The 102412-nt window shown below is 40.5% G+C and overlaps 2 protein-coding genes across 2 annotated transcripts; one reads left to right on the forward strand and one right to left on the reverse strand.

The window, feature by feature from the left end:
• Positions 1 to 15741: 15741 nt before the first annotated feature.
• LOC124270947 lies at positions 15742 to 44761 on the reverse strand. The gene is given in 14 exon segments (XM_046706011.1): positions 15742 to 22716; positions 24068 to 24385; positions 24387 to 24895; positions 25528 to 25629; positions 26260 to 26472; positions 26936 to 27113; positions 27531 to 27602; positions 28393 to 28617; positions 31896 to 32082; positions 32698 to 32776; positions 33064 to 33144; positions 33513 to 33603; positions 34035 to 34222; positions 44624 to 44761. Coding segments are annotated over 13 exon segments (2796 nt in total). The 5' UTR covers positions 34131 to 34222; positions 44624 to 44761; the 3' UTR covers positions 15742 to 22071.
• A 202-nt stretch (positions 44762 to 44963) lies between these two features.
• LOC124270912 (thyroid adenoma-associated protein homolog) lies at positions 44964 to 97942 on the forward strand. Its single transcript, XM_046705973.1, has 33 exons — positions 44964 to 45078; positions 45768 to 45821; positions 48957 to 49119; positions 49912 to 50011; positions 52541 to 52692; positions 53826 to 53963; positions 54366 to 55106; positions 55904 to 56010; positions 56761 to 56847; positions 57871 to 58072; positions 58668 to 58758; positions 59122 to 59289; positions 61060 to 61227; positions 62192 to 62301; positions 69955 to 70136; positions 71041 to 71222; positions 71446 to 71595; positions 71820 to 71950; positions 73000 to 73134; positions 73253 to 73357; positions 74482 to 74592; positions 75637 to 75880; positions 83282 to 83513; positions 87935 to 88376; positions 88878 to 89075; positions 91977 to 92252; positions 93518 to 93667; positions 94272 to 94304; positions 94619 to 94743; positions 95155 to 95239; positions 95833 to 95947; positions 96451 to 96593; positions 97680 to 97942. The coding sequence occupies exons 2-33, from the start codon at positions 45784 to 45786 to the stop codon at positions 97743 to 97745; spliced, it is 5370 nt and encodes a 1789-aa protein (XP_046561929.1). The 5' UTR covers positions 44964 to 45078; positions 45768 to 45783; the 3' UTR covers positions 97746 to 97942.
• Positions 97943 to 102412: the final 4470 nt, after the last annotated feature.

Below are 102412 nucleotides of genomic sequence, written 5' to 3' on the forward strand. Positions count from 1 at the left end.
GCAACCATAATGAACTCGTCTGTCGGTACTATATGGATCGATTACACCGTTGCTATAGCATGGGGGATGCAATTTCTATTATTCATATTAGTTCCTTGGATGTTCCATTCAAGGGTTACGAACCGTTGAAATATCAGAGTCGTTAACAGTGACTATTGTTGGCCTCCCAACTGTAGAATGCCTTTCCTTTGATTAAACTCGTATCTCTACGACGGTGGCTTGTTTGCAAATTGATAACATGAAGAGTGACAACCAATTCAGTCACCAATTAGTCCCAAAGACCGATATTGCAATCTCAGGATTATATAGCATGCAGGTGGGGACCTGTCGGGGTGTAATTCTTGCCACAGAACGTCATCAAGCCCTGATTGTCAATACAGGATGTCACAGTTCTGAATTATAGGGTCATAGACAAATCTGTATGTTTGTGGAGCAAACAAAGCCAGTCCCATATGGCTTTAAGGCTCATTGACGCAAACTGAAATGCATATTGCGATGAAAATATAACACTGGTTCCACTTCGCGTAGACATATTTACCGTCATGTTGAACCATCACAGATCGAAGCTGACGGTTCTGGCGAAGCAATGATTTATTCCAAGTGAGCTGTGTCCAATGATAAACGTGCTTAGAGATGGAATGGCTTTAATGACTCAATCTATTTTGGCAACGATATTCTTTTTATGTTGTCAACAAACCAACTGTTTTATAGCCAAACAATCCAAGCGTGCCCCAGTAACGCTAGCTTCCCTTGAAAGGGGATACATCAATACTGTGGAGAATACACTTCTGGTCCTGCTTCAGCTAGAGTCGTGACGAATTTCCATTTCTCCTTCATTGAAGTCAAAATGTATTGGTCAATCAAACGAAGCGATGCTTAAAGGATTGCCTAGTTAAACTGACCCACGGGAAACCATGTACGCTGTACGTATTAATCCATGTGAAACCATGTGATATACGTACTGGCCTTTGTGAAACCATTCATGGTGTACGTATTGGTCTTTAGAAACTATGTACGCTATACGTATTTACCTTCGAGAAATCATTTGATGTTCGTATTGGCCTTTGTGAAACCAGTCATGATGTACGTATTGGTCTTTGTGGCGCCATTTGAATGTATTAATCTTTGTAAAATCATCCATGGTGTACATATTGGCCTTTGTGAAACCGTTTACACTGTACGCATTAACCTAGTTGAAGGTATTACTTGTTTAATGTAAAACCCCGTATGATGTTCGCATTGGCAAACGCGAGTGAGTGAGTATGGTTTTACGCCGCTTTGGCAATATTCCAGCAATATCACGGCGGGGACACCAGAAATGGGCTTCCCACATTATACCCATGTGGGGAATCGAACCCGGATCTGCGGCGTAACGAGCAAACGCTTTAACCATTCGGCTACCCCACCGCCCATGACCAAAGTCAAACCATGGATTATGTACAAACGTCAAAATTAGCAGTGCTTTAGAAACACGTGTCAGCATACTTTAGAACGAAAGCTCAAAGTGACAGAGAGCTGAGATATTGGCCATTTTGCGTCAAGTATTGTAATGGAGCTTTACAGTGATCAGATTCAGGTAACTATGAGGTGCATGCCTGCACGCAGACATTCACTGTTACCCGAGTGTTAACAATAGACATACACGGAATGCTTACTGACGGCTGAAAGTTAAAAGTAATCTCAATCGATAGTCCTAGAGCAAAGACGAATATGTTGAGACTGCATAGACGCCAGGAGAGTCGTTGATGCTGCTGCGAGGAATTAGTTGCAAGCGTTCCATGTGATTCCCATGTCAGGTCAAGGTGAACCAGGAGAACGGTATGACACTTTGAAAACCACTGTGTCACCTTGAACAGCACTAATGGTGTATCATCTTGAATACCAACGATGGTGTGTCACCTTGAACAGCACTAATGGTGTATCATCTTGAATACCAACGATGGTGTGTCACCTTGAACAGCACTAATGGTGTATCATCTTGAATACCAACGATGGTGTGTCACCTTGAACAGCACTAATGGTGTATCATCTTGAATACCAACGATGGTGTGTCACCTTGAACAGCACTAATGGTGTATCATCTTGAATACCAACGATGGTGTGTCACCTTGAACAGCACTAATGGTGTATCATTTTGAATACCAACGATGGTGTGTCACCTTGAACAGCACTAATGGTGTATCATCTTGAATACCAACGATGGTGTGTCACCTTGAACAGCACTAATGGTGTATCATCTTGAATACCAACGATGGTGTGTCACCTTGAACAGCACTAATGGTGTATCATCTTGAATACCAACGATGGTGTGTCACCTTGAACAGCACTAATGGTGTATCATCTTGAATACCAACGATGGTGTGTCACCTTGAACAGCACTAATGGTGTATCATTTTGAATACCAACGATGGTGTGCCACCTTGAACAGCACTAATGGTGTATCGTCTTGAATACCAACGATGGTGTGTCACCTTGAACAGCACTAATGGTGTATCATCTTGAATACCAACGATGGTGCGTCACTTTGAACAGCACTAATGGTGTATCATCTTGAATACCAACGATGGTGTGTCACCTTGAACAGCACTAATGGTGTATCATCGTCAATACCAACGATGGTGTGTCACCTTGAACAGCACTAATGGTGTATCATCTTGAATACCAACGATGGTGTGTCACCTTGAACAGCACTAATGGTGTATCATCTTGAATACCAACGATGGTGTGTCACCTTGAACAGCACTAATGGTGTATCGTCTTGAATACCAACGATGGTGTGTCACCTTGAACAACACTAATGGTGTATCATCGTGAATACCAACGATGGTGTGTCACTTTGAACAACACTAATGGTGTATCATCGTTGAATACCAACGATGGTGTGTCACCTTGAACAACATTAATGGTGTATCATCTTGAATACCAACGATGGTGTGTCACCTTGAACAACACTAATGGTGTATCGTCGTGAATACCAACGATGGTGTGTCACCTTGAACAACACTAATGGTGTATCATCGTGAATACCAACGATGGTGTATCACCTTGAACAACACTAATGGTGTATCATCGTGAATACCAACGATGGTGTGTCACCTTGAACAACACTAATGGTGTATCATCGTGAATACCAACGATGGTGTGTCACCTTGAACAGCACTAATGGTGTATCATCTTTGAATACCAACGATGGTGTGTCACCTTGAACAGCACTAATGGTGTATCATCTTGAATACCAACGATGGTGTGTCACCTTGAACAGCACTAATGGTGTATCATCTTGAATACCAACGATGGTGTGTCACCTTGAACAGCACTAATGGTGTATCATCTTGAATACCAACGATGGTGTGTCACCTTGAACAGCACTAATGGTGTATCATCTTGAATACCAACGATGGTGTGTCACCTTGAACAACACTAAGGGTATCATCTTGAATACCAACGATGGTGTGTCACCTTGAACAGCACTAATGGTGTATCATCTTGAATACCAACGATGGTGCGTCGCCTTGAACAGCACTAATGGTGTATCATCTTGAATACCAACGATGGTGTGTCACCTTGAACAACACTAATGGTGTATCATCTTGAATACCAACGATGGTGTGTCACCTTGAACAACACTAATGGTGTATCATCTTGAATACCAACGATGGGTGTCACCCTGAACAACACTAATGGTGTATCATTGTGAATACCAACGATGGTGTGTCCCCTGAACAGCACTAATGGTGTATCGTCTTGAATACCAACGATGGTGCGTCACCTTGAAACAGCACTAATGGTGTATCGTCTTGAATACCACCTTGAACAACACTAATGGTGTATCATCTTGAATACCAACGATGGTGTGCCACCTTGAACAGTACTAATGGTGTATCATCTTGAATACCAACGATGGTGTGTGTCACCTTGAACAACACTAATGGTGTATCATTTTGAATACCAACAATGGTGTGTCACTTTGAACAACACTAATGGTGTATCATCTTGAATACCAACGATGGTGTGTCACCTTGAACAACACACTAATGGTGTATCGTCGTGAATACCAACGATGGTGTGTCACCTTGAGCAACACTAATGGTGTATCATCTTGAATACCAACGATGGTGTGTCACCTTGAACAACACTAATGGTGTATCATCGTGAATACCAACGATGGTGTGTCACCTTGAACAGCACTAATGGTGTATCATCTTGAATACCAACGATGGTGTGTCACCTTGAACAGCACTAATGGTGTATCATTTTGAATACCAACGATGGTGTGTCACCTTGAACAGCACTAATGATGTATCATCTTGATTACCAACGATGGTGTGTCACCTTGAACAGCACTAATGGTGTATCGTCTTGAATACCAACGATGGTGTGTCACCTTGAACAACACTAATGGTGTATCATCTTGAATACCAACGATGGTGTGTCACCTTGAACAGCACTAATGGTGTATCATCTTGAATACCAACGATGGTGTGTCACCTTGAACAGCACTAATGGTGTATCATTTTGAATACCAACGATGGTGTGTCACCTTGAACAGCACTAATGGTGTATCATCTTGAATACCAACGATGGTGTGTCACCTTGAACAGCACTAATGGTGTATCATCTTGAATACCAACGATGGTGTGTCACCTTGAACAGCACTAATGGTGTATCATCTTGAATACCAACGATGGTGTGTCACCTTGAGCAGCACTAATGGTGTATCATTTTGAATACCAACGATGGTGTGTCACCTTGAACAGCACTGAATGTGTATCACAATCATCACCATTATTGGTGTGTCACCTTCAACACCACTGAAGGTGGATCACCTCCTTCACCACTGATGGTGCGTTAAGGTGCGTCCTCAAGGTGCGACTTGTCGTAACAACTTGTAACATACAACACAGTTGCAACTTGTGAACACCCGGATCGTAACGATCTGAAATCTCATACAACTAGTCGCAGCCGAGATGTAAGACATAGGACTTTTCCCAATTCCTACAACAAGTCGCAAGCTCTCGACCAGTCAAATCGCTTACATCTGTGTCCCCCTCAGAGTGACAACATGTCAGAGACACGACTGAATTTGGTTATTGTCACAGGAATGTTTGTGGAATGTTCCCCTAAGAATCCAGCTGCGGACCCACACCGAGTTAGGCTTTCTATTTTCATGTTTTTCAGTGACTGCGATATGTAGACTGACATTAACGGTAGCTCTTCTTCTTCGATCGACGAAGCCATGATGCCGAGTCATGCGTGAGAATCTCGCGAGATACGAGATGTATGCGGCTTAATAAACACACAAATAACAAAGTCGTTACGATATTTGATTCAAGATTCAAGATATTTATTTGTTGAAAGGCCATATGACCCAAAGTACAAATGTACAATATAACATAAGATTCTACAGAGTTCCTTTTTTTTGTTTTATACATTCAAACACATGTTTAAGAAATTTAGCAAGATTTAACAGAAAGATGTTACGATCTTTGATGTTACTACATGTCGTACCGTGAGAATGCACCTTTACCTTGTACTTCATAGATGGCACATCTACGTCAACTGTGTCTGTGTCTCACAGGACACCACTAATTGTATCACAACGAACACCCCGATTGTATGTCACCACGAACACCCCTGATTGTATGTCACCACGAACACCCCTGATTGTATGTCACCACGAACACCCCTGATTGTATGTCACCACGAACACCCCTGATTGTATGTCACCACGAACACCCCTGATTGTATGTCACCACGAACACCCCTGATTGTATGTCACCACGAACACCCCTGATTGTATGTCACCACGAACACTCCTGATTGTATGTCACCACGAACACCCCTAATTGTAGGTCACCACGAACACCCCTGATTGTATGTCACCACGAACACCCCTGATTGTATGTCACCACGAACACCCCTGATTGTATGTCACCACGAACACCCCTGATTGTATGTCACCACGAACACCCCTGATTGTATGTCACCACGAACACCCTGATTGTATGTCACCACGAACACCCTGATTGTATGTCACCACGAACACCCCTGATTGTATGTCACCACGAACACTCCTGATTGTATGTCACCACGAACACCCCCTGATTGTATGTCACCACGAACATCCCTGATTGTATGTCACCACGAACGCCCTCATTGTATGTCACCACGAACACCCTGATTGTATGTCACCACGAACATCCCTGATTGTATGTCACCACGAACACCCCCTGATTGTATGTCACCACGAACACCCCTGAGTGTATGTTACCACGAACACCCCTGATTGTATGTCACCACGAACACCCCTGATTGTATGTCACCACGAACACTCTAATTGTATGTCACCACGAACATCCCTGATTGTATGTCACCACGAACATCCCTGATTGTATGTCACCACGAACACCCCTGATTGTATGTCACCACGAACACCCTGATTGTATGTCACCACGAACACCCTGAGTGTATGTCACCACGAACACCCCCTGAGTGTATGTCACCACGAACGCCCCTGATTGTATGTCACCACGAACGCCCCTGATTGTATGTCACCACGAACACCCCTGATTGTATGTCACCACGAACACCCCTGATTGTAGGTCACCACGAACACCCCTGATTGTAGGTCACCACGAACACCCCTGGTTGTATGTCACCACGAACACCCCTGATTGTATGTCACCACGAACACCCCTAATTATATGTCACCACGAACACCCCTGATTGTATGTCACCACGAACATCCCCTGATTGTATGTCACCACGAACACCCCTGATTGTATGTCACCACGAACACCCCTGATTGTATGTCACCACGAACACCCCTGATTGTATGTCACCACGAACACCCCTGATTGTATGTCACCACGAACACCCCTGATTGTATGTCACCACGAACACCCCCTGATTGAGTGTCACAACGAACGCCCCTGAGTGTATGTCACCACGAACACCCCTGATTGTATGTCACCACGAACACCCCTGATTGTATGTCACCACGAACACCCCTGATTGTATGTCACCACGAACACCCCTGATTGTATGTCACCACGAACACCCCTGATTGTATGTCACCACGAACACCCCTGATTGTATGTCACCACGAACACCCCTGATTGTATGTCACCACGAACACCCCTGACGGCATGTTACTTTGAACAACACAGACGCTTTTTCACCTTGAACACCCCAGATACGCATTGCAACTAGCTACATTTATAGGAAATTCAGTGATATTGTATCTGTGACTTTAGTTCAGCTAATAAGGTTCAATCCTTTCGCAGTGACATCAATAGCGATGTGTCACTGGTGTGTGTATTGGAGCACAGGGGCGTGTCACGCTTAGTAACGAAAAGTGTCATCACTTGAATGTCAAGGCCGTCTATGGCCGACAAGTATGATTGCCGATGGTTTTGGATAAAGTGCCTGCTTACTGTCGAGGAAATGATTTGTAGATGTTGAAATAAGTTTTTAGACCCGTGGAATGCCGCTGCCGGTCGAATCTAGCCCTACATAGGTGCTGTCAGCGTGGCTGGAATTAATAAACGAATTTAAAAGGTGAGTTTTCGCTGTCTTGGGTGATCCATGATTTTGGCTTGGAATTGCGGAGGTAGCTGTTTTCGTTGAATCGTGTCGTATAACTTTTGAAATAATGATCCGATTGTGACCATTTATAGCTCATTTTGTAGGGAAATCATCTCCGTAGGCCTCGACGGGGCCTTAAAAATATTTTACGTGGTGAAATCTAACTTTGATTGAGGAGGGGGTGGTTCCGTCGTTACATCCCTTTCCTTTTATTTAGTACTAGGGAAGGGTCTATGTACCTATATGTCTTTCTAACACTGTTTCTAAGCGTGACACGCCCCTGTATATTGGAGAGGGTCGTGGTTGTCTTTGGAAACAATAGTAAAAACCATTCTGTGATAAAAAACAAACAACAACAACTAGATAAATAAATATATGTTATTAATGGATTATTGATGTGACAAATAATACTAACACTTATTGTCGATACTACAAAATACATTTATTGTGGATTTGTTTGTTTCTGCAGACACTGTAGCAGATGTGTGATCGAATGAACTTCCTTGGCCCCGTTCAATATAACGGTATCTGGTCCCTCTCCGAGTGACGGCAAATACTGCTGATTGCATTGTAAGTCTGCAATGAGCCTCGGGGGTATTATCAGCTCTGTGGCTGTGCTGCACTAGAGGTCTGTTATAATGGTGCCCCGGGGATATTTGTGCCTGTAGCATTCAACAGAACAACTCAATATACATTTAGAAACAGAACCAAGACGCCTGGAGGCTGGGCTGGGTGTTTTATCGTCACTGTTGATGTTTTAACATCATATATTGATGCCTTGGTATTGATTTCAGTTTATGTAGATTCTTTTCTATCGTTATTTTTTATGAGCTCATCTTATATAATTTTGCAAATGTATTTGAGATGAAATGACGTTAAGTTTTGTATTGATATTATCTAATATCTATTTTCATCATAACATTTTACTTTTGACATTTAATTAAATATTTTATTTTTTATATTTTTTTTATTATTTATAAAATCAGACAAGTGTATTTGGTTACATAAACTGAAAGTCGTCTATGTTTAATTCGGAATGTAACATTTTCCGCTAGAACACAATGATGGGGTGGAGCCATGTATGATGACAGAGGTTCACTTAATGGCGCCTCGCGTGTCACAGTGAGTGAGTTTAGTTTTACGCCGCACTTAGCAATATTCCAGCTATATGGCGGCGGTCTGTAAATAATCAAGTATGGCCCCGACAATCAAGTGATCAACATCATGAGCATCAATCTACGCAATTGGGAACCGATGACGTGTCAACCAAGTCAGCGAGCCTGACCACCCGATCCCGTTAGTCGCCTCTTACGACAAGCATGATTTATTGAAGATCAATTCTAAACCGGATCTTTACGGGTCTCGTGTGTAGCAACGCAATATACTGCACATCATACCTACTTATTGAACGATTTTGAAAACACAACAAAACATTATGCTTGATTAGTTTTCTTTAATAACAATCTTTAATCATGATAATAGATCTCGTCTGAGTGTTACATCGTCAAAATGTTTGTTTTCGATCAGCGTATCGCAATACGTATCATTACGTCTAACCGGTAAACCGGTTATATTGAGTGTGGCCAGTTGTCGGCACATCATACCAAAGGTGTAATCTAACGAAGGTCTCACTGGTGTGGCCATTGTCGGCACCAAAGGTGACGAAGGTCTCACTGTGACAGGTGGGGCCATCTTGATCACCACAGATGTGACTGACCAACTGATGGACAGAGGGAAGTAACAGGACACTAGGGCTGCGCAATATAACCGGTTTACCGGTATTTACCGGTTCAGACGTGAACGATACGCTGCGATACGCTGATCGAAAACCGGTATTTTGACTTGCATTCGGAAAACTTCGTAACACTCGGAAATCTTCGGATATTTCATTGTTTCGTTTGTGCCAAATATTATTCACATTTATATTTTATCATGATTAAAAGTTGTTATTAAAGCTTAATCAAGCATAGTGACTTTGTTGTGTTTTTGCTCTATAAATCAAAGCATTAACTCGATTATAAGTAGTTTTTGTTTAGAAATACTTCATGCAATATATTGCAATACATATCGCAATACATGCTTTCGCATCGCAATATATCGCAATATGAAAATTCTCTGCAAAACCCACCCTTACAGGACAATAGGTGTAACATCGTGGACTGTAATTAACACAGCTACACATAGACGCCCTGTGGCTGGACATGTCACATAATAATAATTAAACTGGGCTCAAGGTTACGGTTACATCAGGGCGGAGTGAGTGAATACATAATGCTTAACGCAGAACATATCGCGGCTATTGGTACAGCGTATTTGGAGCGTATATCCAGTTTTCGTGGTTTCACGAATTCGTGTTTTCTTATTATTAGTCGAAGTCGTTCTGGGTGTATAACCACACGGATACGTTGTTATGCTCGAAATAATGATTGTTTTGTGGGTTTTCATGCTTCACTTTCGGATTCTTATGCTGTAAGACGGATAATTCGGAAACATCGCATATGTGTACGCCCCTTTCCCAATCGGTAGGGGCAGTAGGGTAGCCTAGTGGTTAAAGCGTCCGCTAATCACGCCGAAGACCCGGGTTTGATTCCCACATAGGTACAATTAGTGAAGCCCATTTCTGGTGTCCCCAGCTGTGATATTGCTGGAATATTGCTAAAAGCGGCGTAACACCATACTCACTCACTCCAGTCGGTAGGTGAATATGGAACTGGAATAGATTGCACTAATGGTACGGCGCGACAGAGAAGCCTTTACTTTATAGTCGCCATACTAGGTAGGTGTGAAACCACATTTATATCCTCAACTACCAGCTAGGATACACCAGAGATATAATAGATTATCTATTATATGGTCTCTGGGCACACCGACATCATTAGTTGATGAAGGCTTGATTCCCCGTCACCCGAGACCATGTAAAATGTACCGTCACAATGACTACCTTTTACGGGCACTTCCTTGACTTCCCTTCCTTGACAAAGTGCTCGCGATATCACGCCCCTGTTGAATCACTAAATTATTGTCGGAAATAGAAAAAACTGTATTTTCACATTTATCCCTACAATTGATGTAGTTCATAGGTGAAAGTGTGAAATATCTGTTAAACAAAGTTCGGTCTAACTAAAGTCTCAGTGGTAGGGAGATAGGAAACGTAAAGAAAGGACTTTACTGAGGAGAGATTAGTGCAGAAAAGAGCAATGAGGTTTTTTTCTAAGCCCAAAGCGACTTATTTGGAACAGACCATGGCTTTATGCAAATTAGTGTTCGATGATATTGTATTACAAAGGACACTTTTTAAATGCCCAATTTGAAATTAGACGTAGCTTCATTATATACGATAACTGACGTAAAAATTAATAACTTTCATGCTGAAACTATTAAGGATGTAGCTACCATGGAGTCACTGTCACTATAAAAAGAAACAGGTAGGAGGGGCCGTCTCAAAAGCAAAACCTGGACGGGTGTCGCAGACGATGGTTGTGGTCGGGGTGGGGATAGAGATATCAGCTAAGATTAGATAATCCTTTAGGGGAATTATACTGGGGAGGTACACGGCATGTCATAACAATTTACAAGTAATATCCAGTCCTGTCGATCTTCGGGTGGTCATGCCACCTGTATATTTTGAGACATTTAAGACGATGCGTTTCTTTGGTTATCGGGTATCATACTCTTCTACATATCTCAACATAAACTTTATAAAAGAAAGACATGTAAGATGTTAATCATAAGATGAGACATAGTCAACACACATGAAAGAGCACAAAATATCTTTGAGATGACCCCTTGTGCCTGAAGGCAGCACATGCATTTCATGCCAGTTGAGTCGACAGTCCGTCGTCATACTTGGCTGAGCGACCTAATTGCCATCTATAGTCTGATCTATTGTTTTCAGCAGCTATTCGTATTTTTTCTAAGTTTTGCCCGATTTTACCAGTAAACATGCTTTTCTGGATATCCTATTATGCATCCCACTGAATGCCAAGTTAGGCCGAAGTGGGTCATTTCGACATATGCTATTTGCAGTTGTGTAAATTGTAAGGATACAGAGTAACAGCCTAAAAACAGTTTTTTTCTATTTCCGACAGTACTATAGTGGGTTTAAATTCCTCATGTTGTGGTAGTTGATTGAAGGGTTAAATATAGAGGTCTACAGGTCATATAGACTCTTCATGTCACCTCATACCCCTGCGATGGTTGATGGGACGGTGGGGTAGCCTAGTGGTTAAAGCGTTCGCTCGTTACTGAATACCCGGGTTCGGTTCCCCACATGGGTACAAACCTGGGAGGAGCATTTCTGGTGCCCCACGCCGTGATATTGCCGGAATACTGCTAAAAGCGGCGTAAAATCATACTCGCTCAGTCACTCACTCGATGTTTGATTCAAGTATTTGCAGGTGATGAATGTAGATATTTGCTTTTGGTGACAGCTCCCTGCAACGGTGGTTTTGAGCCATCCTGGCAGCTGTGATGTCGCTGTGATGTAGCTGTGTTGTAGCTGTGATGTTCTGTGATGTAGCTGTGTTGTAGCTGTGATGTAGCTGTGATGTAGCTGTGTTGTAGCTGTTGCTGTGATGCTGCTGTGATGTAGCTGTGATGTAGCTGTGATGTAGCTGTGATGTGATGTTGCTGTGATGTAGCTGTGATGTCGCTGTGATGTTGCTGTGATGCTGTGATGTAGCTGTGATGTTGCTGTGATGTTGCTGTGATGTAGCTGTGATGTAGCTGTGATGTTGCTGTGATGTTGCTGTGATGTTGCTGTGATGTCGCTGTGGTGTAGCTGTGATGTTGCTGTGATGTAGCTGTGATAGGACGCAGAATACACAATGGCCTGAAAAAGAGTGCGCTTCAGTCCTGTGCGTGATATCCTGTCCAATACAACAAATATAGGAGGAAAACGTTTCTGGAAGCTCTTGGTAGTGTAACATTGAGTATGGGTTCGTATCGTGGTTCCATCCGTGCTGACAATACGATTAATAAATTTGATGAACTTATGAATGTGCGTGGCCATATGAGATCTTCCAGTGCAAACGACTTCGTTGGTCTATTTAGATGCCTTCAATGGTACTCTTCTGTTGCGTTCAGTGGTGCCGAGTCTTCAATGCTTTACTTTCCTCATATGGAACAGGAAACCAGTAATTATAGGTATCAATAGATCCACATCCAGTGAACCTCTTCCTTTTGGCATCCGGCGAACCTGTGCCATCTTTTGATGGGAGTCATTTACAGATACCTCATCCAAGTAACTATGGACAGTGATAGGTACTTGGATGACAGGGGACGTGAAGATCCTTGTTGTTCAGGTTGATTATGATGCAAATTTGCAATGTTTTTCTTTTGGGAAACAGTAAGACTGGTATCTGCGGCCTCCATGTGCGGATGACTCCCTTGTCAAGAAGGCTTGACCTTTGCGTGATGGAATCTGCATCCTATAGATTTTCACCATGCTTGGCCTTGAAACTCGAGCAGCCAGGCGTCGTCCAGTTTGCGTCGCAATTTTTTCGACTGGATCATTGTAGGTGTTGAATATCGTTAGTGATAAAATTTATCCATGAGCCAGTCAACGTCGAAATAATTTGGAGAGATGTTTTACTTTTGATCAGTCTGGCGAGGCCTATATACCCCGTTCATCTCGTTGTGTAACGGGTTGCTTGTTCTGGAGGACTAGTGGCTATAAAGATGTCTCCTTGAAGGCTGGGGTTGCATGGCATTCATCAATCCACTGATGAAGACTTGTGTTGATGTAACATGCTTTCAACATTAGGCAGGTATTTTGGACTTATTGGCTGACGACCCTCAATTTCAATAAGAGTTAGAAATGTTAATCCACGCCATGGAAGGCTTATCATACTTATCCAATGATATTTTATTACAATAACTGCATCAGGAATGGTTAGTGTAACATATTTTAATTTGAGTAAAACAAAAACAAAATTGAAACTGAAATGTGGTAACAACGTACATGCAATATGCGAAGAATACACAATATCTGAATATCAACAATACTGGAAAGTATGGTCACCATGAATACGTCACCAATCTGATTGTAACACAGTTCTCAAAATATGATTGTTGAGGTTGTATGAGGTGAGGTGAGGTGAAATTGGGTTTAACGTCGTACTTGAGAATATTTCGCTCATATGACGGCGTTCATGCGTGTGTGTGTGTATGTGCGGCTGCTTGTACTAGCCCAGACTGAAGCTGGTTTAATAGTGCTAGCCCACTGAGATACCATGCCGCAGTGAAGCAGGAATACCCCACTCAGACACATTATACTGACTCCGAGCCGACCAGTCCTTGTTGTACCCATTAATGCCGAGCGCCAGGCGGGGACCAACAAGTACCATATTTTAACGTCTTTTGGTTTGACGCGGTCGGGGATCGAACCCGCGACCTTCCGCTCTCCGGGCGGACTCTCTAACCACTACACCACGGAGGCAGTCTGAGGTTGTATGAACCACCACTGGCGACTTCATCAGTGCCTAATGTAGCCAACCTGAAAAACATCTGCCAGTCTCCTCCTCGTACTGGCAGTCGACAGTGGAATCCTCAACATCGGAATCCTCTGCCGTTTGTCATGAAGTGCATGCGTCTTGAACTGAACAGAAGGATCTCCAGCTCGAACTTGGCGTCTAAAAAATTCATATTGGGTCTTGCCGGCCATGGCAATGTTTCGATGGCGCTATTCTGCAAATGGGCCATCGAGAACGGTCAGGTCTACTGTTGCTCTCTATGAATATCAGACGACTGGGATGGGGGCAATTATCAAAAGGTGGTACTTCCTGTTGATAACGTTCACTACTGAGTGTACAGAGTACTGTAATGAGATCCAGCTTGCAGTCATCTATGGCCCAACACCAGAGGTTTCAGCTCCATGGATAATCACCTGGCTAGCAATTCTCGAAACGTTCGTAGCCTTACGAACTTCTTAAGCCCATTCTTAACACATTGGCTACGATCAAAGTTAAGAATTCTTAGGGCTACGAACGTTTCGAGAATAAGGGCCCTGGTGATATGCCTCGTTACGACGTCTCCATTCGCCACTACGGCCGTCGGTGACGTGCAGGACATATCAGTATTCAACAGACCAATGAACCCTATGCCATGTCCCCAAGATGCGGTTCTTAGTACTGTCGTCTTTTATGGCTGCTCAGAGAACTGTAGTTCACTCAGCGCAGTTATGAATTTTACACGCCAATGTGCCTGCCGCAGCATGTGAACTTGTGACCCGTAGCACTGAAATCTTGTCACGTGCTTTACAAGTGTGCATTCCTGATGAAAGGTATGACCTGATTGGACTAAAATTGTAAACATTGTCTCTGGATTCAGGATGTACGTAATTAAGGCTCATGTGTACATATATATGGCTGAAATACTGCCGATGTGACGTTAAATTATAACTCACTCACTCACTCATGTGTATAACGTATTGTTTACATCTGGACATAAAGGAAAAATGATTTTGTTACGCCTTGCACATGAGCAGTTGCATTTGTCCGAAGTATAAGGTTATCCTCACAACTATTAGATCTGTTGATAATTTTTCTAAAACCCATTAATTTAATGTACAAATGAGACGTTATTTATGGCTATAATGTAATAGCCATAGGGTAATTATAAGTATCGTAACTTGTAAACTTATCATGGAGTCCGAGTTTAAACCCTTTATCAGTATTTCAGTTATATCCCGGTGTGTCAGCTTAACGTCGGAGGATAGCTCCAAACCCTGACAAATGGGTATGGTGCTGAGAAACCTAGAAGCATAATGGTGCTTTGTCTGGAGTGCCAGTCGGACTCATATCTGCACATAGAGGTGTATTAGACTGGGCGACCCGCTTATACCCGCTTTATATAAAGTACCAAGTTAAGCTGGATTGCCTATGTCGAACTGTTTGGTCAAACCTGGAATCAAGAACATGGTGCTGACACGGACAGTCTTGGATTTCGGACCTACGATCAGTATACCATGGCTTTGACAAGGAATGCAATTCTACAGTGCAAACCGTGGCGCTACTGACGACTGCACCACCCAAGCCCTCTTCAACGACTGGTAGCTATAGATTGTATAATTTCACTGCTCAACTTAAACCACGTGAAAAATTGTATACCTTGGAGTCAGAGAGCTAACCACCTTCAAAGAAACACAAAATGCAGTTTTATAACGAAATATAACTCTTTATTACAAATTCATATATCTATATATAATGATAAATGGACAATTTCAATATGGAATATCATAAACAATATTTGATATCTGGCTATTTCAGTAACCAATGTTGGCTGCAGAGCCACACAGAATGCTAACACACAAACATCCCGGCTGGCTAGTCCTGTAGCACTTACAGTGGGCCGCGGCAGCAGCAGCAGAGCTGACACTGTCTCCACCTACACTCACTGACTGACTTACTGACGCTTTGAGCCAGATATGCGGAATGAGTATAATGTACATACAAATGGCGGCCATTGCGGTCAGCATCAACTGAGTAGAACTAGATGTATCAACAATAGTAAGGGTAACATCGTTGGCATTATAGGTGAAGACATTTTCTTATAAGATCCTTGGAAGGCATGTTGGTCAAACAAATAGTGTATGGATGTCAGCACCTTTTTGTGGTACAGTGCAACTGGCCAAGCCCATGGGTTTGGACCTAAAACATTGTGCTGTGTACACATAAGGAGGTCCATACCCATATAATCTGCGCAACTATCAGTTGAAACGGCACAGCAATAAAAAAATGTTCCAGAAATATTCAGAAAATGTACAATTTCAAGTAAAAGTTCTTGCACAGCTAACAGCAACTGCTCTGCTGAAAGATGCTGTTCCCTCATGTGCTGAGATAATATTTGTTCCGAATATAAACTAAGATTTTCATAAAGAATATTTTCACATAAAACAGTCTGTTTGGGAGAGCATGAGTTCATATTTTAAAGATGGCAGAATGAATGAGAAAAAGAATTTTATGGATGTATTTGACAGTAACCATGTCCACCTTATCTGTTACATGACTACCTGTATGAAGCAGAAAAATCATGAAGTGTGTAGACAGAAACAATATAGCAACAGCAGCCTGATATGTTAAATATACAACTGCAGGGAAGAGGCTACTGCCAGGCAACACACTTCACGGAAAATACCAACATGATTCTTCCACACTCGTTTTCTTTACCAGCATGTTTCAGTTTAAGGATATTTTCAGAAAATCTGGCATCATAATTTAAGACAGATGAATGGGCAACTCTACAATCAGTCTCAATGAGGGGCCATCCATATTCCATCAAGTCCTCATTGAGAATATAAGTATCCTCAACAAGGGATCGCATACATATCACCCATGCCCTTACTGAGGATATTCTGTAACAAAGCAAGTATCCACAGTTTGGGATGAACTAAAATGCATCTCTGCTCTCATTGAGGATTCTTAATGTGGACCTGAATATCCTATACATATTGAAGCCTGGTCCTGTGGTCAGCTACTATCAGTATCAATATGACACTTGCATCTTGCATCACAACCTTCACGGGTTACATAACTAGGACTATCAAAACATTCCAAGGGGAGTAACTCTCAGCCTCAAACCCACCTGTGGAAGCCACAATGCTTGACAAAGGTGTGATCTAGGTGAGTACACAAATAATAAATGCAATCTTACATGATTTACATCCAATCGTCAGTCAGGAGCCCACTCCACTACTTTTCTTGGAAAAAACAAAAACGATTATGCCTGGAAAACCAACTTATCTGAAAATCTTGCACAAAATACTTGAAGATATGATATAAAGTAAATACACACCCTTTAAGAAACAGTGAACGTCATAAAGTGGCAACACTTCCATTCAGGTAGTAACATCCACAGTAAGTTTGACCCCTACAGTCCATCTGCATTGTGTAAAGTGAAACCTTGTTAATCCAGGCAATACTGTCACCTTTGAAATGATCCAGATGAACACATTTCTGGATGTACAACTTACAGGTATGGACTAATGTCATTTGTACATATGAAGATGTTCTCAAATGCAAATGTCTTATACTTAGGGTTTCCAGATAAACAGGGTTTGGCTGTACCTACTTCAGCTATGCTTCTTCTGGCAATAAAGGTGGGAACAAACAAGCAGGACTTCTTTACTAGTTCTTGGATTATCCAAAATGACTGAGAATCATGACGACAAAAGAAGTGGTGGAAGTACTGAAATGCCATGTTTCCATATCAACACTGATGAACACAGAGACGACACAAAATGATACAGCTCGACTTCAGATCTACATTATATAAAAGTAACAAGGACTGTAGAAATATAACACTGAATATGAATGAGCACTTTCCATGTTGACTAAAGACTAACATTTGTAAGTAAATAGGGCATTTAAGTGTCGAGTTCCAGCTGTTGAATGTAGAAACCATTAACATAATGACACCTAAACGGTCAACAACAGTAACGAGAATGGAAGTACCTGAAAATTTCAAACAGAAGTATTATTTTAGACAAAGAAACATATTTACAATTTTATTTTTTTTAGACCATGTATGTACTTTATAACACATACAGTGTCCTTTGCCTGACCATAGAGATCAAATCCGTATCAACAGCACTTCACGGTCTTGTATACAATTTGGTGAAGTATTGATGGTCTGTACGCACCAATACATACATATCAACTACGTTTTACACATGTCGAAAAAGTAAACATGATATAAACAGTAAGTTTGTCCATGGTCTAAAGTTCATGTCGGTAATATAAATACACATATGAAACATTTCATCAGAAAATTTGTCAAGTTTACAGTTAGTCCATGACACTGGGCTGAAAGAGATGACTGGATCCTGTTATCAACAAGCTACTGTTTTGGAGAAGTTTAATTTAATTCAATGCTAAAATGGTCAATTTTGGATAAATATCTAAAGCTGGACTTGTTTCAAATTTCTGTGCAATACATTAATGTGTTGGGAGTAAAAAACACTACCCAGAAGCAAGCAATTCTTTCTTGTCCCTCTCAGATGAGTACAGATAGTATTTGTGTGTAAAGGTACAGTTGTTCTGGAATATAATTCCTTTAGATTCAATAATATTATGAAAAAACATACAAACATGACATGAACATAACAAATGTATAAGATGGGCCATACAGCTGGGAGAATATCAAGGGAAATGTGTATATATAGCATTTACAAATGTAAGTGTAAAGTTGAATTAGTAATTAAACCTGCATATCCCAAAATCTCAGTAAATAAAAGTATTATCACAAGTTTTGATTTATTGTACATTGCATCTCATGATGCACCTACAAGCTACTGGCCTTGCTATTTCTGCTGCAAGTAACTACAAGCTCAAATGTGGTTAATTTCAACATCAGACACCATCATCTATGTGAGTTACAAAAGTACTAGTAATTCTTTGATTATTAAAATACTTACATTCACATATATTACTGGTCTTGGTTTACAACTGTCATATTTGTAAAATAAATATTGTGCAGCTAACAAGTTGTTGGAAGACTTGAATTCAAGCATGGGGAACTGACTCCATGGACATTGAAACACCCACTGAATGTTGGCATTTAGATAAATCTCACACTATACTGACAACCTGTCACAAATCTGTAGGCTTTAATAAACATGTGAGCTAGCACGGTTTTACTCAGCTTATAGCAATATTCCTGCAAAATCATGACTGGGGACATGAGAAAAAAGTCTTCACACATCATACCCATCTGTGGAGATTTGAACCCAGGTCTTTGGCATGACAAGTGAACGTTTTACCCACCATGCTAACCAAACGTCCCTGTCATAGAGGATAGATGACTAAACATGATACCCACAGCAGTAAACACATGCATAGAAGAGGTGAAGATCATTATTTTTAAAACTGAAATCTATGTGCAGTGTTACATAAAAATATGTTTATAGTGTCCCTAACCAATAACAAGGGCACAGGAAGCTTCCCAGGTTTTTAGTCCTCAAACTTACATTACCCAAGATCAGAGTTTTCTATCAGTAACTACATATGACCCCACATGTATATTTGTTGCTTTTATACTGCACATGAAAAGATTTTATCAGCTTACCGTGCAAAACCTCATTCCAATATCCTATTTGAGAAATCTAATCAGATAAGTTATTTTTAAATATCTACCATTATCTAGCGCCTAAAGCTTCTATTCTGCAACAAATAATATTAATAAATACAAACTCCAACCTGAGAAAATCTCATGAAATGCAAATATCAATTAGTTTTAAGTTCCGGTGTCAAAGCTTAAGGATATACATATTGCACTAGACTAAACGTTCTACACATAAAACATATTAGATATGTAAGGGCGACAGGCACATGCATAGTTAGGATATCATGGTATACATTAGCAAGTTCACATCGGCACACGTTATTATGGTACACAGACATAAATAAACTACTGGGTTAATATCTTGCATAATCACTACATCAGAACAAACTATACACATCTAGTACAATTATTCTGTGCTGATAATATGCTTTAGATATTGAAAGAAAGTCAACTCCTGAAAAGAAATAACAACAGAACTTGCCATCAGACTATCAATATTCTTATGTCAGTAGAGATAGTGAATGACCAATGATGGCCCAGAGGCTCAAATGTAGGAACCTATCACAATGTTTCTCTTCTGTTCTAACTGACCTCTGAAGGCAAGTTCATTTGAAACTGACATTAACAACAGGAATTATTATGAATTATTCATCACAATGCATATGCATTATATCAGACTATGCATCAGTCCCTTTGTGGGGATATTAGGAATTTACTTAATAACAATAAACTAGTCCTGCTTTTCTAGAACTTTTCAAACTCAAAATCACAAGGCACTCAATAGAGAATATCATAGAATTATTTACTCCACCTAATCTCATTTCCAAGGAAGAACTTGTGTAATAAATATTCTTTACTATAAAACAAAAATATCACATCATATGATTATGAAGCCTTCAGTAGCTGAATACCTTCCTTCACAAATACAGAGAATAAAAACAGTTTCCCCAACACTGTGTAATCTTTCATTGATAATAATGTGCTGTTTTAATTCACTGCCGACGACTATTGTAGTCACTTCACCAGAACGACTGCATGTAAAGATACGACTGGCACTTCCCTCTGGCGGGCAAAGGAACAAGGGGAGGTAATTTAGGCATCCGATAACCTCAGATATGAACACAGCTTTTAGAGATACACTGTTCAAACTTTAAAACACCCTCATCTTTCTGCTCTGCAGACAACTTATTGAACAAGATTTACATCTGTCTTTGACGACATATAATTTCTGTAGCAAACTAATATGCTATATTCCAACTCCCTTCTCATAAAGGGTACCTACCATGTAACCATACACAAATTCAATGGCAACAGTGATACTGGAACTGTGTTTCCTGAACAGTAGCAACTGGCTATCACCGAGACAGGGAATCAGAAAAAAGTGCCATTAGCATCAAAACTGCAATCATATATTGCACATTCAGCATATTTCATGTTGAAAAGATTTTCTCTGCACTGTGCCCATGAGGTTAATGCCTTCTGCTGTTTACTCTAAGGGATCTATATCAGTTTGGGAAAGCGTAGTGTGACCACAGGTGTCAGTGTGTTTACAACATGTACTGAAAGGCCTCAACCAGCCCTCAAAACACATTCACTTTCACTTCAGAATTACTGCTGAGAGAAAATCTCCTTAACAATCCATGAACTGCATATACCCTGTATTACTATGCTAACATGTTGCAACCATAACATCAATACCTTCCTAGTCTCACTGCAACCTTGTAAGAGGTGTTTGATCAAACGGCCTGTGAACATGACATACTCAACAACTACAATGGTAAATGTGGAGAGAAATGAATGAGGACTGAATACGACATCAATCAAGTTGACGGGGATGTTTCTTTAACTTTTGACAAGAGGGCATAGAAAATTGTTGACTTGAAATAGTGTTTATATAACTCATTTTTTTAAGGACCAAAAAAGTCATCTCTAGTTAAATGTGTTGCCCTTGCAAATGTTGAACAGTATGTGTAACTTCTTCAGCTACTTCAACAAATGGTAGTTCCACCACTCTTGTCACATGTGGCGCCCAAATGAGCAATGCATATTATGAAAAAAGAAAAATAACTTTTAAATTTGGGCCATAAAATTATTCCTTCAAACATTATGACAACAGACAATTGCCCAATACAAAAAAATGACACAGGAAAGTATATATATTCCCCCGGTGTTCACAGAAATATGCAAGATTACTTCATATGCATGCATATTAATTAAAATACTGCAAATCTGAAATATTGCTATAAATGGAATGAATATCTACAATGCTCCTGAATATGAATAAACAACGATGACAACTCTGACCTTCTTGCAAACAACACAATGACTGACTTCTGTTATAAGGGGAGATAACTGGTGACAATGCTGCTAGCTCACAATACTTGAGATTGAAATCTCCACTTCTTAGTTTTGAAATAAAAATGGCTACGCAATGCCAATGTTTTCCTTTAATGCTTTGTGACTCAAGTTGCCATCAGTCTTACTATGGCCCCCGCTAGACAACCGAGGGGGTATCATGTGATTTTGAGCAATCAGCTCTGGAGAGTAACGATCAAGCGAGCCTGCATACGGCATAGTGTATGCTATGGCATGAGTCCACGATGAGGTAGGGTTACTGGGAGAGCACAGGTCTTGAGGCACACTACGGTGATTGTCCAAGGGGGGTTGGTGTTGGAAAGCAGGGCCATGGGTGAGACTGAGCTGAGTGTCTAGGTCGAAATGTTCACTATGCCAGCTATATGGACGACCGCCTGTCGGCACCGATATCATGGTGGAAGCTGTGCTGGGGTAGCTGGTTGACCAGCGCCGCGAGTCGGTGTCGTGGGATATCCTAGAGTGGCGCGAATCGGTGGACCTCAGCGTCGATGTGTCGTACGACCCGCAGGAACCACTACCGCTGTTGGTGTGCATGAGGGTCTGGTCGTTACATAATGCTGTGATCAGAGGAAGGGACAGGGCATGGGACTGGCCGCAGATTTCTGCCAGTTCCGGATGAAGGGTTTCACGATGGTTCTTTACAGATATCTGTATGTTGTTCTTTGGTTTCGTTGGATCCTCATCCCCTGAGTCCTAAAAAGTATTACATTTTAGTATTATTTCAGCTGTCCACGTTACCAAAAATTCAGGTAAATGTTCAATCTAATAATCATAGTCATTCATGAAAGAGGGGGTTAAAGTGATCCAGGGCTCGATTTAAGGGATGTTAACCTACTTGCACCAGGTGCAACCTAAGAATCAAAGCCTAGTTGCACTTGCCAATTTCCATATGCAATGTAGTGTGTTAAAACATCAGAGGTTTTGGTGCACATAAACATATTTCCGTGACGTAGTACCCATGAAACCATAGCAACACAGAGACGCAGCTGATCCCTGTTTACAACAGCTGTCATAGCCAAGAAGTGTCTATAAATGGCAATGTTTTGGTGCCATAGCTTTTCAAAGTTTAAAAGAATAATGAACTGACATACTTAGATTTATTATTGATTTATTTCTCAAAAATTGACTTGCACATGATGCACTTTTAACTAATAACTAGGTTGAACTTTGTGATATTGAGTTGCACCAGTGCAAGTAACAAAGCACTAAATCGAGCCCTGTGATCCATAAACAAAATATACCTCAGAAAAGAACAGATGACCTCAAGTAACAATTCCCTAAATTATTGATTTAAAAGTAACTATTAATGGTTCCAGCAAAGGTCTTATCTCAAACCCCGGCATTAAACAGAAAGGTGTTGATACTCCAGTCTAGGGTATCTCAGATACTACTATACATTCAACAGTGGGTTTCTAGGTTGGAATAGGTCCCAGTAACCTATGATGGTCAAAAGGCCTATTAGATTTTATGAGTTGTATCTTTTCGCCAAGAATACAAAGTAGGAGGTCGGGAGGAAACATTTCATACATTATCATGATTATATTATTCATCTGTTGATTTCATAAATCAACCAAAACAAAGTACAAGGACTACAAGATCTGCAATTGGACGATGTAGTCAGACTGGGTCATTGTGTTGAGTCTTCGCATCCCAACAATCTCGATCACTTCGCACAAGATCAATTACCGGATTGTCTAGTCCAGGCTCCATTACTTTCAGACCGACTGCACAAAGCTGGAATATTACTGGGGAGTGAGTGAGTGGGTGAGTATGGTTTTACGCTGATTTTAGCAATATTCCAGCAATATCACAGCGGGGGACAACAGAAATGGGCTTCACACATTGTACCCATGTGGGGAATCGAACCTGGGTCTTCGGTGTCGCAGGGAATGCTTTAACCACTAGGCTATCCCAGCACCCAAGAATATTACTGAGTGCAGAAATACACAAAGTAACCTAAGTTTCGCCCACCCTGACAACAGTATGAACAATTCAATATGAAGGTACTGATATGTTTACTGAAGGAAGGAAACCATTCACTCACCTGTCCGCCTGTAGCTGTGTCTCCTCCACCAGCTTCAGCAGTGACAACCACAGCTTCTGCCATCCCTGTTGTCACGGTGCTGTATCCAGGCCCTGCCACCACAGAACTGGACACTGTGTCTCCCAGCACTTTCATGCTCTGTAAAGAGTCTACTGGCAGTTCACTGACAGCACCACCTTCCACAAATGATTGTGGAGGAACATACTCCTCCTGAGCCTCCCTCAGCTCCAGGTCAGGACACTCGGTCATCATGAGGGTAGTGAGGCCTGCACTACTGCTAGGTGAAGGGGTCTTGTCAGTCAATATCGGGGGGTTCACTGGGACCTGGGGAAGGGGCAGGGGGAGGTGCATACTGGGAATTGTTCAAACTTGCTTGTATGTTTGCATAGGCTGAAGATTCTAAAGGACTTATTTTGAGTTCATGAGAGTTCTGGCAACTATGCTCTGCACTGGCACACATCTTTCCTTCCTCAGATGGACTCACATTATCTGTATGAACCTGAAGCTGGGTTTGCATTGCCTTGAAACTATCTCCGTGACTCGTGCTCCGACTCACAGGCTGTGAAGTCTTGTCCTCTGCCGAGGAGGAGGACAAATGACGAGGGTATCCGGGCACACGCGTAGGGAACAACGCCTGCTGCTGCTGCTGCAGCTTGGCTCTGTAACTTCCATTGCTGCTGACAGGAGAGAGTTCTGGTACGGCCATGCTGCCTCCAGTTGGGCTGTGGCCACTGCTGGTCCTGGAGGCTGGAGGCTTGTACAGTTCTAGAGAGTGTGGAGGCAACACTGGGCTGCGATTCACAGAGGTCATTCCTGACTGTTTGTAGCCTGTGAAAGAAGAAACTTAAATGTACTTTTAAATACCTACAAATATGGAAAATGTGTTCAATCTATGTACAATTCCACAAATTTGAACTAGAAACTTAATGTAGATAGCTCTTTACTCTAAGGTGAGGTGAAATTGGGTTTAACGTCGTGCTTGAGAATATTTCGCTCATATGACGACGTGCATGCGTGTGTATGTGTATGTGCGGCTGCTTGTACTAGCCCAGACTGAAGCTGGTTTTATAGTGCTAGCCCACTGAGATACCATGCCGCAGTGAAGCATGAATACCCCACTCAGACACATTATACTGACTCCAAGCCGACCAGTCCTTGTTGTACCCATTAATGCCGAGCACCAGGCAGGGACCAACAAGTACCATATTTTAATGTCTTTTGGTATGACGCGGTCGGGGATCGAACCCGCGACCTTCCGCTCTCCGGGCGGATGCTCTAACCACTACACCACGGAAGCGGTCCTTTACTCTAAGGAATTATCTATGTCTGTTATACTCTTACTTTCTTCCATGTGTATTACCCTAACTGTAAATAATGTAGTTGTGGAAAGCAGTTTTCTAACATGCACCATATCCTTCACAGGAATAATAGGTTGAAAGAAGCATTAAATGACAACTCACTGGGGAATCCACCAGCAGTCAGCTGTCCAAACTTTGACCGTCCCTGCCCGGGGGTGCCATGTATTCGAGGTGGGCAGTCAATCATTATCTCTTTACCATGATCTGTAACAAACATCAGGCATTTAGACAGACATTGCTCACTAGAGCAGATGAATACATATACTATGATGTACAACAATACCAATTTTCCCCAATTTCTTGTGATATATCAAACATCTGGATCAAATGATCAAGGGTATGAGTAACTGTATACAGATATTCCCAGCAGTTATCAGGAAGGCAGCTCCAGACTGTACTATTGTCTAGTGATCTGAACTGAGAGATGCAGTTTCACAATACATTATCATATACTTGGTAAGTCTTGGCAAAGGGTACAAGGAAAAGCAAGTTCTTTATTATACATAACAATGAAAGAGCATGAAGTAACTGTTAAATATCTATGCTAATAGATAATATTTATCCTCCTTATCAAGGATACATTAAACGCCTAAATGCCCACACAGACTCTCCTATCTCCTGCTATAATGACAATATTGAGTGAGAAAGGCTTTACACCGCTTATTCCAGCAATATCACGGCGGGGGACACCAGAAATAGGCTTAACACATTGTACCCATGTAGGGAATCAAACCTGGATCTTCAGAGTGACGAGTGGACACTTTAACCATTAAGGCTACCCCACCGCCCCGTAATGACAATAAAAACGACTGATCAATTTGTTGTATGACTTACCATCACTATCATCAAAACTGATGGTCATCTTGTCACTGACGATGCCTGACGTGGTGGCTGAACTGGCATCACTAATGACGGAATATCGCTGATTTCCACCAGACTTTTTCGGAGACATACTCGCAGTGGTCGCACGGTACTGGACTATACCCCCGTTTGTGACCATGTCACGGGGATCAGAATAGATGTAGGACTCTCTGTAACGCCTCTGATCTGTCAACATATTACAAAGTTTGTGTTATATGAAAACCTACGTTTTTGTATCTGGTTAAGAGTGAGTGAGTTTAGTATATACGCCACTTTTAGCAATATTCGAGCAATATCACAGCGGGGGACACCAGAAATGAGCTTCACACAACCATCTGGTTAAGAAAATACAAAGGTCTGACATATTGTACTAAAACCCGAAGCAAGTACAAATAATATGGCAGTTCACAAAACCTTTCAGAGTTGGCCTGCCTGAACATGGCTCTATGTACCTCTTAAAATACATTTTTGCATTATCAAAGCAAACTAGACCAATCTGAATTTTACTAGACTCAGGCTTCACACAGGTTGCCAAAGTCACAGACTGTAATTATCTTATTATTTATCTTAAACCAACTGCACTTTCTCTGATGGCGACCATGCTACAAAAGCAATATTCTGCATGTCAAGAGAAGTGATTGAAACGTACCCTCAGCATCAAGGTGTCTGATCTCCATGAGTTTGGGCTGGATCGCCAACTGGAACATATGTGTGGTCCGGCAGATGCTAAGCAAGTATTTGGACTTTCCATCAACCTCTGTGTAGTAGGTGAACTTACGACTTGTGTTCTCATTTCCCCCTGTTGTTCGAATCTCAAACTTCTTTTTCTGTAATCAAACACACAAAACTATCACGTTGAAGTAGATCTTTTTAATCCAGGCCCAATAAACTTCATGAGTCAAGTTTGATTAAATTTATCATTTTGTTGTAGAGATGTAAATTTGGCTTTTTTCTCTCAAAGACACAAATGTAACCAACACCAGAGACTGACTGAGTTTGGTTTTACGTCGCTTTTAGCAATATTCCAGCAACATCACGGCAGGGGACACCAGAAATGGGCTTCACACATTGTGCCCATGTGGGGATTCGAACCCAGGTCTTCGGCGAGAACACCAGAGAAATGTTTGGGGTGTTTCCATGGTAACCTTCATAAAACATAGAAAACAATCAAGCTGTTGAGAATAACGTTTGAGAATAAAGCAAACTAAAGGTTAAATAAAATTCAATAAACAATATGTACTTACATCAAAGTACAATTTCCCTATATCAGGCCATAGAAATGTAGAAATCCAATTCTTAAATCCCCCTTCCAGTTCCTGTAACATAACAAAAACAATGGAAATACAATTCCTCTAAACTGAAAATCAATCAGAGATTCATGTATCCCTACATTTATGACTGATAATGCTGCATCTAGCAATATTCCAGCAATATCACAGCATGGCATACCAGAAACAGGCACCCATGTGTACAAACATGTACAAACTAGTGGTGTTCCGATTAATTGAAATAATTGAAGATTGGTTGCAGTGGCCAAACGACCAAGCAATCCATCACATGTTCCCATAATTGAACACAAACAATTTTGGAACCGCTGTAATAGAGTTTGAAATACTTGATAATGGAATATATTTAGGATGTTGTCCGTGTTTAATTCTTAGAAAACTCACTTCACTTTCTGAAAAGCCATGACTGAATATTTCTTGAAGAATCTGGGAAGTTTATGTTACAATGGAACTGAATCATTTTACACTGGATGTGAAATTTGCAAATGTAATTTGTGCAGTTTCTAAATAAAACAAAAAAACAACAACAGAGAGCCAAATGTATTTTTCTTTATACTTATTTGCAACTACAACCTGAATAGGAAAATCTAAAAAATAACGCTAACCAATTTTTTTCTATGATTGGTCGTTGGTATTGAACCAATCATCAATTGTGAGATTTCAACCAATTCCCAACACTAGTACAAACGTGGGGAATCAAATCTAGGTCTTCGGCATAACAAACACTTTAACCACCACTCTACAATAAATTGACACTGTACTGAACATAATTATCAACCGGTCTTCAAGAAATGTGATCAATGAACATTTCTTCACACACCTCATAGACCTCAACCCCCTTGGCACAGACTGCAAGCCATGTGTTCCACACTTTGTCTGTCTTCTTCTTCTTTGCCTTATAAAAATGGACATTATGGGCAGCCGGAGCTATGGACGTCTCTCGGATAAAGCGCAGCTCTGCATCACTCTTGGTCGTGTGTCGAATGTCCTTGTGTATTGATGGTGCATGCTTTGTAAGGTAAGCTATACCTAGCTTCTCAACAATCTGAAACAACAGGAAACAGTTGAGTACGACTATATAATACAAGTGTGAGTGTGCTGGGTTCAACTTGACAAAAACAATGTTTCTTATTTACAAACTTGATAAAGACAACAAATAACAAGTGTTTGCCACTAACATGGCAATGGCCGCCACCGCTTAAGAAGAATGAAATATAACATATTTCACATAGAAGATTACCTTTTGTGTGATGTTGCTTTTAGTCATGGTCACTACTCAGAATCCTGTTTACAAGATTTTGAAAGTGTCATGTGACCTTGAAAATAAGGTGAAGGTCACCCTGAAATGACTTGAGTCATCAATAACAAGTGTTTGCCACTGATATGGCAATGTCCCCCGTCGCTAAAGAATGGAATATTTATAACATATTTACTACTTTTTATTTTTTGGTCACATACAAGATGCCTGAAATGACTGGTGTCAGCCTAATCACACAATGTAGGCTGTCGACATAATTGAAGACATTGGGTGCAATGTTTGATGAGATGTCACGTTTACATAGTTGAAAAGTGGTCAAAGTGTTGTGGTGACCTTGAAGATAAGGTCAAGGTCACCCAAATTGACTGGTGTCTGCATAATCACCCAATGTAGGCTGCCCCTAAATTTGAAGACATTGGGTACAACAGTCCATGAGATTCCGCGTTAACAAGAGTTTGAAAAGTGGTCAAAGTCACGTAGTGACCTTGAAGATAAGGTCAGGGTCACCCAAATCGACTGGTGTCTGCGCAATCCCCAAATGTAGGCTGTCACCAAATTTGAAGACATTGGGTACAACAGTTCATGAGATATCACGTTGACAAGAGTTTGAAAAGTGGTCAAAGTGTCGTGGTGACTTTGAAAATAAGATCAAGGTCACCTAAATCGACTGGTGTCTGGGTAATCCCCAAATGTAGGCTGTCACCAAATTTGAAGACATTGGGTACAACAGTCCATGAGATTTTGCGTAGGCAAGTTTGAATAGTGTTCAAAATGTTGTGCTGACCTTGAAGATAAAGGTAAAGGTCACCCAAATCGACTGGTGTCTGCGTAATCACCCAATGTAGGCTGTCACCAAATTTGAAGACATTGGGTACAACAGTCCATGAGATTTTGCGTTAATAAGAGTTTGAAAAGCGGTCATAGTGTCGTAGTGACCTTGAAGATAAGGTCAGGGTCACCCAAATCAACTCGTGTCTGCGTGATCGCCCAATGTAGGCTGTCACCAAATTTGAAGACATTGGGTACAACAGTGCATGAAATATCGCGTTAAGAATCATGACGTACTTACGGACGCCGCAAACTACATAGTACCCCCGTTCCGCGTTGCGGCAGGGGACAATAATCACCCAATGTAGGCTGTTGACATCATTGAAAACGTTGGGTGCAAGGTTTAATGAGATATTGCGTTTACATAAGTTTGGCAAGTGGTCAAAGTGTCATGGTGACCTTGAAGATAAGGTCAAGGTCACCCAATTCAACTGATGTATGCATAATCCTCCAACGTAGGCTGTTACCAAATATGAAGACACTACGTACAACAATGCATGAGATATCGCTTTACAAGAGTTTGAAAAGTGGTCAAAGTGTCATGGTGACCTTGAAGATAAGGTCAAGGTCACCCAATTCAACTGATGTATGCATAATCCTCCAACGTAGGCTGTTACCAAATATGAAGACACTACGTACAACAATGCATGAGATATCGCTTTACAAGAGTTTGAAAAGTGGTCAAAGTGTCATGGTGACCTTGAAGATAAGGTCAAGGTCACCAAATTTGACTGGTGTCTGTGTAATTCCCCAATGTAGGCTGTCAGTGTCGCCAAATTTGAAGACACTGGGTACAACAGTTCATGAGATATCGCGAAACAGGACATGTACGGATGATGCTGAATACATATTCCCCTGTTACTCGTTGCAGCCGGGGACAATCAGAAGATTGATTTTTCAAACTCTCAACACTGCATCAAAAGTGCACATAGATTAAATGTCACCTTTCTGTGTAAAGCACTTTCAAATTTCTTGCATAATGAAGGGTTGTAGCATCACAACACTGTGACCTTGACTGAGATTCCAAAGGTTATCGACATGGTGATAACATTCTTCAGTGTCTTGCACAGGTCACAGTGACCCAATTCCAACAAACCTAACAATAAAATGGCTACTGAAATGCTACAGATGATTCTCATACAGCTTAGAATTAACCAGATACTTAGTCAATTTACAGAAACAGATCATAGGATTGCCCTTTGATTACAGCCTAACACACAATTACAGCACTAAAAACTCAACAGTTACGCTGTCAATATTGTAGACATAATTCTAGACATGTTCCAGTTATATGAAAGGAGCCTGCAAATAACTTAACCTCCAGATGAGTGATCTTGTGAGCAACTGTCCATGTCATCCAGGCCTCAACTAAATCACTGAATCTCTCGCCTCTTACTACCTCCATAGGGGACTAATTCCAACCATGATACATAGTAAATCTCAAGATATCTCTACAACCAGCTAGGAAAGAGGACACAGCCAGACGTACCACATCCCACAGGACCCCATCATAGAATAGAATAGAATAGAATAGAATAGAATAGAATAGAATAGAATAGAATAGAATAGAATAGAATAGAATAGAATAGAATAGAATAGAATAGAATAGAATAGAATAGAATAGAATCATACTTTTTTAATGCCTTTTCAGGAATTTGTGTTACATCAGCAGAGCTACTGACACATTAGAGAGATACCAAACATATTTACATAATTCTTTGATTTAGGTATGTTCACATTTGCTTAAGAGAGATATGGTACTTGGAATAAAGGATGTTTGGGCTCTCTTAGTTTTGACAATTGGAACTTTGTAGCGGCAGCCTGAAGGGAGGAGGTTGTATTCTGAATTTAAGTAGTGAGTACGGTCAGATATGATTTTGACAGCTTGATTCACGATTTGCCACTCATATACAACACAGATGCAAGTCTATGTCTGGATATGAATGAGCGAGTAAGTTTAGTTTTACGCCGCACTCAGCAATATTCCAGCTATATGGCTGGGGAGGTCTGTAACTAATCGAGTCTGGACCAGACAATCCAGTGATCAACAGCATGAGCATCAATCTGCGCAATTGGGAACCGATGACATGTGTCAACCAAGTCAGCGAGCCTGACCCTCCGATCCCGATGTCTGGATATGGAAGGTCATACCAATACAACTGCCTTAAAGAAGACAGTAGTGACATCAACACTTATCACGACACATATATGTTAGCACAGTGAAACAAAGTGCTTACCCAAGCAGGGAAGTACTTCCTTGGGTCAAAATAGCCATCTTGATGTTTGTCGGGTATATAGTTTCCATAATCAGCTTGCAGTGCGTAGCCAACCAGCTCAAAACACTTCTCCTCACTGAAGAGATGGACGTACTTGAGGAAGTTCTCCTTCAGCTGCAGGAAGTACAAGTGCCGCGTCACCTTCTCTCTGTCAGGACAAACACATTACATTAGTTGGAGCAATCTGCACCAATCTCTTTGGAGTCTACTAGCCGAAACATAGCTCTTAGTATAATTTTTAGAGTTGTTTTTATACATGCTAGGGTTACCATATGGGCTATGTTTAGCTGATTTTACCAGTTTGTATACAATTTTACTAGACACAGGTTCCGGACAAGTGGCTAAAGTCACAGACAACTGGAATATGTGTTACAGGTGCTCAGCAATATGCACTCAACAATATTCCAGCTATATGGTGGCGGTCTGTAAATAATCCAGTCTGGACCACACAATCCAGTGGTCAACATCATGAGCATCAATCTCTGAATACAATGACATGTGTCAACATAGACAGGGAGCCTGACCACACAATCCCGTTAGTCGCCTCTTACGACAAATATGGGTTACGGAAGACCAATTCTAACTTGTCTACATCATTTGCTGGGTAGTTCTACCTGGCATCCTCATGGGGTGAAATATGTTCAGTAGCATGGCATTATATATAACTAAAAGACAAACAGAACATTACATAGCCTTGAGATATATGAACTGATTACATCACACAAATGACAGGTAGGGTACTGACAATATTACATTCACTAACCGTAATAGAACAACTTGATCCACGTAGAATTGCACTCTGAACCAGACAGTGAGCATGGGCTTGCCAAGGGAATCATAACCCTAGAATAAGGACGACAAAAGTTTAAGACAAACATGTATTTTTTAAAGTAAAATTGATATTTTATACTTATCCTGACTCATGATATTTTGATCTCATGAGTCAAGATAAGGAAAAATATGAACATTTCTACAAAATACTGCAAAAAATATTCAGCTATATGTATATAGCTAGTATTGAACAATGCCACAGATTGACATTTGTCAATATCATCAAACGACTTATATATTCATCAGAACACAAAAAGGAAAATCATGAGTGGTGCAGAAATTAATGGAGATGAGTTACCCTCCCCTGGAGCAGTCTTCCAGCGTTTGCCAGCTTGTTTGTGAATCTTCTCTTCCAGCACCACGAAGTTGTACTCGTCATCTGTAACAAGATGGAGACAGTTAACATCCCAGGTTCAGTCTGTGTCTTTGTGGAGATCTACTGGACATGGTGCAAAGTGAAGAGCTAGCGCTTAGAGACATAAATGTTTTCACCAGTGATTGCAAGTGAACCTTTCTCCTTAACATAAAATAAACAAAAGAATAAAACAGTTGTGCTTGCTTTTTACTTTATGAAAATACACTACACTACAAGCACTGATGTTTGGAAAATGGATGTAAGCATAATACCAAGTTTGGGAGCTGACAAGGTTCAGGTTCAGAACCCATGAACCATGAACACTGGGTCTAGGGCAAAGTCATCAAGAATATTATGGTAATTTGTCCAGGACTTAAAACTTTTCACTTTACCTTTCTTGAAAGCCAGGCCAAAGTACTCTGTTTCTCGTAAGCTGAGGTGGGATGCTACTTGATTGAAGACTTCTTGAAATTTTGACTTGACCTAAATAAATGAGTTCCAACATTAGAGCAATAACAAAATACATGTATCTAAATCATGCTAATGTCTAGTAGAAATCATATTCAACAGTTTCATAAATAGTTTTATTCCTGTCATTGTTCAGTCTATTATTTTTCAAACATGTTTAAGCTAAGCAGACAAGAGAAATGGATTAACCATACTGAAGCCAAGCAATGAATACGGAGCCATACTGGAAACGGATATAATTTTAAAGCTTTGTGAAGGATTTCTTTAGCTATGTTCAGTTACCAGAATTCATACCAAAGTCAAGTGACCAATTATATCAAAGATATATGCTCCAGCACTATCATATACAACTTGTAACTGTAAGAAAGTTTATAAAAGGTTTCATCAAATATGCCTATAAAATAACTATTACCAGTCCAAAGATATGGAAGGTGCCATCTACTTACATCAACAGTGACGACATATTCCTCTCCACTGAGAAGGACAACGTTGACGACCTTGCGTTTCTTGCCTGAGGAGTGTGATGCAGTGGCTGCAGACATGTTCCCCTGCCCGGGGCTCTGGCCTAGCTCACCGGCAACAGGGGCTACTTGCCACCATCCACCTCCTCCCTACCTTACAGCTACTGGAGCTGCTGTAAGGGAACAGTAACATTTAGTGCTGGCGGGACAATGATCATAACAGCTTGTTTGGTGTTGGATAAGGAAAGATCATTGTAATAACATGAATAACATTAAAATAGTGTGAGGGAGTTAGTTTTACGCCACTTTTAGCATTTTAGCTATATTCCAGCAATATCATGGCGGGAGAGACCATGTGGGGAATCGAACTCATGTCTTCAGCATGACAAACAAACGCTTCAACCACCAGGCTACCCCACCACCCCATCCAGTTGTGTGTGAGAGGTGAGGTGAGGTGAGGTGAAATTGGGTTTATCGTCATGCTGGAGAATATTTCGCTCATATGACAACGTGCATGCGTGTGTATGTGTATGTGCAGCTGCTTGTACTAGCCCAGACTTAAGCTGGTTTCATAGTGCTAGCCCACTGAGATACCATGCCGCAGTGAAGCATGATTACCCCACTTAGAAACATTATACTGACTCCCGAGCCGACCAGTCCTTGTTGTACCCATTAATGCCGAGCGCCAGGCAGGGACCAACAAGTACCATAATTTAACGTCTTTTGGTATGACGCGGGTGGGCATCGAACCCGCGACCTTCCACTCTCCTGGCGGATGCTCTAACCACTACACCACGGAGGCGGTTTGTGTGTGAGAGAGTGAGTTTAGATAAATCTTGCTTTAAGCAGTATTTCGGTTATGTCCCTGTGTGCTTTTGTTGGGGGACGACTGACATAATGCAGGACCCAACCGACACACATAGTGCCAACAAATATAGAAGGACAATCAGGACAAACTGGGGTTCAAACCTACAATCATAAGTTACTGGCTTGCCTTAGGGCAGTGTAGGAAAGATGTAGAAAATCTAGCCTGCCCACAGGACTGGCAGGTCAAAATTTTTACCAGTCCTGCCAAAATCTAGCCTGTCCTCCAAATATAAATAAAACACCTTCGGCAGTAAATATTCAAAAAAGGTTATAATCATTATATATATGTCATTGGTTTGCTAAAATTGACCCGACATGAGGACGGAATAGATATTTTTTTAACCCGTCCTCCACAAAATTCACCCGTCTCGGACGTTGGGACGGGCTATCTTTCCTACACTGCTTAGGGACACAATTCTGTATAGCAAATTGTAGCACATAAAATGACTTAGCCACCTGGATAGCAGATTAACATATTTGAGTGACTTAATTGATAAATCAAATCATAAATCAAGGGAGTGAGTGAGTGAGTTTAGTTTTACGCCACACTCAGCAATATTCCAGCTATATGGCGGCGGTCTGTAAATAATCGAGGCTGGACCAGACAATCCAGTGATCAACAGCATGAGCATCGATCTGTGCAATTGGGAACCGATGACATGTGTCAACCAAGTCAGCGAGCCTGACTACCCGATCCTGTTAGTCGCCTCTTACGACAAGCATAGTCGCCTTGTACGGCAAGCATGGGTTGCTGAAGACCTATTCTACCCCGGATCTTCACGGGCCCATAAATCAAGAAACAAAAATCATATAATATGGAAAGAATATGATAGAATGGCCTGATTAGAGTTATAGCCTCGATTATCACACATATTTGATGTAGCTGCAATCTACAGTGTGATATACAATGTAGGGGTAACATATGCATTTACATGTGATTCACTGACACAGGTCAAGCTGTCCTACTGGCAGTTAGAAAATATATCCAAAATATATACCAGCAAACATAAAATAGCCACAATCTAGACAAGCTTTTCATCAACCTGGACCTCAAATGCTTAGACATGTTCCAAATCTCAGACACCTATTTCGAAATTACATGAATACACTCTTGACAGTATGGGTCTTGATGGCATAGCCTTGGCCATGTTGACAGTGAAAGTCGTCTTCTAAAGTTCTATATATGCAATACATAAGTCAATCAATTCTGATAAGTCATAAAGTAGTAGTTAACAAAATTTGATATCCCTAGGTTCACATCACTAACACAGCAAAATGACACATGTTACTCATTGAAAGTAGGTCACAGTACCCTGGTAACCTACTAATAATATCAATAGAACAAATATGCCATAATCATTGAACTATGATGTTTTGCACTACTTGTAGAGACATTATCTGTAGAAACTATCCAGGACCTTACACATATCCATTGAATTTTCATAATAATTTTGAATTAATATTTGTGCTGGGAATTGGTGAAAAATTTTAAAAGTTACAAATTTGAAATCATAAATATAGAATCTTTAGTGACTTTAACCTTTTGTTCAAAGCATAGGTTTTGCTTAATACTGTTTGAGCTAGTAGCTCAGCTAAAAATAGTCCACTTAATCACTACTAAGTCTACTGAAAATGATGCTCAGAGCCCAAAATCGAGGCATTAAGTTATGATTAACAGTGTATGAAATAAGTCAAAATCCCAGACAGACATCAGGGCTGGTAACTTCAAAATGTTTCCTGGCCAAAATGGATTTAACCATGCATGGAACATGTTGTCTAAAATGTTTAGTATTTTACCAGACCATCGGGCTGGCCAGCTGTAAATCTAGACCATCCATCAGAAATCTAGCCCATCTCAGGCGATCGTCCTTATTTCACACACTGACATTAGTCTCAAAATTGTTTGGTACAAGACTGAAAGATGTCCTGGCTGATTAACAAAAGTAATCTGGAGTTTTTAAAACTTCTGTTGAGTTGTATACAATAATTATTTCATGCATAGCAAGATAACCCATGAGAAGGGTGTCAATCCTTCAGGGATAAGGATCATCATTTCTCATCATATTTGCAGCAACTGTGTAAGTTGTATAGCCTAAACGGATGGTACACCTTTAAGAAGTTTGTATAGCTATATGAGTGTGTGTGTACCCAATGCTAGAGTCAGGCCATCAATGTAAACACCACGACCCAGTGTAGCTATGTGGTATGTTGATGAGGTTAGCATATGGAGCTCAACAGGATCAGGTGTCCGATGCTATGCCGTACACTAAGGTTGAGTAGATTGGTTGGTACATAACACTTACTCTAACTTCGAAACAGTGACAAAGATTCAACTGTCAAACCATTTCCACCAATATACTTAATACAGGGCTCCAGATAAGGGCCGTATCGGCGTATGTATGGATAGAAAATATGCACGGTACGGTAGGAAATAATTTAGAAAACGTAGCAGATATGCACCACAGCAATGGTGCACGGTCTTAGAATCATTTACAGACGTATATATCTGAAAAGGTATTGTTTTATTGTTTATTGACCTGTTTACACAAGAGCAGCAATGTTGTGGTGCATATATGAAACGAAATACAAGATTACTGATACTCCATTAAATTCCATTCAGTACTCTAAATGTACACTTAGGTTTTCCAGTACTCCTATATTGAGAAAATGAAGAGTACGTACTCCTGATGTTGAAAACCTATCTGGAGCCCTGCTTAATAAATATGTTTAAAATAGCATACCCTAATTCCAAAGCAGGTCTATTTCTGTTGACAACTAATGCTATGACAATGCTAACAGTGCACTGAATGAGACAATTACTCTTTCATACTTTATCACTGTTTATACATCATGTACAATTTAAACAATATAAAGGACACCGGATTCTTTCATCTTACTACATCTAATCTATCAGTCTGTCCAACTAACATGAAAGAATAGGGTGTTGTTTAACTTTGTGTGAGTAGTATACATTGACACAAGACAAAATGTTCAGAGACTCATTGGTGTGACGCGTTTCCCTCTACAACATCAAGGCAAGACGTTTGAACTATTTCACCTGATCTAGTTCCTGGTTCAGTCGTCTATTCCAGTCTGCTATTTTGGATGTCACCATATAGCATGATGTTGATGTATTAATAAATTCTTCATTTTGATACAATATTGATACAAATTCAAAAATAGGGTACTAAATTAAAAATTCACTCTCGCCAAAATGTTCGCATTTTTAAAGATTACCATGGTTAAGATGGACAATGAGAAGACCGAAAATTCAGTTGTAAACATTTAATACATCAGTTCACATTTAACATTAAGTTGACTAATTGCAGGTATAGATGGGTAAGTTTTATATACATACACTCAGAATAATTACTTATATTATCAGTCCAAATATATTGACACTTTTGAGTTACTGTACTGATAATAAAACTTCCAGTCAAAGAATTCTGAATTGCTACTAAATTTGTTTGATATGATAATATAATGATAATTATCAAAAAAATTAAACAAACCAACAGCTAATAATTATCAGTAAATTAAATTTTTAAAAAACTCTAAAGTTGAAATCATGGCTACTTCCAAAAGCAACAAAATATGAAACAAGCAACATTACTATTTACCATCATGTTTAATTCGTGTTCTTCAAATGTCTACCACTCATTTAGCCCCATAAAAATCTACATGCTTATGAAGCTTATGGTCATAAACACTTAACAAACTTATTGACAAATCTGAATGCGTCAAAATTCTGTTACCTGGCTGATTAACTGCAGTACATATTCCCACGACCTCTTCTGGTAATTAGATCAGTGGCCCTAAAAATATCCCAACTGTGTTCCAAATATTGTCTTTATGCAAGATGGTTTTGCTTATGGATGCGTGTGGGTGTAAGGAGATGTCAGGAGATGTCAGGAGATGCTACAGGCAGCACTCCCATCCGTCTCTTCCTATCTGTCTGAGTACAGTTCCACCACCAGACAGCAGGTGCCAGCTGACAGCACCAGCACTGCGGAGAGCTCAGCTACATCACACATCCTCCTACACACATACCTGTCTCATACCGTCACCTCCTTTACAGTGCTATCAACAAATCACCACATATCCTTCGCTGCTTCCTTGTATTACTTCCATAACAGTTTGCTTGTTAAGCGGTACATGCACTTCCCCTTGTATCACCTTACATCAACAACTTGACCTTGGATATTTCTCTAACCAAGTAACTTTTAGTCCTAATCACATCTCATCCTGCTGATATTCCTATCTTTATCCTAATTGATAGTTATGATGGAATATGATTACAAAGACAACATTCTTGTTTGTTTTTATTCATCAGTTTAAGATAAGCAAGCCAGAGTTCAGGATAGGCAAACTGTGGAAACTTAAGACATTTTCTCAGTCCTTTTTTTCATGAATTTACTTACATTATCATGAATGAAGCATTAAACCCCTCTTCTTGCTATTGGTCAAGCTATCTGTAGGGATACCGCACATTCAAAGCTAAAGATTAGTAATAGATATAATAAACTTAATATGAACGTTTTTCACATTTGATGTAGATGTGGGGAAAACACAGACAAGGTGATTGTACTTAGAAGCCTCGAACAACTATCATGGCGCCCCTGGGATCCAAACCTAGTGTAATCAAAGGATGTGGGCATAGTAAAGGGCCACAACTCTTCACAGTAAAACACAGCGATCTACATGACAGGGCCTCTAGCTGGGCCCTGGTAAATAACAATAGACATCATTAAAGAAAAAATACACAAACATACTTGTTGAAAAATAAACCTGTCTTCTGACAAGTTACTTCATTTCAGAAACACTATACAAACACTACTTGAAATTGAAAACTAACCCCGTCTTCTGGGATATCAAACTTTTTCCAGTAAATCTAGTGGTGTTGTAACTTCCACCTGCCGCAATAACAATGTACACATATGTAAAACATGCACTGTCAATGAATATTAATATGGCAATAAAACTTTTATGATCAATAAAACTTCATTCCACACATATGTCATATTTCTTTACAAATTCTACACTGAAATATGTTAATTGAAAGTAAAAAATAATATTTGCAAACACTGAGGACTTTCCACATTCCTATCCTTGCAACATCCCAATACCCAACCCATCCACAGTGTATATTATCATTCATTTGGCAATATAGGATGTCGTCATTAACACAAACTATCCTTTGATCCCATCTAGCAGTCACAAGACTTGAGGTTCAAGAACACAGGAAATCATTACTATATTTAAATGTCCTGTACCTCATTGCGACTTCCTCATGGCTGAACCAAAGAGCTGTACTGCAACTAGGGGTGTCACAATACACCAATCTCACGATACAATACGTATCACGATTTTAAGGTCACGATACGATACGATATCGCGATACATAATTTTCGCGCCTTTTCATAGCATTACCTTACCGGCAACGTACGCGCTCGCTGATCGGTCCATCAAAATAGTCTAGCCAATCACAAAAGCTGTTAGTTTCCAACCTATTTTTTAAGTAAAGCTAGCTACATCTATTTATCGGAGCGGTCTCGTATAATTTTACTATCAAGACTTTGAAGGAGATGGATATAGCATAAAAATTTGAATCGATAAAGTTTTAAAATAGGAATCGATACACGCAAGCATGTATCGCGTATCGTATCGTCAGTAAAAATGTATCGATGCATCGATACATTCACGTATCGCGACACCCCTAACTGCAACCAGTTCATTTCACCATGAAACTATCATATGTAATTACAAAGAATAACTATACTCTGCAGTAACCATCAGACCTAACTTGATCCTCATATCATGAAGGTATTCAACAAATAAGGAAATCTTCACTGCATATCCATGACCCACAAAAACTGAAACCTGGCACTACAGGGTGTCAAGATAAGCAAGTGTCAAAATACGAGCTATTCGTTCCCACTACCATGATTACCCCATCATACTAACTGACATCATTCTTTAAGGTACATCAGGCCCAAAAAATAAAATGTGTGTTTACTAGGGGTGTCGCGATACACAGGCCGAAAACGTATAAAATCGCGACACGTTTATTGCGATACATAATTATCGCGCCTTTTCATAGCATTAACTTAACGCGTCTTGCGTTAAGCTGACTGGTCCATCAAAATAGTCTCTAGCCAATCACAAAAGCTAAACTATTTATCAGAGCCGGTCTGGTATATTTTACGTTTTACTATCAAACTTTGGCGGAGATGGATATAGCATAAAAATTTTCGATAAAATTTTAAAATTATTAAGCATGTAAGACAGCAAAACATTTTGCTATTCCAACATCACAAACTTCCTAACCCTAAACTTTTTTTCTTGTTTTATTAAAAGACAGCGAAACATTTTGCTATTCCAACAGTATGTCCTCCCCAATGTTGGGGGCGACCATATGTGACCTGTGCTCACTTACTCTTGTTTTTCATAAATGTCGAATTTAGAAAGTGTTGTTGCTTCAGTGATTAAAATTTTAAACTGGTTTCCCTTCTTTTCTTTCAAAACTGGTGCCTGACATTACATAAATATGTGATTTTATGAAAAATATGCGAGTGCATTTTAAAAAAAAATGTAAGAAAAAAAAAGATAAACCCTACCTACCGACCCTGTTTTATAATTTCATGTTACCCTGAACACACACATTGGGGTTTTTGGCCTTATATCATGGATGCATTTCCTATTTGTGAAGATGTTACTTGCAACACTCACAGTTGGTTAGTATGGTTTAATGTAGTTTATAGCAATATTCAAGCAACATCAGGGTCACTAGAAATAGGTATCACTCGTTTTACCCATGTGAACATGGTGAAGCATCAAACCCAGACCTTAAGCAAACTCTTTAACCACAAGGCTATTCCATTGGGATTTGCCCCTTAAATACAACATAACCTCAACAAGATGATACTCTGTAATGTTTCAATGTAATGTTACACAAAACAGAATATCAAATACATATGTTGGAAACAAACTTTGAGATTCCCATATCATGCTCATCTTCTGTCACCTTTCATGCTTGTTTTGTGTACAATAAATTGATAAATTTCAGGATACTGCACTCTGCAACAATTAGTTCAAAATTAACTCATGAATTTTGTCCCTCCTTCTGTTAATTTTTGCAAACTCAACTAAAAATTAAGAGAATATGGTTGATATTAAAATAGTAACTTTTATTACTGATGTAAATGCTATTAATTGTTACACGATGGAGTGTCAGACTCTCTGCACCACAAAATTTGATTCATTATGTCTTTGAGGAATAATCAATGCCAAGAAGGTAACAGCAGTAATCATAGGTTATGAAAATCTTGATATCTCAGAGTTAGCCTTTGACATCTATTTATCATTCATCTCATAATTAGTTTTAGAAGTCAAACTTATTTGATAGTCATATAATATTGTTTTAAACATTTAAAACTGTTAATGCATGTAACTTTGTATATGAAACTGGATTGAATAAATATTGTTATATGCAGCTATTTAATACCCAATTCAGGAAATAATATAGAGGTCGAACAATAATGAGACTTTCTGAAATTTCAATTGCCTTGACATGGCCTTTTGATTCTTCATCTGTGGTTCACATTAGTACTTTGAATATTTTTTAATCTTGGGCTTGTTGCAAATGGATTTTGCATTCTATGATTAGTACAAATGGCACACGTCATGCCCCTCAAACTGTAGCATCAGAAAAGTACAGCAGTCTTGGCTTCTTACTCACATTTTCATTGTCACCGACACCTTTGTTGGCATTATCAATCATGATTACTTAAATTTGTTGACATCTGAGTTTTTCGCAGTTCTTTTCGTAACACTGAGAAACGATTCCCACCCTGACTAGTTATTTTTTTCGGACATCGAGACTAGTGTGCCATGAGTACATTAGGACATTCGTTTAATTACACTGCCCTTCTTGGCAGCAATGAGCTGATTGGCTGTGCTATCTGACGACTGTATCTGCATTTAGCCAAAACGGAATTACCTGATCATCGACATCGATACCTAACTTTCGTTTCCATGGTGTTTAATAACAAAATGATTTCGTCAAATGAAAAATTTCTAACACCTTAACAGTTTATAAGTACCCTCGCATCATGGGTTTCCGTGGTATTAAGAAATTTACGACTATGAATATGATCGCTCATATTGCCAAGTCATATAAACATAATATAGTGTTAGACGACATACCTTTGTATCATTTAATGTCAATAAATCACTTTTGACATTCTGAAGTTCATTGTTGTCTGTATCGGACAACTGGCGGCCATTGTGCACAAACTCTGGTGACGTCATATGTTTCCGTGGTATTTCCTTCAGATCAAATTACGGGCGCACAACACATGTCACAATCTCACACACGTTGTCAACAGCCAATCCGGGAATTGTCAATGTAGGTTTACAGTAATATCGAAGTTGATAAATTGTAATACAGTAAACGATTATGTAGAATTAACACAATAGTCACATTTCTTCAGCATAAATTTCCAGTTCATAAAATATGTAGAGTTGATACGGGATACGTGAAATGAAAAGTGAAAAGTTTTGCAAAGATCGCGCAAAAAATGCATTACGTCCTAGACATAAAGTTGCATTAGTTTTTAATAGTAGATGACTGTACGTACGCAAATTGATGAAAATCAGCACATTTTTTTTTCAGACCCGCGCCGATCAACTGATGAATGTAAACATTCGATAGGTGGCACAATTTGGCGAGTGGCTCGTGAGAAATTATGTCATTAGAAAATACCACGGAAACGTAAGTACCACGGAATCATGATGGCATGGTATATATTTCTGAAATTTGAGTCATTATTTGCATCATCTTTGATGTAGGATTTGCATGTCAGGGCGAACCTTGGTATCTGAATATCACTTTTAATTTGACCCACTGATGCAATATGAAATAAACCAACAACAAATAAATAACAGAGGAATTATGTTATCATAAGTTATATTTTGATTTCATGACACAAAATTTTTATTTTTTTTTTTTTTATTAGAGCCAAACTCCACTAAGGCATTAATGGTTAAAGTTGTGGATTTACACAGAGAGCTTAAATATGCCTGGATGCTAATGTCATTTGCTGTATACAATAATCCAAATCTCATACAAATCAGTTTTGTTTGTTATGAAAACTGATACCAGAATCTGATTGCATTAGCAGTAACACATTAAATTACTGACATTAATTTCCATCAACCAGTAGTTTACATTTATAAAAACGCATCCATGACCAATAATTCATTTTGACAATAACAACATTCTATACATTTGAATACATACAGAGCTGTGTTCGGGCATTTTTACTATATAGCTCATCCAGGTTATTTGTTATCAATACCTATGAAGTTGAGAGACAGGAAGATCCAGGCCTAAACAGTGTCCACCTGAATTCGGCATACTTGGGAGAACTTTTGTACAATGGTATTCGATAGCGTATTTTGACATGTTTTACCATCTTTAACAATAATACGACGCCATATGTACTTGCTTCATATGAAAGTGAAAAGTAATATGACATTAGCATACACTACAACACTTGCAAAACGTTAATATGTCAAGATTTAGCAGAACTTGTACGCTCTGACGCGCATCAAAGATTTCATTACTGCCCTTCCCATCCCAGAGACGCGAACCTCCTGGTAAAACTGCTGTCTAAAGAAGAAACAATGCGAAACTCGTCACTTACCTATCATACATTTCATCATGAGTGCTTTATCTTCCATACTGTACTGTCCATTTTTAAAAACAAACCTTGGTTTAGCGAATATACAGGCGAATACCTTACATTCCAAAGTTCTTTTGTAGATTTCTTGCTTTCATGAACCAAAGTAATACCCTCGAACCTAGATTGTTTCCAAACTTGATTGACAGTCGTAATATATTTATTTGGATCATGTATAGTCGTACATTTGTTTAGTTTCGATTTTCAGTAGTTCATAATTTAAAGAAGGAGTAATTCAAACTTACATTGTTTTATTTTAACGGGTAACATTTCGGTTTTGAGAGTATCCTCTAGAGGGCGCTGTGGCCGTGACCCGGTTGAGGTCAACATGTGCGTGTCATCGATAGTTGTTGTATTCATGTTACTTTTCTGCTTTGAAAACATGCGATAAAGATGGTTTCAAGACACCGATAATCAGTGTGAGCAAAAGTCACATTTTTATTAACATCAGAAGATAGTATCGGCTTTCAGTTGATGTCACATACATAACTGACATAAAGCTAGGGCACAAGAATGTGAAATAACTAGATGCCCATCTTGTCTGCACAAATTATGAAAACAAATATTTTCAATAACATTAAAAACTGATCAGGCTGGAGGTGAAGTAGCCATTGCGGCTTGATGCCTTTATATAAATTAGTGACACATGTAAATGCTTCTTGTCAATCAATTTGTGACAACCAGTTACGGTCAGTCAGGAAGACAAAATAGGAACATATATTGTAGTACGTACAGCTAGAGTGATTCTGACAACTGGAATTACCGAATATATTTCGGTTAAATGATCTTGGGGTCAATGTAAAATGTAAAGTTCCTAAACAATATCCTTTGTAACACCACTATTTCACGTATAAAGCCTCAGCACTGTCAGTATATGACTGTCATGTCTCCTTTAGTAAAGACTTGACTTACTTTATGAGTCTCAATTAACAACAGACTAAAGCTGCCTTGTGTATTACATGCTTTGTTCCATAAATCACACATTTAGGGTGTCTGAATGTGTATTTAGTCAATCAGCATCCCCATCACATGAGTTATACCTACCTGAGTCCAACAAAGCTAGTATTTACACACAAAAGACCTAGACAATTTTTCACTCACTTTTCAGAACGTTCACTGACAAGATGTGTGGATCTCTGCTGAAGGACCTGTGTTTGTTTAGGTAATTACACTATGTTCTCTTTTATTAAAGTGGTTATTTATGAACATATATATCAGTGTTTAAAACACCCAAAATTCGAAGCCAGACAGCCAGACTGGTAACCAGTCCCGATACAAACTTGCCTGTCCGGTTTTCAACAATTAAAAACAAACTAAAACATCAGGTTTCTGAATACTTTACTGTTTGTAGGCATCGCAAATCCACCCGGACAAAAACCACCCCAAAATTGCCACCCCGGACAAAATCCACCTCTTCTTAACAGAAAAATGGACAAAATCCACCCTTCTCAAATTGCAATTGTTAAAAGTTTTAGTGTGTCCTGATCTTTGATCAAGTTGTTTTGCTTTTCTCAAGCATTGTTTTGATAGCATTTACGTTTTCCTAATTGGCTGATGTTCCTAGATGTTGTTTCAAACATTAAAGGTTTCTCCATTTGTCACATTTTGATCACTACTTAATCCTCTTTCATGTATCATTAAGTAGTCTCACACTTTGATCAAACAATGTGTGCGAAGGTTGGAACCACGCGTTTAAGAAACTGATAGGACATTCCCACCCTACTGTGTGGAGACTCATCGACTGTCTGAAAAAAGACAACGGTCTTGCGTGTACAGCCATCTACAGGTCCGGAAGAGGTCAGCCCCCTAAGAAAAGAACCAGAACAACCACCAAACGTCTCCAAGAACGCCTTGAAGGTCTGTGCAAGACCTACGCAGCGAGGGACAAAGACACTCGAGGACTTTCTCCACGGCATCGGCCGTTGTTTGTGTTTTTGAAATGTGGCAAGATGTTTAGTCATAGATATGTCTGAATGTGTGAAAATATATGCTGTTGTCATATTTATATATGTATTGATGCATGAATGAGTCATAAATGTGAAATGTGAAAATGTGCAATTGTCATATTTATATATGCAAAAATGTGCTTACAAAATGTGCTTACATATGTATTTTGGTTGTTTTTGTTATCAATTATGAATGACTGATATGAATAAAATTCATTTCTGTGACTAAACATGTCATTAGTTGTTTTTTCTTAGGGTGGATTTTATAAGGGGTGGATTTTGTCCGGGGTGGATTTTGTCCGGGTGGATTTTGTCCTAGGTTGCAATTTTGGGGTGGATTTTGTACGGGTGGATTTTGTCCTGGATTTGAACAATATACCACTAACAGGCAATGCACCGAGTTTAGGTAAACTGAAGTACATGTGTTGTGATTTGTTATTGTAAAATGAACTGTCCAGTCGTAAATAGTTTAACATAATTATCATAATACCTTAAACACCTCAAACTGACGACAAGAGAACCTGTCTGATATTATGAAATATTTACTGTTAGGGGTAAAAACATCTACCAGACCACTGGACAGGCTGCTTTTGAAATTTGACTGCCCGAGATGAAAATAGACCATTCTGGATGGTCGGGCAGGTGGGAATTTGAAACGCTGTATATATGGTGACAATATTTAATAATCATCGCTTATTTAACCAATACAGGGGCAGTGGGGTAGCCTAGGGGTTAAAGAGAAAGGGACAGACAGGTGTTAGAGAAGCACGTGCACAAGTGCCGACAAAGTTATTGATTCATTAACCTGTGCTGTGCTGTCTCCATTCTTTCTCGCACACCCGGCTGTCCCTTTCTCTGCACTCCTCCCTCGTAACAAATAGTGAACTGTGTCGTATTTTAATGATAGTTTGTTAAACAACTTTTTTAATTTTAGGACATAAATTCGCAAAAAACACCTCTCAGAGTTGGTCTGACGTTTTCATTATGATCAGTGTTTCATTGAGTATTTTATGGTTATTAGTTTTTGAGTTAGATTGCAATTGCTTTTGAGCCAAACGGACTATGTCTCCTGCTCATACGATACAATGACATGCATCAACCAAGCCTGACCATTCAATCCCTTTAGTCACCTCCTACGACAAGCAGTGGTTGCAGAAGACCAGTTCTAACCTGGTTCTTCATGGATTAATTAAAGGTTACATGCAACCAAAAAATCAAACTTAATTAAAACACAATTATCACTTATTCATGACATATCATATACATTGCTGATTATGAAAAAACAAACGAAATTATAAGTGCACAATCGCAAATCAATAGTGCAATATTTTGTACTTGGGTTTACTTCCCTAGAAATGAAGCAGCCGGGATACCGAACCCAGTCAGCGGTTGGTGTGCACTCAAGTGTAACGGCTGGTTCATTTGCAGATGCCCTCATGGCTCATTGTGTGTGTATATATAGAGATGTTGGGTTTTGTAAATACATGCTCATTTTTGTGTAGAACATTTTGCAATCAACAGACATCATAACATGTCATGTGTACCAGTATCACACCTGCCTGTCTGTGTAATTACATAATGTGACAGAGACCGAACTCGGGCCATAAATCAATGCGTTTTGTTTATGGTGTATAGCCTGATAGGTGTTCAAATTGCATGTGGTCAGTGATCGAAGTTGTGTATTGAATATTGTCATTAGCAGACAGGCAGGCAGACACAGTTGTCAATAAAACAAGACATTGATTCCGTGACAACTACATATCTATATCACAGGTAGAAATTCTGTCAACGCTAAATAATGACATTGCTTTTAAGTATCGAACTGAGAAAGTTACTCGGTAAGAACGTGTGGTGAAATAGACAAATGAAATGATATAAACAGTTAAATCGGTAATCTACTGTCATAACATATAAGAAGCTCGCGCCTGTGAAATATCAACAAAACATTAGAAAAATAGCTCACTCCAAAGCCTTCACCGAGTATTCACCAGACAACCCGCTTACAAGCTGCGCGAACCTATTTCACTGCACATGTGCTATGAGCGCAGCCCAGCTGTTGAAACCACTTTTACCCCAAGCCCTGGGGGAAAATTAGTGAATCGTTTGAACTCATCGCATTATTTTTCAACTTTATAAGTTGTATTTGCATATTTGATGATTTGTTTCGTTAAGTCCATACCGAAAGGTATCAGAATCTGCAAAGTTGTGTGTTACGTTGCATGTGACCTTAAAGTTATAGTATGCAAGTAATAGTATTGCTATTGGTTAAGAGTAAAACTGCTCCTAAAAATTAAATATTCATTTTGAGAAGTATATCTTGGTTTGTTAATGTGAACATTGTGTGTGTTCAGTGAACATGGGCGTGGTCATCTTCCTACGCTGGTGTCCAGGCTGGAGACTTTGGGTGCTTCGCTGCAGCAGCCTGGTCCTGAAGGGGGTCAACTAGTCACTGATCTTGTGGACACCTTCTTCAAATGTCTGGGATGCTCCAAAATGTCCAGACAGATTGAAAAGGCATGACTTATCACATATTTCCTATATGTCACATTTCTGTGTCGCATTTGTTGCCATTGCATTTATACACTGTGAGTTTGATTATATTTCCATTTTGTCAAAACAGATGTGAAAATTAGGTGATTTTGTATTATTGCAAGTCCAAAGTAATTTATAATATTCAAATTATCAGTTTAAGTTGTTTGAGGGGATGAGTTTGCAGGGCTCGATTTTGTGTTTTGTTACTTGCACTGGTGCAACCCAATATTACGAAGTGCAACCTAGTTATTAGTCTAACTTGCACCAGGTGCATGTCAAGTTTTTAGTGTGTAAACTTCTAAATAATACATCAAAATAATTCAATAGCATATTTCTTTAATTACAAATGGCAATAAAAGCAGTGCAAATGGAATTTATCTGGTGCAACTAGGTTTTTATCTTAGGTTGCACATGGTGCAAGTATGTTAACATCTCTTAAATTGAGGTCTGGTTTGTATAACTGCCTAATTATGTTGACAGCCACCAGTAACCTTGAATTTGAAGGTTTTAAAACACATTTTGCAGAGTTTGTCTTTACTGTAATAATCAACTGATGGTTGATTTTGACTCAGATATGGCTGATTATGAACTTTATTTTGTCAAAAAGATGCTAGAGCTTGCAGCAGATGCTTTCAGTCTGGTTCACTGTAATTTCTATTGACATTAAGCTGAGCCAGTCATAGAAGTAAAACACTGGTGGTGGTAGTATAGTTGAGCTAAACCAACTCTCTTGCCTATGACACAGCAGATAGATTGTATTGTTTTTCACAAAAGGTTCTGAGCAGTGTTCCTCCTTCCAAGGCACCAATAGTGGAATCTCAGATGACTGTCAAAGTACAAGAACTGCTCACAGACAGAGATTTACTACACAAAGGTACAGTTCTTGTTTATTGTTTGTTATTTTGTTATCCCCCGCCGCACGTTTAGCGCGCATTCATCTGTACGTACGAATTGGAATATCTTAAGAACCGTTTACTAGATTTTTTTTCATAATTGGTACCTAGGTTCATCACAGTATAAGAAAGGTCTAAGTCAGGTTTGGTGACCTTGACCTCCATTTCAAGGTCTCAAGGGGACTTTAACGTTTTACCTGCATGTTAAGCTATCTCAAGAACCTTTCACTGGATTTTCTTCATATTCAATACAAAGCTTTATCTAGGGAAAGCGCAGGGCCAAGTTAATTTTAGTGACCTTCACTTCATTTTCAAGGTCTTGGCGACACTTTGAAGATTTCAACATGTAAACCTGCATGTTAAGCTATCTCAAGAACCGTTACCTGGACTTTCCTTATATTCAACTCCAAGCTTTATCTAGGGAAGGCGCAGGGCCAAGTCGAGTTTGGTGACAACATAATTTTCAGATCGATGCTCATGCTGTTGATCACTGGATTGTCTGGTCCAGACTCAAATATTTACAGACCACCACCATATAGCTGGAATATGGCTGAGTGTGGCGTAAAACTAAAGTCACTCACTCACTCTTGAAACTGATTCTACAGTAATGATTTGGTGGTTGAGTTCTTCTTTATCTGTACAGAGTTGTGTCCCCTTGGTGCACTAGAAAACTGATAACTGGTTTAAATTCCAGATTTGTCCAGATTATGTATCTGTGTTTGTCAGCACTGTTCTACTGTTAGTATTGATGATTGTTACAGTAATCCTTAAATCCCTGCCCTTATCTGACCCCAAGGGGGATTCCAAGGGAGACTTTGTCCCCACTACATAATACAGCTATGGCTGCTTACAGGATTACGACACAGTTGGGTGACCGTGTGACTCTCATCTGAGATGTTGGTGTATTAGTGTGATGTAATGCCCCCACAGAGGGGGGAGACTTCAACACCTGGTCACTAACTCTCCTGCTTAATACACAAACATACTTTGTTTACAGACATATTGTTGACAACTGAACATATTTATTAAATGTAAACACTGCACACAGTCCTTGTTGAAGCATTCTTAATGACACTTTTACTTGTAATAATGCTTCGGTCAGGACAGGTAAACTTTGATTTGAAAAAAGAGCTGACATAATGGGGATTAGATGTTTTTAGCAACAGTAATGATTTTTCTATGCTGCACTTTTAGTCTAAGGATCAGATGAGTATTGGTTGTCCAAAATGACTGTATAGGAGGTGAAGTTTGGATGATTACAGAGATGCCAACCACTCTGATTTTGGCGGAGTTACTCCAATTTTCAAATACAAAATCTGCTCTCCGATATCTCTGGAAAATATTCTGAATTTATTTTACGGTATACAATTTCGTAACTCACCAGTGATTTATTTGAGTGGACACTGGTAAAAGCATTCAGAAGCTTAGTGTCTTATCCTTTGGGTGTCGATTGTGTATATTGCATGTAATTGACGATGAAATTTCACAAATTTTTTCCAAATGCATGTCATAGTCCGTAGGAAAGTGAAACAAAATGGCAGAGCCGAACACACGCTCACCCCCAACTCTCACCTTTGGTGCTCAGGGCTGGCTTTCAGTCATGACTCTGTTTTTCTTAGATTCAGGGTTGGCATCTCTGTGATGAACCTCTTTGAAATCTGTTGAAGTAATTACTCATACTTAATAACAAAGAGTAATTGATCTGATCTGTAACCATATTACACAGTGTGGGGGGATGTACTGAAATGTGCTGACTGGTCCAGACTCCATTATTTCTACATCGCCATCATATAGCTGGAAAAATTGCTGAGTGCGGCATTGAAAAAACGAAACAAAAGATCAACTGACTGCTCCTGGAGCAGAAGACAGAAAGTGACCAGATATATTAGGACATCACTATATACTGCAAGACCTTTTCAAACTGTACATATTGCAATTTGGTTTCCATCTTCTGGTATGTAGGTGAAAAATAATTGTAAGTTTTGTTATTAATTGTCATTGACTTCAAATCTACACAGTAATTTAGTCACAAATGATGCTTCCCTTCCCTTTAAAATAGATTGGAGAAGCAGAGAGGTGAATATTCTCTCATGTTGTTACCTCCCCTGTGTCCTTGACATAAAATGGCAGTGACTGACTATGTCGCATAATGTATACATACTTCAATACATATAGGGGGGCAGTGGGGTAGCCTAGCGGTTAGAGTGTTTGCTCGTTACTTTGAAGATCTGGTTTGGTACCCACATGGATACAATGTGTGAAGCCCAGTTCTGGTGTCCCCGGCCCTGATATTCCTGGAATATTGCTAAAAGTGGCGTTAAACTATACTCACTCACTCAATGTAGCAAATAGGATCTGCATGAACAATCGGTGTTAGTCTTTGTAATATTGCAATATAATTGCAACACAATTTCTTCGCAAATACACAGTCCTAATACATAATGTTGTAATATTTTAATCAATTTATAAATAAACATAGATTTGATTTTCTACAATAATACCTGTTTCAGTTAGCTGTGTTTTGGAGCAGAGTAAGGTGGCAAGGGAGATAATTCACAGGCATCTCCAAGACTTGTGTTGTTGCTTGCATACAACCATAGACAGTATCCTCCATGAAGAGTCTCAACCACAAGGAGCTGCTACAATGTACACTGTTGGCAAGGTAATTGTGTATTTTGGAGGGACATAGTATGCCTTGGCCTAACTACTGTCGATACTTTCTGCAACACTAGAATCATCACCCAGTCTGTTGTACTTACAAGATGGGGGTTATTGCAAAATTTTCTCAAAAATACTTTTTAGAATTGATACAAAGTATTTATATGACAAGGCATCATAGAAAACAACAATGAAGGCAAACATGTTTGTATTGCAAATGTAATGATTCTGTAAGCGTGGTGAAGCGCTTCATTCCACATCGCTTTATAGAATTAGAATAATGTTGTTTCTGAAGGCTTGTAGTGGGGGATCACCTTATAAGTGGTTTTGCACTATACTCTTCGGCTTGGTGTCTGCACTATAAAACCGACATTTGTCCAGAGTGATGTAAGCAGCTGCACACACACACACACACACACACACACACAGAGAAACAATAATATAATGATTTAAATGAAAAATGACTTCATTTTAATTTACCGTGGGTACGTTTTCTCATGGGTTCATATTTCCATATGCACCGACTTCACAAAATGGCGTCTCGTTGTTGATACATTCAAACAGTGATCGTTGGGATATAAAAAAGAAAACAAACACGGGTTTCTAGAATAATGGTCAGTATGATCTTTATTAGATACCATTTTCACCAAAAACACGCTTTTACATCCAACGTTTGACATCGGCACGCTTTTACATCCAACTGCCAGATGCTTTTATCCAACTGTGGTGGTGAGTTTGTGGCTTTACATCCAACTGCCAGATGTATTGTGGTGTGAGGGTCGCGGCTTGTGTACGCTTTTACATCCAACTGCCAGATGTCTTGTGGTGTTATGCGCTTTTACATCCAACTGCCAGATGTCTTGTGGTGTGGCTGGTCATGGGGTCAGCTTGTGCGCTTTTACATCCAACTGCCAGATGTTGGTTCAGTTGGTTCGTGGGGGGTCGGCTTATGTGCAAAACATACCACTTTGACACTGATTTCAAGGGTCAAGTTAGGGGGTCGCCATATCTACGGTAATATACGGTACAGTTTGTTTATTAGTGCAGTAATGTTGAACATGACACAATCTCACTCCACCACTTCCCCATCACCCACCTGTTTGTACAGAAGGACACCTATGTTTTCTGTTGTTGCAGATCAGCCTGCAGGTGTTACACCACTTCAGTGAGGATCTGCATCGTGTCGTGTGGCTGGGCCATGACGTCACTGCTGAACGTCTCACAGAACATGTCTCACTCCTATTTCAGAACCTTGTAACAGTTCTAACCTGCAGTGTAAGTGTGTCTGGCCCATGAGCCACTATTACAGGTCGATCCGATACATTACTGAAATTAGCACTAAACATCATTAACTCACTTTTGTTACATGGTCGAAGGCAGTACATGTGCTTGTAACGATAGATTAAAGCTGGAATCAGAATTGAAGGGCAAGTTAATAAAACTGCAACACTGGTGATGAAAATACTTTAGGATATATAAATACTTTCTACAAATATTCTGACATTTTTCCTGTCAGGAATGGGCTTAATATATCCAGTGAAATTGTTGTCACTCAACTTGCTGTTTAATGTGCACAGGAGCATTGATTGCTTGATGTCATAATTTGTGGTTTTCCTGGTCCAGATTTGAATGTTGTTGACTTTTGTTATTCATCCCCTGATGTTGCTGATGTTGCAGGGCTTTGCTGCAGACATCTATCTGTTCGCCGGGACAACTGTGGCCATGTTGTTGAACCAGGCACCAGATCCACACGCCACAGTTGAGAGCCTGAGGCAGGTGTTCAGGGTCATTGCGGACGGTTGTGGATGCTGCCATCTCGGACACCTCAAGATGAATATTGTGAAGAGGGATGGACAGGATTGCAACAGATTTTCTGAGTTGGCGCTCATCAAAGCTGTTGTCATGTGTTGTCGTCTAGACGTCCTGACTCTCAGTACAAACGTCCTTCCTGGTTTACCTGACAGGGGAGATAACTCGTGTCAGGTACCACTCAGGGACAACCAACTCTTGTTGACACTGTTTCCAAGAGTATTGAGGTTTTGTGGTGACCAGACTTCAAACCAGTATCATGCCTTTCAAATTCTGTCCGTCTGGTTCAAGAGCTTACACAAGTGCCTGCCAACAATACACTCAAACCATGAAACAGTTGGTTTTACATCTAAAGATTCATTCTATCTCGAGGAAACCCTGAAGCTTGTCTTTCTTAACTGGGACAGTCCTGTAGATGGCGTTGCAGCCTTTGTGTGTGAGATATTCCAGGCAGTGTTGTCTGTGTGGAGCTGGGAGAGGGCGGACAGACATACAGACAATGACAGACTCAGTGAGGAACTTCTGTCTCGACTCCTGGATATCCCATGGTATGCGAGGGGGAAGTACAAGCTGCTGGGGCTGATCCTGCCCTATACAGACATCAGCAAGGTAATCACTGAAATGTCTGTCTTATTTGGTTGACTGCCTCCGTGGTGTAGTGGTTAGATCGTCCGCCCGGAGAGCGGAAGGTTGCGGGTTCGATCCCCGACCGCGTCATACCAAAAGACGTTAAAATATGGTACTTGTTGGTCCCTGCCTGGCGCTCGGCATTAATGGGTACTAGAAGGACTGGTCGGCTCGGAGTCAGTATAATGTGTCTGAGTGGGGTATTCATGCTTCACTGCGGCATGGTATCTCAGTGGGCTAGCACTATAAAACCAGCTTCAGTCTGGGCTAGTACAAGCAGCCGCACATACACATACATGCATGCATGCACGTTGTCATATGAGCGAAATACTCTCAAGCTCGACGTTAAACCCAATTTCACCTCACCTCACCTCATTTGACAGATTCTTACTAATCTAAGTGCTGGTGGGAGCGGTGGGGTAGCCTTGTGGATTAAGCGTTTGTTCGTCACACCGAAGACCCGGGTTTGATTCCCCACATGGGTACAATGTGTGAAACTCATTTCTGGTGTCCCCCGCTGTGATATTGCTGGAATATTGCTACAAGCTTTGTATAACTAAATTTACTTACTCAAGTGCTGGCATATAGTGATAGTAAGCTTGTGAGTTTCCATTATTTTATTAGAAACAAATTAAGTGGTTGACTTTTCCTGGTGTCATTATTTTACTCCACTTTTGTGAAGTGTTGGTTAGGAAGATGTAAAAACTTAACAAAACATAATGGCGTGAAATGTTGGGTTGTAAGATGTAGTCTTACTAATGACATGTTTCACCATCCAGCTGTTTGCTAATGCTTGCCTGAAAGGACATCTCCTGCAGTGTATGTCAACCAATGACCTTTCACCCCCTGCTTCGGATGTTTACAAGAGCAGTTTGCAACAAATAAGGTACTTGTCAGAAGATGTGGAATGTGTTTCAGATTATACGTGTACAGACCTGTTTACTTCTGTGTTTTCTCCATAGTTCCCATGGTTTTTAATAGAAAATATTGACTAAGAATCAGGGTGAAAACAATATGGATTTTAAGAAATATTGCATAACTCAAGTTCTAAATGGATGAATTAATATTATTTTTCCTTATCCTGACTCATGGTATATTGCTTATGTCCCGTCCTTTTGACAGTTACGTGGAATCTTCAATCCCTTTGTTCCCAAGAATAGTCAAAATTCACTCACCCATCGGGAGTCCCACTTTCCCGCAAAGACCTGACCCATGTGACTTGAGCCAAGCTCTCCTCACTCTCTCAATATAGCATGAGTCAGGATAAGTATAAAATATCAATTTTTTCATAAGAATTACATACTTCTTATTTGGTATATGTATATACATGTACACAAAACTTTATCTGAATAAATTTTCAAATGTGTATTGATCATTGTACCATACTATTTTTTCCCTTTTTGAACCAAGATTGTTTGAGAGAATTAACACTGTTACAGCAGGAATGATAAATATCAAGCAGACGCTTAGAATGTTCACATGAAAGGCTGATGACCTTTGTCTTTTGATGTTAAATAAGCCAAAGGTATTACAACTGCTTTTATAATCAATACAGCGATACAAGAATTCACATGTACCGCCAGAAGGGGGAGACAATCATTCATTCATCATGTTTACTTTCGTCTGATGGTTACAGGAATGTCTGTGAGAAGGAGAATCAGCTGACTGTGTGGCGGGAGGCATGGCTGGAGCTTCTCCTGGCTGGACTCTTCAGTGATGAACCGTAAGTCAGTGTCTTCTAGATGGAGTCACATAATTTAGATAATGAAAATCCATACTATTCACTTGTAACAGTGTATGATATAAGGCCCGTCCGACCACCCGAGATTGGTTAGATTTCAGATGTACGGTCTAGCTTTACAGCTAGCCAGCCTGATGGTCTAGTAAAAATTTAGATGTTATACATCTGAGTCACATCCAGAGTCTGGTCTGGTTAAATCCATTTTGGACTGGTAACATTTTGAAGTTACCAGCCGTGATGTCTGGCTGGGGTTTTGGCTTGTTTCATACACTGTTTATCCTGGTCACAGTCATATCCTTAATCTGATATGTTACCTCTCTGTGTGAAGATGGGAGGACACCTCCATAATAGTGCATGTTGGGTGTTCTTCCTAAGCACCTGAACAGGCAAAACTTTCAGAGTCAGGTGACGGAATGAAAATCATTTGTGAAAACTAACAGCTGACTGGCTGAAGAACCCATGTGAGTTAGATTTGGTTGTTATATTTTGCTCAGGGTTCTGTCAGAGAATCCTGTTGATTTTATGACATTGGTCTGCTTTGTGACACAGTTTTCAGTATATACAACTCTGTTCCTTTAATGACCCGTGAAGGTCCGGGTTAGAATATTGATCTTCAGTAACCCATGCTTGTCGTAAGAGGCGACTAATGGGATCGGGTGGTCAGGCTCGCTGACTTGGTTGACACACGTCATCGGTTCCCAATTGTGCAGATCGATGCTCATGCTGTTGATCACTGGATTGTCTGGTCCAGACTCGATTATTTGCAGACCGCCACCATATAGCTGGAATATTGCTGAGTGCGGCGTAAAACCTCACTCACTCACTCACTCACTCTCTGTTCCTTTGATACTGTTAAAGACAGAGCACAATTTACCAACACTTCAGATGCATTCATTACATTTTGCTGTATGATTGTCTACCTGTATTGATATCTATGCTTTTTACACTATGAATTTTGTCTTGCACGGTATGTTCACTTGGAGTACTTTTTGTTTTTTCCCTTAGACTGCTGTTCAGGAAGATGTGTGATTATTGGATCCCACTGACGTTAAAGTTGCTGCCAGCATCTGCAACGTTCCTGCCGCACCATGTGTGTGAGCTGCGACGTGAGAGTCTGTGTGAGGCTCGCAGGAGACGAGCCCTGTACGTCTGGCTGGTCCTTCTCCGTAGCATCCGGAACAATAAGGGTCTCCAGGAACAGGATTTCGTAAGTTTTGAATCTCTACAGTATACCACATTTACACCAATGTCAGAGTGTGTTCCAAGAACCTGATGCTGGTCAAAAGGGACAGCTGGAATGATGATAGATATGTGTGTGATATTGCTGATTAAGATTCCCACTGGCCAGTGTTGATCATACCATCTCTCACAGGTTTACGTAACCCTAGGGGCGGTTGGGTAGCCAAGTGGTTAAATCGTTCACTCACTCACTCACTCACTCACTCACTCACTCACTCACTCACTCACTCACTCACTCACTCACTCACTCACTCACTCACTCACTCACTCACTCACTCACTCACTCACTCACTCACTCACTCACTCACTCACTCACTCACTCACTCACTCACTCACTCACTCACTCTTCACTCACTCACTCACTCACTCACTCACTCACTCACATACATACATACATAACCCTGGTCTCAATTATTCCGTATCAAGGTTCAGTGGGTTTCTTTTTCTGTAATAGGACTAGTTTGTCTTTTACATAACAATGGATTCTGACGATTGAGACTATAATGCAATGATAGGACCAAGCACACAATTCAAAGGTATGAAGTTCGTGTTTTTATTTCCAGAATGTTGAACTGCTGACTGAAGCTTTGTACTCCAGAGAGGAAGAAGTCAGAGGGGAGGCTGTAGCTTTTCTTTGTGTGACGAAAAAATCAGGTACTCTTGTTGACAATCAGACATGTTTCAAATAGCAGTGTTGGTTGCACCAAAATACACCCTCCCTCCTTTCCCTTCACCTCCTCACCCCCCTCAACCATGGCTCCGGTTTGTCCCCAGAGAGTTCAGGACAGAAATATTTTGGTTAATACTGCTTGTCAGAAGCTCAAATGACATGCTATAGGTAGTTAAGTATGTGACTTGCTGTTTGGATGACAATGTCAGCCAATGATTTGTCCATCCTGACTCTTAAGTTTGACAGGAATATGTGATATAGCTCACTGCTGTAAATTTACATCTGCTAACTGGTTGACACACGCTTTTGATGTAAGTGGAGCTAACAATATTTTTATACTCCTGCAGAACTGCTCACTGAGAGAGAGGTAGATCTACTACAGAGTGGTCTCCCCTTGTGTCTGCGGGTAGATTCTGCTCCTTTCCGACAAAACCTCGCTTCCAGCATGAAGAAACTGATGATGCGACTTCGCGATGGTTGTCTGGCAGGGATCAAGAAGAAGCAGGAGGAGCTGGGTAGGTCGATACTGTTGATGTTGTTTTGAAGTCATTGATGGTGATAATGTTATTGATACTATAACAGTGGACATATGCTTCATTGCACCTAATGTTGCAACTATCTCTGTCTCTAAACCTGACAGGGCTAGCTAATGGCGTGTGTAGAACATGCCTGATAGAGGTTTTCCCTTTGGCCTCTCTTCTGAACCTAATTATCGACCGCCGCGCGTTTAGCGCGAAGCGGGGAATATAGTATTAGGCTCCATCCGTCCGTCCATCAGTACGTACGAATTGGAATATCTGAAGAACCGTTCTCTAGATTCTTTTCATATTTGGCACCTAGGTTCATCACAGTATAAGAAAGGCCCAAGTCAGGTTTGGTGACCTTGACCTTCATTTCAAGGTCACAAGGGGACTTTAACGTTTTACCTGCATGTTAAGCTATCTCCAGAACCGTTCACTGGATTTTCTTCATATTCAATACAAAGGTTTATCTAGGGAAGGTGCAGGGCCCAGTCGAATGTGGTGACCTTTACAAGATTTTCAAGGTCTTGGCGACACTTTGAAGATTTCAGCATGTTAACCTGCATCTTAAGCTATCTCAAGAACCTTTCCCTGGATTTTCTTCACATTCAACACCAAGCTTTATCTAGGGAAGGCGAAGGGCCCAGTCGATTTTGGTGACCTTCACTTAATTTTCAAGGTCACGACAACACTTTGAAGATTTCAGAATGTTAACCTGAATTGTCAGCAAGATATTTCAAGAACGGTTCACTGGATTTTCTTCATAGACTTTCAAGACTTCCCTTGAATGTTTTTCAATAAGCAATTTAATTAGTACTATTTTTGCATAGTTCATACACTATGACATTCATGTCAAGGTCAAAGTCTTGAAAATATGTGTGTGTTAGAAGAGCCAGATATCAAGAGAGTTTGACTGGTCCTGTTTTTGTTGACATTTAACTTCATATTAAACTTTCATTACTTTATAAGTTTGATTTGATAATTTGAGGCGGGGGATTATGTCACCTTAGTGACAATGCTTGTTATTATTTGTATTTAACAACTGTAATTGTTGGATCCTTCTCACCCATATAGATTTGAAATGGATAAAAATATGGTAAATAATAATCAAATACGGGATCAGCCACATGAATAATCAAGTACGAGATCAGCCACATAAATAATCAAATACGGGATCAGCCACATAAATAATCAAATACGAGATCAACCACATAAATAATCAAATACGGGATCAGCCACTTAAATAATCAATTACAAAATCAACCACATATGAAATCAACCACATAGATAATCAAATACGAAATCAACCACATAAATAATCAATTATGAAATCAACCACATAAATAATCAAATACGAAATCAACCACATAAATAATCAAATATGAAATCAACCACATGGGATCAACCATAAATAACATGAAATCAAATAAAATAATTACAAAATCAACCACATATGAAATCAACCACATAAATAATCAAATACGAAATCAACCACATAAATAATCAAATATGAAATCAACCACATAAATAATCAAATATGAAATCAACCACATAAATAATCAAATACGAGATCAACCACATAAATAATCAAATACGAGATCAACCACATAAGATTAACTGATGTTCATAGGAAGCCCTCATTCCCTAGATTAACTAACGTTTACAATTCTGATTAATACAAACAGAGACTGTATCTGTGCTGTGTGAAGTGCATCTCCTCTATGGAGGTTGCCAGGTTACATCTCCACTATGTTGTGTTGACAGTCAGGTCGCTGGAGTTCCTTGACTGGCTGCATGGGACATTGATTGGCAGCTTGTTGCCGGGCGCCAGCTTCCAGCGCCGGAAGACCTGCCTGGAGATCCTCAACATCATCTACGACACTCTGGTGTATGTGCCTGGAGGAGGGACGCACCTGAGGGGGCAGGCTCAAGGTAGACCAATAAACAGTTGGAAATACTGCATCACACGAGCAGCTTTGTTTTATAAGAGATTTGGGATCACCTCCATGGTTCAGTATATAGAGAGCAAAAGGTTCGCTCGTTGGTTTGTTCCTTCCCTGGCTGCACCTTATCAAAGGAGAATTCAAAATGGTACTTCTTGTTACCCTGCCTGCTGTTTGGAGTAAGGGGATATAACAAGGACTGGTTGGCTCTGGGGGCAGTGTCTGAGTGGCGCATCCATGTTAAAACTGCAGCATAGCATGTGGGTAGAAATACAGACCGGTATTAGTGTTCATTAGTAGAAGCAATCACTCACACATACATGTTGCTGCAGGGATGTCGCGATACGCGAATGTATCGATGCATCGATACATTTTTACTGACGATACGATACGCGATACATGCTTGCGTGTATCGATTCCTATTTTAAAACTTTATCGATTCAAATTTTTATGCTATATCCATCTCCTTCAAAGTCTTGATAGTAAAATTATACGAGACCGCTCCGATAAATAGATGTAGCTAGTTTACTCAAAAAATAGGTTGGAAACTAACAGCTTTTGTGATTGGCTAGACTATTTTGATGGACCAATCAGCAAGCGTGTACGTTGCCGGTAAGGTAATGCTATGAAAAGGCGCGAAAGTTATGTATCGCGATACGTATCATATCGTGACCTTAAAATCGTGATACGTATCGTATCGTGAGATTGGTGTATCGTGACACCCCTATGTTGCTGGATGGGTACAGTATTCTTGAATATGCAGTCACACCATATATCACCATGTCATTGTCCCAGAGAGGTGTTGTTACAGTATTAATATACTTATAATGCTTCTGCATTGTAAATGTTTTCATTTACCTATTATCCTTCAGTGTTGACAAATTAAGCTTGAAGACAATACCACCACCATTCAAAAAATGAATCTTGATTGTGACAGTGGGGTTTTGTTTCAGAGAAGTGTGTACAGATTGTTGAGTACGCTCACCGCCTGGGTCTGTGTGATTTCCTCAGCTGGAGATCGATGGTTGCAGTGTGCACTTGTGTTACAGACGGTGCTGATGAGGTGAGGTCACACTTTCAGTCCATTGATTGATATTTGTGATTCTTTACTCTGTCATTTTGATACATTTCAAAGTAAATAATGGACAACAGTATAAACTTAAGCTTTCACCTTTTTTCAGTGATTATATCAATATGGCTGAAATAATTCTGACGTGACTTCAATTAAACCCACTCACTCACTCAGTGAGTGTATATATACTAAACTCCAAAAGTAACGCGAGACTCGGTTGTCATTTCCTTCGTGGTGATAGTATTTGACATGTGCATTTTCTGAGATAATAAGTACTGATTATGGTTGTATGGATGTCTTACGCAGGCATTCCACAGACAAAATTCCACCTTGCTGCCATTTCTGTCACCGCGCTGTGTTTGTTCATATCAACACTGTCCCTGGCAAAACGCATAATCACTATACCCAAACACAACCAGTGTCGCACCGCTATCACTTTCCCCTGGTCATGACCTGCACGTGCATGTGAAACTTGTGTCATTCCCCATGTCATTACCTGCACGTGCATGTGAAACTTGTGTCACATTTCCCGTGTCATTACCTGCACGTGCATGTGAAACTTGTTTCACATTCCCTGTGTCATTACCTGCAGGTGCATGTGAAACTTATGTCACATTCCCCTTGTCATTACCTGCACGTGCATGTGAAACGTATGTCCCATTCCCCGTGTCATGACCTGCACGTGCATGTGAAACTTATGTCACATTCCCCGTGTCATTACCTGCACGTGCATGTGAAACTTATGTCACATTCCCTTGTCATTACCTGCGTGCATGTGAAACTTATGTCACATTCCCGTGTCATTACCTGCACGCATGTGAAACTTATGTCACATTCCCTTGTCATTACCTGCGTGCATGTGAAACTTATGTCACATTCCCCTTGTCACCTGCGTGCATGTGAAACTTATGTCACATTCCCCTTTGTCATTACCTGCGTGCATGTGAAACTTATGTCACATTCCCCTTGTCATTACCTGCGTGCATGTGAAACTTATGTCACATTCCCCTTGTCATTACCTGCGTGCATGTGAAACTTATGTCACATTCCCTTGTCATTACCTGCACGTGCCTGAAACTTATGTCATTCCTTGTCATTACCTGCGTGCATGTGAAACTTATGTCACATTCCCTTGTCATTACCTGCGTGCATGTGAAACTTATGTCCCATTCCCGTGTCATGACCTGCTGCGTGCATGTGAAACTTATGTCACATTCCCCTTGTCATTACCTGCACGTGCATGTGAAACTTATGTCCCATTCCCCGTGTCATTGACCTGCACGTGCATGTGAAACTTATGTCACATTCCCCTTGTCATTACCTGCACGTGCATGTGAAACTTATGTCACATTCCCCTTGTCATTACCTGCACGTGCATGTGAAACTTATGTCACATTCCCCTTGTCATTACCTGCACGTGCATGTGAAACTTATGTCACATTCCCCTTGTCATTACCTGCACGTGCATGTGAAACTTATGTCACATTCCCCTTGTCATTACCTGCGTGCATGTGAAACTTATGTCACATTCCCCTTGTCATTACCTGCGTGCATGTGAAACTTATGTCACATTCCCCTTGTCATTACCTGCGTGCATGTGAAACTTATGTCACATTCCCTTGTCATTACCTGCGTGCATGTGAAACTTATGTCACATTCCCTGTGTCATTACCTGCATCGCATGTGAAACTTATGTCACATTCCCCTTGTCATTACCTGCATCGCATGTGAAACTTATGTCACATTCCCCTTGTCATTACCTGCGTGCGTGTGAAACTTATGTCACATTCCCTTTGTCATTACCTGCGTGCATGTGAAACTTATGTCACATTCCCTTGTCATTACCTGCACGCATGTGAAACTTATGTCACATTCCCTTGTCATTACCTGCACGCATGTGAAACTTATGTCACATTCCCTGTGTCATTACCTGCACGCGCATGTGAAACTTATGTCACATTCCCTTGTCATTACCTGCACGCATGTGAAACTTATGTCACATTCCCTTGTCATTACCTGCACGCGCATGTGAAACTTATGTCACATTCCCCTTGTCATTACCTGCGTGCATGTGAAACTTATGTCACATTCCCCTTGTCCCTGCATCGCATGTGAAACTTATGTCACCTGTCATTACCTGCACGCATGTGAAACTTATGTCACATTCCCTTGTCATTACCTGCCGCACGCATGTGAAACTTATGTCACATTCCCCTTTGTCATTACCTGCACGTGCATGTGAAACTTATGTCACATCCCCTTGTCATTACCTGCACGCATGTGAAACTTATGTCACATTCCCTGTGTCATTACCTGCGCACGCATGTGAAACTTATGTCACATTCCCTTGTCATTACCTGCACGCGCATGTGAAACTTATGTCACATTCCCCTTGTCATTACCTGCATTGCGCATGTGAAACTTATGTCACATTCCCTTGTCATTACCTGCGCGTGCATGTGAAACTTATGTCACATTCCCCTTGTCATTACCTGCACGCGCATGTGAAACTTATGTCACATTCCCTTGTCATTACCTGCGTGCGCATGTGAAACTTATGTCACATTCCTGTGTCATTTACCTGCACGCATGTGAAACTTATGTCACATTCCCTTGTCATTACCTGCGTGCATGTGAAACTTATGTCACATTCCCCTTGTCATTACCTGCACGCGCATGTGAAACTTATGTCACATTCCCTTGTCATTACCTGCATCGCATGTGAAACTTATGTCACATTCCCTGTGTCATTACCTGCACGCGCATGTGTGAAACTTATGTCACATTCCCTTGTGTCATTACCTGCCGCACGCATGTGAAACTTATGTCACATTCCCTTGTCATTACCTGCATCGCATGTGAAACTTATGTCACATTCCCTTTCATGTCACATTGAAACTTATGTCACATTCCCTTTGTCATTACCTGCACGCGCATGTGAAACTTATGTCACATTCCCTTTGTCATTACCTGCACGCGCATGTGAAACTTATGTCACATTCCCTGTGTCATTCATGCATGTGAACCTTATGCATGCGTGCATGTGAAACTTATGTCACATTCCCCTTGTCATTACCTGCACGTGCATGTGAAACTTATGTCACATTCCCCTTGTCATTACCTGCACGTGCATGTGAAACTTATGTCACATTCCCCTTGTCATGACCTGCACGTGCATGTGAAACTTATGTCACATTCCCTTGTCATTACCTGCACGTGCATGTGAAACTTATGTCCCATTCCCTTGTCATTACCTGCACGCGTGCATGTGAAACTTATGTCACATTCCCCTTGTCATTACCTGCGTGCATGTGAAACTTATGTCACATTCCCTTGTCATTACCTGCGTGCATGTGAAACTTATGTCACATTACCTGCACGCATGTGTGAAACTTATGTCACATTCCCCTTGTCATTACCTGCACGTGCATGTGAAACTTATGTCACATTCCCCTTGTCATTACCTGCACGTGCATGTGAAACTTATGTCACATTCCCCTTGTCATTACCTGCACGTGCATGTGAAACTTATGTCACATTCCCTTGTCATTACCTGCTGCATGCATGTAGAACTTATGTCACATTCCTTGTCATTACCTGCGTGCATGTGAAGCTTATGTCACATTCCCCTTGTCATTACCTGCTGCGTGCATATGAAACTTATGTCACATTCCCTTGTCATTACCTGCTGCGCGCATGTGAAACTTATGTCACATTCCCTTGTCATTACCTGCACGCGTGCATATGAAACTTATGTCACATTCCCCTTGTCATTACCTGCACGCATGCATATGAAACTTATGTCACATTCCCCTTGTCATTACCTGCGTTGTCACATGTCACATTCCCCTTGTCATTACCTGCACGCATGTGAAACTTATGTCACATTCCCCTTGTCATTACCTGCGTGCATATGAAACGTATGTCACATTCCCCTTGTCATTACCTGCACGTGCATGTGAAACTTATGTCACATTCCCCTTGTCATTACCTGCACGTGCATGTGAAACTTATGTCACATTCCCCTTGTCATTACCTGCACGTGCATATGAAACTTATGTCACATTCCCCTTGTCATTACCTGCACGTGCATATGAAACTTATGTCACATTCCCCTTGTCATTACCTGCACGTGCATGTGAAACTTATGTCACATTCCCTTGTCATTACCTGCGCGCATGTGAAACTTATGTCACATTCCCTTGTCATTACCTGCACGCATTACCTGCATTACCTGCATCGCATATGAAACTTATGTCACATTCCCCTTGTCATTACCTGCACGCATGTGAAACTTATGTCACATTCCCCTTGTCATTTGTCATTACTTATGTCACATTCCCCTTGTCATTACCTGCACGCATGTGAAACTTATGTCACATTCCCCTTGTCATTACCTGCACGCATGTGAAACTTATGTCACATTCCCTTGTCATTGCCTGCGCATATGAAACTTATGTCACATTCCCCTTGTCATTACCTGTGCATGTGAAACTTATGTCACATTCCCCTTGTCATTACCTGCTGCGTGCATGTGAAACTTATGTCACATTCCCCTTGTCATTACCTGTACGCATGTGAAACTTATGTCACATTCCCTTGTCATTACCTGCTTGTCTTATGTTACATTCCCCTTGTCATTACCTGCACGTGCATGTGAAACTTATGTCCCATTCCCCTTGTCATTACCTGCACGTGCATGTGAAACTTATGTCACATTCCCTTTGTCATTACCTGCACGTGCATGTGAAACTTATGTCACATTCCCTTGTCATTACCTGCACGTGCATGTGAAACTTATGTCACATTCCCCTTGTCATTACCTGCACGTGCATGTGAAACTTATGTCACATTCCCCTTGTCATTACCTGCACGTGCATGTGAAACTTATGTCACATTCCCCTTGTCATTACCTGCACGTGCATGTGAAACTTATGTCACATTCCCCTTGTCATTACCTGCACGTGCATGTGAAACTTATGTCACATTCCCCTTGTCATTACCTGCACGTGCATGTGAAACTTATGTCACATTCCCCTTGTCATTACCTGCACGCATGTGAAACTTATGTCACATTCCTTGTCATTACCTGCACGTGCATGTGAAACTTATGTGATGTTCACATACCTGTCGCGTGCATGTGAAACTTATGTCACATTCCCCTTGTCATTACCTGCACGTGCATGTGAAACTTATGTCACATTCCCCTTGTCATGACCTGCACGTGCATGTGAAACTTATGTCACATTCCCCTTGTCATTACCTGCACGTGCATGTGAAACTTATGTCACATTCCCCTTGTCATTACCTGCACGTGCATGTGAAACTTATGTCACATCCACAATTAGCACGTGTGAATCAGCAGAACCCGAATGCAGCGTTCGAAGACAATCTGATAAGCAATGCCACGACTGAATAATGATGCGAGATTACGGGCGCTAGGGATGCTTGATGCTGGCATGAGAGTCCCTAATGTTGCACAACAACTTGGTGTCCATCGTGCAACCATTTACATACTTCTGGAACGCCATAACCAAACCAGTACCGTAAGAGACCATCAGCGAAGTGGTCGACCGAGGGTGACGACCAACAGACAGGATCGTTACATTGTGAACTCCCATTTACGTAACAGATTCCTTCAAGCCACGACGACAGCCAATCAAACCATTGGTATCCACAATCGGCCTGTTTCTGCGGCTACAATACGTTGACGTTTAAGGGCAAACGCACTACACTGTCGTAGGCCTTATGTTGTTCCTATCCTAACTGCTCGACATCAACAACAGAGGCTTCTGTGGGCACGACAGCACCTGAATTGGAGACAAATGCAGTGGCGTCACTGATGAGAGCCAATTTTGTACCCATGTTGCTGACGGCCGTGTCAGGATCTGGCGTCGAACAAATTAACGATTCCGTGACCCCTGTGTTTTTGAAACTGACCGTTGGGGAGGGCCTTCCATTATGATCTGGGGAGGAATCAGTTGGGGCAGGCGAGTACAACCTGTCATCTTCCAAACCAACAGTTTAGGTCGTGGAAGATGTGACTGCACAACGTTATGTGGATAAGATGTTGCGGCCTGTTGTCAGCCCGCTTTTCGCTGCCAGATCCCAGTTGGTTCTCCAGCAGGACAACGCGAGAGCACACACCGCCAGACTCACCCAACAATTCCTGACTGTCAATAACATCCAGACAATGAACTGGCCAGCTCTTAGCCCAGACCTCAACCCCGTGGAACACCTGTGGGACGAGATTGACAGACGTCTACGTCAGAGACCAGTTCTCCCACGGAATTGGCGTCAGCTTGGACAATCAGTTTTAGATGTGTACAACAACACCCCCCGTGCCTTCATAAGGCATCTGTTCATGTCCATGAGGAGGCGTTGTTTGGCTGTCGTCAACAATAATGGCGGCCATACCCGATACTGACGGTTCTTTATGACATGATAACAAGACAATGTGGTAAAAGCCATTCAGTCTAACATCCCGGTTACCATTGTTTAATGTCAGTTATAAACTTACAAAAAGCCATATCAGTTGTTGTTTATTGCATTTGTTTTAGAACTCGAGCGCTGTGTTAGCTATCACGACCACAAGTAACTGGTACCTTGTTTTATATGAGACTGGTTGTCGCGTTTCTTTTGGAGTTGAGTATATGTACATGTATAACAGGGAAGTGTTAGTTGCAACTGTGCAGTATCATTCCGTGCTGTCCACCAAAATTTATTGATATAAATATGAGTTTAAGTTACTTATTATCCCCCGCAACGCGTTTTGCAGGGGGTATTAAAATGGACTCCGTCCGTGCGCATTTGTCTTTTCCGGAGCAGAACTCTAAAACCATTCAATATTTCTTCACCAAACTTGGCACATGGATAGATCTGGTGGTGTACTGGTGCCTTTTGGTAATTTTGGAATCCTGAATTAAATATTTTTTGGCGTTTCCATGGCAACAAGTTTGACTTAGAATGAAATTGGTGGTAGTGCTCTTTTCCGGAGCTGAACTCTAAAACCGTTCACTATTTTTTCACAAAACTTGGCACATAGATTGGTCTGGTGGTGTACTGGGATATTGATGACTTTGTCTTCTTGTTTGAGTTTTCAAAGTGTTTCAGTATACAAACTTTACTGGGATATTGATGACTTTGTATTCTTGTTTGAGTTTTCAAAGTGTTTCAGTATACAAACTTTACACCAAAAACAAACCAAGAGATGTCTCTACATATACTTACTGGCAAACAAGGATAAGTTGGACCGCCGGAGAGAACACATTTACGAGAAGTGGGCGGTGCACGGCAAGGAGCAAACCCATTTGGTTTGTGAAAGGTAGAGCAGATGTAGGCAAGTGCACGTGCATTGTATGACGATGAAATTGATTCCGCACGTAGCTGCATACGTTTTGCTCATAACACTCTCACGTCGGTGTAGCAAGTCGCACTACACTTGATCGTGGACAACCTGGGGCCCCTTCGCTAACAATGGCAAGCACCAGTGGGCGGCACTCATACATGCTAATGCCGGTCAAGTGTCAGGTCGGTGCTCAACTTATCCTTGTTTGCCAGTAATGATCTTTTAAGTGATTTCATTATCTGTAAAGAAGTTCCCGGTAACAGTTTTAAGAAAAGGCAGTATTGTCTTGATATCAGGTGCAAGAGTTGAGTGCTGGGCTCCTGATGCGGTTCTTCCCATGGTCCGCGCCCCAACAACCAGGCTACCACCCCGAGGATCTGGCTTATCATCTTCTCTCTAGTGCTCTGCATCTTTGCAGCAGCCCTCGGCCGTATGAGACCCAGAGTGGCGCCCTCATCTGTAACATCGTCTTTGTCAAGTGAGTTCACAGCATGTCCTCCAGTCATGTTTGTAGTCTGTACATTCATTGTCACTTAACTACGACAGCCTGTATCCTGGTATTGGTGGAACTGTCTGGAGGACCAGTATTGGGATCGTACAAGTCAACAGGTTACAGCAGACGTACTCAGATTTTCTGTAACAAGAAACAAGAGCTGTATCTATTTATTTAAGCTTAGTCCCTGAATATATATGTTTGATAGAAACCAATAATTCCTGTTAAATTGAAAAGGATACCCAGTGAGATGGGAGATTGTACCTGAGGAAATCTAGACGTTGCTTCATTAGGGACTTCAGCATTGCAGAATGGGCTGGGCGGAAGGGAAAATAATGCAGTTCAGGGACCGTGAAACGGACTACTGTTTTTCATGAGGCATGGCTTTTGTTACAATATGTGGTATGACCTGGTTATGGATGGTCCGTGTAACAACATCCTGTCACGCCTTTGTCCGTCTTTTAGTGGAATAAACATCTTGTAACAGGTTCTCAGTCTGTTTACAAAAGAATTATAAGTTTAAACCATCTGGGAGAAGTGGCCTGATTACCATGCCTATATGTGTTGAAGTGTTCGGCATATGGTCATGTTCCACCAGTTTTGTTTATCTGTTGCCTGCTGTTGTGACATGCTGGATGTCACACCTGTGATGAATCAGTTGTCCGTACATTTAGAAGATTTGACTGATGATTTGTTGGGAAGTAACCATATTTCAGATGGAATACGAAATCCTTTATCACCACGTTTTACTCGAGGGCTCGACAAAAGTTATGTAAGGGTCTGTGATCAATTTCTACATTGCCAACACTGAGGAGGTACGCCATAATATATCTGTCGCTGTGTAAGTCAGAGTTAACATGACGAAGCCACACATTGACTCTGTCCCCAGGTATGCATGTGAGCAGGGGGCAGTGTTTAGCCGAGGGTCAGGAGAAGGCTTTACATGCACACTGATGGACTCGTCCAGTGCTCATTCCCAGTTTCTGCAGTTCCTGCTAGAAGAGACACAGAAAGCTCTGGCGCTGGCCGAGACAAATCTGGTCCTGGCGTCCAGAGAAAGTCCCATACATGGTGAGCACAAATGGTCAGTTAAAGGTTAAATACGCAAATATGATGTAAACTATTTGTTCAGATGGGCATGGAGGGAGGGGTTGCAGCTAATTTCCAGCTGTTATCTCAAATTTAGTAAACAGAGATTTATTTTAAATTAAATCGACACTAACATTGTGATGAATGCTTCATGATACAAGTAATTCTTATAACAGGCTACAACTTCATATATTTCTTATCACAGGTTTGATACAGGGAATTGCATTATGTCTGAAGTCTCTTCAATCTCGACATGACCTTGACCTTCCTGTTAGTCTGCTTCTGGATCTGCTTAAGGTCAATGTGAAGGTGATTCAGATGACCTTGTCAGTGACCTCAGGGGGCAATGAGAAAGGTGTGTGGTGAAGGTTGTACCAGACTGGACCAGACATACATTGTTATCGAAATGTTTTCTTTTTCACCGAAAAATAAATTTATTTCATATCTTTAAGAGTTGCTTTCTGTTGATGTGTAACATTACAGCTCACAGCTATGAATTATTTCTTCCAAAATTGCTTCAAGATCTTTCCACCCATGCAGGTTAAGGTTTTGATCTGTAGTCTCCCTCTTTGTGAACAGAGAGCTGCCCATCGTTTGCAGAGCTGGGGGTTGCCCTTGATAGCCTTGTATCTGGGGAGCGAGAAGGAGAATCGCTGTCACTGACACCAGAGTTCCAGTTCATGTTGTCCTGGTGCTGGGTCAACCTCAAGGTAAGGGAAGAGGACTGGGGAGTGGTGGGATTGATTTATTAGAGGTGAGAGTGCTTTGCTGTGAGGGGTTGTGAAACGTTTTGTTGGGAAGAGAGTGACAAATGCTGTTGACGATGTGTGAGTGAGTCAGTGAGTTCAGTTTTACGCCACTTTTAGCAGTATTCCAGAAATATCGCGGCAGGGGTTCTGGTGTGTGTGGCTAGAGCCCTATTGTCAGGAAGAGTGAGTGAGGTATCCTGGTAGATTGTGAGTTAAGAATTATAAATCTTGATGATCAGCATGTCTGAGACTCTTAAAACTTGACTCCATTGAGCAGCCATTTCTTCGTAGGCCTGAATGATGGCTTTTTGTATCAGAACAATATTCATTCAAATACATTTTCAGTTTTTGGAGATACATCGTGTAATAATCATGATCTCATATTAGTTACATGTGCCAAAATGGCATTACTTTATGACACATTAGGCATTGTGTTACCTTAGGTAAGCCTGGTAGTATGATTTGATTACTGTTATCCCCCGGCATGTAATGCGTGGGGATATAGTCGTCGCCTCGTCCATCTGTCCGTCCATCCGTCCGTAATCATTTTGTTTCCGGAGCATAACTCAAAGACCGTTCGATATTTTTCAACAAAAATTGGTAGATATGTCAAACATAACCTAAGGTGGTGCCTTTTGCTATTTGCAGATTTTTGGCATTTTTATTTTTCTCGGTTTCCATGGAAACGATTCGGACTTAGTCCCAAAAGGGAGGGGTAGGTTTTCGTTTCCGGAGCACAACTCAAAAACATCTCAATATCTTTCAGTAAAACTTGGCAGATATGTGAGGCAGATCTTGAAGTGGTGCCTTTTGCTATTTGCAGATTTTTGTCAGTTATGTTTTTCATGATTTCCATGGAAACGATTTGCACTTAGTCTAAGATCAAGCTGGACTTAAGTAACTGTCAGATGATTTGTTCTATCAAAGATGTGGGGGCCGGGGGGGGATATGTCATCTTCTGATTACTCTTGTTTAATTATGTTATTGTTGACTGTTCCCCATCCTTGCAGGAGAGCTGTACCTGTCTGGGTGAGGTGACCGCCTGTCTGGTGACGTCCAGGACCGGGGACAGACCAACATGGCTACAGGAGCTACAGAGTGTGGGCCAGGTGTATGTTCAAGTCCTCACCAGCTGTCGGATCAGGGTAGGCAGTTCGTAATGGAAACAATGAAAGTAAACAAATAGAAATGGAGTATGGAATATATATGATGTAGTTACATTGTACAAGTTGGTCTTGACTCGTCTCTTAATGGTGGTTTTAGGGTGCCATTGAAGGATGCCGCCAAGGGTTCCTGCAGTACTGCACAGTTCTGATGTCCTGTGATGACCCTGCTCTAGCAGCCATACCGGCAGAGATTCTACACCAGGTACAGCTCGGTGTACATATATTAGGGGTGGTCCGATTAATTGAAATAATCGAAGATTGATCGCAGTGACTAAACGACCAAGCAATCGATCATGTTTTCTCATAATCGAACACAAACAATTTTGGAACACTTGTTTGCATTAACAATTTTTTTTTTCACAAGGTTGGTTTTGTCTGTTACATTTCATACGCACTACTAGCTCATTCCAAGTCATGATTGAATTTATCTTAAAGAGTCCAGGTAATTTATGTTCCTAACATAAGTCATCCTGTAAAGATGTGAAATTTGCAAATGCATTTTGTGCAATTTGCACACAAAAAAACCCGAAAGAACGACATGATTTTTCTTTATTTTTTGTGCATTAAGAAACATAACCATGAAAATTTGATAAATGGCGCTAACCAATTATTTTCGATAATTCATCGGTTGTAATGAACCAATCATCAATTATGAGATTTTAAGCAATTCCCAACACTAACATGTATGCCGGAAGTGAGCAATTGTCTTATATGGCCTTGTTCTGGATGGTGTCATTTAGGAGATAAGGAATGATATTTGGAGGAAATGTTTGAATGTTTCATATCATGTTGAAAATATCTTTTGATGTTATGCTGGCATATCTGATATTCTTTGGAGGGTTATTCTATATTCATATACTTGATATTTATCTTATCTGGTGCAGAGATCGCTTGTTATTTAAGAGACCATATTGGATATATCTCAGCTATTAGCTCCACATTGTGATGTGGTTCTGGAGATAGATCTGTTATGTTGGAGACCTGTGAAGGTCCGGGTTAGAAAATTGATCTTCAGAAACCCATGCTTGTCGTAAGAGGCGACTAATGGGATCGGGTGGTCAGGCTTGCTGACTTGGTTGACACATGTCATCGGTTCCCAATTGCGCAGATCGATGCTCATGCTGTTGATCACTGGATTGTCTGGTCCAGACTCGATTATTTACAGACCGGCGCCATATAGCTGGAATATTGCTGAGTGCGGCGTAAAACTAAACTCACTCACTCACTGTTATGTTGGAGATATTGATCTTGCCTGTGATACTGTCCCTGATACTGTCCCTGATATCACACAGGAGATGTGAAGAGAAGCTGACATGTTTCTTGCAGGTAATGAGTAGCCTGGAGAGCAACTTGATGTCGGCGTCTGTAACTCGCCGATCCGCAGGGCTTCCGATCATAGTGCAGGTCATTGCACAGGCTGAACAGAGGAGGAAACAGGTTAGTTGGATCAGACCACATTGTGGGTAGCCATGTCTAAGCTGAGGCTTGTCTTGTGGTGTACAATTCTGTAATGGCTGATGAGGTGGTAGTTATAGTGAAGTAACATTTGAGTTGAGTGTGTTTTCATAAACACTTTGCATGTAGTCTTTCTTGTGTATAGAGAGATCCTGATGAGCATTCCAGGGCATGATAGGTCCCACGTGTCTCTTTTCTAGAAAGTAATACAGTGCCGCGCTAGTTGTCATTCCTAATCAACCACTGAGGTTTCTAATATAGCGGTAATGCTATTTTTGAGGGCATTATCATTTACAGAAGCCCGAGGTCTTCCATTAACTGCCCGACGAAGGAGGGCAGTTGATAAAGACCGAGGGCTTCTGCAAATGATAATGCCCTCAAAAATAGCATTACCGCTATTATTGCTAAAATACATGGAATTTGTGTTGAAAAGAAAAGGAAACAATGAAGGAATTTGACTGTAACTTTACCCAAATCAACTTCTGACGGGGTTGACTGCCCGAATGCAATTACGTCATCGAACAATTCAAGTGACATCACAACAGAAAGTGACGATATTCGACCTTGGTCTTTGACAAGACCATAGCCTGCAACATGTCAAGCTATGACAGTGTTTGGTTTTGGTCTATCAACAGTCTTAATAGTGCAATTGTTAAGGTTAGCACCAACAAGAAAGCCAATATTACCGCTATTTAAAGCGGGAATTGGGGTTGCTTTGACTTGTTTGACCCAGAATATCTGCCAGTCGAAAGCCACTAATGTCGAACTATGACGTCCCTTGACAACAGAACTGATAGTGGCCCGTCGTTAAGGTTGAGCTGTCCAATATCATTTGCAGCGGACTGCAAATTTCTGATAACGGGAGGGATGTTTCATGTATTTTAGCTATAATGGTAGCCAGACCATTGTGTGTGGATGTTATGTAATAGAGAAATCCTCTTTATTCACACATGCTACTCTGAGGATGAGTGAGAGATGATGCTGCTACTGCAGTCTGATGTGTTCATGGTTGACATGTGTTCACAGCACCAGCTCCTGACACAGTCAGTGGTCACTCTGTTCCGATTGGCGTCTGCTCCCTTCACACCCCAGTCTAACCAGACACAGGACGTCTGCCAAGTCCATGCCCTCAACATCCTCAAGGCCCTTTTCGGTGATGCTGCGCTGGTGCTCAGCCTGATGTCCCGGTACACGGAGGTCCTCATCATCATCTTCGATGGGTTTGAGTCTCCCAGCTGGGCCATCAGGAATGCTGCTACACAACTCTTCGGTAATACAATACTACTGTGCTCCAAGTGATTCCTCAGCGCGGAAAGATATTGTGTTCTGGTAAACCAGCCGACCCACAATTTCATGTGCATTTGTCTAAGATTGCTCTTTTGTGTAGAGATTAAAGTGTGGTATTAATTGCATACAGTTTTCAGCAACTTGAATGTACAGAGTGTGTGTTTGAAAAGTATGTTATTTTTCCTTATCCTGACTCATGCTCTTTTTGCTTGTCTTCTTCTTCTTGCGAACATAGTGGAACACTTGTATCTCCCTAATTGAAGCTCCCTTCAATTTAAAATCACTAATTAGTATTCACCACGAGTTACCTCCCTTCCACAAGCGCGTGAACGAGGGCGCCACCTCTACCCATGTGCCTCACTCTCTCCTTCTTCGCCCAGTGAGCTGGACGTGAGAGCATCTGTGTCTCCTGACAAACTATATCCTTTGTATTATATTTAGTTAGTTACCTCGTATAGACATCTATAGAGGTTTAGCTAGTATCCTTCAACGATTATATATTGATATTTAGTCGTTTTTCTACAGTTTATTCACGGACGCCGTGTTTGTTTCAGTGGATTACGTTGATGAAAATTCTGTACTATTGCAGATTACGCTTTTGTATGCTGCTGCTGATCCACCTTTTATATGATGTACGGCGCCATGTTCATTATATTCACATTGCAGCTAAGGGTACTAATTTATCCAATTCTACCTTTTTATTAATATTTACTTTGGCGCTTTGGCACGCACAGCAGATAGGTCGCTGTGATGCAGAGTCTAGTATGACTGATACACCGAACCCTCGCCAGTCTACTGCTGTTGGCCGACTCCCTCCCGTGGTGGTGTTCCGCTTAGAGTGGTGGAGAGGTGGGACGAGTCCGCCATCTCCAAGAAGCATCCTGCTTCCCCAGACATCCCATCGTCGCAGCAGAAGACTAGAGGGTTTTTCTACATCTCAACAGCCGAGATCGCTCCCATCGCGAAGTTTGGGCCTGTATGATGATCAGCCGATCATCATACCTGATGTACATCAAAAGATTGACCGATGTCGGCACAGATCAGCATGCAGCCTGATGTACCAACGCTGATATTCGATGATCGCCCTGAGGGTCCCATCATTACTAACACTCAACGCAGACGCCGCAGACACCCAGGGCAGCCGACCTGTGAGGGAAAATCAACGAAGTCTACTAGGACTTTCTCAACCGAGATTGTTCCAGCCGATGACCTGGACCTCTAGGATGATCAGCTGATCATCATCCCTCGACGACGCCACAAGAAACGACCGGGTGATTAGCTACAACGACATCAGCAGAGATCACCATGCAGCCTGATGCCTCTACACTGATGTCGGACGATTTTCCTGTGGACCCCTCCATTAACACCGCGAGATAAGGCACCGACATTCACCTCGCCGCAGACCATCCCTGAGGACCTGATGCGGCAAATTATGACCATGATGGAGGACCACTACAGACTGCATAAGCAGGGACCGAAGTTTTCGCTGAAGGCTCCAACGTAGACAGCACCCCAGAGGCACCCCCGCCAACGAAGCAGCCAGGACGATGTCACCTTTCGCGAAGGAAGGAAGTCACGGACCACCTTGACGAAGGACCTAGATGTACAGCCTTCGCGAAGGCGGAAGGACCTAGATAAACAGCCTTCGCAAGGGCGACTTCGAAGGCAGGATAGATCATCACCATATGCGTTTCATCCCTAGATGTGGACTCGACCATCAGACATCACGAAGCCTTCGCGAAGGTCATATCGCCGCTCTCCGACCGACGCAGAGGAAGCCAGCAAGGCATGCCAAGGACACCTGAATCCAGATCATCATCATCTAGAAGGACATCGAGGGACTATACAAGAGCTTCACGAAACTATCAACGCTCTCACTAAGTCTCCTCGAAGATCAACCCATAGACAAGTTGATCATCGATATCAAGTATAAGAACTACAATCGTATATTGGTTCTGTTGAATCCATGACGAGACGATGTTCGCTGGCCTAAATAGATCTAGAACGATCAATTAGACACTTATCACCAGACTGTGAACACCTACTTCTGAAAATGATAAGATGATCCATGCGCCCCATTTTTAGGCAAGCTTCACCGATCCCACATCCTGTTAAACACAGAGGCTGTTCAAGGGCAAGCCATATATATATTTATATATATATATATATACTAATCGGCTTTTGATTCTCGACACCTTCGCGATGGTCGCGAAGGCTAAGTGGCTCCAAGTCTACTTCACCCAGAAGATCTAGAAGGGATACTTCGAGAACTTCGCGAAGTCTCCGGCGTTCACCGAGGAAGTCTCCTCCAAGGTTTCTATATACTAGCCACTCGTCATATATAGCTACTCGTCAGTCCGTTCAAGACGTCGCATAAGTTGATGCCGTCTATAAGCCTACGCGAAGATAATTGTTCAGGCTATTTACAACACAGAACGTCGCTGTATTATTTAGTCAACGACATTTCATAGATCTTCACAGAAATCAACTATTCGTGATAAATTGCTAATATGCAATCCCGATCTACGACACGATTATCTACATGCGTGACCATTACGCATATCTGCAGACAATTCAATATCGAAATTGAACAGCAGCCTTGTTACAGCGAGTATAACTCTTAATCGACAAAGTTTCTGAGAAGAAATATGGACAACAAGTTCAATGTTAATTCTACAATTATGACGATACATTCATGTATACAGTCTACAAGCTCACAACTTGCAAGTTGTTTGTACCCTTATATAGAAGGAAGTCGGAATTATATTCAAAACTGAAATTACTTTCACGACAACCAGGAAAATAACCTACCCAGCATAAAATTACAGAGCGAGATATTTGCCGAGGTTTCACAAGGTTACCATTAACCCTCAAACACATGGTCACCGGATAACTTCGAAGCTACGGTGAAGACCGACGTTTATGCTAATATCAACGCAATTTACAAGAATTTATTCAAGGTGGGGTTTTTTTCCGCTACTCGGTGACATCACAGCTGGGTATTATACAGAATCAAAATGCCTTGTTCTGATTGGACCGCTGAGGGACAACGCACTCACGAGAGGTCGATCTCAATTCACAGTTCAAGACTTACGCCACAAGTGACAACTATATATCAGTGAACGAGCAAGCCTCATTACAGTCCAGTTAACCTGAACATTCATGATTAGACTGCCTTCTTCAAGTTAGAGACCTCCCCTGTCAAGTTAAGACGAGGGATCGGCAGTCAGGCTGCGATTTTACATAAAGTTCAACGAGGACAGACACACCTGGTTGTGCACCTACATCGTCAAGGACTTCGCAGCTTAATTACCTAGACGAAGATACAAGTGGATCTAAATCCACAGCGTTTCAGACTACAGCTGAATTTCATCAAGCCGACTAACACAACTAGATGGTTAGTAAACCTACTAAGCTTCTGTTTGGAGAATAAAACGGAAGTTTCACTCCAACCTGGGATATGAATATAGTGCTCCAACACTCACAAGTGAGGTTTATGATATACTTGGATGACATACTTGGACCCCATGATACGATGATTCTATCACGATGGCCAGCAAGAGCACTGTAAATTTATCTCCACCGAACCAAACAGGAGGGAAAAAAAATGCAACAGATTATTTCCTCTATCATCAACTTACGCAGAGTGAAGTCTCATGTACTATATCTCCGTTTGGATCAGAACTGTCATACTAAATGCATATGCGGATGGACCTATTCGACCCTCCATGAGCTTAATACTCATGATATTAGAGCTAACTTCTACAATTGTTCTACACAAATGTGATTGAAATAATGGGGGTTTATTTCTGAAACCGATATGGTGGTTGCAAACCATTATCTGAGAGATATCACCACCGAGGACATCTCAGGTATACACCAATTCGATCCCATGGTCCTCGCACAACAGCTGACAGTTCCTCGGAGAAGATAAGTCAATCTAACAGATTTTTACTTATCTTATAACAATACTAAATAGCTTCATGCTATATATAATTTACTTAAGTTCCTTTTATCATCACAGTACTATGATTATTACATCATACAATATATAAGTTAACAACTCTACAGAGTTTGTTATTATATATATTTACCTTAAGTTATTCATATCTTAAGAGTAATACTATGGTAACATGATAATTGCATTAGCTAACAAACTCTACAGAGTTTTTGGCTATTTTATACGTAGCTTAAGTTAATTAAGCTAACAAACTCTACGGAGTTTTACTATTATATAGGTAATTTAAGCTAATTATACCTTAAGCATAGTACTATACTCATATTATTAAAATATATTAGCTAACAAACTCTAAGGAGTTTTGCTATTATATAGGTAGCTTAAGCTTATTCATATCTTAAGCTTAGTACTATGTTTATATCATATAAGTAGATTAGCTAACAAACTCTAAAGAGTTTTTTGCTATTTGGCTTAAGTGTCATCATATTTCTAAGCAATATGGTTATATTATAACATGTATTAGCTAACAAACTCTACAGAGTTTTAGCTATTATATATGTAACTTAAGCTTATTCATATCTTAAGCTAGTACTATGTTTATATCATATAGGTATATTAGCTATCAAAACTCTAAAAGAGGTTTTTTTTGCTATTATATATTTCTCATTAAGTTTCATCATATTTTAAGCTTTATGGTTACATTATAACATGTATTAGCTAACAAACTCTACGGAGTTCTTGCTATTATATATGTAGCTTAAGTTTTCCTTCATAAGCTCAATACTAGGTTTATATCATATAAGTATTTTAGCTAACAAACTCTAAAGGGTTGTTTTCATTTATTATACAATTAGCTTAAGTTTCATCATATCTTAAGCAGTATGTTTACATTATAAAGGTATTAGCTAACAAAACTCGACGTGAGTTTTGTTGTTATATATATATAGCTTAAGTTTAAATATCTTAAGCTCAGTACTATGTTTTTAACATAAAAAGTATATTAGTTAATAAACTCTAAGGAGTTTATTTTTGCTATATACATTTAGCTTAAGTCTAATCTTATCTTAAGCTAGTACTATGGTTACATTATAAACATATTAGCTAATAAACTCTACAGAGTTTTGGCTATTATATATGTAGCTTAAGTTAATTATATCTTAAGCACAATACTATACTCATATTGTAAAATATATTAGCTAACAAACTCTACGGAGTTTTGCTATTATATATGTAGCTTAAGTTAATTATATCTTAAGCACACTACTATACTCATATTGTAAAATATATTAGCTAACAAACTCTACGGAGTTTTGCTATTATATATGTAGCTTAAGTTAATTATATCTTAAGCACAATACTATACTCATATTGTAAAATATATTAGCTAACAAACTCTACGGAGTTTTGCTATTATATATGTAGCTTAAGTTCATTATATCTTAAGCACACTACTATACTCATATTGTAAAATATATTAGCTAACAAACTCTACGGAGTTTTGCTATTATATATGTAGCTTAAGTTAATTATATCTTAAGCACACTACTATACTCATATTGTAAAATATATTAGCTAACAAAACCCTACAGAGTTTTGCTATATATATGTAGATTAAGTTAATTATATCTTAAGCTCAGTACTATACTAATATTATAAAAATATATTAGCTAACAAACTCTACAGAGTTTGGCTATTATATATGTAGCTTAAGTTAATTATAGCTTAAGCACAGTACTATACTCATATTATAAAAATATATTAGCTAACAAACTCTACAGAGTTTTTGCTATTATATATGTAGCTAAAGATTATTCATATCTTAAGCTCAGCATTATATCTATATCATATAAGTATATTAACTAACAAACTCTAAAGAGTTTGCTATTATATAATTAGCTTAAGTTTAATCATATCTTAAGCTTAGTACTATGTTTATATCTTAAAGTATTTTAGGCTAACAAACTCTAAGGAGTTTATACTAGCATATTAACAAGCTTAAGTGTATTAGTCTTAAGCATTGTATTAATGTTATATATACTTTATCATAATAAGTACATGGTAATAACCTTTATATGGCAGCTGATAAGTTAGCAGCAGGAATTCATCAGTTCAGTGCCTTTATGAAGTTCCCATAGGGTTATTACAATCATCACAGTTCAAATCACTAATTATTAAAATCCAAAGTATTAGATATTCCCACCTCCGTTCTGTAGGATTCTACAAGCAAAAGAGCATGAGTCAGGATAAGGAAAAATATGTAATTTTGGAATAAAATTGATATTTTATACTTATCCTGACTCATGAGGTCAGCCCTCCCATCCTCCCCACATAACACTTTGGATTTCCCTGTAAATTCAAATGTTGGGCTCAGTATATGAGGAGAGAGTGAGGCACATGGGTAGAGGTGGCGCCCTCGTTCCCGCGCTTGTGGAAGGGAGGTAACTCGTGGTGAATACTAATTAGTGATTTTAAATTGAAGGGAGCTTCAATTAGGGAGATACAAGTGTTCCACTATGTTCGCAAGAAGAAGAAGACAAGCAAAAAGAGCATGAGTCAGGATAAGTATAAAATATCAATTTTATTCCAAAAATTACATACTGTTATTTTATCTACTGTTATGGAGCAGTGGGTTTGCATAGTGATTATAGTGTTGGCTTGTCATGTGGAGGCCCCAGGGTGTCGTTTTCCACAGTTCTGGTGTTGCCCACCATAATGTTGCTTGAATCTTTTGAAAAACCATACTCACCTGCCATTCACTCTCACTCTCTCTCTCTCTCTCTCTCACTCACTCACTCTCTCTGTCTCTCTCTCTCTCTCTCTCTCACTCACTCACTCACTCACTCACTCACTCACTCACTCACTCACTCACTCACTCACTCACTCACTCACACACACACACACACACACACACACACACAGAGACCGCCTCGTGGTGTAGTGGTTACAATGTCCGCCCGGAGAGCGGAAGGTCGCGGGTTCGATCCCCGACCGCGCCATACCAAAAGATGTTAAAATATGGTACTTGTTGGTCCCTGCCTGGCGTTCGGCATGAATGGGTACAACAAGGACTGGTCGGCTCGGAGTCAGTATAATGTGTCTGAGTGGGGTATTCATGCTTCACTGCGGCATGATATCTAAGTGGGCTAGCACTATAAAACCAGCTTAAGTCTGGGCTAGTACAAGCAGCCGCACATACACATACACACGCATGCACGTCGTCATATGAGCGAAATATTCTCAAGCACGACATAAAACCCAATTTCACCTCACCTCACCTCTCACACACACGCACACACACACGGTCACAACAACTGTATTTACAGTTTCAGTCTCACTGTTCCAAATATCAACTTCTGTGTCTTGCTGCTTCTCATTTATCAGCATACATCGACTTGATCCAACCAAAATGCATGATGTTTCTTTCAGGGATAATGGTGAGTCGCATGTTTGGTCCTCGGGGAAAGGCAGGCACTAGTCAGAAGATGATGACTTTCCAAGAGTTATTTGCCCACTACCCAGACCTACCGTCAGCCATGTTGTCAAGGCTAGAGACAACATGTACCAACTTTGGAAGTATCAACAGCCTGCAGCCATCTTTGTTCCTGGTGCTCACCTTGTTGGCCAGTCTTGGTCCAGCCGAGTCTCAGTCAACTGACCAGTGAGTAGCTGTTACCTTTGTCAGACGACCGCTTCTGTGGTCAAGTAGAGAGTGTCAGTCCTGAGAGTGAAAGGATTGTGGTTTGATCCTGGACTATATTATACCAGAGTTCATTATCAGATTGTACAGGCTGTAATCCTCATGGCTCTAGGCATGAAGGGGAAAACACAAAGAGGGGTTTGAGTGGGGTATCTTTGTTAATGTTTATCCCACGGCATATAATGCGGTGGGATATATATCATCTCCGCCTCGTCCGTCCGTCCGTCCGTCCGGCCGTCCGTCCGTCCGTCCGTCCGTCCGTCCGTCCGTCCGTCCGTCCGTAATCATTTTGTTTCCGGACCATAACTCAAAGACCGTTTGATATTTTTTAACCAAAATTGGTAGATATGTCAAACATAACCTAAGGTGGTGCCTTTTGCTATTTACAGATAATTGTCATTTTTATTTTTCTCGGTTTCCATGGAAACGTTTTGGACTTAGTCTTAAAGAAGGGTGGGCTTCGTTTCCGGAGCATAACTCAAGAACCATTCAATATTTTTCAACAAAACTTGGTAGATATATCAAACAGATCCTAAAGTTGTGCCTTTTGCTATTTACAGATTTTGGCATTTTATTTTTTCCGGTTTCCATGGAAACAATTGGGACTTAGTCCCAAAAGTGAGGGGTGGGCTTCGTTTTCGGAGCATAACTCAAGAACCGTTCAATATTTTCAACAAAACTTGGTAGATATATCAAACAGAACCATGAGGGGTGCCTTTTGGTATTTGCAGATTTTGTCATTTTTATTTTCCGGTTTCCATGGAAACATTTTGGACTTAGTCTCAAAAGTAAGGATTGCTTCGTTTCGAGCATAACTCAAGAACCATTCAATATTTTTCAACAAAACTGGATAGATATATCAAACAGATCCTAAAGTTGTGCCTTTTGCTATTTGCAGATTTTGGCATTTTTATTTTCTTGGTTTCCATGGAAACATTTTGGACTTAGTCTCAAAAGTAAGGATTGCTTTCGTTTCCGGAGCACAACTCAAAAACCGTATAATATTTTTCAACAAAACTTGGTAGATATATCAAACAGATCCTAAAGTTGTGCCTTTTGCTATTTGCAGATTTTTGGCATTTTATTTTTCCCGGTTTCCATGGAAATGATTCGGACTTAATCCAAAAAAGTGAGGGGTGAGCCGTTTCGGAGCATAACTCAAGAACCGTTCAATATTTTTCAACAAGACTTGGTAGATATATCAAACAGAACCTTAAGTGGTGCCTTTTGCTATTTGCAGATTTTTGGTATTTTTATTTTTCCGGTTTCCATGGAAACGATTCGGACTTAATCCCAAAAGTGAGGGGTGGGCTTCGTTTCCGGAGCATAACTCAAGAACCGTTCAATATTTTTCAACAAAACTTGGTAGATGTATGAAACAGAACCTTAAGTGGTGCCTTTTGCTATTTGCAGATTTTTGGCATTTTTATTTTTCTTGGTTTCCATGGAAACATTTTGGACTTAGTCTCAAAAAGTAAGGATTGCTTTCGTTTCCGGAGCACAACTCAAAAACCGTATAATATTTTTCAACAAAACTTGGTAGATATATCAAACAGATCCTAAAGTTGTGCCTTTTGCTATTTACAGATTTTTGGCATTTTTAATTTTCCCGGTTTCCATGGAAATGATTCGGACTTAATCCCAAAAGTGAGGGGTGGGCTTCGTTTCCGGAGCATAACTCAAGAACCGTTCAATATTTTTCAACAAGACTTGGTAGATATATCAAACAGAACCTTAAGTGGTGCCTTTTGCTATTTGCAGATTTTTGGTATTTTTATTTTTCCCGGTTTCCATGGAAACGATTCGGACTTAATCCCAAAAGTGAGGGGTGGGCTTCGTTTCCGGAGCATAACTCAAGAACCGTTCAATATTTTTCAACAAAACTTGGTAGATGTATGAAACAGAACCTTAAGTGGTGCCTTTTGCTATTTGCAGATTTTTGGCATTTTTATTTTTCCGGTTTCCATGGAAACATTTTGGACTTAGTCTCAAAAGTAAGGATTGCTTTCGTTTCCGGAGCACAACTCAAAAACCGTATAATATTTTTCAACAAAACTTGGTAGATATATCAAACAGATCCTAAAGTTGTGCCTTTTGCTATTTACAGATTTTTGGCATTTTAATTTTTCCCGGTTTCCATGGAAACGATTCGGACTTAATCCCAAAAGTGAGGGGTGGGCTTCGTTTCCGGAGCACAACTCAAAAACCTCTCTATATCTTTCAGCAAAACTTGGCAGATATGTGAGGCAGATCTTGAAGTGGTGCCTTTTGCTATTTGCAGATATTTGTGATTTATTACTTTCTCGGTTTCCATGGAAATGATTCGGACTTAGTCTCAAAAAGGAAGGGATGGGTTTCGTTTCCGGAACACAACTGGAAAACTTCTTAATATCTTTCAGCAAAACTTGGCAGATATGTCAGGCAGATGCCAAAGTGGTGCCTTTGCTATTGCAGATATTTGTGATTTATTATTTTTCTCAGTTTCCATGAAAACAATTTGGACTTAGTCTCAAAAGGGAGGGTAGGTTTTGTTTCCGGAGCACAACGCGAAAACTTCTTAATATCTTTCAGCAAAACTTGGCAGATATGTGAGGCAGATCCCAAAGTGGTGCCTTTTGCTATTTGCAGATTTTTGTCATTTATTTTTTTCATGATTTCCATGGAAACGATTTGCACTTAGTCTAAAATCAAGCTGGACTTTAAGTAACTGTCAGATGATTTGTTCTTTCAAAGATATGGGGGCCGGGGGGATATGTCATCTTCTGATGACTCTTGTTATCCTTGGCTTGTTAGCACCATACCACTGATTTTGTTTTGAACATCAGTAGATTGGGCACTTTTCAGCTTGCCTTCCTCACCATAAAGCTCATAGTGATGGTGATCATGATAGTGTTATTCTCACTTCCTATCTGTAATTATCCCCCCTATAAGCGGGGGATATAGTATTAGGCTCCGTCCGTCCGTCCGTCCGTACAAATTGGAATATCTTAAGAACTGTTCCCTAGATTCTTTTCATATTTGGTACCTAGGTTCATCACAGTATAAGAAAGGTCCAAGTCAGGTTTGGTGACCTTGACCTTCATTTCAAGGTCACAAGGGGACTTTAACCTTTTACCTACATGTTAAGCTATCTCCAGAACCGTTCACTGGATTTTCTTCATATTCAATAACAAGCTTTATCTAGGGAAAGCGCAGGGCCCAGTCGATTGTGGTGACCTTCACATAATTTTCAAGGTCATGGCGACACTTTGAAGATTTCAGCATGTTAACCTGCTTGTTAAGCTATCTCAAGAACCGTTTACTGGATTTTCTTCATATTTAACACCTAGTTATATCTAGGGTAGGCACAGGGCCCAGTCAATTTTGGTGACCTTCACTTAATTATCAAGATAACAGAGACACTTTGAAGATTTCAGCATATTAACCTACATGTTATGCTTGTCAGCGAGATACCTCAAGAAACATTCAAAGGAGTTTCTTAAAATTTGACACCAAGCTTTATCCAGGGAAGGCGCAGGGCCCAGTCGATTTTGGTGACCTTCACTTAATTTTCAAGGTCTTGGCGACACTTTGAAGATTTCAGCATGTTAAATTGCATGTTAAGATAGTCAGCAAGATATCGCAAAAGATATTCACTGGATTTTCTTCATATTTGACACCAAGCTTCATCTAGGGAAGGCCCAGGGCCTAGTCAATTTTGGTGACTTTCACATGATTTTTATGGTCACGACAACACTTTGAAGATTTCAGCATGTTAACCTGAATTGTCAGCAAGATATTTTTAGAACGGTTCACTGGATTTTCTTCATAGACTTTCAAGACTTCCCTTGAATGTTTTTCAATAAGCAATTTCATTAGTACTATTTTTGCATATTTCATACACTATGACATTCATGTCAAGGTCAAAGTCAGTCTTGAAAATATGTGTGTTGGAACAACTAAAGAGCAAGATATCAAGAGAGGTTGACTGGTCATGTTTTTGTTGACATTTAACTTCATCTTAAACTTTAATTACTTTATAAGTTTGATTTGATAATTTGCGGCGGGGGATTATGTCACCTTAGTGACAATGCTTGTTTATATGATATTATGGTAAGTTTGCTTTACTTATCTATCTGTTCTATATTTATACCTCTGTTATGTGTACTCCCCAGGGAGCAGAGAATGAAATTTGTGTGAGTTCTGATCCATTGGCTAGGGTAATGATGATGTAGTGCTTTGTGCATGCCCCTGTGTTATATGGAAATATAGTGCAGTATAAGTGCTCTAGTTTTTATTGTAATTGCAGAATGTCTTCTGTTGTTCTATAATCGTGTCATTTTAGCATTTTTATTATGATGTTTTAAATGTAGAAGTATTATGATTCTGAATTTTGTTTGCAGAATTGAGAGAGCGTTGAGAGAGAAGATATCATTGTCCTTACCCAGCCCAGTGTATACCCTGCGTGAGTTGTCCGCCCGAGCAGCTGTCACTTTCATACCTCTCGACAGTGGAGAGCAGGAGGGCTTGAAACTTGTGGCTAGCCTCCCACCATCTTGTGACAAGATTGACGGACATAATCTACTACATGGAACTTTATTATGTGTGGAAAAGTTGATTCTCAGTAGAGAGTTTAGTAAGACGTTTAAACAGACATTGTTCACTGTAATCCTAGAGAAATCCTGGATTCTCACCAAGCTGAGTCACTGCCCTCTAATTTCTGCTAAATATGTTCAGATAATAAAACATTTAATACCAGACTGTGATTGTGATGAACGTTTAAGAATGTCCATTGTTAGTTTATTGAAGTCTGCGATGGACGGAGAACATTCCAGCATATTACAGGTGAGAACAGCACTGATCTTGACATATTGTATAGGACAGATGAAACTGTTAGGCAGTGGGGTAGCTAAGTGGTTAAAGCATTCACCTATTTTGAAGACCTGTGTTCAGTTCCCCACAATGGTACACTGTGTGAAGCTCCTTAGTGGTACCCTCACTCATTCCCAGACCAACATGTCTGCCTGAAGTTCTGCAAAGGTAAAATTAAGATTCAAAATGATTGCTTTGAAATTACCTTAATATTTATAACCAAGCATTACCAAATTTTCAAGAAACATGGTTGAAGTAACGGTCCATCATTTGATTAATTTCGTTTTGTAATTGCTAATCAGCCGTGGTGTCTAATTGTTATCTTTCTTGGCCAAAACTCCTTTAGAGGTCTCACATTCAGCCATGATGTAACTGTAGAGTTGCTGACCCAAGACATGAATCCATGTTTAATCTAATACTCTATTGACTTTAGCCATTTGAATACTTCAAGGGAGATAATACTTCATATTGCAGATTGGGACTGGACTGAAAGTAAAGGATTCAATGCTCTGTATTACACATCTGCTTCACGACATACAAGATGTTTTAACAAAACAGTGCTGTGATTGGCTGCAGTCACCGGACAGTGACGTCTGCTCAGTCTGTCTTGACATATTACTTAAAATGGCGGTGAAACACAGGAACAGCAATGTGGACTGGTCACAGATTCAGGTATGCAGATTCATCTTGATGTCCTCAGTGTTTTGTGGCTGATTGGGTAGCCTAGTGTTTAAGTTGTTCACTAGTTGCAGTAAAGGTTAGGTTTGATCTTTTACGGGTAAAATCTGTCACATTCATTCTTGGTGTCCTGGGTGCCGTTCCACTAACCGATCTTAGCCCTACACCAATCGTAAACCCCTAAAATCCCAATCTTAGCGTGACATTAAGATCGGCATACTGTTCCACTAACCAATCTTATCCAAGTCAATCATAAACTTAAGATCCAAAGTGTAAGTTGCTCATGACCAACTTCTGCCATGATATTGCTGGAATATTGCTAAAAGTGGCGTAAAACCAAACTCACTCACTCATGACCAACTTAGGATCGCTAAAATCAATTGTAGAGAAAACAAAATTGTGGCTTTCATATTCTGTGTGAAGAAGAAGAGCGACCATTTCACCATGAGTGTCCCCTAAAAAACCAAAACATGACATGAATTTTATTCTGATCGACAAGGTTCAGCCACATATTATGCCTGATACCCAGCATTCACATGCACTTGCACCTGAAACCAAGGTGCTCACTACCCTAAGATTTTTTCTCAATGTTTTTTCTCCACATTTTCACTTGGTTCCAACCTACTTCCTTCATCTGCTAGACTATGCAAAATGAGAGGTAACTTGTGCCTTGCATTTCTCTATCTCTCGCCCGAAAGTGTCTCGATCTTAGCTTAGATCAGATCATAAGATCGGGACCGGCTACGATCAGCCTAAGATCAGTCAGTTTAAGTAAACTTTTAGCTAAGACTATTGTAAAATTGGCATAACTTGCTAAGATTGATCTTAGTTAAGATCGGTTAGTGGAATGGCACATTTGACTACAGGCAAACTGAAATGCAAATAGGGTTAAGTGAAAAATTACCAGTTTTCCTATATGTGAGCAAAGGTTGCCAGCGTACTTCCCTTGCTCGGTTCAAACCGGAAGCTGGCAGGGGTAATTGAGGCGAAGAATGATTTGATATGCGAGGGTATATACGTTGCCAACCTGTGCTCGCTTCGCTCACTTATATAAAGACTGGTCTTTTTTTCTCTGTTTCACAACCTTATTTGTGCTACAGTTTGCCTATGCATGGATGTTGCTTTAAAGAACACTTTCCCTCAAATTTATCATTACTATTCATAAAACTAGCCCAAAACCTCGATCACTTCAGAATAACTGACTGACTGAGTTTGGTTTTATGCCGCTTTTAGCAATATTCCAGCAACATCACGGCGGGGGACACCAGAAATGGGCTTCACACATTGTACCGATGTGGGGATTCAAACCTGGGTCTTCGGCGTGATGAGCCAACGCTTTAACCACTAGGCTACCCCACCGCCCTCCAGAATAAACCACAATGTGTGACCAAGATGATTATGTGTCATTGTGTACTCCATGCTCATGCTATCAACCACTGGTTTGCTGGCCCAGACTCTGATATAGCTGGGACATCACAGACACTGATATAGCTGGGACATCACAGACACTGATATAGCTGGGACATCACAGACACTGATATAGCTGGGACATCACAGACACTGGTATAGCTGGGACATCACTGACACTGATATAGCTGGGACATCACAGACACTGATATAACTGGAACGTCACTGACACTGATATAACTGGAACATCACAGACACTGATATAGCTGGAACATCACTGACACTGGTATAGCTGGGACATCACTGACACTGATATAGCTGGGACATCACAGACACTGATATAGCTGGGACATCACAAACACTGGTATAGCTGGGACATCACAGACACTGATATAGCTGGGACATCACAGACACTGATATAGCTGGGACATCACTGACACTGATATAGCTGGGACATCACTGACACACTGGAACATCACAGACACTGATATAGCTGGGACATCACAAACACTGGTATAGCTGGGACATCACAAACACTGGTATAGCTGGGACATCACAGACACTGATATAGCTGGGACATCACTGACACTGATATAGCTGGGCTGATATAGCTGGGACATCACTGACACTGGTATAGCCTCGGACATCACTGACACTGATATAGCTGGGACATCACAGACACTGTTATAGCTGGGACATCACAGACACTGATATAGCTGGGACATCACTGACACTGGTATAGCTGGGACATCACAGACACTGATATAGCTGGGACATCACTGACACTGGTATAGCTCGGACATCTCTGACACTGATATAGCTGGGACATCACAAACACTGGTATAGCTGGGACATCACAGACACTGATATAGCTGGGACATCACAGACACTGATATAGCTGGGACATCACAGACACTGATATAGCTGGGACTGATATAGCTGGGACATCACTGACACTGGTATAGCTGGGACATCACTGACACTGATATAGCTGGGACATCACAGACACTGATATAGCTGGGACATCACAGACACTGATATAGCTGGGACATCACTGACACTGGTATAGCTGGGACATCACTGACACTGATATAGCTGGGACATCACTGACACTGGTATAGCTCGGACATCACTGACACTGATATAGCTGGGACATCACAGACACTGATATAGCTGGGACATCACTGACACTGATATAGCTGGGACATCACTGACACTGGTATAGCTGGGACATCACTGACACTGATATAGCTGGGACATCACAGACACTGATATAGCTGGAACATCACAAACACTGGTATAGCTGGGACATCACAGACACTGATATAGCTGGGACATCACAGACACTGATATAGCTGGAACATCACAAACACTGATATAGCTGGGACATCACAGACACTGATATAGCTGGGACATCACAGACACTGACACACACTCTCTCTCCCATACTGTTTCTCCACACTGTCACTCACCTGTTTACATGTACAGCCCCAGATATGGATGCTGCTACAGAGAGATGTGGGGATCTCCACCCTGACGGCGGCCATGTCCCTCCTGGCAGAGATACAACTCCATCAGCTGACACAGGTACACTCTGACAACATCACCATAGATGACCTTCACCAGGTTGAAGCCCTATGTGGAAGCACATCCAGTCTTCAAGCTGCTTGTATCCAGATGAAGGCCATCTTGGTCAAGAACATGCTGAAACTTCAACTCCCTGTTACAGATTCCTTGTGCGTACCCTGTTACAGATTCCTGACTGTGAGTTTGGTTTCACGTAGCAATATTTTGGCAGGGGACACCAAAGTATTTTATTTCTGATGTGTAGTGAAACAGAACCAAACTACTTCTTTGGAAAATCCTGAATGATAAACCATTATTTTGACTGTCCCAGATTTGATAACATTACGCTGTTCTATTGGTGGAAGAAATGAAACATTTATTTGCCCAATCATTCATTATGTGTTATCTGCTTGATCATTCCAGCAAGTCATCAATTCAGACATGGTGTCAGCAAGTTCACACTATGAGCGATCCTCGTCAGACGGACACTCTGAGGTCTGCCGGTCAAGTCCTTGTTGATAGCAGGGGAGACAATCCTCACTGTCATTAACAACAGCAGCGCCTCATTGCCAGAGTCTGTGATCAGCTGGTAAGGAAACTCAGTCTTGTAATGACATGTAGGACGTCTTTATAACAGTCAGTAGTATCCCATGCTTGTTGTAAAGGAGATCTAGTGGACAGGTTGGATATTTGCTCATGATGTCAATCACTGGCTTGCTGGGTTCAGATGCCAGGTTAATTACTAACTTGAATTGATAAATTTTGAAATTTACTGTCTTGTCAACTCACTGTCAAATATGTATTTCCTATATTCAAGTGGAAAATAAGTGAACAAACCCACTTCACATCAGTCCTCATGCCTTCTGTTTATTTCAAGTATCGGTTCCTTCCAATAATGGGTCCGGGTTAGAATATTGATCTTCAGTAACCCATGCTTGTCATAAGAGGCGACTAACGGGATCGGGTGGTCAGGCTCGCTGGCTTGGTTGACACGTGTCATTGGTTCCCAATTGCGCTGATCGATGCTCATGCTGTTGATCACTGGATTGTCTGGTCCAGACTCGATTATTTACAGACCGCCACCATATAGCTTGAATATTGCTGAGTGTGGCGTAAAACTAAACTCACTCACTCACTCACTCACACTCCAATAATGTGTTCTGAGACTTATCCCAGGCTAGAACTACCTTCCTTGTCATTAAGACGACTCAATGGATGATCTGGCTCATTTAGCTAGTTCATTACATGTAGTAGCGTGGATCATTTATCACAATCAATCACTGAGTCGTCTGGGCTGGTTTGATTACTCCATATGTTGTCATTGCTGGTAATTTTCCACTATGCGGCTTTTTCTTGTTGATCTTTCAATAAAACATAATTAATATTGTAAAGTCAAAGAATGTACTGATACTGACTCGGACGTCGGGCAATGGGTTATTTCCTGGGTGTTCACCCTGCTGGAGGTCAAAGAACAAAGGGATACAGTTCTAGTTTGCTCGACTCCGTGTTCACCCTGCTGGAGGACGGGGATACAGACATACGGGGATACAGACATCAGGGACAGGGCTGCCCAGTTCGTCAGCTCTCTACACTGGGACCAGAGATGCATACAGGTAGGTGCTGTATTTATCAAACACTGATGCTGATGAAGTAGGAGTTGTGGGAGGTGAGGTGAGGTGAAATTGGGTTTAACGTCGTACTTGAGAATATTCCAGTCATATGACGACGTGCATGCGTGTGTATGTGTATGTGCGGCTGCTTGTACTAGCCCAGACTTAAGCTGGTTTTATAGTGCTAGCCCACTGAGATACCATGCCGCAGTGAAGCATTAATACCCCACTCAGACACATTATACTGACTCCGAGCCGACCAGTCCTTGTTGTACCCATTAATGCCGAGCGCCAGGCAGGGACCAACAAGTACCATATTTTAACGTCTTTTGGTATGATGCTGTCGGGGATCAAACCCGCGACCTTCCGCTCTCCGGGCGGACACTCTAACCACTACACCACGGAGGCGGTCAGGAGTTGTGGGAATTCTGGGGATCAAAATATGGAAATTGTGGAAAATATTCCTGATTTCTTTTTGTTTTTCAAGAAATATACATGTATGTTGTCTTTGTCAGCTTTAGATTGACTTGAAATAATGAAATAATGATTTGTTTTATAGTGTATGCAGTTTGGTTTTATCTCCCATATTTACAACCGTCTCTTCCAGTTCTCTGATGTTGACAGTAACACCTGCCAGAAGGTATAGTTGTTGTTTACTCATGCATCGGGTGTCTGTGATACAAGTGTTATCAGCAGCAGCATGCAATAATGTCAATTTACTTGAGTTTTAATGCATGAATAACTTCCTCACCTCATTAGACATACGCAGGTGTATACTCTTCAAAAGAAGTTTAGGTGACTCTGTGTTTGTTATTTTCCCAGCTGTGTGTCAGTGTTCTATAAATAGACAAACTGTTGAAGAAACATGCTAACTAAACTGAACAAACATTTAAGAAAATGAACAAACATTAGAGTACCCAATCCCTTTCATTGAAACCTGTATTTTTCTGCCAGATGTTTTGCCAGTACATCAGTTCCATCTCAACCTGGCCTCCATCTGTACCTATATACCTCCTGGAGAAGATCTACAGGTCAGGGGAGGTAATCCAGGCATGCAGGAATAACAGGCTGAACAGCAGGTGTGTTGAGAGGTGTATTTGACATTCCACATTTCTGAATTGTGTTGAGATTTGGAAGTAGACATGACGTTAGGGACTTTCTTAATGAAATGCCTCAAAAATTTCAAACACTGGTAATCCCCACAGCATTTAATGACATGGGGAGAATTCTTGGGAGAAAGACCCAATGGGTTCCAGTATTGAGACAGTATTCTTTGAACTGCTGCCTCGACCTCACAGACAGCTTCATAACTAAAGCCATAAGTTGATGACGTAGTTCAGTTATCTGCTGGCTTGTACTTCCTAGCCTGACATCCTGTATTACAATGATATGACAAATAGTGTATTAATACCTGAAGTTTCATAATGCTTCAGTTAATTTTGTCATGGTAGGATTTCTGTTGAGCAATGTAAGTGGAAATCTGTTTTCAGATCAGAGGTGCTGTTTGAGCAGGAGGACAGCAGCATTCTGTCTGAGAAGCCATTGCAACAAGAGATGTATCACTCGACTGTCAAGGTGAGTCTAAACTAGGAAATAAAAGGCAATAAGTAATTAGATGATGGAAAGTAAAATCTTGAACATAATTTTTCCTTGGAATCAGGATGAAATAGTTTCCTCTCTTTGGCTATACAGCAGTTGATGTTGTTTTTCTGATCAGATGTGTGTCATAATTAGGGAGACAACATACCGGTACCTTCCAGGCTGAGGCGAGTCACAGTTCTCTAATAGTATAATGGAGCACCTGTTGTTCTGAATAGTTTTATACATGTGACTCGTGTTGTTGGTAAATAAATCATCCCCTTGTTTTACAGTATGTTATTTCTATCTATATGAAAGGAATCTGGTACAGTACCTGTTTATGCTTGAAAAAAAATATTTGGGCTTCTAGACAAATCCTGATCTCAGTCTAAATCCCTTTTCCACCTCTGAAAATCAATCTTGAGAGGAATTTTAGAATGGATCAAATCATCTGTTACTCATCTAAAGTACCTACATTTATCTTGATTCCAGACTTGATTGTATCAGATATTTATTGAGCATCAAAACAATCAAGGATTAGATTATCACTAAACTGAGATGGTAGTGCGTTAAATGTTTCTAAACTTCAGGCACTTCTCCATGGCAACAGTGACATGTTACCAGCCTCCTATGTGTCCCAGAAAACTGCTGAAATATCAACAGACCTCACAGCTTGCATACCAGTCTTACGGAAGAACTTGCAAAGTAAGGATCAAAGGCTTTCTGGACTCCTTTGTTTTCAGATGATGTAGGTCAGTAGCTGAAGGCTGATCTGCCACATGGTCTAGTGAGTAGAGCCCACTGGGTGTATGCTAGGCTATGACAGGGCTTGATCAACGCTACCATCAGTATGGTACTATTCTCACTAGGGTCGGTGGGGTAGCCTAGTGGTTAAAGCGTCCACTCGTCATGTTGAAGACCCGGGTTCGATTGCCCACATGGGTACAATGTGTGAAGCCCATTTCTGGTGTCCCCCGCCGTGATATTGTTGGAATATTGTTAAACGCTGCATTACAAAACTCACTCACTCTTGCCATGAATTGCTGCAAGGTTGCAGATGCTGTATTAATCAATAATCACTCACTAACTCAAGCCTTCTCTTGCTCAGTGATGAGTGAAGTAGCTATCTTGATCCTTATTATATTTGCAGTGTTGCTTAAAGATGCAGTGATATGTTGATATATAAGGGAGGATTGTGTTTGTTGCAGATGCTCCTATTTTGAACATCAGCAGTGACAGCACTGTCTACTCCTCAATTGCTGGTCTCATCCTTGTAGCTGATGTTGTTGTGACAGTAGCAGATGCAGCCGTAGTTGGTGACATACAGGCGAAGCTAGCTGAACTGGGTCAGGTAAAACAGTTGATTGATTGTTAAAAGTTAAGAGTGAAAAGCATTTGACCGTTTCTGTTTCCTTGTCCCTTAGTTTACAGGGAAACAAGGAAACTTTGAGATCCGGGTTAGATTTGGTCTTCAGCTTGTCGTAAGAGGCGACTAACGGGATCGGGTTGTCAGGCTCGCTGACTTGGTTGACACACGTCATCGGTTTCCAATTGCATAGATCGATGCTCATGCTGTTGATCAATGGATTGTCTGGTCCAGACTCTATTATCTACAGACCGCTGCCATATAGCTGGAATACTGCTGAGTGTGGCGTTAAACAACAACCAACCAACCAATGTGCTCCATGAGTTGTACACCCATGGAGAGTCTGGTATGGAGCTGTGTTAGTGTTGCAGTCAACCTTCATCAGGGATGAAGGGAGGACAAAGTTTTGTCTGGCTGATACTTCGTCATTGTAACCTGACAAGTGTATCCATGTGGCTAAATCCTGCATGACACTTAGTCCACAGTCATTGGGGATTCCATGTTGCAAACCCAAATGACCTTTGCTGGTCATAAGAGGCGATAAGAGTGGTCAGACCTCGATGACTTGGTTGATGGTATGTCAATGTATCACATGTTTAATGTGGATTGGGGGCGGTGGGGTAGCCTAGTGGTTAAAGCGTTGGCTCGTCACGCCGAAGACCCAGGTTCAATTCCCCACATGGGCACAATGTGTGAAGCCCATTTGTGGTGTCCCCTGCCGTGATATTGCTGGAATATTGCTAAAAGCGGCCGTAAAACCATACTCACTCACTCTAATGTGGATTGTTGGTCACAATGTCACTCACTGGCTTGTCTGGTCCTGACTGGCTTGTCTAAGGCTACCATCATGTAGCTGGAATATAGCACATGCACACACACACGCACACGCACACGCACACACACACACTTCCACACACACACTTCCAGACACAAACATGCATATATGCATGAACATACAATCGCACAAACTAAATATTCTGTCGATGGTTCAGAGGTCTTCAAATGCACTTGCTTTGACTTGGTTTACAGTGAACAAACATCAGAGTAACGCTTAAATGTTTATTTTGACAGATGAAAGACCTCCATCCTGGGCTGCAAGTCATTTTAAACAAGCTCCTCTCCAACCAGTCCAAGTGATGTGTTTGGGCTCCCACACGTTTGTTTGGTTCGAAGTTCACATCAGGCCAAACTGTTTCATTGTTAACCATACTATTATGGACACTTCATACTTTTATTATTAACTTATTATGGTCACCTTTCTGATTGCTGTGGTCCCATATTATTTATTACATATTTATAGCAAATGTATAAGTGAGTGAGTGAGGTTTTACGCCACATTTTGTGATATTCCAGCAATATCATGGCTGGGGACACCAGGGTCCAGTTCCTCAAAACGATCGTAGCACTACTATGATCGTAACTCCCATACTTTAACATAGACTTACGACTGTCGTAGCGCTACAATCGCTTTGAGGAACGGGGCCCTGTAATGGGCGTCACACATTGCAGAGGCCCAGATAAGCTGCGTATTCGGGTAAAATACGCATAGAAAATTTCCAATTACGCATTGAAAAATAATTGTTGCGTACCAATTACGCATTTAAAATGTTAGATACGCAAAAGGTTTAAAACAAAAGCGTATGGAATATATTTATAAAAATCGCTTGCGTAATGAAAAAGACATCGATTGCTATCAAGTTGTACTGTTAGTAAAGGACAAGTGTTGTACTGTCAGTATAGGATGAGTGATTTTTTTATGAAATCATTTCCATTATATTTAAGTTGGTTTTGATTAGGTATGACATAAGGCAGAACATACCTGCTTAGTAAACTTACTCAGTCACATAATACTCAGGTGAGTAAAATGACTGAAATACGCACATATTTGAAAGCAGTGGGTAACGGAAAATGAAATACCCACTCAACATTCATAATACCCACTCCCAAAAAATACAGTGGGTAAAGTACCCACAGGAGCTAAATCTTATCTGGAGCTCTGCATTGTACCCATGTGGGGAATCGAACCTGTGTTCTCGACATGACGAGCGAACGCTTTAATTATTAGGCAACCCACCGCCCCAGTGAATGTATAAGATCCTTGAGATTAAAAGAATTTTACCCTCTCATGTGTGTTTCATTGTCTGCCAGGAGACACTTAGTGCACTTAGATGCCTGCAAAGTTATATGATAATGTACTAGGTCATGTTCAAGATAACTTCTGTTATACTGCAACGTGATGATGGATGTCACTGAACCACTGACATTTTATTTTGTAATATGAGATGTTAAGCCTTTATGATGTCTAGTCTTTCCCTTGCTTTATGCATGAACCGATGTAATTTTCATGATATACATATTGACACTGAATCGACATTGTGTTTGTAATATGTTAGCTGAAAGCTTTGTGGTCTCCCAGAACACTTTATGGACATTTCTACAAGGACAATCTTTGTCATGAGAGCTGCATTCATGGTCAGGTCATGAAACACAAACTTAGGTTAGGTTAGGACCATGTGCAGTCTTGGACCAGAGATAACTTGGTATCACAAGATAAGGCCCAGTTCAGTGCTAGAAGACCAGACACCATGGTACCACAAAATGAGTCCAACACAGCACAACACTGACCTTGAGATAGGGCCCGGTCTGATTTCTGTAACCACAGCTGATGGGGCCCAGTCTGCCTCTAGAACACATGATGCCATGCAAATACTTGGGACCACTTATAGGCCTTTATTGAAGATCTGGATGAGAATATGTTGGTACACACCACATGAGTCCCGTGAAGATGCCAGGGTAGAATAGGTCTTCAGCAACCCATGTGTTTGCCATAAAAGGCGACTATGCTTGTCGTAAGAGGCGACTAACGGGATCGGGTGGTCAGGCTCGCTGACTTGGTTGACACATGTCATCGGTTTCCAATTGCACAGATCGATGCTCATGCTGTTGATCACTGGATTGTCTGGTCCAGACTCGATTATTTACAGACTGCTGCCATATAGCTGGAATATTGCTGAGTGCGGCATTAAACTAAACTCACTCACTCACTCACTCACACCACATGACTAGGTTATCGTTGTTTTTTGTTAAAAAACAAAACTTTTGTATCACAAAAACGTTTTATTGACTGATATCAAGTAGATAAATATATATGCACAAAACATTCTTGTATTGTAAGTTGTAACAAAAACTCAACCAAAGCTTACAGTAAAGATAAACACATGTAGAAAATGTATATATAGAACTTGTCATGTGTTGATGACTCACTCACATATTGCTGAGAAGGGGATCATTAACAGAGTACAACAAAACGTAACAAAAATACACCCGTGCTTGCTTCACCCATCAGAATCAAGAGATGCAGGTCCTAATTACCTCTTTGTTGATGCTAGTCAGTACTGGTACAGTGCTTGCAAACCAAGAATCACATGGGTGAGTCTGGGATTCCAATCCATGATCATTGGAGCCTGTCTTGACAAAGGGATGCAACTCTGCAGAGCACATTATGAAGCCTTGGTCAGCTTACTACTTCAAAGAATCAGAGAGGTGGGTTTAACAGCATTCCAGTTTTTCATAGCATGCCGCTTTACTGTGGGAGGAAAGCCCAAGTTGATGCCATTCTTAAGGATTTGACAAGGTATTGAGCGCTTTACGTGAAACCCATGACCATGTGATAGGGCTCTGACTAACATAGAAACATAATTGGGGCATGTTGCAGCTCCTCAGGAGACTGGGTCAGTCCTGCCTGTCTCACTAAGGTCACACTGACATTGCACTGTTTTCATGGTAGATCACGAAGCACTTTACGTGAAACCCATGACCAGGTGATAGGGTTCTGACTAACATAGAAACATAATTAGGGCTAACTCAGATTCATACATTTCTTGAGTGTCCAATGGATGCAAATCTGCTCAGCAAATTAAAGCTCCTTAGGTGACTAGGTCACTCCTGCCCGTCTCACTAAGGTGACACTGACATTGCACTGTTTACATGGTAGATCTGAAATATAGTACATCCTTGACTTTTGCTTGATATGAATTTCAAGTGAGATCAAGTCATGTCAAGCATGCTTTAACACATTTTTAAAATAGCAGACAAATTTTTGTCTATTTCAATGAAAATAATTATGTATTACAGCTGAAACATTAAAAGCTGACAAGAACAAGTTAAAGTAATACGATATGGTGTATTATGCTGCTTGATAGAATTGTCTAAATACAGAGATACAGGCCAAGGATATTTGTCCTTGCATCACACCTGTACTTAACTACATGTAATTTTTTAAAACTCAATCCATTCATAAAAAAACAACAACCCCTTTGCAATCATGAAAGGCGAAAGTAATCGTTGATCAGAGTTGGAGTGGATCCTGAAAATGCGATTCCTCTTGAAAACAAGTAACATGTTAAACAGTATGAAAGTACTGGTAAAGGCCTAAGCTGCCTCAGTTATCTCCCCTTGTAAAGCTATTTTTGATGAGTTGCTCAGTAAATTCTTCAATCATACAAATAATAAAATTTGAATAATGTAGTACAATGTTGAATGATATGTATGCAGACATATATATTCAGTGTTTAAACTTCAGTTGGTACGGACCACCTCATTTACTAAATTGTATCCCTTTGCTCTCGCAAGCTGATGCTAATAGGTTCACAAACTGATTTGCATGGAGTTAAGCCCGACCCACCAACATGAAGGTTTAAAAATGATGCTGCCCAAAGTGTAACAGCTATAACTGCAATAAAGTGGTGACATGTTGTGACCAGTGGTGACATTTAGAAAACACAATGATGAAGTATATGGCCATGCAAAAGGACTAGTGTCTTGTTGATTACACTTCACAAAAGGCTCAATGGGTATATTTCATTTGGGTTTCAAAATACAAAGAATCAACTGAGTTATGTATGTTCAAAATAGCTCGGTATTTTTTTTCTTCATCTTCAAAAGCTTTAAGAAAACAAAAATCAGCAGCGTTATTATGATAAACATTTTCAAGTACATAAGTAGGCAGTTGATGGTTCATCCCAAATAAGTTACCATGGTAACAGTGTATTGCACGAATAAAATGCAGTAGGTCTTATTTACATGTAAGTCAAAAATACAAGTTTCTCATTGTGCAGGTCAGTTTAGTCCTGGCAGGTTTCTTGGTGGACTAACAACTACCGTAATCTCTGATATGAACATATTTTACAGAAAAAAAACCAGTTCATTTCTTCATTTTCAGAAACGGTAATCTAGACTTGCCATATATTATAGACTTACATGGGCTTTCTTGGATATATTTGTTTCAGGGTCTGTAGAACCAGACTATTTTCTTGGTACTGACGTAAGACTTTAGTCTTCAGTGAGTTGTCTTTCCTTTACTGAGTGACCCCCCTGGCAAAAACTGTAGTTGTGTAAGAGTTCATAAAATGTACCCGGTACTTTCATAATGTACTTTCCATGTTCTAATTAAATACCCAGTTATTTCATTATCTCAGTTTGTCTTCTTTCATTTCACTACACAAAAATGTGGTTGAAAAGAAGAAAAGTAAAATGGTCTGAACACATTGCCATTTTGAAATTGATGACAAACAAATTTTCATGACATTACCTATACCATACTAGCATTTTTGTTTAAATAAAAGTCCTTTCTGCTTAAATCAAATGCCTATTCAAGGTGAAGAGTAGATATCACAAGGGCAGCACACTGATGTAAAATACTGATAGTCTTGTATACACAGTATACGTATATATAGCTGTCACTTTACACATTGTTGCCACACGACCATAACACAAGCATGGTATGATTGCAACAGAAAACTTCT

This window comes from Haliotis rubra, unplaced genomic scaffold (genome assembly GCF_003918875.1).
Source record: "Haliotis rubra isolate DU_JTF1 unplaced genomic scaffold, ASM391887v1 Scf156, whole genome shotgun sequence".
Taxonomy (NCBI): Eukaryota; Metazoa; Mollusca; class Gastropoda; order Lepetellida; family Haliotidae; genus Haliotis; species Haliotis rubra.

Coding starts and splice junctions, on each gene's coding strand:
- LOC124270912 (XM_046705973.1), top strand. CDS start 45,784: ATGTGTGGATCTCTGCTGAAGGACCTGTGTTTGTTTAG. Junction 88,377..88,877: donor AACATTCCAGCATATTACAG/GTGAGAACAGCA, acceptor TTCATATTGCAG/ATTGGGACTGGACTGAAAGT. Junction 94,305..94,618: donor ACAGTAACACCTGCCAGAAG/GTATAGTTGTTG, acceptor TTTTTCTGCCAG/ATGTTTTGCCAGTACATCAG.